General features: G+C 34.7%; 9 protein-coding genes and 4 long non-coding RNA genes across 13 annotated transcripts; 7 read left to right on the forward strand and 6 right to left on the reverse strand.

Annotated features, from left to right (window-relative positions):
- The first annotated feature begins 9049 nt into the window (after window positions 1-9049).
- Window positions 9050-24052, forward strand: LOC140015566 (dynamin-2A-like). Its single transcript, XM_072068234.1, has 22 exons — window positions 9050-9529; window positions 11606-11656; window positions 11764-11884; window positions 12024-12113; window positions 12386-12447; window positions 12598-12712; window positions 12830-13172; window positions 13552-13699; window positions 14918-15019; window positions 15143-15262; window positions 16177-16260; window positions 16355-16482; window positions 17472-17556; window positions 17698-17836; window positions 18789-18865; window positions 20349-20405; window positions 21325-21475; window positions 21586-21734; window positions 22016-22129; window positions 22223-22290; window positions 22552-22724; window positions 23616-24052. Exons 1-22 carry the CDS (start codon window positions 9383-9385, stop codon window positions 23858-23860), a joined length of 2769 nt encoding a protein of 922 aa, XP_071924335.1. The 5' UTR covers window positions 9050-9382; the 3' UTR covers window positions 23861-24052.
- Window positions 24053-30659: 6607 nt separating this feature from the next.
- On the reverse strand, window positions 30660-31328 carry LOC113712099 (protein DMP9-like). The gene has a single exon (XM_027235387.1). It carries the CDS (start codon window positions 31326-31328, stop codon window positions 30660-30662), a length of 669 nt encoding a protein of 222 aa, XP_027091188.1.
- A 2248-nt stretch (window positions 31329-33576) lies between these two features.
- On the forward strand, window positions 33577-35816 carry LOC140016254 (uncharacterized). Its single transcript, XR_011822608.1, has 3 exons — window positions 33577-33787; window positions 35049-35105; window positions 35506-35816. It is a non-coding gene; the product is annotated as an uncharacterized lncRNA (long non-coding RNA).
- A 1395-nt stretch (window positions 35817-37211) lies between these two features.
- LOC113711231 (glucuronoxylan 4-O-methyltransferase 1-like) lies at window positions 37212-40545 on the forward strand. The gene is made up of 2 exons (XM_027234406.2): window positions 37212-37307; window positions 39718-40545. Exons 1-2 carry the CDS (start codon window positions 37212-37214, stop codon window positions 40543-40545), a joined length of 924 nt encoding a protein of 307 aa, XP_027090207.2.
- Window positions 40546-49515: 8970 nt separating this feature from the next.
- On the forward strand, window positions 49516-50955 carry LOC113712100 (glucuronoxylan 4-O-methyltransferase 1-like). Its single transcript, XM_027235388.2, has one exon. It carries the CDS (start codon window positions 49793-49795, stop codon window positions 50723-50725), a length of 933 nt encoding a protein of 310 aa, XP_027091189.1. The 5' UTR covers window positions 49516-49792; the 3' UTR covers window positions 50726-50955.
- Window positions 50956-55335: 4380 nt separating this feature from the next.
- Window positions 55336-60978, forward strand: LOC113712101 (uncharacterized). Its single transcript, XM_027235389.2, has 3 exons — window positions 55336-55656; window positions 59432-59546; window positions 60594-60978. Exons 1-3 carry the CDS (start codon window positions 55426-55428, stop codon window positions 60665-60667), a joined length of 420 nt encoding a protein of 139 aa, XP_027091190.1. The 5' UTR covers window positions 55336-55425; the 3' UTR covers window positions 60668-60978.
- Window positions 60979-62272: 1294 nt separating this feature from the next.
- LOC113712102 (uncharacterized) lies at window positions 62273-64838 on the reverse strand. Its single transcript, XM_027235391.2, has 6 exons — window positions 64654-64838; window positions 64467-64537; window positions 64167-64314; window positions 63496-63621; window positions 63084-63305; window positions 62273-62669 (listed from the first exon to the last, which is right to left on the reverse strand). Exons 1-6 carry the CDS (start codon window positions 64771-64773, stop codon window positions 62529-62531), a joined length of 828 nt encoding a protein of 275 aa, XP_027091192.1. The 5' UTR covers window positions 64774-64838; the 3' UTR covers window positions 62273-62528.
- On the forward strand, window positions 62620-63346 carry LOC113712103 (uncharacterized). The gene is made up of 2 exons (XR_003453229.2): window positions 62620-62711; window positions 62907-63346. It is a non-coding gene; the product is annotated as an uncharacterized lncRNA (long non-coding RNA).
- Window positions 64839-68843: 4005 nt separating the features above from the next.
- LOC113712104 (carbamoyl phosphate synthase arginine-specific large chain, chloroplastic-like) lies at window positions 68844-76021 on the reverse strand. The gene is made up of 4 exons (XM_027235392.2): window positions 75663-76021; window positions 74134-75570; window positions 71518-72210; window positions 68844-70553 (listed from the first exon to the last, which is right to left on the reverse strand). Exons 2-4 carry the CDS (start codon window positions 75511-75513, stop codon window positions 68994-68996), a joined length of 3633 nt encoding a protein of 1210 aa, XP_027091193.1. The 5' UTR covers window positions 75514-75570; window positions 75663-76021; the 3' UTR covers window positions 68844-68993.
- Window positions 76022-78811: 2790 nt separating this feature from the next.
- LOC113711232 (uncharacterized) lies at window positions 78812-87589 on the forward strand. The gene is made up of 5 exons (XM_072068578.1): window positions 78812-78910; window positions 80334-80714; window positions 84541-84655; window positions 85892-86529; window positions 86673-87589. Exons 1-4 carry the CDS (start codon window positions 78812-78814, stop codon window positions 85963-85965), a joined length of 669 nt encoding a protein of 222 aa, XP_071924679.1. The 3' UTR covers window positions 85966-86529; window positions 86673-87589.
- On the reverse strand, window positions 87251-88817 carry LOC113712105 (uncharacterized). Its single transcript, XM_072068265.1, has 4 exons — window positions 88674-88817; window positions 88490-88560; window positions 87886-88331; window positions 87251-87341 (listed from the first exon to the last, which is right to left on the reverse strand). Exons 1-3 carry the CDS (start codon window positions 88791-88793, stop codon window positions 88163-88165), a joined length of 360 nt encoding a protein of 119 aa, XP_071924366.1. The 5' UTR covers window positions 88794-88817; the 3' UTR covers window positions 87251-87341; window positions 87886-88162.
- Window positions 88818-102131: 13314 nt separating this feature from the next.
- Window positions 102132-106860, reverse strand: LOC140016238 (uncharacterized). Its single transcript, XR_011822577.1, has 3 exons — window positions 106582-106860; window positions 104927-104975; window positions 102132-103127 (listed from the first exon to the last, which is right to left on the reverse strand). It is a non-coding gene; the product is annotated as an uncharacterized lncRNA (long non-coding RNA).
- Window positions 106861-112833: 5973 nt separating this feature from the next.
- LOC140015684 (uncharacterized) lies at window positions 112834-117085 on the reverse strand. The gene is made up of 2 exons (XR_011822314.1): window positions 116823-117085; window positions 112834-113237 (listed from the first exon to the last, which is right to left on the reverse strand). It is a non-coding gene; the product is annotated as an uncharacterized lncRNA (long non-coding RNA).
- Window positions 117086-144179: the final 27094 nt, after the last annotated feature.

Consider the following 144179-nt stretch of genomic DNA (forward strand, 5'->3'; position numbering starts at 1 on the left):
AACCACCAAATATGATTTAAATAGTTACTCTTACGGATAACTATATTTGATACAAACAAAAATTACCTTTCATTTCTAAATTTCTGAGTGCAATTACTGCGAACATGAACTAGGCAGAATCGATGGACCTCCAATGGCTCTTTCCACTCATCTAACCACCGCATGGCATGGATGATCCCATGGTGTCGTCTAAAATCACGTATACATTTTGTACATCTCCACATATATGTATACGCAATAACCTCATGAACCAACTCCAATTTCGATTATTCTCTTCGTCCACTAATACAAATGCTAGAGGGAACATACGATTACTTGTATCATACCTAAGAGTTACTAGTAGTTTTTCCAGATATGGTCCCTTTAAGAATGTACCGTTCACACAAATGGCTGAGTTTAGGTGACGGAATGCTTGGATAGCAGAAGCAAATGCCCAAAATACATAGTCAAAGATCGTCAGCGACTCCATACTTAATGGATGATAATCTCAAATAACAATTGTCCCAGAGTTGGATAATTGAAGTTCTTGTACCCTGTACATATGTCGGGAGTTGTGATATAGATGTCGGCTAATCACCATAAATAATATCAATTGCCCGACATCTGGCGCACCAAACTTTTTTGTATGACACATCAACATGAAACTCATTTTTCACAGAAGCCTGAATTTCATTGATTTTGTATAGCGGACCATTGATAATGTGGGGAATAATGTGTTGGGCAATTAAATATGCACTCAATCCCCAATGGTTATTGGTATTGGACACACGGACACATGTATGCTTGTCCACATATGTAACAATCATCCACATTTTATGAAAGGCGCGTAGAGTTGCACGAATTTACCAATTGCATGGGGGTAGCAGTTTCAGGCTCTACAGCGCACGTACCAAGTCGTAGGTGTGCTAGTTTTAACTTTAAACTCCCTATTCTTCTTTATGGACCATAATTTAACTGCTCGCTTTACATGCTCTTTCGTCTCGAACAGTTGGTCCAACTCCAAATCCTTCATGCGCTCATTCCAGAACTTTAACTTTTCGGCTTCTCGAGTATCGAAAGGGTCAAATTGCAATACAGCATCAACTCCGGCTTCATAACGCAATGTGGGACCTTCACTTCCACACCAGGGTTCCGTAAATATCGTTGGATGCTGTATTTGGGTGGAATGAACGTGATGTGCATCATCTTGGTTGTCGTCACTACCAGAATTGTCATCATCCGGTTCTGGTTCGGAATCAACTAAATTAATATCGGTATGGGGAAGAGGATCTACCATTGAGGAAGTGGGGATGTCTACAACATGTGCCTTAATAGTTGACTTATGCATACTTAGCCGACTACTAGTATCTGGACGGTCAATGTCTCTGTAATGAATGTTGCCTATTCATCGCCCTGTTCGGGACGGGAGATCATCGATCGTCTCTACTTGGGTAAGCTGATTTTGAAAGAGATTCGAAATTTCAAATAAATGAGAAGGTGGGTCGGTCCCAATATTACATAGAACAGAAATCCGACTTCTAATTTCAAATTTCTGACTATCATCACCACCATAATCCAATACGTCCTCCACTTCAACATAAATTTCAGTGGCATGTCCACTACCAGATTTTAGGAAGTACATACCAGCAACTCCATTATCATTAACCAAAGGCATCGCACCAAAAATTCTATTTTGGAGGCAATTTCGAAATATTAAATTTATCATTTGCCTATTTCGATCTAAACCCATTACATTGTATACTCTGTCTAACAATTCATCATATCCCATCACTTCTGTCAAGAAGAGAATATTTTTCGGCATAGGTGAATTATAGAAAACTGAGCCTCCAGCGTATACAATTTTTTCTCCCCAATATAGTTGAATTACCAAACAGTTATCCCTCGACATATTATCTCTAATTTAGATGTAATGGACAAGATGTTATAAACTGTTTAATCATCATAATATATTTATATGCTTGCTTACAGCATGTTATACATACTCAAATTAACAATACGCATTAAATGCTGCATGATTGTAAATAAATTTAATAAATCTGGATAAACATGAACCAACTAACGTAAATCAATACCATACAAAACACCCGTGAAATTTTCATACGAAACTCTTAACCATTACTAACTACAGCAATAATTACTTTTTAACTGTATTTAGGATTTTTTATATTGCCCATATAATTGGTTATCATTATCACAAGTAACGAGTAAATTGATTACATCTTTATTCATTTAAGTATAATCTTAAAAATAATCCATTTTATTATATTTTTAAACAATCTGAGTAAACTAAAATTTAACCATAATTCTAAACATATTCTATTACATTTGTTTTTAAATTAATCTTACTAAACTAAATTATAACCATAAACCTAAATATATTCCATTACATTAGTTTTTAAAATATATAATGAGTAACTAAATTTTAACCATAATCCTAAACATATTTCATTACATTAGTTTTTAAAATATATAATGAGTAAACTAAATTTTAACCATAATCCTAAATATATTCCATTATATTAGTTTTTAAAATATATAATGAGTAAACCAAATTTTAACCATAATCCTAAATATATTTCATTACATTAGTTTTTAAACTAATCTGAGTAAACTAACATCATTATTCATTGATTTACTAATTTTGTATTGTATTCTTGGCATGATTTTTGAATTACAGTTTGTTATATTATTAATCCATTAATAGATGCATAACTTAAAGTTAATTACGGTTGATAGTTGTTACTTTTGAAGAAAAAGGATTCATGTACTCTGATAAGCACGAATTAATTATTATAGTATATTTATATGTTTCATATAATTTTATTTAATTATTTCTTGACAACACTATATACACTAGTTAAAAATGCGTTAATTATTAACTACATTAACTAATCATAAATTATTCTAACTAATCACACAACAAATGTCATAAAACTTTTTTTTACCACCTCAATTTCATAAAATTTTCATAAATAAAAGTATAAATAAATCATTATACAAGAATCTGTTAATATAGCATAACAACAACACACTATTGTAGAAAACATGTCTAATTAATATAATTTTAAAACAATATAATAGAAAATTCACTTACATATATAATATAAATGTTTAACTAATATAATATAAGTAATGTAATTAATAACTAATTGCATAATAATGTAATGACTATAATTACGTAAATAATAACTTAAATTACTAACCTCTACCAAGATGGCCGTACTATAACAAAGTGACACTTTTATCACTGCAATTGATCAGCACGGCGGCCTTACGTAACACGGCGAGAGCAACAGTTGCTCACCGATGTGGCCTCAACTTTGACTTCAACAGTAAATCTGCTGTCCTGTTCCAATTTAGAATATTATCCATAAATCAGTCCCAATTTTTTACAACCAACTAATAAAATTTTAGTTATAACCACCATAATTAATTTACATTATCATCCATCAACAGGTTACCTGACCTCGTAATGCCCACCCAACAATTTTTCAAGCTATCTAACAAAGTTTCAGAAGGCTGATAACGAGAGAGAAATACAGCTACTAAGTTTCAGAAGCTGCTTAACAAAGTTTCATAAGCGCTGCTATGAAAGAGTGTGCGGACTCCTCCTTACTCTCAACACAGACGAAATAAAGAGGAAAGCTGAGAAAAAGCAAAGAGCAAGCGTTCTGGAAGGCTGAGAGCTTGCTGAGAACGAGAGGAAAGCAGAGAGGAAAGTAGAGTAAAAAAGAGAAATAAGAAATGAGAAGGGCGGACGATACATTTGTTTTGGGCCATTTTATAGTACTTGCCAACCAAATCTAGCCGTTCAACTGAACGACTAGCTATTTTTTTTTAAAAAAACTCACCACTACTGTGTCCAGTCAGTACGGTAGTGGTGGAACCAAATCACATGGCTCTCTGTCAAAGTGTATTATAGTCAAAGGTTGTCACGATGATAGCCTTTGAAAAAACATGTGAGATTCCTGACCAAAAGGCGACATGTGAGATTCCTGACCAAATGTCACGCCTTTTTTTTTTTATAGATGCTGCCTGCTACCGTGCACAGTCAGCACGGTAGCAAGCCCGATTTTTTTAAAAAAAATTTTGCCGCCTGTTGCCTTGCACAGTCAGCACAGCAGTTAGGGTGATTAAAAAAATAAATGTTTCTTGCCGTGCCCAGTCAGCACAATAGGTATAGTTTTGTGCATTACCCTTGTCAGACATACATTTGACGGAATTTTTTTTTGGTATATTCTGAGAAATTAGCCTAGAATAACTTTTGGAATAAAGCCCTAAAGAGGGAGGAAAAGCCATTCAGTTTGCAGGGTTTGACATTGAATAAGTCGTTTGCCTTGCAGCGAATCTGGCCTTAGTTAGAAAGAATAGGTTGGAACTCTTGTTACATCGTATGACATTATAGTTAGAGAATGAACATATAAGAAGAGTTTTTAGGAACTTTCCAAAGGATCTCTTTTGCGGGATTGCAGAAATAAAGTATGCAAGAAAGTAAACTATCCTTTTAAGGGAAGTCGAACATGCCAATCCTTTGATCTGCGTTGGGAGCTTATGCTAGGATGTAATAGAACAACTAATTATATTTGGATTTCTAATATTAGAGAATCTTATCCTCCCAGTGACGGCACTCGTTCCCTAGCTTTCAACAACCTAGTTGAGGAAAATGTTGACAAAAGCCATAGAAAAGAGGGAAATTGTAAGTCTTAAAATAGCTGCACAGCCTAAGGCTTTGTTTGGATTGCTATTTTTAGGATTTTTTTTTGTAGAAAAATATACTGTAACGATTTGATATATGTGAGATAGAGGTTATTGAAAAACATGTTCACAAAAAACGTAAAAATTTTTTTTAGAAAATTACAATCCAAACAAGGCCTTAGGCTTCCTGTATACATCCCTAACAACTTGTCATGGATAAAGCTTCCTTAAAGTAATGGAAATTATTTAGTGAAAATTAAAGTAACGGAAAACTTGAACTCAGCTACTGTATTACTGCCTAAGAGAGGCTTATTTAGTGGAGTGTAGAATGGATAAAGTAAAGGCTAGGACAGTTAAATTAATAGCAAAGTTGGTCTCGTCTTTACAATTACTAAGAAATCATACTTTACAATCTACCTCTCACGAGATTGAGGTATTAAAATAAGGGCTACTCAGTGACCAATGCACTTTCAAGGTCCTTTTTTGCCCAAGGTAAGGCTTGTGAATTAAGAAGAATTGAATTGGGAAGTAGGGAGAGAGGCAAAGATACACGTGATGAGAGATTAGCCAAAATACGAAAAATAGCGTTCAAAAGGAGAAGATTGAGAGTTGAAGATAGACCTACACAGAGTTATTTGTAGGTTAGAGATGTAATTTTATAATTGTAGTATAAAATTTTTCTTATTTCATGAGAGACTCATATTTTGTATTCAACTAAGAATATTATTATTTAATATGTGTTCATGGTATTTCAGATTCAGTATTTAGGTTATGGGCAATTACTTTCAAGAAAGCAGAGAAAAAGAGAAAAAGGGTCATTGAACATTTTGCTACTGTTATTCAAATATCTTTTATGCATAACAAGTTTCTTATTTAGCTACTATTTCCTTTATTTGATCTTTTTTTAATCCCTAAAATAATGAAGTTGCTTTGATACTTAAGAGCCTATTTGACACCCCAATTTTTAAGCATGTTTTTGTTAAACAAGATTTTTTGTTAACTTTATCTATAGTAACTCTAAAAAACATCACAAATTTTTTAAAATACATATTCGAAAATATTTAAAGCTATACACTCATTTCTCTTTTCTATCATTACCCCTTAACTATTTCCATTTTCATCGCTACTCGACACTGGTGTCGACACACCACTTCTTCTTTTTTTTTTTTCTCTCTTTTCCTCTCCTTCTTTCTTCTCTTTTCTTTTTCCACACCTACTTCCTCTCCTCCTTCCTTCCTGCCACTCCCTCTCCTCTACATCCTTTATCCTCCTTCCATCCCCCGCGACCCCCTAGCTTCCTTCCCTGCTGGATCTGGACCAGATATAGCCGAAGAGAGGAGAAAATGGAGGAAGAAAAAAAGAGAGAAAAAAATGTGAAAAGTGGTGGTAATTGGTGGTTGGTGATGGTGTTCGGTGCTTGGAGTAGTGGCAATGGCAAGGAAGAGGAAGAGGAGAGGAAAAAAAAAAGAAAAAAAAAGAAAAAGAAAGGAAAGAAGGAAAAGTAAGGAAAAAAATTTTAGAATTTCTCCAAAAAAGATTTTCTCAAAGTCTACCATAAGTTATAGTAAAATTTTATATAAATAACCAAAAAATACACCATCCAAATGGGGCCTAAGTTTCTATCTTGACTACTTACAAACTTTGTTTAGATTAATTATTATTTTATTGTTCTAAAGCATTACGACTTTATTATATATTTTCTATTGCATGTAAAATTATATTTATTTATTTGAACAAAAGGTTATACTTTTTACATACTTTGTACTGAACTAGGTATATTTCATATTATCGAGCAATCTATGCCTCCTAACGTAGAAATAAATGTGCAAGTGGGAGCAATAAAGGTGACATAACCATTTAGCTTTGCTATTGTTAGTCTATGTTATCATCATCATCTTCATCATAAGCACTGCCAACTACAGTTCTGTTAATTTGCAACTAAAGTTTTAAGGTATGGATGGGTGCTACTACGAGGGACTTTTCAGTCAGGGCTGCGTAGGATGCCATTAGATAGAAACAGAGCATCTCACGTGTGGATAAATTTGTTTGGGGCAGTAGGATCCCTCTCAAGATTTCTTTCTTTGTCTGGAAGCTGACTCGGGGATGGGTGCCCTTGGAGGTGGTCCTGGAGAGGAGAGGCTTCTCTATGGACTCTCGTTGTTCTTGCTGTCAGGCTGGGGAAGAGTCCATCCTACATGTGTTTGTGACTGGTCTGGTAGCGAAGGAGGTGTGGCAACATTTTCAGAGACGATTCGGGATTCTGGACGACCCTTTCTCATCTATCTCAGTCACGCTCCTTTCATGGTTTTACTCGACGTCTAGGGTGGCGTTGGGAGATATACGCATTATTATTCCATTAGTAGTGTTATGGTTCCTATGGAAGAGGAGGAATAAAGCACGATATGAAGGAATTCCTTCTTCGGCACGAGATGTGGTTTTCATGGTGGAGCAGTTTGTCAAACAGCTGGGGAGGGCTGGGATGCTATCAGGGGCCAATTTCAAGAGTGACTCGGAGGACCCTTGGGCCCGCTGGGCAGTACCTGGGTGGCTGAAGTGGAGAGTGTTGCCAGTCTCCTGGTCGCGACCTCCGCTGCAGTGGCTTATGCTCAATATGGATGCTAGTGTCAGCCATGGTAGAGCTTATGGGGGAGGTTTGTTGCGTGACTCTAATGGTCGGCTAGTTTTCGCTTTCTAGAAGGAGTTTGGGGAGCTGGAGGTACTAGCGGCAGAAAGCGCTTCACTGTTGTATAGGCTCCAACGGTGTTCGGATGGGCTTAAAGGGGGCCTGATGGTACAAGTCGACTCGGAAAGTCTAGTTCGATTGCTCAAGTCATCAGCTATAACCAAGTGACCACTCTGCAACACGATTAAAAGGATACGAGCGCTACTTCTCTTTTTTCGGCATCGGTCCAACACATATTTCAGGAGGCAAATTCCACTGCTGATATGCTATCTAAACTGAGGCTTCCATCAAAGTTGTTTTGTACCTCGCAAGATCAGCTTCCTGGGAGGATTCATGTGGCTCTGAGCCTTGATAGTCGAGAGTTTTGCAATGTACGCAGGCAAGTGGACAACGGGTAGTCTCTCAACGATTGGGGGGTTTAGCGGTTTGTGTCCTCGAACTCGTTATAATGTTGCTGCTTCTTAATAAAACTTGGGGCTGGCATCCCTACCCTCTGCGAGGGTTTTGCTAAAAAAAAAAAAACTAAAGTTTTAAGGTTAGACTAAATACATACAAGTTAAGAACTTCTATATTGTATATTAAGTAGAGGGATTTTGTTGCATAAATATTTTGGTGTCACTTTATTTAATTTAATGTAACTTTTGTTCTTCTAATTAACTTCCATGCCAATATCATTTTTGCTCTTGTGATTAACCTCCATGCCATTGCCCATGTATAATATTACTATAACCTATTGAAACTGCTTAAAAACACTCTAATTTACCACTACTACATTTGTGTATTGCTCACCGAGTTCAATAAACTATTTTTCCTAAAGGATTTTAATTACATAAAGATACGTATTTTTCAATGATTGGGCATATACATCCATGGTTTTTTCTCATTTCTATTTTCAAAGTTATTTGAGGAATCTTAGATTTTGTTAGAAACTACAAATCATGATTTTAAGTAATACCATACAACAACCGGCGTATATAATTTTAAGTAAATTCAAATTTCTTTAAAATAATTCAACAAATTTATCAAAAAAGAAAATTCCACAAGTATTTTTGTAATTAGTTGCACAAAAATTAGGTGTGCTTATCACTAGTGAAAGTTTAAGGAGTAATTGCCTCAATTAAAAGTAAGGGAAGCATGTTAATTACATACAGCTGAAAGGAATTACGTTACACCCAAAAAAATTAAGTACTAATTATGCTATTTTGCCATTTTAATTTTTACCAATCCCCCTAATTTCCACCCCAATCCCATGCATCCAACATCTCTACCTCTACCTACAAGTATCCAGCCATCTCCTAAGTACCTAGACAGTAGGAACTAGACTAGAAGTTGATTCATGTACTTGACTTGCTTCTAATCAGGTGGGGAGAAAGAGCATAGTGCATCTCCAAAATTGAGGTCCTACCTCACAAACATTTGAACGCGCCTCCCCCCACTAGGCTTCAATTGAAATTTTCAAATCTCAAAAACAACTTAATTAAGAAACAAAAGGTCCCCACATCCCAAACATTTTACATTTGAATTCCCATATTTACTTGGTATACTATCACCCCACATTTTATTCAATTTACACCAAATCACATGTTAAAAGAAAAAAAAAAAAAAAGAAAGAAAGAAAGAGGGTCGATTCCAATTAGAAATAAAAAAAATAAAAAAATTTTCCGCTTTAAAATAAATAAACTTCCGTTCGTTCATACTATTTTTCATCATCGCCGGGTCGCTCCTCTCTCTCTCCCTAAAGCCTTTTTATTTTTATATTTTTTTGTTTTCAAAAGTTCAAAACATTTCCGTGTTTCTTCTTCTGCTTCTTCGCTTCTCCGGTCTCTCGCCGGAAACCCTTACTTGTTTCTCTCTCACCAAGTGATGCACTCGATCTAGGGTTTCTATCCCGATTGTTTTGGATAAGTGTAATTGATCGGATCTGGTTGGAGTTGCTCCAATCGAAGACTGAAGATTTGTTGATTTATTGGAGGGAGAGGAAATTGTTAAAGAAATTTGGATACAATGGACGCGATCGAGGAGTTGTCTCAGCTGTCAGACTCGATGAAGCAAGCGTCGGCCTTGTTAGCCGATGAGGATGTTGATGAAGCCACGTCGTCGTCGTCTAAACGGCCGTCCACTTTTCTCAATGTCGTTGCTCTCGGCAACACCGTACGTTGATGGTTTTGATGTTTAGATTTTTTGTACTTATTTGTGTGTGTGTGGTTTTTAGTCGGATAGATCTCTGGATTATAGCTAATCTTTGGATCTGAAATTGTTGTTTAATTTTTTGGAATTCCATGATTTTGTTTGATGTGTTAATTGTGGGATTCTCTTTTTTTTGCCCTTGTTTTGGGGATTATTGACTGCGATTCTTCTGTTTTAGAAGCTACGTTCTTGTGGGTACTGTATTGATAAAATAGCAGATCGAGTCTCAAAGAGATAGCGTATCATGAACATTGCGTAAGATTGTGCTTAAAGAGAATAAATTTGGCCTATTATAATTCAAGATAGAGTTTCCTACTTAATTGGAAGCTGGTACTTTGTTGGCATTGTTACTATGTCTTTATGTTTATCTTTAAGCGCCTCAGTTCTGTAGTTGGAGAAGCATGACTATTTATGTTTATACACATTTTTTCCGATTGAACTTGAGATGATTAGCTTAGCTAAAGGGAAGCATGATGGATAAGATAGCAATTGAACATGTGCTTGTCATGCCCAGTGTGTCGTTACATTCATTTGTTTCAGTTGCTGATGGAATTTAAATGTTTCGCTTAAGGTACATGTAGGCACATCATGTGTAGAATGAAAATCATGTGGACAAGTACATTTGTGATGTAAATATGATACCTTAAATAGCCAAAAATAAATATGAAGAGAAAGTGGACTAATGACCCTGTAGGGAGGTTTACTTTTGTATGTAGCCTTTTCCAAGAAGGGATGTGAATGTGCTGAAGTAACTGTCCTCCTGTAGTTTTGTTTTCCTTGCAATTGTGTAATCATTTGCCAATGAGTTTTTAAGTTGAAAGCTAAGGTGGAGGAACTAGAATGAGCACTTTTCTTGTAGATGCCACTTATATGCTTAGTGCTTCTGATCAAAATAAAGCTGTGGTGAAGTGATGATTGGATCTGATTGCATATTTGCTTGTGTAGGAAATCATGGAACCCATAGTTTGTTTAGCAATTCAATGTAGAATCTATTTAAGCTTTAGATATATGCATCAGGACAAGCGCTTGGTATAATTCACAAATGCTTGATGGTGAGTACTTCTGACCAAATAAAGCTGAGGAGAAGTGATGATTGGATCTGATTGCATATTTGCTTGTGTAGGAAATCTTGGAACCCATTCTTCGTTTAGCAATTCAATGTAGAATCTCTTTAAGCTTTAGATGCTTCATCAGGACAAGCACTTGGGATAATTGATAAATGCTTGATAGTAGTGACTTTTCCTTGAATGCTTTAATGAAGTGTACAATTTAGTCTGAATTTAATCTTTAACTAAGGAGTTTGTGAATAATCATCATTATATGCGTTAAGAATTCTAAAATGCTACAGCTATTAATGAATGTGTGGGGCAGCAACTGGGCATCTTAATTTCATTTTCTGTATTTCTAACTACATTGTCTGCAATAGGGAACAGCTGGTACATTTTGATGCTCTCAAGTTGTTTGCGGTCCTTAGGCAATTTGTTAATTTTGTATTGTCTTACACAATAAGCTATAGCCCTCTAGGAAGAAACTAAGCCTGCTGTTTCTTACAACTATTTTGCTGGATGTAATATGTAATGGTAAGTCGTGTCATTGAGGTATGGATTATTTGGAATTATGCAAACTAAGTTCGTCGCTCCTGTTCCCTGAGGACCAATTGTCTTCTCAAAATCTAGTATGCTAGTTGTTGAGCTAGCTAATATCCTATCAAACAAACTAAATAACTTATACAAATGGTAACTAAAAGGAAAGAAACTTATATGTGGGGTATTATGCAGATGATAGAATTGCAAATTAGGTTTGCAGCTTGTGTTGATGAGTGATTTGACCTTTGGGGGGGGGGTTGAAAGAATATAGGAGTCTATAATACTTGCCTGCGTGAAATGGAACTGGTTGGCTATATTTGTTAATGCTGCTGACAGAAGCAAGCCTTTCTTAATTTAAAGCAAGGTGCATTCATCTAATGTGTGTTTACTTATGTTATTCTCTCTTGGTTAGGTCAATGATTTATGGTTACTAATTATGTATGCATTAATTCAGGGTTCAGGTAAATCAGCTGTGTTAAACAGTTTAATTGGACATCCGGCTTTGGTAAGTTGTTATTTGGAGTAGATTCTGTGCTTTTCCAGCTTTGAATTATCCAAATATATCTTTTTTCTGTAACTAATTCTGGTTTTTCTATTGACTATTGGTTATAGCCGACTGGTGAAGGTGGTGCTACTCGTGCTCCTATATGCATTGATTTGAAACAGGATGGTTCTTTGAACAGCAAATCGATAATTTTGCAGATTGACAGCAAATCTCAACCAGTTTCTGCAAGTGAGGTTTTTTCCAAAGATTTATGATGCAAATGTCTCTCCCTTCAAATTTATCTGAGGGAAAAAAAACTAAGTGTCTATATGTGTTTGTCTTATTTCATTGCCCCAATTTTAATTGATTACTTTTTGGCCCATTCTAGGTGCCCTTCGTCATTCTTTACAAGACAGACTGAGCAAAATTTCAAGTAAAAGTCGTGATGAGATATATTTGAAGCTTCGAACAAGCACAGGTTGGGTGAATGTCAAAATCTATTTGCATAAGGCCTCTTACTTCTTTAACATATAGCTAATCCAATTTTGGATTGCTCTCTCTCTCTTTCTCTCTCACTTATTCTCTCTCGCATGTTGGAGTTGAACTTAACAAATACAAGCAGAATTTCTGCCTGTAATGTGTTTCTCTTGCCTTTGCAATTTGCAACATTCATTCAGAAGGTGCCACAACTTTTTTTTTGGGCAATGCATAGTGTAAGATTCACTTCTCTTTTTTGCTTCTGGCATGCAGCTCCTTCGTTGAAATTGATTGATTTGCCTGGAGTGGATAAGGGGAATCTTGATGACTCATTGGTGAGTATCTCCAACTGATTCATTTGACTTTGACACATGGCTTTCCCGAGTCACTAGAGTACAATTCTATCAGATATCTTTTCACAACCTTAAGTTACATATTAAATTTCCTACCTATGAGAAACTTAACTGTTTGGTTCTTTCTTGCAGGGTGAATATGCTGAACGTAATGATGCCATCTTGCTTGTGGTAATACCTGCAGCACAGGCACCGGAAGTTGCCTCAACTAAAGCTGTCAGACTTGCGAAAGAATTTGATGGAGAATGTGTGTTTATTACTGAACCTGCTAGCCTTTTTTCAAAAATGATTTTGATTATTTCCATTTCTTCAATTTTTTTGTTGTCTCTTTCTGAAGTAGTAGTAACGTATGCTTGATGAATAGGTACAAGAACTGTTGGTGTCATTAGTAAAATAGATCAAGCAGCTTCAGATCCAAAAATCCTTGCTGCTGTTCAGGCTCTTTTGTTGGGTCAAGGACCACGGACTACAGCTGATATCCCCTGGGTTGCATTAATTGGTCAATCTGTGTCTATTGCCTCTGCTCAGTCAGGGAGTGCTGGAGTTGACAACTCATTGGAAACTGCCTGGCGTGCGGAGAGTGAGAGCCTTAAATCTATATTGACTGGAGCCCCTCAAAGCAAGCTCGGTAGATTAGCTTTGGTAGAGACTTTAGCTCACCAGATTCGCAGTCGGATAAGAATCAGGCTTCCTAATCTCCTCCAAGGGTATGCCTTCTCTTTCTGGTTGCTACAGGTTCTTGACAGCCACTCTGTGGTTTCTGGAAGATTTTTCTGTCTACCATCTAAGTTAGACGTATGTTAGATTTCTTTTATGGCATGGGTTTTCAATATTCTTTTATGTATGTACTCCTTTCTTATTTGCCTTCTTCTAAATTTGGCCTTTGGAGAAAAATCATAACATATTATATAAATGGATTTTGAGGCTGCATTAGTATTCCTGTGGCATTTTTATGAGTTCAGATGCACACTGCAGAACTCTGTCTTTTAACAAGATTGTGTTTTTTATGAGTTCAGATGTACACTGCATTAGTATTCTCTTTTAACAATGTGCTTAAGTACTTTATATCTTCTACCACTCATGCAGACTTCAAGGAAAGTCTCAAGTTGTACAGGATGAATTGGTAAGGCTTGGGGAACAGATGGTTGATAGTGCTGAAGGTACCAGGGCCTTGGCTTTGGAGCTTTGCCGTGAATTTGAGGACAAGTTTCTCCTGCATATTACAAGTGGAGAGGTGAGTGCATGGCAGAATTTTGGGTATACACAAACACGAACATAAACAATTGCATTTATTCTGATTTTTTTTCCCTTTAGGGTGCATTTTTATGCTTTGTATTTTTCTGGAATGTAAGTGGTATATATTTTTCACCCATCTTGGAGAAATTTAATTTAATAATACTGGCTAGATTATAAGCTTATTTATTGAACAGCCTTTCATTTCTCAGCGATTAAAGATTTGAACCTGGGTCCATGCTGAAAGCTTTTGAGAACCAAATTCTTGCATGTCTATCTTCTTTTTTGTGCTATGATGTAACTGCACTTGGATGCTGAGAACACCACCTCTGTTGATAATCTTAACCTTAGTTTTTTGTAGTTTTCTGCTTTAAAATTACCCTGCCGAGTGTACAGATCAGATCTGGGAAGAATCACGGCTCATGCAAAGACATCGTAAAAGATGATCTAGTTTCTGCCAGCAACTTGAGACAAATTCTAGGACCGTTCAATTGCAAACAAAATGCTATGTAATATGCTGGCAAGAGGTCTTCATGTTTACGAGTCTGTTAGAATACCTACTGAAGTGATGTCTAGATAAGAATGTGAAGCTGCTTGAGCGAACTTTAGGACACCTGTCTTTATAGCTTAAATTAAGGCTGTTATAATTTTAGGACAATGGTACCTTTCTGATGTGATTAGCATAAATTATGCTACATATTGATGGTAAGGATGGTTGAGAATTATTTTAACATCAGATCCTGTAGCTTGTGGGGTGTGTTTTAGTTTAGATTTTCTATTCTTTCTTCTTGGAGATAGGGATATGAGATGTTTTATTATTCACTGGTTGAAGTGTGAACACTAAGTACATAGAGGAGCGAAGAACTGTAAGATCTTGCTGTGGTGAAATTTTCTTTTTGAATTTGGGGGAGATTAGGAATTAGGGAATGGTTATTAGACAAGATTTTCGAGAAAGATGTAATATATGACTTCTTAAAGTCTTGGTCCAAGGCTATGATCTTAATGGTCATTAAGCATTATTTATCTGTGCATGAGCCAACTTGAAAATGACAAATGGTGAATATGCTCCATAGAATTTACTTGTTTTTAACGAAGCAATCCATCAAGTAATATGCCAATTATTTTGTATGTCTTCATGCTGTGGTACTGGATAATTGTAAAAAGCAAATAATTCATAAGTTTTACAAGTAAAGTTGCTAAAACTGTGACTTTCTTGCAGGGTGATGGTTGGAAAGTTGTTGCTAGTTTTGAGGGCAACTTTCCAAACAGGATAAAACAACTCCCTTTAGATCGACATTTTGACATAAATAATGTTAAGAGGGTAAGTGCTCTCATTTCTGTTCCTTCAAATGAATGTCCTGTTTTTGCATTGTAATTTTACATTTAGATCATCACAGTGCTCCCATACTTCCTATCTTTGTTGACTTCTTCAAGTCCTTGCCAGATTGTTCTGGAGGCAGATGGTTATCAACCCTACCTTATTTCTCCAGAGAAAGGGTTGAGATCTTTAATAAAGATTGTTTTAGAGATGGCAAAAGAACCTTCCCGACTTTGTGTCGATGAGGTAATATCGAATTAATTTTTCCGCTGCTTGTACTTTTCATCTTACTTTGTAGCTAGCTTGTCTTTCTCCAAAAAATTTCTGTAAATTGCCTATTTTGCAATGAGTATTTATTGCTCAAATTCTTCCCCTACTTTTGTCTTTTTTCAAATCATAGATTGAGTTAAACTACAAAATTTTGATGTCAAGTTTGATCAATTTTGGTTTTAAACTACAGCTGCCTCCTGAGTTTTGTTACAATTAACCTTTTATAAGCTTTTAATCTTTCATTAGCCTCATTTATTGTATAAAAATGAAAGTCTCTTAAAGATTATTCGTGCTTTTACTAACAGGGGTCTTCCTTCTTTATTGTCCTCTGAAAGGATAACTCTTGAACTAGGACAACTTCAATTTGATATCAAAAGAACCGGTGTACTCTGGTGTACTCCTGTAATTGTGTTGTGGGAGATGAATGATTTTTTCCTCTCTCTATATTTCAGTGAATAGATTTTATGAGCAAGATTTAGTTGAGGTCTGAGGACATGGTGGGACTTTTGTGCACAGTTTCTTTCATTTTGAGTTTGTCTGTTTGTTTTATAGCTTAAATGAGTGGCTTTGAGTTTAGTTGGTTTTTGGTATTTGGGAATTTGTTCCTGCAGAATACAATGTTTCTCAGTAGCCAGATCTCTGTTGCAAAGTTAAACTGATTATTGTAAGACATACTGCTGATGCTGATCTTCTGTGATAGTAGTCCACATCTTTTTTTTTTTTTGTTTAATTGTTTTCAAGGTCCCTTAATATATGGGAACATGGCTTAAGTTACTTGTTGCATTAAAATTTTGTGTTGCTCTAGAGATAAGAAAATCCACAATTTTATATTCACCCTTATATTTTTATTTAAGTTTCTAAGCTAGTTCAATAAAAAAAATTCTTAATAGGTGCACCGTGTACTTGTCGACATTGTATCATCTTCCGCCAATGCTACTCCAGGTCTTGGAAGATATCCTCCTTTTAAGCGAGAGGTGGTGACAACTTTATACTAGCACTTTATATTATTACTGGTAGGTAAAGGGGAAATAAAAAGAATTATAAATTCTTTTTGCATGAGCTATATAGGTTGTAGCGATTGCCACTGATGCTTTGGATGGGTTCAAGAATGAGGCTAAGAAGATGGTTGTTGCTCTTGTTGACATGGAGCGAGCATTTGTTCCCCCTCAACATTTTATTCGTTTGGTGCAGAGGCGGTAAGGTCAACCAGTGATTTTCTGTGGTTGTCTTTTTTGTTTTGGCCCTTTTCATTCAAAGAACATGGAAACAAAACTGACACCTAGCTTGTTATTGTAAACTTTTTATTTCTCACAAATTTCTTGGTGGAATAATTTGAAATTGCTCTGAGTTTAATTTGTTTCCTTTAGCTTTTGTTATAGAGTTTCTCTTTATATTTTTTTGGTCCACATTTTCTAAAAATCTTTTGTAACATGTTGCGATCTAGCCATCTAATTTGTGGTGTACATGTGAAAGTCATCTGCAGAAAAGAGAATATGTAACTGGTTTAGAGGAATTGAAACCATTTTATCTGTTTCTTTACTAGGATACCATTCTACTATTTTTGAATATCATGCATAATTTGTACATTAAAAACTCCTAAGTTCAGTAAGCATTTCAGCCAAAACTTGTGCTGCAGCATGCTTCTTCTACCATACAGTTTTATAACAACAGTGCAGCTAGCATAGCAATGTTTATGTTGAAATTCAGTGTGTAGATTGGCAGAGCAGGGTCTTTGAAATTCGAAATCTGGAATTGTAGAGCAGGATTTATAGAGTTGGCAGGGTGATATGCAATTGGTTGGAATTTGCATCCTCTGGTATATGAAATTTTCTTGGAGGATAGTACAGCAGAATTTTAGTGACTCGTGCACCTCTCTGAAAACTCTCTACGGTTGTTTGGTTTGTGGTTTGTAAAGATACCTGGTTTACCTTCTTGGACAGCTTCTATCATGTGTTGTAAAGTTGCTTACAGGAAATTCCTCTTGGGAGTTTATGGTATACATTTTTTGGCATATGTGAGTTGTCTTATTGTTATGGAAAGTACCTGTATATGGCTGAAAGAAAATAAATGTGTATAATGTAACCATGCTTATGAGCATATATCACGTGAAAGTGATTTTTTTCTAATCCCATTCAGATATATATATATATATTTTCTTGGAATAACTGCATTTTTTTTGGGTCAGAATGGATAGACAACGGCGTGAAGAAGAGCTGAAAGGTCGATCTTCTAAAAAAGCAGCGGATGCAGAGCAATCAATATTGAATAGGGTATTGTAGAAGATTTGCTGAACATTAGTCTGATATGTCTTATACTTTCAACGGCGTCATGTAAAAAAATATTGTATCCTTTTCTCTTGCTCTTTTCCCCATGTATGCTGCTTTTTTGAATGTGCCAAAATTTCAACTTAGGCAACTAGTCCCCAAACTGGAGGGCAACAAGCTGGGGGGAGCTTAAAGTCAATGAAGGATAAATCTGGTCAGCAAGACAAAGATGCCCAAGAAGGACCAGCGTTGAAGACTGCTGGGGCTGAGGGAGAGATAACAGCAGGTTTTGTTATGATACAATGTTCTCTTTGTTGTTTCTTACGTTTCTAAGTATACCTTGCTAGTTTGTGACTTCTGTAATCAGTTCATGTTACATGTCTTGTTTAGTTGTGTTCTCAAAATGTGTAGAGACTTGTCTATTTTTATCTTCAATACCTAATCCTTCTTTCAAACAAAGGGTCTGAAAGATAGTTCTTGTTGCATTTTTCTCAATTTTCTGATGGTGAATGAATTGCAATGAGCCCTGTGGAGCCTGGTGCTTTACTAGAAACTTTCAGGGGTTCTTGTCTGTGGGTAGGTAATTGAAACGTTGCAAGGGCAGTGCCTTTGTTAAGAGGATGTACCTGCACATGTTTTATGTTCCCTTTCTCAGAGAAGAGCTGTAATTGATAATAGAAATGGTTCCTCTTTAATAGACTTGTTGCATATGCAAGACTCCCGTAAAAGGTGAGACTGTATTGTTAAACAGACAAAAAGATGAGACCAAGGGAAATGTTATGCAAGAATAAGTGGATTAACTTATTGCATACATACTGCCAGATCTTAGATTTTGTAACTGCATTTCTGTTTCCTTGTTGGATGATTTAGATGGACAGCATATCTGCCTTTTGCCCTTGCCTGTTATTTGGATGCATTAGTAGACAAATTGGAAGAAAATGTTTTACTTCTTGCTTGAACATTTTCAAGTGCTGCAATTCTTTACACAGTTTTGCTTTGTTAATCTAATGAAGTTTTTTTTAAGGCAAAAAAAATTTATTTAGGCATTAATCTAATGAAGTTGAAGGGATGTGTAGCTATTTTGTGCTGTAAAACTGTGGAAACGGTTATTAGAAGGCAATCAGATCAACTTTTTCCATGTCTTATTAAGTGCTTGATTATTCTGTTTGGTTACCTTTTTTTTTTGGGGTGGTTTGTCTTTCTTGTCTTTTCCTTCCCTCATAGAGCACGTGTGACAGGGTTCTTGTTGAAGAGAAGTGCTAAAACAAATGGATGGAGCAGGCGATGGTTTGTTTTAAATGAAAAAACTGGAAAGGTCAGTAGTTTTTATTTGTTAATTATGTCATCTTTTTAATCATAATGGTGAAATCACTTTCATAGTACAATTGTTATGATCTGGTCATACACATTGCAAAATCCATGTATTTAATTTGTTTATTTATTTTTGACCTTCCCCCTTTTGATACATAATAACTGTCTCTCTGCTTGTTGATTAATTCTTTTATTACTTTTGTTTTTAATTAAGTTGGTTCTGACCATTTCGCACATTTTTGCTTATTGTTTTTACTAACATTGTTTTTCAAGTTTGGCACTTGACTCGCAACTTGTCACGTTCTAGTAGTGTCATGACTTGCCCTTGGTTTTTTCCCATTTTAAAGCTGATTATGAAAAACTGGTCATTGAAAATTTGTTGAAAAAAATTGAAAACATGTTCATTGAACATTTTGAAAAAAGCTAAAAGCCATTTCCAGTAATAGCTAAAAAGCCGCTGTTCAGAATCAGTTTTTCTCAACTCAAAAGTAAAGCTAAGAGGTTGAATTGAAATGTCAATGAGAAAAATGGCTTTTTTTTGAAGTGTCTCGGGGAATTTTTTCCCCAAAAATTTAAAACTAGAAACAAAGAACAATATAAAACTCTCTCATATAGAGTGTTTTTTTGCTTCCAATTGATCAGATTATTTTAAGCAGGCATGGATGGGCCCTGACTAGTTTTGTAGATGCATTCTTCATTTTAAGAACAGAAATTTTCTCATCTGATACTAATGATATCACTGTGGCTTTCCCAGCTTTTTTTTTTTTTTTTTTTTTTTACCCCATGCACCCGCTGGCTGCACAATGGCGGGGCATGCTTTGGAATTTATCAATTTAAGGTCCTGTTTGAGGTTGTGGTAGCTTATTGAAAAGTACTTCACCTAATAGAGCTTTTAACAAAAGCACTTATTAAGTGTTCAAGTATTTTTAAGTATATTGTTTGGCTATATAGTTCAATAAGGACTTATTGTACTGGATAATGTGCAATTTAAATGTATTTATCTCTTTAATTAGTTCATAATATCGGATAAAATGACTAAATTTAATATTTTATTTTTTAAAACACAAAAGCAATTCTAAAAGCACCAAATTTTAGCTTTTGCTGAAAGTGCTTTTAACACCAAAAGCTCCACTTCTAATTTCATAATGTGATGTTCACCAAACACCTCAAAAATGCTTTTAGTATCCAAAAGTGTTTTTTTTTTACCAAAAGCACTGCAACTCCAAACAGGGCCTAAGTCTGCTTTTAGTTATTACACTGAATTTAACTATTGAGGCACCTTTGCTTATTAACTCTGGGATTAGCTATTGAGGGTGACATGCTCCTTTACTTTATGTTTTTCTTAAAAATATCGTTGTTTGATGTTGTGGACTGAATGAAAGTCTCTTTCACTTGTATTCGTGCATAGATTGTTTTGTATTATCATTCTGTGCTGGCGAGTATAATAGTGTTATAATCATTTTCTAATGTTAATTTTTTTTCTTCAGCTTGGATATACCAAAAAACAAGAAGAGCGGCATTTTCGTGGTGTGATTACTTTAGAGGTATAAATTGTGGATTATTGTTTGAGATATGACTGTGATATCAATATATTGCTTGTTTGGTGGGAGCTTGTCTTGACTCATTTTCCTGCATGTATTTTGTTTTGCTCTTTGAACTTGTGTACTTTTTTTTCTGTGGTTCTTTATTGATATGTGGAGGTCTTTTTGAAGTTTCCATGGTAACTGTTCAGTAATTGGTGGTTGTCCCAACCATCTCTTGGACAGATTCATATTATGGGAAAGGAGTAATAAGCTTTTGATTATTGCACAAGATAATCTGAAGTTATACATCCCATTTTTTTGGTTTCTTCAAAGAATGTTCATCCCCTTTTGTCAGTTTTTTCTTCAAAGAATGTTCAATCTGTCCCCAACTTTCTCCCGATTACATTTGTTGACTTTCTGTCAATATTGTTTTTTATGACCTTTTACGAGTTTCCGTTCTTGTAGGCAAGTACGTGTCATTTTAATTGTACCAAAACTACGTTTTGCTCTCTGTTGTCCTAATGCTCAGAAACCCCCCTATTTTTCATTTCAGAAAAGATGTTAACGTGATTATATGGGGTTTGAAGGTGTTGAAGAAAATTTGTATTTCTGGTTCTGTTTGTAGGAATTGAAAAAGATAATTTTGCAGTCTATGAATTCACAATGGGGGATGAATAATGCTTTTATGCTGTCAAGAATTCATGTGAAATCATTTTGTTGTTACTCTTCTTTTGAACAAATCAGTGCATCTGAAATGGCTTTTATCTCATTTTGGTAGCCACTTTTCCCACCCTTTGAAAATGGTGATAATTTTTAATGGAAAGCTTCATGTCCATGCCAAATTATGGTATGCTAGTGAAAGCTCATTATTGAGTACAACTTAAAAACGCCATGGTCCATGACGAAATGAATCGTCCTGTATTTTTATTTGAATATCTAGGAATGTAACCTTGAAGAAGTTGATGATGACGAAGCTCCTCCCCCACCCAAAAGTTCCAAGGATAAGAAGGCTAATGGGCCTGATGCTGCAAAAGGACCTAGTCTTGTATTCAAAATAACGAGCAGGGTTCCATACAAAACTGTTCTAAAAGGTTGATAACTGATCTGGAGTTTCTTTTGCTTCTGAGTTCCATGAGTGTTTTCTTCCTCTTTTCTTTTAAGATTCACATTGATGGAGAAAAAGTCTGAATTGATGTTGCAGCTCACAGTGCTGTTGTTTTAAAGGCCGAGAGTACGGCAGATAAGACTGAGTGGCTGAACAAGTTGAGAAATGTTATTAGTTCAAAAGGTGGTCAAGTGAAGGGCGAATCTGGACCTCCGATCCGCCAAAGTCTTTCTGATGGTTCTCTTGTAAGTAATTGTATTAGTTTGTTTTTGTAACTTACAACTTGGAAAACTCATATGAATAGTTCTTTTCTAGTTTTCTTGTTTTGATCTGCTGTGGATGTAAAAGAATTATCTTGGTTAAAATTTATTTGTGTTGTCCGGTACTTGTCTTCTACCTCACTTTTCTCTTATTTTGTTTCAAATGCTCCTTTTTAGTTGTGAAACTTTTTCATCTTCATTTTTCTTAAACAAGAATATAGTGTTATGTAATCTAGCTTGTTACTCTTAACTCGCTGGCAATTTAGGAAACCATGACGAGGAGACCTGCTGATCCTGAAGAAGAACTTCGGTGGATGGCTCAAGAAGTTCGCGGTTATGTTGAAGCAGTTCTAAACAGTCTTGCTGCCAATGTCCCAAAAGTCAGTTTTTGTATGCATTTTAGAAATCTTTGTCTATGCACGTATCTTTCTGTAGTTTCCCTTCAAATCTTATACCGCCCTATGATTCTCCAGGCGGTTGTTCTTTGCCAAGTAGAAAAGGCAAAAGAAGATATGCTTACGAAGTTGTACAGTTCTATCAGGTTGGCACACTTCTTTCTAGATTCCATTGCGTTCCTTGCATGATTTAAGATCTTCTGAGTGTGGTGGGAGATTCTTTTGTGTTTTTATGTAGCAGGAAAAGCTTGTCTCTCTAAGAACTGTTATTATTATTGTCATCAATAAAGGAACCTTGTGGACAACATCTCTTTCTCTGTCTTGTCTATTAGATTCAGTTTTAGTCTCCTTCCTCTCCTGTATTTTTCCCTTTAATTTGATGGTTAAAAATATTGGATTGGCTCCAGTTCCCAAAGTACAGCAAAGATTGAAGAGCTGCTTCAGGAGGATCAGAATGTAAAACGCAGGAGGGAACGCTTTCAAAAGCAATCTTCTCTTCTTTCAAAGCTTACCAGGCAGCTCAGCATTCATGATAATCGAGCTGCTGCTGCTGCAAGTTATGCAAATGGCAGTGGAGCAGGTGATGATATTCCCATTTTCCATTTATATCTGCTTCTTCATTATTGAGAGCCTTTCTTTTTGCATATTCGTGAGCAGTTATGAACTATTTTGACCCCTTCGTTGGTAGGTCAGAAGTTGGGAATGAGCAAGTTTAGCAAAAACAGTCTTCAAAAATGATCAGAGTTCATTTTGTTTCTTAATGTTGAGTAGCTGACTATAGCTGTACCCTGTAGAGATTATGGCTGGCATATTGGCTTCTACTTCTTGCAAAATTGTGGTTCATTGCAAATGCTTATCTTAAAAGTAAAGACATGGAAGTCCGGAGAAAACTCATAGAGCAAAGATATCATAAACTTGTGATTTCCTAAATTACCAAATTGATTTTTCTGTCGTCGTAATTCTCGCCTTTGGTCAAAATTTTTGGCATTAGAGCATGTTCTGGATGTGGACAGTGGACTTTGTAAAATTTAATTAGTTTTATCCATAATATTTTTGGTTTCTTGAATGTGGAGTAATTGGTAATGTTGTGTGCACCACTGTCCTTAATTGTTTGTCATTGGTGAATTTCTCCAAACGCTGAAGTTGTAATTCAGCCTGGGAAACTAAAAAGAAAATCAGCTGTTCTGACCACCAAGTTGGTGCAAGTACTTCTGGCTGATGGATTGTGGTTCCAGTTCTCTCTCTTGAGATTTTATGCCAGTCATACCTGTCTTCTTTTTTCTGTTAGCTTTTGTTTGGCAAGCTGCTGCAAGTTTTCTATGAGATCTTTAATTTAAGTACTGGTTGAAATCTGGTAGTTTGATCAAAGAGAATTTGAAGTGTGTTGAAATATGTTGTCTTTTGACTTCCTTTGTTTCTTCTATTGGTTGATCAAAGAGAATTATTTGGTGCATTCTTTACTTCGATGCAGAAAGTAGTCCTACCACTTCTGGACCTTCATCAGGTGATGAGTGGAGAACTGCTTTTGATGCTGCTGCCAATGGTCCCACGGACTCTTATGGTGACTCGAGATATGGATCCAATGGCCACAGTCGTCGGTACAGTGACTCTGCTCAAAATGGTGATGTTAGCTCCAGTTCCGGTTCCGGCCGCCGCACAACTCCTAATCGATTACCACCTGCACCGCCATCATCTGGTTCCGGCTATAGATTTTAGATTTAGATAATATTAAGACAAATGATTCTTTCTTAATGGGATGGCTATTTGTACTTGTTTTTGTTGAGCTGCTGAGCTCAACTGCTGTTATAATAGTTTTGTAGAATTGGTATACATGTCTTTGTAGATAGATATATCTCGATCATTATTTCTTTCTTTTCAATCATGCTTTGATGATGCTGGATTTTGAGATGTACTGGCAATACTTTAATTGGATACTCCTCAACGGATTGTCGGGTTTTCCCCTTTTTATTGGTTGAAATTGGAGCAGATGCATTCTATAACATGATACTGTTTATACTCCTTAGTGACGTGAAAGGGGTACAGTAAGATGTTGGAGCAGCAAAAATCGTTCTAATTCGCTCGTCCTCTAAAATTCGGATGTCTGACGTGTTATGATGCGTGGTGGCAATGTCTGCTTTGAAAGGGTATCCACGTCATAATCTCCAAAACATGTGGCTATCTAGTTCAGTCAGGTCATATTTTGGCATGATGTGGAATCCACTAAAGCAAAAGTTGTGATGTTTAATCCGCGTGAAAGACGAGTTAGCCATTTAAAAAACTTAGAGCTGACTAGGCTGTACGAAAAAGCACTGTTGTGATGTGGCACTTGTGCTGATGATATGGTTGCCATGTCATCATTTATTGTGACATGGATTACAATTCATTTGAAATGACATGGATAACATGTCGTTCTTAAAAGTGATTTGAAAAACATGTCATATTGGAAGATATCATCGGTGGAAGTGATTTGGACAACACGATTATTTCATCACATGATATGTTAAGATGTGTCATTCTTTGATAGCAGAGCTAGTTTTCACATTAATCGATGACATGGATGACATGTCATCATTTATAATGAATCATTTTTGTTCGTGACATGGTCGATGTGTCATATGGCACAACAATTTGAAAGATGACATGAAAAATATGTCATATGCCATATCATTATTTATTTGAAGTGACATGGCAGCCACATCATAATCTTGAAGTGGCGTGGATAACATATCATATGACACGTCATCTATTTTATGATGTGGCTTACACGTCATTTTATAATTAGGTGATATGACTATCATATCATTCAAGAAATTGATCAGGATGACATGTCATATGATATGTCATCAACAACTTGCATTGACATTTCATCTGACGTGTGCCACACGTCAAATTATGTGAGTAACATGGCTACCATATCAAACAACTTTAGTGATATGGATAACATGTCATATAACATATCACCTATTATATGACATGACGTGTCTTACACATCAGAATGTGTGGTCATATAATATGGCTGCCACATCAAATAGTTTCAGTGACATGGATGACATGTCATATGACACATCATCAAATGTATGACCCCTCTCACGTCATCTTGTGTGGGTCACATGGCTATTGCATCAGAGAACTTTAATGACATGGATGGCATGTCATCAGATTGTATGACATGTTTTACAAGTCAGCTTGCTTGGATGACATGGCTGCCATATTAAACATCTTTAGTTACGTGGATGACATGTCATGTGATGTATGACGTGTTATACAAGTAATTTTGCTTGAATGACATGGCTGCCACATCAGATTTTTTTAGTAACGTGGATGACAAGTCATATGACACATCATATACAAGTTGATGGTGTGGCAACACATCGGCGATCAAAAGAAGTGGCTAACATATGGAGGTACACGTCATCTATTGATTGACACGTTAATTTCTGTTCGATAACATGTTTACTACACAAGAAAAAGTTTCTGACAAAGATGACAAGTCATCGTCACACATCATCATCATTAATGTGATGTGTTTAACACCTCATCAAGGCTGCGGATGTGGAAGCCATGCCATCATAACACACTGACATGGATGACATGTCATCCTAATGCATCGTTCAATCATGTGAAATGGCGTACACATCATATTTATTCAGTGACATGTTAGCCACATCAGATTGCAAAAGTGATGTGGCTGACATGTCAGATAACTTTAATTATATAAATTACACGTCATCACATGTCATTCTTTCGGGTGACGTGTATGACACATCATAAATTGAGTGCGATGTGTCAACAATTGACCATTGATGTGGACAACATGTCATAATGCTCAATAACAGCTGTACAAAAAAAAAAAATTACTATTACAATCCTCCCACCCCACTTCCCTCTTTGTTTCTCCCAAAATTATTGTTACAATTTTACAAATGGTTGTGCAGCAGAAATTACTAGTCATCAATCTTCTTCTTCTACTTCTCCGCCACCGCTCTCCTCATCTGCCACCCCTCACTGCTTGACGAACACTCGCTATCTCCAACCTCAAAACCCTCCTCCCTTCAAAATTTCATCTCTCTACACAAGGAAATTTTGTACTGAATCTTCTTAACCTTTTAATTCTGGTCCAGCATTTCAAAATTCATTCATTCAATTCGAACCTTAGCCTTCTATTTTTCTGGATCCCTCGGAAGAGACGTGGAGAAATCACATGTTATGGATGGAGTAAGTTACAACTTTCATTTCAGGCTTCTCAAAAAAAAAAACTTTGATTTCAGGCTACGTAATATCTCTTTTGCTTCATGTAGTAATTAGTGGCAAAGTAGAATTCCCACAGTTTTAGTCGTCATACTCGTCCTCCTTTTTCTTCTAGGATCCTAAGGCTCCGTTTGGATTAGCTGTTTTTGGAATTGTTTTTCAAAAACAGCACTGTAGCATTTCGTTTTTGAAATACAATTCCTTTTGAATTAGTTGTTTTTGGGGTTGTTTTTCAAAAATTATATGAAAAACTTTTACTGTAGATGTTTTTTGGATTATTTTTAGAGGTATTTTAAAACATATTTTTGAGTATTTTTATAATTTATAATTTATATATTTATATACATTTATAAATATTTATAAAAAAATATATTTATATAATTATATAAAAATATATAAATGTATTATATTATATATAATACATAATATAAATATATTTATAAATGTATATTATTATAAATGAATATTATATAAATGTATAAATTTTATATTTTTATAGGGTAAAAAATAAAAAAGCCCATGTGATAAACCTAATACACAGAAAACCCCCCCATAGTTTCAAAATATACAACACGACCCTCATGCTTTGAATTAAATTGTAAAGGTGACAGAATCCGTCAAACTTAGCGGAAATGAACAAAATGACCAAAATGCCCTACTATAATAAAGCAAAAGACAACTCAAAAAAATCATTTGTTTTATTCTCTAAATAGAGAAAATTGAGGGTCAAGGGGTAGAATAGGTATATTTGATAAAAATTAGGTATAAAATTTTTTTTTAGGTTCCAATAAGTCATTTCCGTTAAATTTAACGGATTCCGTCACCTTTACAATTTAGCTCAAAGTATGAGGTGTCGTGTTGCATATTTTGAAACCATAAGAGATTTTTCTGTGTATTAGGCTTACCACATGGGGCTTTTTTGTTTTTAACCCATTTTTATATAAATATACATTTATGCATTTATAATACATTTATAAATATATTTATGTATTTATATAAAAATATAAAAATGCATTATAAATATATTATATTATATATAATACATAATATAAATATATTTATAAATGTATAAGTGTATATTATTTTAGATGTATAAATTATAAATGAATATTATATAAATGTATAAATTAATATATTATAAATATATATTAATATTATGTATAAATGTATTAATATATTAATATTATGTATAAATGTAAAATTAATATTATGTATGTTAATATATATGTATAAATGTATTATATTATATATAATACATAATATAAATGTATACTATATATTATGTATATATTATAACATATATATATTATGTATAAATGTATATAATATATAATATTTATATTTATATTAATATATTATAAATATATAAAATTATTTTTTAAAATAAAATAAAATATTTATAATATGTATAAATAAATATATAAATATATAATATACATTAATATTAATTATACATATTATAAATATGGTGTTTATATAATATTTTAATTTGTAATAATTATTGTATATTTCATTATATAAATATTTATATAATATATAATTTATAAATATATAATATATAATTTTCAATTTGTATAATAAACATAATATTGTATATATATAATATAATATATTATACATCATATATATTTATACATTATTACATATTATGTATATTATATATTATACATAACATTATTATACATCATTATACACAATAATGTACATACTAATATTATACATTAATAATGTATATATTATAATATAATGTACATAATATATTATGTATAAATATTTATACATTTATGTATACAATATTACATATTATTTATATTATATTATATTATGTATAATATTAATGTATATAAATATTTATATAATATATAAATATATAATTTTCAATTTGTATATTTCAATTTATATTAATATAATATATATATATATATAATAATATACATAATTGAAATATACATATGGAGTTGTTTTTGATATAATGTTTGGATATGGTGTTTTTGGAGTTGTTTTGGAAATACACATTTACTGTAGCATTTGGAATGTGAAAAACAGTTTTTCAAAAACAGAGGCAAAAACACATAATTTGCATAAAACAATTTGCACATGACTGGGTGAAAGGTAGATATTGATCCCTTTTCTGCTGGTAAGTATTGTTATTTTGGTTGCCTGATTGATGTCTTTTCTGGCTGTACATTGATATTCAACTATTATAGTTATATACGTATATTGGTTAGAGCTTAATTTGTAGGATCTATTGCAATGCAATGCTCTTCAATACAATCAGCTATGGTTAGTTTTTGTATCATATGTTGAGAGGGAATGCTGGGCCTGTTTGGAAGGTGAGTTTTTTGGGTGTTAATATAAAACTTTACTGTAGATCACTGTAGAAGTTGTAGAAAAAACTTTTGTAAAAATTTGGGTGTTTGTAAGATGAAAATTTTTTTCATTTTCATTTTCTTTCTTTCATTTTCTTTTTTTTTTTTCTTTTTTTTTTCTTTTCCTTCCTCCCTTTCTTCCCCTTCTCCCTCCCCCTTCCCTCCCCTGATCCCTCTCCCGGTACCTCCATGGCAGCAACCAACAGGTGAGAATCAAATTTTTTTTTTTTTTTTTGCTTTTTTTCTCCTCTCCTCTCCTTCCCCCACCACCCTTCCCTGCCATCCCTTCCTTCCCCCGCCACCCCTTCCCTTCCCCTTCCCTCCCCAGCCACCCCTGCCACCCTCCCCTCCCCCTCTTTTTTTTTTCTTTCTTTTTTTTTTTCTTTTCCTTCCTCCCTTTCTTCCCCTTCTCACTCCCCTGATCCCTCTCCCGGTACCTCCATGGCAGCAACCAACAGGTGAGAATCAAATTTTTTTTTTTTTTTTTTGCTTTTTTTCTCCTCTCCTCTCCTTCCCCCACCACCCTTCCCCCGCCATCCCTTCCCTTCCCCCGCCATCCCTTCCCTTCCCCTTCCCTCCCCAGCCACCCCCGCCACCCTCTCCTCCCCCTCTCCTCCCCTCCCTCGCCACCCTCCCCCTCCTTTAGCTGCGATCTGGTCTTGCGACCAGATCGCAGCCCCCCTCCCTCTCTTCCTTTGCGATCTGGTCACGCGACCAGATCCGTCAAAGGGGGAGGGGGATGGTGGCGGGGGAGGCAGAGGGAAAGAGGGGAGGGGGGAGAGAGACAAAAAAAAAAAAAGGAAAAGAGCATCAGAGACCAGTTTGGGCAAAGGGAAACGGGGAGGGGGAGGGTGGCGGAGGAGGCAGAGTCGAAGAGAGGAGGGAGGAGGGTGAGAAAAAAAAAAAAAAAAAAGAGGACCGCCGGAACTGGTTGCCGGAATAGTGATCGGCGCCGGAAGTGGTGGTGGAGATGGTCGCCGGTGCCGGAGGATGTGGTGGGTTGGGTGGGGGAGGAAAAAGAAGAAAAGTTGAAGGGAAAATTTTTTGTATATTTTTAAAGTGTGTAGGTTAAAAACTTTGATAAGTTTTTTGGGTTCCTGTAGCAAAAGTTGTTAAAAAACTAGTTTTATACAAACTTGGTAAAAAACCAAGCTTCCAAACAGGGCCGCTATTTTACTAAAAGTCATAATTCTTCTATTCCTTATGACCTGCCATTCCATATGTTGGTTCCATCAGGTGACTAGAGTAACATTTCGTAATTGTTTTCTGGTCCCCGAAATCGCAGCAATATTCTTCTCACGTCAAAAAAAAAAAAAAAAAAAGAAACCATTCGTATAGAATAAACACGAGTAAATAGAAAAGAAACAAATATAAAAGTAGTCAATTGAATAAAATAAGTGATATAACTCGGCAATTAAATAAAAAGTACTTTCTTCTTCCAAAAAAAGAAAAGAAAAGAAAAGAAAAATAACAACAATAAAAGTGTTGTCTTCTAAGTAGTATATATATCTTAGGGTCTGATCAACAGAAGTCAAAAGTAGTCCAATTGTAAACCAAACCTTGTCATTCAGCATACACTGACATTATTGATTTGTAAAAATGAACAATTTCCGATATAAGACGCTTAAATCTGTGGTCAAGTATGAAGAAATCAAGTATTCAATCAATCTCACAAGTTCACAAATATAACATCACATTAATCCCTACAGAGTGCCAATCTATATATCCAGGATAACAAAAATACAAACGAGATACCCTTTTATTTCCTAGTTCTTCCCTTCAATCATAACCCAAACTACTAATGGAAATTTTATAAGAAGAACAACCTAGTTGCAAGACATAATAGACACAACAGCATCAAAAATCCAAAACTAACAAAAGCAAAACGATTCCATTTATCAGGCAGCCGAACAACCGATGCCATATCGAGTATTGGGGAAGACAAGGAAGAGACCACTACAAATCACCCCAACCATCAAAGGAAAACTCTGCATGGCTTCATCCATTTCCTTGGTATGATTCGGAAAAAGACAATCTGTGACACGATGGTCTGAAAATGCAATGGCTACGAAAACCAACACAGACATGAAGGCATGCACGAAATCAGTCAAACCAACTTTATACCTCTCATCTTTAGGCACCTCGACTCCAAGTCCATGCTTGAACACAGCCAGCCCTTTTGGAGTCACAAAACCGTAATAAACTTTCCCATCAGGGCCGCGAAAACTGTCGGTGAAATGGAAGAAAAAGCACGAAAGGGTGCAAAGGCCTAGTAGGGAATGGGTCATTAGAGTTGTGACATGGGAGCATTCTCCTTTGGCGGCATGAATAGATGGGAGAACCATTTCAAAAGTGAGAAGGGTTCCTGTGGGAAGAAAATTGACGAGCATTGATGTTTTGGAGAGTGTTTTCTGCACCCCATTTGCGACTGCCCGCCTTTTTCGGCCACCAGGAGGGGGAGGCATCTCTGGTGGTGCAACATCCTGGGATGAAGAAGGTTGCTTTGATGGATCAACCTGCGGCGAAGCATTGTAGATTTTGATGCCAAGTCCTTGAGGCGGTTCCATTTTCCAAAAGATGACTGCAAACTTCAAATACACTGGGAAAATGTTGGATTAAAATAATTAAATTGTTAGTGAAGAAGAATAATTTTCGGGGATTCGAGAACTAGAGTGAAGGATCAAAAAGCAATGAAATGAAAATGCTGAGAAGAAATTAGTATTGCACGCTAGGAGATGATTGAGATATTGTAAGATATGCCTGCACAGTTTACAGCAGGAAGTTTTCAATTGTTCCAGGAAAAAGAAATAACTGTTATTTATGGTTGTAAGTTGCTTGGTAACCAACCGTGTGGGAGTTTTGAATTGAAAGGGTGTGTTTTATGGGCCTGTAACCAAAATCTTCTACTCCTAGAATCCTTATAAAATTGAAGTAATATAATTGGTCAAGAGATTGGAATGGCCATGAATTGTTGGGTGATTTAACTTGGAATCTACATGAGGAAGGAAGAACATGGTGCATGGTTGGATTGAGAATAATAAGAGAATATTTTACCCTCAGGAGATATCTAATTCAAGGCCTCTGGGACACTGGAATTAGGGCCTTTTTGGCTCGCTGAATCTTTTGAAGAAAATTAGATGCCAACGAATTAAATTGTACGTCACCCGAGATCTAAAATATGAACATAAAAAGAAAAAGAACCATCAAGTAGGGGTGGCCACAGCTCAGATTTAAATCGGAACAGTATCGGCAATTTGTTGAATCGAAATTGGAATTGGAGTTGGAATCATAATCATGACTAAAGGTTCAGATTCAGATCCCCCAAAATTTTGAATTGGAATTTGAACGATTGTTTAAAACCCATTTAAATCGTTAAAAAATATTTATTACCTTACATATTTGGCCAGTTTATAGTTCAATATCAATAGTCAACATTTAATATTAACAAGTCCAAACTTAACATAACAACTCATTGTCTCATTCTGTTAGTAAGTCTATATCTCATCATTACCAATCAAATCTAATGAACAATGAGATATTTTTTCATAAAATTTGTATTGTTTTTTCTTTTTCCTTGCACATGATAATACAATAAAGTTCTTATTTATTTATTTTTTGTTACATTCATTGTCCTATTTTCTTAGAATCAATTTAATAACAAGTGTTTAAATATAACTAAAAGGGACCGAAATCGTAACTAGAAGAAGTCGGAACCATAATCGGAACAAAATCAAAACTGAAATGGGACCAGAACAAAGGTTCAAGAACCGAAACCTTAACCGTAACCGTAACCATCCATATAACCATCCATATAACTGTAACCGTAACGGTAACCGTAACTGCCCAGCTATGAACAATGCTGGGCAGAAACAACTAATGACAAGTAAAAGAGTTCTTTGGTTTCTTACTTATTTGCGCCCCATTTGCTTTTGTTTCAACTTGTTGCATGTCTGATTTCTTCAGTTTTGGTGATTACTGTGCTTTATTCCATTTGCTTTTAGCGTTCTTTTGCAAAGACATGGTGAAACTAATTTCCCTGGGTAACGGTTTTGGTAATTGAAGTGCTGAGAATTGTGCAAAGCATATGTACCTTGAGGAATGCCATAAAAATGAACAGCAATTTGAGGATTGAACGTCAAAATATCTGATTTTATAAGCGAGTGCCATGATGCAGAGTAGGCTTTCTTTCTTTCTTTCTTTCTTTTTTGGTTTGGTGATTATAATGTTTTGGTTTAAGAGTATCAAACTAGCAAGATCTAGGATATCAATTTCACGGACAGCAGCCTCTATATACAATCTCCTATTGCTGTTTTATGTATTCTGGACAAAACATTAACCAAAGAAAAAAACAATAACAATGCTTTTTCTTTTGAAGAAAGCATTGTTATATTTAGTGTAAAGGCCACATCCAATGTGTGTTTCAATTTAGAAATAGTAAAAATGAATTAATATCATATACAGGGAAATGTTATTTGCACTCCATTTTGTGTCATTTTGTGACGCCCCGAAAAAAATTAGGGTTTTCATTTTATGGATCTTTTGTTGGACGAGCGGAGGAGCGCAGCTTTTAAACTTGGAAAAGAAGAAAAAATTTTGGAAATGTGAAGGGGGCCAAATCCGGCCGGAAATCCGGCCAGTTTCTGGCCGGATAGCTGGCCGGATTGCCCAGCCATTTTGAAAAAAAAAATTGAGGAGCTCTCTGCCTTGAATCCGGCCAAGAATCCGGCCAGATTCCGGCCGGATTCTGACGTGGCAGCTCCGGCTGTCATGTTTGACCGACTGTTTCTTCACCTTTTTTATCTTGTTTTGCACCCAAAATATCTTCATTTCTGCCCCTTGCTCAGCCGAGCTTCACAAGAGAGAAAAACTCTTCCATTTTCTAGTTTTAATTTCTATCAAAATCTTGAGTTTTCACCAATGATTTTGGACAATACTTCACACAAGGGCTCACTATGGTGGACTAAGGCTCTTGATGGATTGGATTTGGATGGGGTGCTCCATGTTGATAGCTTCTTGAATTTGTGAGGTAAGATGTTTAAGGAAGGTCTTTCTTGTTTTGATAATGCTATATTAGTAACTTGTAGAGGTTGAATGTGTTATATTGTGGAGTATTTCATGGGTTTAAGGAAACTATGGTGAATTTCTAATTTATTGGGCATTTTTCTGATTTTATATGAAATGCATGATTAGTGTTGGATTGATGGTTTGAAATGGTGTTAAATGGAGCCTTTATACGTTAATTCCGGTTGTTAGAGGAAAATTTCCACTTGTGAGGTGATTTCCGGGTTTTAGGGTTTAAATTGGGGATTTGCTTATGATTGGGTTATATGGCTTTAATTGAAGGGGTATTGTGGCTCTAATTGAGTATATTTGCTAGTCCATAATTGTATGTAAAATTGGGGTTGAATGGAGGTATATTTGGTATTGAATGGTAGGTTGGAAATGTGTAAAATTAAAGGGGAAATGCTGTCCCATTTGTTGGAGAATATTTGATTGATTTGAACTTGTGTGATCTTGACTAGTTTTAAGGAAATTCTTGTGATTTGGAGGTTGGGATAATGAAATCCCATGTTAGTGGTATTTCCGGACTTTAGTAATGTGATTTCATCTTCGATTTGCCATGTATATGAGTAATAAGCTATTCTAGTGTCTTAAGGTGGAAGTTCTAGCCTTTAATCGTGATTAATGATGGTTATTCGCAAATGTTGATTTGGAAGTGTAATTTCAGCTTTTGTTGTATTATTTCTGCTCTCATGTAATAAGTGGTAGTTGTCCATAGCATGATAGCTGGATATTGGGATAAATGAAGCTTTGGTATACTAGTTTGGATTACTTAAAAGAATTTTCAGCTAGAGTACATGAATTCTAGCTTAAGGTTAATCTGCCCTGTTTTCGTACTGTACATGTGACCATGTTAAAGACTGATTCGGCCCTTGCTCAAAACAAGAAACTTGTAGATATATAAGTTAGCTACTTGCCTGCAAAATTTCAGATTGATTGGAGTACTGTGGCCTGTGAAATGACTGAATTAACCATGACTGCCCCGTAACCCCTGTTTTATGACAGTTTTCGCTCTTTCTCCTAGATTTCGATATTTGACCCTGAAAATGTATAATTTGGCCTTGGAGGTCTTCATAAGAAATGTTGGTATATGTCTTAGCTTCGTAACGCCATAAGTTTTGTGTCAGCCGGATAGGTGTAGCTTCCATTATGATTGAAACGCCAAAAGGTGGCAGGAACTTGTTAAGTTAGGATTCCTTTTATTTGACTTGTTATTTGTAATTTAGGACTCCGACTTGTGCAAGGCAATGAGGTACTATGGATGGTTCCTGAGCTGTGGTTTGGTGAGTGAACCTTAACTATTACTCCGAAAGTTACTTTTGAAATAATTCTTGCATTGATTACACGACTGCATCTCATTGTGTATGTGTGTGTGCCAAAACATTTTGGCTCCGATGAGATCTTGGGAAAATCTTGTGCTTAGAACCAATGTCTCCACTACTGTCTACGCATTTCTTGGAGCACGATGGCTCCTTATACCTGTTTATCTGATACTTGATCTAAGGGAGCGTTGGATATCTAAGTACAGGGATTTCACTGGCTCCAAAGAGCATTATACGTACATTTGATCGCTAGTTCATGATAGCCATTAAATGCATTATTGTGAAAAATATTTGATTACTGATTTTACTGTTCACTCGCTGAGCTTCTAGCTCACCCCCAAATGTTTTCTTCTCCCCACAGGAATCGAGGCAAAGGAAGCGCTTGTATTTCATTATTTTGGGTGCCTGGATGGCATGTATATTGTATAGCTTAGATTTGGATACGTTTTGTGTAATAGTTGGGCTAGGGTGATTATTTGAAATTGGAATGGATGGATTTCTCTTGTACACTTTGATTTTGATTTAACTTGTGTAATTTTGGGATGGTATTGAACGTTTAGAACTGATTGGATGTGTAATAGTCAAGATTTGGACTTCCTCCTGTATAATCATTGTGATCAAGGATCAGAGTGGCTCAGTGGAAGCGTGGACGCTTCGCTTTTGATTTGTAAATGTTGAAATATTTGATTTATATTTGAGGTTTTATCTTGTATTTGTTTGAGGACTGTAGTGATTGACCGAGTCCTGGCGAGAGTTGGGCAGGTGGCCCGTTAACCCCTCTGGTTCGCCTTAGGGGAAAATGGGGTCGTTACACATTTGCACTCTCACAATTTATCTTATCATATAGTCTAATAAATGAAAACCTATATGATTAAAATGATAGTGGCAGTGTGATTAATAAAATGGGAGTACAAACAATATTTTCCTTGTATATATTGTGTTTTTCACATAAATACAATTTATATGAATTTATTAAAGAATTTTTACTATAAGGTTATAGTAATTTTGTAGTTATAATACTATAGAGTGGTTATGAGTTTTGTCCTAAAAAGAGGGGATGTTTATGATTGTTGGCAAAATGTCATTAGGTAATTAGAATAAAAATTAATTTTTATAATGATAAAATTAAGAGTCTAGAAAATGAAAAAAATGTACATATATATACACACACACCAAACTGCGACTCCTTTGACTTTATATACTATCTGAACCTTGATATCCATAAGAACAATCCATTTTTGTTACCACAAGATATATTGGCAGGCGCCAATCATTTGATTGGATTAAAATTTGGAATGGGCACACTTAACGATATGAATCATTTGAAAAATAAACGTACTCGTTCTATAGTGGATCTTTTACAAGATCAATCTGGGTTGGCTTTGCTTCGTTTGGAAAATGTTGTTCGAGGAACTATATGTTTAGCAATTTGACATAAATTGATACCAACGCCTCAAAATTTTGTAGGTTCAACTCCATTAACAATTACTTATGAGTCTTTTTTTTTTTTTTAAGGTTTACACCCATTATTTCAAGTTTTGGATGGAACCAATCCGTTGACACAAATAGTTCATGGGAGAAAATTGAGTTATTTGGGCCACTAACAGACGAACTACTAATTTTTTGAATATGAGATATTCATTCCAGTCACTATGTGAAGAAATTAATGTTGGATTTATTGGATCCTTATCAATTCATGCGAGGATTGGCGATTGTTAATTTTTTTCTTTTTACAAAAGTAAATATACGAAAAGTTAATCACAATACCTCCCCTAAGATATATGTACTCAAACTAGCAGGTTACCCCCTAAACTTTATTTTTTCTCACTTAACCCCCTAAAGGCAAAACTACCCTCTATTATGCTAAATTTTTATTTTTCTTTTTCATCTTTCTATGATCAATTAATCTAAAATCATTGCTCAAATTTAATCTTTCTAATTCATGTGATAAGATAAATAGATTTACTAAAAAATATGTTAATATTTGATTACTTTTAAAAATATAATAAAGGAAATAATCTAATAAGTAAAAATCCAATATAGTAAAATGAACAAAAAGATGCCCAAATGGCCCTCAGGGGCTTGGTCTGGTGGTTGAGGTTGCTGAAGATGGAGCCTCAGGTCCCTGGTTCGAACCTTGCTGCCAGCAGGTTGCTGAGGGTGGTGAATAGTCTGCGGGGTCCACTCCCTGCGGGACACACCTAAAAAAAAAAAAAAAAAAAAAAAAAGATGCCCAAATGACTGCCATGTTAATGTGATTGCAAAAAATGAGTAGATTATTTCTAATTGTATGATTATAATCACATAGAATATATTTTTTTTTAATTTCTTAGATTGAAAATAAATGAAATTAATTGTAATGTAATTTATAGTTATTTACTTATTTGCTAAGTATAAGGGAATATGTACAGGTATATATGTATGTATACACATACACATACACACACACATATATATAATATTATATATATTGTATATTTTATATATGTATATGTATATATCATATTGTATAATGGAATATATGATAATATATTGATATAGGTTTCTTATTTTTGTGAGTTAGAGGATGGACATCCTAAAGTTTTTGTTAGGATGGATTATGACAAATAAAAGAGAAGAAATTTTTATTTGTAAAAAAATTAACTTTAATAAAAATTTGATTCTTTGACAAATACAAACTTTAGAAAAGGAAACTAATGGATAGAGAGAGATTTTTTTATTTGCTAAAAGATAAGAATTTAAAAAATGAAAACTAATTTGAAAAAAAATCAACATAGTAGAGGAGTAGTTTTATCTCTTAGGGGGTTAAGTGAGTTATAATAAAGTTTAGGAAATAAATTGTAAATCTAATTATACCTTTGGGGGAGGGGGGTTTTGATTAACCCATATATCAATTGAAGGGCAATTGGTGAATGGTTGAGAGTTACATGTGATTTTTCTTCTAATGTTTAACATTATAAACATTTTCATCTTTCAACACAAATGAGCAAAATAAAGATCTAAAGTATGTAATGAAGTGCAAATAAAAAACATACATAAAGTTGAATAATTCATGCACATGTTCTATAGAATTTCATATTTGAAAACATATGTAAAGTTTAATAATTCATACAAATGTTATAGAGAATTTTGCTCCATAGGTATCTACCTTGTTGAGATGTCATATAAAGCACGTACTTGTAAAACATTGTTCACATACAATGCAATATAAAGACATTACTTTAAAGACATCTATCGTTTTGAGAATGAATTGAGAAAGGTATCTACTTTTTTGAGATGTAATATAAAGCAAATTCTTGTAAACATTGTTGTACATAAAATTAAAGATACCATTGATTATAAGCCAAATATCTACGTGATATTGCATAGAACTTTCTTTAATTGTTTAGGATAATAATTGACGTGTTAATTAACCATGAGAAAATTAGTTCTCTTTTGTTTCTTTTTAATTAGTGTATTAGGATCATGTTGATTTCCTCATATCCTAGCTTAAACTTGAAAAGCTAAAAAGGTAGTTTCTTTGAAGTCCAAATAACAACCTTACCAAATGTTGCAAAATCCCACAAAATTTTTGAATGATCAAATAAATTATGAAGGTACACTAATTATTTACAATATACAATTGACTTAAAATACTACTAAAAGAATTGAGAGGAAGATAATGTGATTATATCTAAAGCATATTTAGGGCTCCTACTAGTGTTATTCTTCATTGAATTTTTCTCATTCTTTGGCTATATTTTGATTGACGGTTGCTATGTTAGGCTCTCTAAAACGTGATATTTACGAAATAATCATAAAAGTGCATATTCAAATTTAAAAAACATGAAATATTTTGTTAAAATCAATTTTGGATGGATATTAAATAGTCATTATTGCTTTTCAAACATGGCTCACTGCATACTATATGTAACATCTGATTTGCAAAGATACAAAGATATTTTGGATGAAATAGTAATCAATGGATTTTTTATATGTGGAAGTAAATGCGATTGTGTCTTTCAAGTCTCATTCTTTGACTATATTTTGATTGACATTTGCTGTGCTAGGCTTTCTAGAGAGGGATATTTACGAAATAATCATAAAGGTGCACATTGAAATTTTAAAAATGTGAAATAATTTGGTAAAATTATTTTTAGATGGATATTAAATAGTCATTATTGCTTTCCAAACCCAGCTCAAAGATGCAAAGATATTTTGGATATATAGTTGCTGTGTTAGGCTCTTTCAAGAGTGATATTTACCAAATAATCACAAAAGTGTTTACTGAAATTTAAAAAACATGAAATATTTTGGTAAAGTCAATTTTGGATGGATATTAAATAGTCATTATCACTTTTCAAACAGAGCTCATTGCATACTATATGTAACGTCTGATTTGCAAAGATGCAAAGATATTTTGGATAAAACAATAACTAATGGATTTTTCTTATGTAGAAGTAAATCCGATTATATCTTACAAGTTATTAGAAATTTGAACATGTGATTCACATTTTTGCCAATTCCAAACCTATTAAAGACCACATCAAACCTCTCATATCAAACACAAAGCACTACTCACAATCTGATAAAGATGAGATCCAAAGCTCAAAACTCCATCAACCTTAAGCCCCTAATCATTCTCTTCTCCTGTTTCCTCTTCCTTCTTGTTCTAAAACTAGGATCAAATTATTCATCAAACATACAAAATCTTCAGTCAAAATATATTAATTTTACAGCCCCATGCCACAAAATTCCACCATCACTAGCTGAAGCACTCGTCCACTATGCATCCACAAATATCACCCCTCAACAAACCTATCAAGAACTTCAAATAACATTAAGAGTTCTTGAACAAAAATCTCCCACCAACTTCTTGATTTTTGGCCTTGGCTACGATAGTCTCATGTGGTCAATGCTCAACTATGGTGGTAAAACAATTTTCTTGGAGGAAAGTGATGCATGGATGCAGGACGTGAAGAAGCAAATACCTTCGATTGAAGCTTTCCATGTAACCTATAATACTAAAGTAACTGAAGCTGTTCAACTTTTACATCTTGGGAAAGAAGAAAATTGCAAAGTAGTGACTGATCCAAGATCGTCAAAGTGCCACCTAGCAATCAAAACTTTTCCAGATGAAGTTTATAACACTGAGTGGGATGTGATAATGATTGATGCACCAACGGGGTACAAGGCTGAATTGCCTGGACGGATGACTGCTATTTATACTGCCGGACTATTGGCAAGAAATAAGAGATTTGGTGACACTGATATTTTTGTACACGATATTGATCGATGGGTGGAGAATAAATTTTCCATGGATTTTTTATGCGAAGGATATTGGAAAGAAGAAGTGGGAAGAATCAGGCATTTTACCATTCCAAGCCATAGGGGAGGAGTTGAGAGGCCATTTTGCCCATGACGATTGCAGTTGCATCAATTTACCACGACCAGACCAAGACTATTATTTTGCATTTTTTTAACTTATTTTTCTTTTTTTTATAATTATGATCTTTTTTTAATTTTGTTTGATTTTGATGAAAGTCAATTTTGCCTCCTATGAATTCAAAATTAGTTTCTTCTATTTTTATAAGTTTTTTTGAAAAATAAGGTTCTTTTTCAGTGTTAAGCATTGTGGTGTTAATTTTTACTACAATATTATAGACATGTTTTAAAATATTTTGAATAATTTATCTTGGATGGTCTAAAACCAAATAAGAAAAAAGGAAATGGTAGAATTTATCTATTTTAAAAAGCAAGATGTACGTACACGTTTTACATTTGGCGAAAAGAGGGCGAGAGAATTGAGAATTTTGCAGGGAATTTTTGTCTTTTACCCTGTCCTTTTTATTTCTTTCCCTTAAATATCACTTTACTATATCAAAAAAGGTGGAGTTGTAATTTCTATATATCAAGCAGCATCTTCTTTTATTAAATATATATTGCCTTTCTTTTATTAAACATATATTGCCTTATACAACATGTTATCGATGGCTTTTTTAATATATATATATATATATATATATATATATATAATTTAGAGTAATATTTAATCTCACCCTAAACCATCCATCAAAGTGATTGTATCGTATCAAAGAGCACCAGCAAACTTTAAATATAAAATAAGAAGCACCTTGAAAAGCTACCAATTATATATGCTGCACGAAATTTGGTTGAATATAATTTACTTCTACCCAAATAAGGCTATTAATAACCTTGAAATAATATTTATGCATGCCAGTGAAATGTGATTCCAATTTCCACTTCAAAAAAGGGGAGAATATCTGCAAATATTTATTTCTTTTTGTTTTTGACAAAGGTAATAGCGGTCTCAAAAAATGGAATATTATCAAAAGATAATCAGAAAAGTTAAGTCATAAATTCATGCTTTATGAGTCGCGAAACACGGATTAACATATAATTAATTGTACTATAAGTCATAAACTAAAGTTCAATTTCACCCTAATCTTTGCTATTCCTAGATGCCCAAGTATAAAACACTAAGCAGAGCAATATTTATGGTTAGCTATACCACTTTTCAGTAATTCTAAGAGTTCATTTTAGGATATTAAGTAAGCATATGACCCATATTCCATATGATTTTAGCCTTCATCCTGCATTTTTGTTTTGGGGTATGACTGGTAGGAGATGCCAAAATTGAGCCTTTATTACTGTCTTGATACTGAACTTAATACAAAGCCAATGTGAAATAATTTTAGAAATCTCCATTGAGGTTTTTAACAATTTCACTTAGCTTCCTCAAAGTTTTAAAATTACACATACCTCCATTGTTATTTAAAATTATAATACTACCCTTAAACATTTTAATGAAATTCTCTTGTTTCGTATGCTTATACTAAGAATCAATTTTAAAATTATTTTTCATTATTTTTCTTTCTTTTTCCTTCCTATTCCTCTTGCCAACAAAACTACGAAACGAGCACTACTGCCTCTAGCTTCTACTGTAAACAAATATCGAGCAAATTAAAAAATCAAAGTATGGTATCAAAATCAACAAAAGATTTAAAAAAAAAAAAGCCCAAAACCACTACCAAATTATTGTAATCTTACTACTTGAAAAATTCACAAATTCTAAAATAATTATTTCAACATTTTCTTTTCTATCTTATAAATCTAACTCTATGGTAAATTACCATCAAAAGTATCCTATCATAGTGATAAAATTATTATTGTAGTTGTTTGTTAAATAGTAGATATAGACATGAAAATTTGGCACATTTTCCTTATAATTGTGCTAGATAATCTTACAATTGTATAATGGATTAAATTAAAACTCATTACATGAGGGCATTTTATGGTATTCATTTAAAATTTTGATCAAGTCAACCTTATTTTAAGATTTGGCTACTATTAAGAGAGGTAGCTCTAATTTTATAAACTTTAGGGGAGTTCAGTGAAATTGTCATAAACCTCAAGGGAGATTTCCAAAATTATCCCAAAATTAAAAAAAAAATGAGGACAATCAATAATTTATTAATTCAAGTAATGTGGGGCTTGCATGAACACAATCAAACACCGCGAGCCCCAGTAGGCTGTCATTTCATCACCCTACTCACAACCCACCAAGACCAACACTCATATCGACATCGAAGCAATAATTAATGTTGTCTGTTTATTGTACCGAAATTTCTGGTATTGTAATGGGCGCAAATGCCATTACAAACAAGGAAAAATCAACATCAATGGCAGTAGGGGCTGAATTTGTTCTAGGGGATGAAATCACTATTTTAGAAGGGCAAGTTCTTTGTGGTTTTGTCGGTGCAGATATGCACGCTCCCAATCCTGATACAATGAATGAATGAATGATGTTGCAAATTTACTCCACGCTGTCACGTAAACACATGTCCAAATAGTTAATGGTCGAACAAATTGATCTTCTTCTGGTATATAAACACAATTCTGCAGAAAAATGATAATGTAACCATAAATAACACCTATGATGTAGAAAAACTTTTCTCCACCAAATGAATAATAATGTAGCCAGCCAATACATGTAATTCTAACTTAACTTGCTCCAATGAAGCTGAACTGTGCTTTAATTACAAACTTTAATTGCCAACAACACACGACTTTTTGATGTTTGAAAAAGATGCTGAAGTCTGTTTGTCTATAATTACATAATCAATGGTACCTGTTACCGCATGCACTCGAATCAGAGGACATTTTAATTTAGTGCTGCGTTTTAGAGAGAAAAATTTACTGAAGTTATTCTTTTAACAGAAAGGCAGCCAAACATATTTAGAGAAGAACATATGCTAGTACTAGTAATGTCAACAACTGTTCTCCCGGTGCTTATATAAAAAGATGACAATCAATTAGGATGATGGATTTGGCTATTGAAATTGTATTTTTCAAATGGAATATTGATCCCGATTATGTTTCACCTTGGAAAATAAGAAATATTACTACAATTTCTCGAGTCCAAAATACGTGAATGAAATATATATATGCATCATGTTGTGCTAGCCTTTGAAATATTTATTTGAGATAATTACTATCACACTTTTTGTGATGTGATATATATGAGATGAAAAGGTGGTTGAAAATTGTGCGTATGATACAAGTAAAACAAAATTTTAATTTTTTTTTTTAAATCTTGTAATCCAAAGACACCCACTATTTCTCGAGCTTTAGACTTGCTTACAAGTGAGTGGAAGACAAAGTCCGTTGCTAAGTATAACTTCCATCTATTTTTCACTTTTCATGAAACTATGAGGGGATTATGTGGTCATTTGTAAACTATAGGGCGACTACGTGGTAAAATGCAATACCAAAAGGGGATGATAAAGAATTTACCCTGACAATTATAAGTAGAAATCTCTCAGTACACCAAGAGAGAAAAAAAAATGATATTCTTTTAACTGTGTTTTTGAAAACGACTATTATAACTCCTAGCTATTCATGCAGCCCGGCCCCTTGCACTGTGCAGAGACTCCACGTATCCATCCGGCTGATAAATGCTTTATCAAAGCTTGTGTCTCGATCGGATGTGAACTGCGATACAATAGAACAAATGCATCAGATGATGGTACCGTGGTTTTAGTTTGTTGAATCGGGGCAGCTAAAACGTGTGATGCACAATATGTTGTTACATTCCTTAATAGAAAAAAATTGCATCAATAGCCCCTCACATATGATTAATGTAAAATTTTAGTCTCTCAAAATCAAAATCATTGATTTTAGTTCCTAACAATCGAAAAACGATCACTTTTGATCCCTTATCACCTTTTCTGGCTAAATTTTTATCGGAACCTGTCGTGAACCCATCACATGATTAGTTTTTTAAGGGCAAATTTGGTAACTCATTTAATATGGAACTAATTTTTCATTTAATCTACCATTTTTTCAAATTATTCTTCACTTAAACCCTAATTTCACAAATCTAAATCCACATCACTTATTTACCTATTCTACCATCATCTTCTCATATCACTCCCATTTCCACCATCGCCACCACTGCCATTTGACCTCTTTCTCACTTCTCAGCCTCCACCTCTTCCCTTTTCCCTCTTTTCTCCTATTCTTCCCCCAATTTTATGGGTCTTGTAAATAAGTATTTTTCTTTCTTCCTCTATTTTTCAAAAATCATGGAAATGTGTTCTGTAAAAAGATTTGTTGTAACTAAATAACAAAGCTCAATAGGGCTCGACGTAAATTTGGACGGCAGAGACAAGGCAACCTCTATCTTTCTTGCTAGGGACCTGGAAAAGCCAAGGTGAAGGTAGTTTCCCTACCATCACCCGTTTTCAATAATACTTTGAAGAAATGATTTTTTCTCACCACCACACAAAATCCTATAGCCTATTCCCAAAGCACTTGAATGTTGAAAGATTTCGAAGAGCCGTAGCAAACCCATGATAGCATATGTGGTTGATATAGCTACTGAAGTTACTAGTCTACAATCACATCCGAAGCCTCACTCAAGAAGCCCCAATATAATCATCTCCACATTATTGAACCTAATGGCTATGCATTACTTGTAAACAAAAAAAAAAAAAAAAAAAAAAAAGATTTGTTTTAACTTTGTTGATTCTTGAGGCTTACATGGCTGATTTTGGAGTTATTGATGCTGTGTATTTCACTGGGTCATTTTGCAAAAAAATTCAATGAGTTTTTGTGTTGTTTTGACAAAAGAAATGAAAAGAAATCACAGCTATTTTTGGCCATTTTGACCACTTTTTGTACAATTTTTGCAAAAAATAATGTTAGAATTGGAATTCATGCAAAAAACCAAGTGGGGGGTAAAAATTTGAGACAATTTGTGAACAGAAGACGGTGGTCTGTGGTGGTGCCGCTGTTGAAATGCACTATGGCAGCTCATGTGAGCTTTGTAAGAAAATGGAATGAAGAAGATTATAGAAAAAGGAAAAAGAAAGAAAGAATAGAGAAAATGGAGTTTTATCAAAACTATGTCATTTTAACTAGTTTGGCATTTGGTGAATAATGGAGAGAAATGGTGGATTAGGAAAGAAATGGGCAATATTAATTGAATTGTCAAATTTGTCCTTAAAAAACTAATCATGTGACTGGCTCGTTATATATTCCAACAAAAATTTGACCCGAAAGGTAACAAGGGACCAAAAGGAAACATTTTTTAAATTGTTAGGAATTAAAATCGATTATTTTGATTTTGAGGGACCAAAATTTCACATCAGTCATATATGAGGGGACTATTGGTCTTGTTAACCCTTTTAATATCCCAGCTTTTTTTTTTCAAATTGATTCCCGTAAAAAATCTACAAAATTCTGTTTGGATGCTGAGTTTTTCATAATCTTTAAATAGGGATAATTTCAGAAACCTCCCTTTAGGTTTTTAATAATTTCACCTAGTTCTCTTAAAATTTGAAAAATTACATATACCTTCCCTGAGTTTACCGTTTCCGTAACAAAAACTATTTAATTGTCAAAATTTTGAATGAATAACCCAAAATGCCCTCATGAAATTGTGAAGTTCATTTTACCTTCTTACAAAATTATTTAAAAACTATAGAGCATGCACAAAATTTCAAACTCATTTTTAGCTCTTATCTCTACTACTTTAACCCTTTTCTTATATCCACATTTCAAATTAGTACTATTATCATCATGACCATTACCACTGTCAATTCCTAAATTCTAAAACCTCAATCGAAATTTAAAAAATTTGTATTGTTAAACTCAAAAAATTTTAATAACCACGTCAATATAACATTCTATCCCTCAACTATTGAAGTATCAATACCAGCCTTATCTTTTTTAAACCCAATTTACATATTCTTCTATTCATATTCAGGTCCTCCAAGAAAAGTAAAATTAATTTTTAATATGTTATTATTATGTCTAGGACATGGACGATTATATCATGAGTGAATTTTATTTTCATTTTCATTAAACGTTTAATTGTGTAATCCATTCATATGAACAAGATTAGAAGTGAATTGTTTAATTGCATAAAAAAATATTAATATGTTAAGACTATTATGATTATTTTGTAGGGTCAAAGGAGGTATGTGTAATATTAAAAATCTTAAGGATGCTAGGTGAAATTATCGAAAGCCTCTAGGGAGGTTTCTGAAATTATCCCCTTTAAATATGATCTCTAATCCTTTTTTTTCAAACGTCTCACACTTTTCAATAAAGTGTTACGGTAAAATATAATTTTATTTAGAAAAAAAGAAGCTTTGCTAGACTACCAACTTTCTCTTTAGTTTCAAGTTAGCAGGTCGACCGACAAGTTCTATTTAGTGTCGGACTCTTTTGCTTTTTGGGAATTGATGGCATGATAACAAGATTGCCCTCAACAGTGTACATAGAAGATGAGAGTAACTTACGTTGAAAGATGTATAATGGAGATAACAGCTGTTGAAATGGTAATTTTCTTTTTTTTTTTTCCTGGCACTATAGAGATAGATAACCTAAAGAGGTTAAACGAGAATTCGGAAAATACTGAACTATCGTCAATTCAGACGGATGCCTATGCATCTATTGACGAAATCTCTTAAAAAATCTGAATTTTTAAGATGTAGGACAAGCTAAAGAGGTTAAAGAAGAATTCGAAGGAGATTGAACCATTATCGATTTCGATGAATGTCTATATACTTGCTGACAAAATCTCCAGAAGTACCTGAATTTTTAAAATATAGGACAGAAAATTTGATCCCTTGACTTATACATAAGTAGAACTTTAAATCTTTCTTGATGAGTAACTACTTGATTGTTGAAATGGTAATCAATATAATGAAATTTGTGACATAAATCTCTATCACTATTCTGGTTGATTTATGAATACTGCTAGCGTAGTGGGAAAAGCAGTCGTTCTGCATACACAAATTGATCGAAAAATCTTCTCCTATGTCTTTGCTATTCGCTGTTGATGTAGCATTCGTCCACTCTAGTGGGAGAAACTAAGTAGTAATAATTCCAATCTTTTCCTATCTTGAAGCAATGCCATCAAGTAAAAGTTAAAACAAATTTTGAAACCCTTTTTCCTTTTTCTTTTTGTAATTTAATGAGAAAAGAATTTAGGAACGTTGAACGATTCAAACTTAACAATAATTATTATTGGTATCACCTACTATCAACAGGTCGTAGCAACTTCCAATACTACCATCACATTCCAAACTACTTGAAATCATTGAAGCATGGGAAGTTAAACAATCTTCGTCTGTCAACTGCACCACCACACCGAGGCCGAATATTCTTCTGTTACTTGGTCATTGACCTTCAACAAAAATAAATTTATTAAATAATGGCTAGTGCCTAGTAGTAGTATTACTATTATTAGAGGTGGCAAAATGGGCGGGATGGGTGGGATTTGCTTGGGTTCGAAATGGAACTAAATCATATGGATTTGGATCTAACCTTACCCATGTATATTTTGGGACTAACTTGGACGGGATCACTTTGGGATGGGTTTAGATTGATCCCGTCTAATACCCAAATTTATTTTCTATATTTTTTTCCTTTAATTCTTTTTTATTTTTTATATAACTTTAATGTTTTTATTTATTAAATTTCTTTTGATCTTATTGTGAATTTATATTTTCCTGAATTCATTTACACTCTAGAACGATCAACAGTTATTTTTAAAAGACATAACATTTTGTCAAGAATGAACATATCTTCTCCCTGGATTAAACCAAAAATTGGATTAATAAATAAAAGAAAAGATAAATATACAACTATATTCCAACCTTACCCATAATGTTGTCTGACACAAGGACTAAAAACAAATTTTTTAACACCAAATTCATTCTTACTGACATTCTTAAAATTTCCAAAATTCGATACAAAAGAAATTCACATTAAATGCTGAATAAAGCTAGCACAAAAACGACGAAGCTGATTAAAAATTGATAATAGGATTGCATATAGAAATCTATGTAGATAGTTCAACAATTAGCATAAAATCAACATAAAGGGTGCCAACAATTGTTAGTAATGCATTGATTCTTGTAGACACCAAAATTTTATCAATTCATTTTATTTTTATTGTTATCTTTATTTTTTTAAAATTGTTTAAATGAAATCATTTTTACTTAATTGGTTTTCTTTTGTAGGAAATTAAAGAAAGGAAAAGAAAGAAAATGGAAGTGAAAAAAAAATTAGAGTTTTGCACAAAAAAAAAAAATCAAAGATGAATTTTTGGATAAATGAAATTTTTTGGAAAGATATTTGGGCCCAATGGGTACCCAAGTATTTCCCAGTATTTTCTATCAAATAATGGGTATAATTGGGATGCATCCCATTTTAAACCCAATATCAAATTACAATACCCATCCCGCCCAAAGTCCTTTTGAGCATGGGTAGTCCATTGGGACTTGGGACAGATTGCCACCTCTAACTATTATACTCCTTTCATTATTAGTTTGATATTTTTATTTTTATTTTTCATCTATTCTGCATTATAGTCTAAGAATATAGTTAACTTGTAATTTCTCTAAAATATTCTTATTATTGTACTTTATCATCAATGAGTAGATTCATTAATTACTTGGATTCATGTCTTCAATGATTCAACTTTTTATAGAATTGTTATTGTAATTAATGTAAAAATATAGTGATTAGACATACACTTAAAATTAATGTAAAAATATTTTTAAAAAAATAATAGATTAGATTTATTTTTTTAAATTGTATTTAAAAAAATCAGAACTATCAAAATAGATGGAAGGAGCATTCTCCTGTTTGGAAAAAAAAAAAAAGTCTTGCATGATCAAAATTAATTAAGATTAAGATTGGTTCCCCTGTCCCCATCAGCTTGAATCTCCTACCACTCTGTACTTGCTTCATTTTAAAGTTTCGCGAAGACAGATCACTATTGTTGAATTTAATAAGGGAGAGCTAATTTTTGGTGTCCTATGTTACTAGCTGGCTCAATAAATAAGCTTTCATCTCAAGTGGCAGACGACAACTTCTGCAGGAACATCAGTCACAAAAGCTGGTAAAACACAGTACTACTCTCATTATATCTGTCCATTGTGGGGTTCCGTTGATTTCCGATCAAGTAGAGCTTGCTTCTACAGATCCATTTCCTAAATCCATACATCAAATTTTTCAGCTCAAGCCAGAAATTTATATCCGCTTTTATCTCTTCTTTTCTCTTTAGTTTTCAGGGAAAAAGAAAAGGTCAAAAAAAAAGAAAAAGCGAAGAAGAAAATAGGATCTCCATGAGACCCAAGACTCAATACCCCACCGGCCTTAAGCTCATTTTGATATGCTTATTAGGTCTTCTCCTTCTTTTCTTGGTGCTCAGATCAAGTTTCTCATCATCTCAGCTTCAAAATTCATCTCTGATTTCAGCAATTTATCCATCAAACATCATTGCATCATCATCATCACCAGAAACTTCTCAAGAACAAAGCCAGTCGAGTACTGCTACTACTTCCAATGATTGTCCCCCTACAGAAACTCTAGTTCCAACTTGCACCAAAATCTCACCATCTCTAGCAAATGCAATTGTCCATTATGCAACCTTAAACATCACACCCCAACAAACCTTCAAAGAAATCTCTGTTTCCCTACGAGTACTGGAGAAAAAATCACCCTGCAACTTCTTGGTCTTCGGATTAGGCCACGACAGCCTAATGTGGACGGCCCTCAACCACGGCGGCCGCACCGTATTCCTCGAAGAAGACAAGTCCTGGATCGAGCAGGTCCAAAGACAACTACCAAATCTTGAATCTTATCATGTAACCTATGATACTAAGGTAACTCAAGCTGATGAGATCATGGAAGTTGGGATGAGAGAAGACTGCAAAGTGGTGGGTGATCCGAGATTTTCTAAATGTGGCCTTGCTCTGAAGGGGTTCCCAAGTGAAGTTTATGATATGGAATGGGATTTGATCATGGTGGATGCTCCCACAGGGTGGCATGATGAGGCACCTGGAAGAATGACTGCTATTTACACTGCAGGATTGATGGCTAGGAATAGAGAAAGTGGTGAAACTGATGTTTTTGTTCATGATGTTGATAGAGACGTGGAGGATAAGTTCTCAAAGACTTTCTTGTGTGAAGGATACTTGAGAGAACAAGAAGGAAGGATAAGGCATTTCACCATTCCTAGCCACAGAGCTCGTTTAGGTAGACCTTTCTGTCCATAGATCTCCATCCCATCTCTCACTCTTTTAAATTTCTTTTTTTTATTATTTGGGTTAATTGGGGGCTATTTTGCGTTGTTTGAGAATTCACGAATTCCACTGTGGATTGAGGGAATGACAAATCAGGGGTGGATTTCATGGAATAGCCAAAGCATTTGTGCTTTACCCATTTGTATGCATTCGTTTTAATTTGCCTAATAATTAATAAACATATACGAATTCTTTCTATTTTATTCTTTTGAGCAGCATTAAGGTGGATGAGTTTTTGGTTTTCTTGAGGGATTTTTAGTTCCTTTAAGAATTTCAATTATCAAGTTTTTTTTTTTATTGGTTTTAAATCTGGCTGTCTTGAATGACATTATTGTTCAAAAGGCAATCATGGTGATTTGCGAATTTTGGTAATTTTTTAGAAGTTGTTATTTACTCGTTAGTTCTATTTGACACTCTACCTGTTTCTACCTAACGAGCCAAAGATGATGGGATCGTGTCTTATACGATCTGCAACAAATGTTAGTTCACCTCTCCCCAACGACCCCTCCTTTATTGTCTTTAATTCTAAAGGAAAAAAATAAAATTTAGAAAACATGACCAGTCTAGACCTGGCTTCAATTACAACGAAAATTTTCACAATATGGCCTGTAGAACTCGAAGTTTTTTGGGCTTGAAAAATTGCAATAATATATATATATCTTGCCAAAGAGAAGACACTAAACTATACTGTTGGTTTGTTTGGATTGGTCTTTATTTCCCTAAATATATTTGCTTACATCATCATTACAATTTCCAACACACCTTTTTACCTTTTCAATTACCTTTTTATCTCACATACATCACATCACAAAAAGTGCTACAGTAAAAATATCTCAAATAACTTACAATCCAAACAACTAATTAGATGTATCTTAAATTTAAACTCTAGGGAGAGTGTTTGGATAGGAGATTATTTGAAATATTAATTGAAATAATTACTGTAGCACTTTTTGTGATGTGATGTATGTGAGATAAAAAAATAATTAAAAAAATAAAAAAACGTGTTAAAAATTGTATTTGTGATGTAAGTAAATAATTTCTGACCATTATTTATGTGAATCTGCGTTGTTAATCGAATGTGCTGAATCGCAAACCGATCAGGTATTTAGTCCGAGTAATAGTTAAAACCCACTGTGTCAAAATTTGGTCAAATCCGCTTTTTGTCTATCAAAGATTAGGTTCAATCAAGAATTGGTAAAAGTTGATAATAAAAAAAAAAAATAGATTTTTTTGATCGGGATCAATCAAGAATCGGTAAAAATCGATTTTTTCCCCCATTTTGCCTCTTTGATTTTTTCCCCCCTTTGACTGTTCCAAACGAACCTTCACTGATTTTGCTTTGCTAGTAGCAAGAAGCATTTCCTCCATTTTTGTGCTGATTTTTTTTTTTTTTTTGTGCCTTCTGACTTAATTGCATCCGTTACTACATAACCAAACAGCAGCCTTGGTGCGAGTTTGTCTCCATGTCCTTGTCTCACAAAGCCACCATGACAGATAAATCCTTAAGATCAATAAGAAGAAAAAAAAAAGAGATAGAGAGAAAAGAGGAGAGAGACATTAAACAAGAGAGAGAAGATTTCATAACTTTGTGTGCGTGTATGTGTGAGAGGGTGTGCGTGATTTTGTTAAAAGAAACTTACTGATAGCTTGGAGTTGCAAGGACATAAGAAAATCACAAGATTTGGGCTTCATTATTTAACGGTTTTGAGTGCCCTAAAAACTTTTGATATTCTACTTTGACCAACTAATTCAAGAAATTATAAATTGGACCATAGATATTTAAAAAAAAATGTTTCTAGCCCTAATTTCTGGAATTTTTGAAAATCAATTATTTGCATTAGTTATAAACTCATCAAATAAGTTGAGTCAATGGTAATTTATATTTGTTTTATTTTATGGATAATTAAAACATGATGATATCATCCGATTAGATTCCGACTCAATCGATAGAATTCATTGATCTCGAATCTTTGATTTTAGCTAAGTCAATGTCCGATCTGAGTTTAAAAACATAACCACAAAGTAAAATAGCAGTGAGAGTACATAGAGTGTGAAGAGATCTTTTACCAAATGAGAGGATTGATTATTTATGGCCAATCAAATAGAACCCATTGCTAAGCAACGTTTGTAGAATTCAGAAACATGGTAGAGGCAGTTGCCTAAAGGTTGGCAGCCATGATTTGACTTAAAAAAAAAATGTAAGAGCCAAATCACATTTTATAAATCAATTTTAAAATCATATTTGAGTCCTATGAATCTCGAACAAATGAGGTTACCTCTTGTACGTTTGAATAAAAATTGCCCCAACAATTTTCCCGGTTGGTAACAATAGTGTTTCATCGGGGCATGTCACATATGGCAATAAGTGTCGAATTCGTACAGTGTCATGGTCTCGAATTGACATGTAAATGCGGTACAGCTACATCTCTCATTAGGACGAGCTTGAGGCAATGACTAGGATGATGGGGCATGCGTAATTACAATCGTCGGTCAACAAAAATTTCCCACAAATTTTTTTTTTTACCGTCAAGCCAAGTACAAATTAGCCTAATTGAATTTGCATGACATATGATTCAATTGCATGTCCGACCTTGAGTGAGGATCGACATTGACAAATGGGATGGTACAATTTTGAAAAAGAAAACTGACGAAATTCTGTAATTATGGCCAAAATCAAGATAGAACACAAGAGGAGGTTTTTTTTTTTTTTAGTCTATCCTAATCTATGGGGGAGGGGGAGCCCAAGGAGGCTGGGGAAGGGGGTAAGTGGATATATAGACTCAACTAAATTAAAGGAGTGCTATGATACAATTCTTAAATTTTTTTTCGCTGCAAGTGAGGTTTGAATTCTCACCTACAGCCCAAGAAGGGACTTAAGCCTCTCTCTCTCTCTGGTGGCCACTGCGCTATCGGCCCAGTGGTTTAGAACACAAGAGGAGGTTAGTTAGTGTGATTTGATAAACACATAAAACAATTTGATATGTGGTCTTGCGTTGAAGTTAATATATACCAAACGTCATCATTCATATATTGACAAAGTTTAAGTGCGATTAGATTTGTTGGCAACTGCAATAATAATAATACAACTTTATTTTATGCCTTTCTTTCAAACCACTAAAGTAAGGGGAAACTATCTATCTAGATTTCCACCTCGCATAATTACAAAGCTTAATTTCAAATCTTGTCAAATCATGACTAACAACACATTTTCTTCCCTCTTAATAACAAAAGAAAAGGTATAATGACAATAATGTTTTGATATCTCTAACCACCGGTGTCCATCTGGGTTGATTTTGTCAGCAGCAACACTTGCACAATCCGAGGCAGGAAACTTGGATGGCTGCCTAGGTATTAGTAGTATTGTTCCAGTGCAAAGTAAACCTGCTCTGACTGCAAATGCTTCGATCAACGCTCCTTTGCTCTAAAAGGAATAGCCGGCCCAAGTAGCTGCAAGCATCCCAAGGTTTGATTCCAGCCAAGCCACCACTCCAAGTCCAGATTTTCTTCTACATTATTGATCCAAAGCTGCATCAGTATTTTTTGCGATGATCTAATTCATTTTGGGATCTAACTTGTTGTTTGCCTGGAGGGATTTTTTTTGTTTTTGGAGGGGGAGGGGGGGGGGGGTTCTATCAAGTCCTCCTCCCATGATCCTTGTCCTTGCTAGGCCTCCATGGGTTCTACCATTCTTCCACAGCTTTCTTGGATATGATATACAACCTCGGCATTGAAGAATTTTTTTTTTTTTTTTTTTTGGCATAAGATATTACCAAAATTGCTCAACAACCAGAATAAAGGCGTGCCTTACCAAGATAGGATCAAGCTTCTCTTGACCTAACTAATTAAACCAGCCTTATGACCCAAGAAACAACATCATCATCGTCGTACTACTTGCACTCAAAGGCGCGGTCATCAGTTTGGTTAAAAATCGCAGACAGCTCAAGCATCTATATATTTGCAAGTGCGGGTGTGACATCAAAGGCGTGGTTTGTGAAGTTAAACCTCCAGAGTTACGTACGTACGTGGACACCAACCTTTCCTTAAGTTATGGAATAATTGTGTACACCACCGCTTTATTTTCTTGAAATTACATTGGCTTTCTCCCAATTATGTATAATTCTGTTTTACTACTCCCGCTGTCTCATTTTTTTTGTTGCTTTTTGAAAATCAACTTTTTAACAAAAGTGTTCTGACTGTGATATTTATATTTTTCAAAATTCAAATTTTAAATTTGAATGTAATATATATATATATATTTATATATGAATAAAAGCAGACATAATATCGAGAACAGAAACTAGAGATGGTTTTAACTTTTATAATACGATAAATATTTTAGAATTTTCGAAAATGAAAAGCACGATACTTTTATGAAGAAAATAGATACTAATCCAATTGGTTTTAAAAAATAACTTCTTCATTTTTGACTCGTTAAAAATGCATACACTAGGGCGATACAAAACAAAATCACAAAAAAAAGTAATGATTGAACGAATTTCAAAAAGTGAACGAAACGAGGTCGTATCAACAAGGTAAACAAATGGAAACGACGTAGTTCCCTATCCAAAGCCAGCTCCTATGTCTATTGTCGTCGACTCGATACTTGGGTCGCTTGCGGTGCTCTGCAAAGGCTTTTTCCTGCTTTGCTTTTGAGTTTTCCATTTCCAACCAATATGGGGAAGAAAGAGCTGCTGAAGTCTGCGCCATGGAGGGTGGAGGAAGAGCAAGACGATAAATTCAAAGACGCCAAGCTAAAAGTCACCAATCAGCCCGGTTCAACTCCTATTATGCACGTCCCCGGCAAGAAGCTTTCCAAGTCCAAAAACGGCGTCGCTGATGACGGTGATGATTCCCTCACTGAAATGGACCCTGAACTTCGTTACAGCTTCCAGCGTAATTTCCAGGTTAGCCCATTTAGTAGAAATTCCTTTTTGAAGACCCTTTACAATTTCCTGCTGTTTGAATGCCGACCCAGATTGTAATTAGTGGCGAATTTTGTGTTCTTTGATGACCCAATTCAAACCGTTTGCTGTTTGGGGATAAAAGTTCATTTTTTTGGCTGGAGCCTACAACTTTTACTGCATTTAGTACGACATGTTGATGCATGTGTGTGTTTGTGAGTTTGGGGTTGAGTTTTTTTTCTTCCTATTTTTGGCTGTAAATAGTGGCAAATTTTGTGCTTTTTGATGACTTGTTTGAAATTCTTTGCTGTTTGAGGAGGGGGGGGGGTATTTTTTTTTCTCTGGAGTCTACAACTTTTACTGCATTCGGTGCATGTGTTTGCCTATTTAATGGGGATACATTTTATTTGTTGATTTATCTATTTCTGTGATTAGTGGCGAATTTTTTGTTTCTCGATGACCCATTTGATTTTGCTTGCTCTTTGGGGATAAAGCATTATAATGTTTGCTGGAGCGTAAGAATTTTAGTGCATTAAGAAAATCTGATGCGTGCTTTGTGCGGAATAAGTCATTTTTTGGTTATTAGTGATAAAGCTTGTGTTTTGAAGAGGGCACCTGATGAAATTTTCACATCTGTTGTCCCAGTCTTAATTTGTCATAACTCTTCTGGTTGTTGGTGGGTTGTATTTTTGGGATTGGGCAGAAAAAATCAAGCCTAGTTTTAGTTGGTGCTCTTGGTTTATTTCCTACAGAATTTGAGTACTGGTTCCCTGGTAAAGAGGGTTAGGGCAGCAGGAAAACTTGTGAGTACGACGTTATTCTTTAATTTGTGTACCCGTTCACATAACTAATATACCAATTTTACCTTAGCTTGATTGTATCTTCCCCATTCTTTTCAACCTCATGGCATTGTTGGTGTCCCTAATGTGTACGTGAGCAAGGGGAATCCAAGTAGCAGCCATTGCCCTAGTGAGGCAGTTCTATGCTAGCAGTTTAAGGTGATATAAAGCTTGTTAGTGAGCCTTAATGCACTTCTTTTTCTTTTGATCAGTTGAGTTGCTCCTGATAATCTGGTCCCCATCACGCTCTGTCGAGCTTCTGGGACGGGGCTTGGAGTTCTTTCCTTCCCTCCTGCTGCCGAAAGTAACCTGTATGTGCACCTTATTGAGGGTTCATTAACTGGGAAGCAGCTTTAAGGGTTGTCCTTTTGATGCACGTGAAGTCTAATTCAAATAGCACAATATTCTGTAGGGATATTTTGTTATTTACTTAGTTATGCACTGAGCTATGCACTTTCAGTCTAATAACAAATTTAAGGAATAACTTTAAAACTTGCTTTTGCCATTTGTTTGATCTTTTAGCTCAAGTTTTGGAGGTACTTTTCTTGTTTTGAAGGCAAGTCTTTATTGGCTTAAGCCTTCAAAGCAAGAATTGTACTTCCGGATTACCAGTTAAAAGTAATCGAGCAAGTCTTAGGTCCTATCATTTTCTGCATTACGTTTTCCTAAATTACTCAAACAAATGTGGCTATGACAAGCTGTTTAATAATTAAAGGGTCACTTCAATCTCCCTCCCTGCCCATTCTCACCTTACCTCTCTTTCTAGGTTGAATTGCTTTAATCTCTTTCACCAACTTTCAATTTTCTCCAACTTTTTACAATATTCGCAACAGCCTCACATGAAATCCTAGTTTTGACATGTGCAATATATTACAAAGAGGAAACAACCTTATGAAAGAAAGCCTAACTTAACAGAACAAAAGGATTGCCAATCACTGTCTTATTCTTAATTCAATTTCTCTCCAATCACGGCTTCATTATTGCCAATGTTAAATTTGCAATGCAGCTGTTCCAATTCACAGTTACCCTGTAAAATAGCAAGCTGAAAAAACTTATATCTAAATAAGAAGCTGAAGAAAGGAAAAACTATACTCTAAACGTGATGGAGGCGCAACTTGGGTGGTGGTGTGAGTTGGGAGGGTAGGAGGGAGGTATTTGCAGTTGGCAAATGGTATGGTGGTTAGGGAGTTTAAGAGAAAGGAGAAAATGGTAGGAGGAGGAGGTGGGTTTGGGTAAAAGTAGGATTGGGTTTTGTATGAAGTAAAGGTATTTGTGCTTTTCATTGGACATTTACTGTTTGCATGCCTAAGTTGAAATGACTTTGGGGTAACTCTGGTAATTTTCGTAATGTGAAAAAAGCAAAAAGTGGTGGAGGGGATTGATGCAGTTGAATCTTTAAGGAGACAATGTGAGAATTGGGCAACTCTTTTAAGGCGGGATATTGCGTTTAGCCCAAAAAAACACACATTTTTGTTTAAAAGAGTTTCGGGAAGCCCTTAACATCTCCTTAGAAACTGACTTTTTTCTCCATTTCCTTTTTATTCTTGTGCCACCGCTTTTCCTTTCTTTCTCAAAGTGCCTCCACTCCTCTCTATCATCCTTGAAGTCTCATCTTTAGTTCTTCCAACCAAGCACCCCATTCAATATTGATGCAAAACTGCTAAAGCCCAACTCTTGTAGTACTAGTTCTAGTATTGCAGTCTTCAAGTTCCATGGCCTTCATCTCATCTTGTCCATTGAATTCTCCCTGTTCTTCTTCTTCCTCTGCTGGTATATCTTGGCTTGGCCAGTAGTCCTTGTTCTAGTTAACCTTTGATTTTCTGTTGGTGAACCGAATTGTCATATTTTGCAATGGCTAGCAGTATTGTGTGCTCGTACCAATTTCAGATGAACTTCAGGACTCTAACCTTGAAATGGGTGTAGCTTGCATATCTCTTAGCCTAAATATGAGTCTCTGGTGTGCTAATAAATGCCTTTGTGGACTGAGAGGGAAATAAATGTCTTCACTTGGCAGTTGAGAAATCACATGGTTCTGTTTCAGTGCAGGAATTACCAATGAAGGGGCATGTAATCTGGGAGCAACACTTCTTTTTTTGTTTTTCCCCTAATTATCTGCTTTCCTTCCTTAATTGTGGGATCAGACTATTCAATGGATTGTGGGATATTTTTGGACTCAATTTTTCTCTCTTTTTCTGCTTCCCTTCCTTGCTTTTGGGGTTTAAGATCTTTTAAGTTTCATGCTGTTTGTTTATCTTATATACTGTGGGTATTCCAAGATGATTAGGTTGCAATTTCTTGTGGACAGTATCCTTTTCAGGGATGCCTTGGATGACCCAGAATGACATGAGAATTCATTTTCTCGCGTCTTTGGACATCTCTGTCTGTGTTCCTTTGTTGATGATAGATAATACTCTACTGGGATTCAAATTGTATTGTAGGCGAAACAGCCAAGCATTTTGAATTCTATCATGATATTCTGCATCCAATCTGGAAACTTGGTTTTGCATGTGAAGCACCTGCTTTGTGTGTTGCTTGACCTGCTGTAGAGCAGATTCAGATTAGTTTGAATGTTAAAAGAAGGATGGGCAAGAAAGATGCATGTATGACTTCTCATTATACTTGGTGAACTCAGTCCACTACAGGGGCATTGGCTGTTAATTTCATTTAGCAAGTTGCACGGCTATTAGAACCTTGCAATACTAAATTCCCTGATGCTTTTAGGCTTTTTATGCCAAGATAAAGATATCAACTTTGATTATGACAGCTTTTTGGTGTAGAATAAGGAAGTGCACCAAATAAAAAATAATTGGGGGCTTGAAAAGCACTTGAGATGAGATGACAGTCAACAGTTTGTAGAGATTGTCCCCCAATAATAAAAGCAGTTATGCTTTTTAAAGTTTGTCATTAAATGAAACTTGAATCTCTTTTTCTGTTTGCAGTTTCTTCAGCGTGTATTCAGCATGGATACTCTTGTGAAACCTCTTCCTCCTGCAATGGCATACTATGCCTCCCGCAACTTGAATTTCTTTACTCGCATCTTTACCCAATTTTTCGGTAAGCATGCATACTGCACTTTTTGGCCCCTAAATAAAGGTTTGCTGTCAGGGAGTATATATAAATTGTCTCTTTACGTGTTGGTGTCTTATACTCGCCGCATTACATGTTCACTTTTGTGTTTTCTTGATAAAATACTGTGCTTTATATGTAATTTCATCCTCCCTCCTTCCACTCCAAGACGAAATCCAGAAAATAATGATAATAATTATATTCATATACGTTCTTCCCTTTTTTTTTTCTTTTTATTGCATACCATGTATCTAGTCCACTCCTCCCTCCTCCTACCCAAAAAGGAAAAGCAAAATAAATATGGATAAAAGACAAAATAGGTCCAGCTGGGGATGGTGGCAGTAGCCAGTTATTCATACGTCTGATGTCGTTTGAGTGTAGAAGTGGGAGAATGGTCAAACCATAACACTGATCATGCAAATGGTGGATTATCATGGCAACTAAATTAGGAATTACAGACCAATAAAGTCACGCCATCTGATGTCTGTTGCAGCGTAATTTGAAAACTGTTTAGGCATCCAAAATTGCAGCACAGTTCGAGAATTAGTCATGAGATTCATCTAAAGTTTTTATTTTATTTTCTTTAAATTTTTTTTTTGTTGTGTTTTTATTATTATTTTTTTAATATTTTGGATTGCTTTTCCTTCTATATTGCAAGAAACATAAGATACACAATTTTATTAGTCCATGGTTGAGAGTTCTGCGATTCTGGTATATCCTCTATTTCATTTCCATTACCAGTAAATAGTGAAGTTCTGAAATAGGGTAAAGTGAACTATTAGGCAGAGGAACACGAAAGATAAGCAATTAACTGCTACGTAGAATTCTCTGTATTTACTTTTGGTCCTATATCAGCCTTGCTTAAGTTTGCTATTTTTATTCTTTAGGCAGTTTTTTATGTATTTCAACCTCAGTAAAAAGAGAACTATTGGTTTCCTTTGAGTCCGTTTGGTAAATTTGGGCAAGCAAGCTACCTTCTATCCGTTTCTCCATCTCTCTTTCATTTGCATTGACTTGATAATTTTGTTTCTGCAGATACTGAAGGTATTGCTGCTGCTCAGAAGTCTCTTGGAATAGGACAAGAAGAAAAAATCCGTAAAGTTCGATGACTTTCCTATGTTTGAATAAGAATGTTCTCAATCTTCAACTTCGCAAAATGACTACTGTAGTTCAGGACCTCATAGCAAACTTGGATTCATGAAGTATCATACCACCTGTTCCATTAACGCTTAATTCTAGCGTCCTGAATAGCTGATTCGTGTAACCATCTGTAAACTTGTTCTGTTATTTGTGAAATTGTTTGTTTTGATTAAACGAAAGTAAGTCTAGGTAAAACTTGATGACTTCATAGACTCTCGAGGGTTGTTATTGGATGCCTAACCAGTTTCGAGCTTTATAGAAACACTGCTTGGTTTTGAGCTGCCTGTTGTTATAAAGTACTCTTTAACTCGGGCAAATCCAGGAGGGTGGATGCCAATCAATGGGATCATGGACATGACAATTTTCAACACCAATTGCATTGCAGATGTTGCATTGCCACTGTCAACCAGTCAGCATTCTTCACTAGCTAAAAGCATGTCATTAAACTTTGGGAGCTGCCAGTTGTTATACAGTACTCTAACTCGGGCAAATCCAGGAGGGCGGATGCCAATGGGATCATCCAAACCACGATTTGTAACACCAACTGCATTACAGATGTTGCATGGCCATTATCAACCAGTCCTTAGCATTCTTGACTGGGTAAAAGCACGTCATTGGTAACTTCGGACATGAAACTTTGGGGGTTTAGAAAAGAAATTGTTATGCTGTGGTTTCGAACAGTCCAAATTTCATTAGAGGTGCAGAGTCGTACCAGCCATAGAGCAAGATTTATACTTAAAACCATTTTTATCTAATGTAGGGGGTTACAATATGTGAACTCTTCTGGTGGCATGAAGATATGTCTACACGCCCACGCTGGGTTGTTCGGATGGTGGAGGCGGGGTCATTACTCCAAGTCTGTCTGGGTTCGATTCCAGTTCGCAACCTAGTTGTTTACCGTCATAGGTATTGGTCGGACCCACTCTGCATAGGCGTTGTGGGATTAGTCAGGTGGTCCCGATACCCACAGTGTCGAAAAAAAAAATGAAGATATGTCTACACTTTAACCATTTTATCCACATTATGAGTGCAATTTATGAACACTTCTGGTGGTATGACGATTGAAAATAGAGTAGTAGCATTCAATCCCTACCTTCATACTTATATTTCTTGCTTGGGTCAAACACAAAAGCTTTATGTGATAAACTTAATATATTAAAAAGCTTCTCGTGGTTTCAAAACGTATAACACGACATCTCATGTTTTGAATTAAATTGTAAAGATGACGGAATTCGTTAAACTTAATGGAAATGATTTATTGGAACTTTAAAAAAAAATACCTTATTTTTTAATAAATATACATGTTCTACCCCTTAACCTTCAATTTTCTTTCTCTAGATAATAAAAACAAATGGTTTTATTGAGTTATTTTTTGTTTAATTATATCAGGACATTTTTGTCATTTTGTCCATTTCCGTTAAAATTAACGGATTCCGTCACCTTTACAATTTAGTTCAAAACATAAGATCTTGTATTGTACGTTTTGAAACCACGAGACTTTTTTGTATATTATGTTTACCACGAGTTTTTTTTTTTTTTTACCATGCTTTTTAAAACAACCCAAACAAACAAAGTAGGTAGAAACGGTAGAATATTCATCTTTACTCACCAGTAAGATAGGGTGCTTTCTGTCATCAACCGAGAATTTAGTCTCAAGTCTTACAATCATTGCACAAATATTTACAATCTGTTTCTTGTACTCGAGTAATCTAAAGGATTTCGATATCCATATATATACATTTGAACCTGTTTTGGGAATTCTTCCACCATTCTTGCAGACAATTATGTTAAGAAGTCTCTGAAAAGCGGTGCCAAAAGAAATGAAATGCCCTATGTGGGAGAACCTCCACGCCAGTAACCCCACCTGCTAATTCCACATTCTGAAAGGAATTTCTCATAATCACGCTCAAGCTCACTGTAATCCTGACTAAGATCTTTGGTATTGACCTGAGCTTCATCCTCTGATGGGTACTGCAAAACAGCTCAAGTTTTCTCAGTAGGTTGAAGATCAAGGTACGTTCAAAGTGCATGTTTCAAAGCCAGAGAACTTTCAAGAAAAGGAATACTTTTGGTCCCTTAGAGCTCAGGTCTTGAACCCAAAGTAGTATAATGTACATTCAATCTATGCTTTTGACATTTTATGCCATCGCAGTTTTCCAACTTTTTTATGCTATCACAGTCTTATGGAGATGATAAAATCATTTATAGGAAAACCTGCTAGTTGATTGATGTTGATCCCACATTTATATGCCAGAAATTAACGGGTTAAACCAGAGTATGCTGAAGAATCAATTGCAGGAACAGCAAAACCAGAGTATGCTGAAGAATCAATTGCAGGAAAGTACAAGATTCGACATCATAAGTTCAACTCAATCAGGTACTTACATCATAGTCGGGTCTTGTGCCAGTATCCAGTGCATCTGGATCCTTCAAATCCTGAAGAGCAAATTTCCACCTGATTCTTTTAGATCCATGGTGATGCTCTTCTGATTCATTTACATTATGTTTCATATCTCCAGCAACTCTATTGCATAAGGCACCAATTATGCATCTGATGCAAAAGGCTATCAGGGGAACCAGAACTAGAAAATAACCAGTGCTTTTAGCCTGATAATAAAATTGACAAGTCTGTTGAGCCTGTTACTAAATTTTGGTACAATGTGCACATTGATCAGCTGAATATGACCAATCAACAAAGTAATTGAAAAGGCAATATAGTTCCAATAAGCAATGCTCAGATAAGAGAAATGACAAACAGTTTGGCAAAGCAACATGGCACGCTAGAAGAAGTGCTCACATAGGATAAATTATGAACGGACAAGAAACTGAACATTTTCTGGTTCAAGCAGCTACTAAACAATTCCAGTCTTGAAGTTCTTTCATCAAGAGAAGGGTCAGATGATAGGGCTCGCTCACTCTTTTGCTGCCAACAAAAGAACATACCCATCGTGAAGGAAGTCAGCTTTAAAACTTCAGCAAACACCAGGAATGCAAGTATTCTATGGCAGTTAAGACTATGTAACATCAGCAGAACTTTTTTTTTCTTTTTTGATGTACTCGCTTCTGTTTTTTTCTTTTGTTGTTCCAATTTGCTCAACAATTATATGTATGAGAATAAGATGTGAGCTAACTTTTGAATTCTAGAAATAACATCAGACTTGCCTTCTGACCAACTTAGCCTAGCATTAAAGCTTTTGGTGATCCACACAAAAAGCTATAAATCCAATTGAAATGTTATTTAACTACTGTCCAGAACTTTTTTCCTAGTTTCATAAAACTAAATCCCTTTTGGGTAGCAATATTCAATGAAATAATTTAATACCAGTGATCACTTCATGATAGAAAAATAAAGGAATTCTAAGCTCAAGGTCAGGACCCAGGTTGGTAGTTGCAATAATCAGACTCATTAAAACCAACCATGAAGAGACAACACGTAATCGAAAGAATAGTGGACTTAAAACCATTTACCATTTGCAAAGGTACTGCAGTGGATAAGGGAATGTTCAGATGTTGGCCCTCAAAAACAAGGTCAACATCAACAATGTCCTTATTAGCAGCAGCAATTTCATAAATGGCTACCCCATATAGCTTTGAAATGGAAGTCAAAGTTTCACCTCTGCAAATTTAAACCAACAAAATTCCCAAGGTAGTTAAGCACGCACTATCAATAAAAAAGATCCCATCTTTATTCCAAAAAGCTCAAAAGTTCGCAAATTAAAAACACACACACACACACACAAACGCATGCAGGTTTAAGCATTTTCTTACTCTTTGACCACATGTTTAAGCACTGAGTGCCGCCCCTTTGAAGACATCCCCCGTATTTGACACCTCCATCTCTGAAAATGACAAAAACCCAGAAATTGTCTTACCCCTGTATCTGACATTTTTTTTCATGAAATTACAATCAGAACATGCAGAAAAGGACACGAAGAAGAAGAAAGAGGAATATTACCTGAGCATGCAAACGAAAGTTCTTGTGATTAGAAACTTTTCTGCTAACTTTTACTAACACAGAAGATCTTATTACTACTAAGGTTCTTGGAAGAGATGATTGGCTCAACTTAAATTCCATTGACCATTAATCATAATTTTTCTGGTTGATGATTAATATACCATGCACCATGGAGTATGGACAATTTCTTGCTCCTGGATAAGAAAAAGGCACGATTCTGAGTTTGCCATAGGTGGTATTTATTCTTGTGGGTCCAACATGGCCTTAAACTGTACAAACCAGTGTACTTGGCCCACCAAAAGGAAGACTGCAGAAAAAGATACCACAACTCTTTTTTTAAAAAAATTTAATTAAGGTTAAAATTGAATATATTGTTAAACGGGTTAATTCGGAAGCACCGAAAAACAAAAAAGGGATAATCGAATTGGATTCTCAATTGGTTCGGTGAAAGGACTCTCATAAATATGTATGCCCGTAAAATAATGTGAAATGAACAGTGTATCATGATCTTGAATATTAACATTAATTTTTGGTGATTTAAGTGGAACTAACAATTTATTCACATAGTCCTTTCTTTTAACTTATAAGAAGTCAAAAAGAGGTCCCAAAATATCGTTTCTCATTCAAATTTTAGTTAGCTTAATGCTTCTTTATATTTATTTTTTTTCATATAGGAAAGAAGTTTGAATAGATTCAACTTCGATCAATCATTACAGGTCAGGGCATGCCTTCGATACTATAGGTCGCTTACAGAAATTCTTACAAATTACCTACTAACACAATTCTTACATCGACGGCGAGATTTGAATACATGACCTTTATATTTACTTATAGCTTCCAAAGATTAACACAAAATGTTGCAAATGGACATTTGTCTCGTAGAACCGATCCAACAGTGACTAATTGTGAATGTCTAAGACAAACACGATCTTGCAAAATCAACCTGTTACACGAAGCTTACTGTTGTTATTCATGTTATGATGTATATTATAACAAGGTTATCCAAACAATGCATATTTAAAAAAAAAAAGGAAAACAAAAAACCTTGTTACAATAGTTTAAGATTGTTTACTTTGGTGGAGGAGGAGGCTTTTGCACAAAACATGCAACATTGGCATCGGCTTTCAGGAGGTTTAGCCTGATCACATGAACATATTCTAGGGGATCTGGATGGAAACTGATCTCGGATTCCCATCATCTCCATATTTAACATGGTGTTGATATTTGAAGGGTAAGCTAACGAGGCAACGAACTGGAATACGGGAAAAAGAAAAAAAAAATTCCAAGCCATTGACAGAAACATATATAGATCCTTGGCAAGAGCTGACCTAGAAGTGGCAAAATGGATATATGGTTGATAAACGGTTTTAGTTAAATGGATAGTGGATCAAATTGATCCAATCCAATTAAAATCATTTAATAAATGGATCTAAATGGATGTCATTTAAATGGATAGTGTAAACCATGATCCATCCATTTATCCATTTACTCTTCCAAATCCTAAATTTAAGATCCAAATATTTTTTTCTAAAAAATACAGATCCCCAAAGTTTTATCCTTAAATCACCTAAAACCTTTTGGTAATAACAAATGCTTGTACTATTACTTTATTTCAGTTCTTCATAAAATTAGTTTAGTTCCAAGAAAATTTAACTGCTGTGGTCAATTTAACCTTTCGTCATTACTTTAAGTATCATTTTGTAAAGTAATGAACAATTAAAAACTTAGCTATATTTTTATAACTTTTGAATGAATTGAATACGGCTTTACAGTGAAAAAAAGTTTACGTTTCCAATTTTTTGCACTCCTGTTCAAGAGTGATGTCTTGAATAAAAGTGGAGTTCTAATAAGAAATCTTATGTTATTTGACAAGTAAAATATTTTCATCACATGTGCACGTAGTACCTAAACATATATAAAACTCCTTATTATACCATTGATATACAAGCTACCTTATATTACTTAGTAAATTAGGTATATATATATTTTTTGGATAGTTGGGTTGGGTGATAAGGGGAGAGGGATTGAAAATATGAGGATTTGGAAAAAAAAAAAAAAAAGGTGTCATTTACATATCTTAGCCAATGTTGCGGGGACACTCGTTAGAAAAATTCTTTTATAATTAAAAGAATTAAAAAAATAAAAATTATTTTGACACTGCATGATGCATTCTCGCTTTTTCTTTACTTAAGAATATAAATGTTTGCAATCATTACTACATGAGAGTTTAATTAAAAAAAACAAGAGTAGAGACTAAAATATAATTTTGAAAAGTATGGAAGAAGTCTAGGAACTAGAAGCAAATAAAATGTAATTAATGTTATTGGCAACTTGGCATGTGAGGAAGTTATGAAAGAAAGAATAGGTGGTCCCACAAAATTAATTTGACATATGAGGAAGTTATGAAGAAAAGAATAGATGGTCCCACAAGATTTTATCTCACATTTTTATAAATGTGTTTTCTATTTTTTAAGTTAAATGGATGTATATGGATAAGATGGATAATCCATTTAAATCCACCAACATAATTGGATTTAAATGGTTATCCATTTAAAACCATTGAATTTATATGGATAATCCAAATCCATTTAAGGTTGGTTTATATGGATGGATTGGTGGATATGAATCCATTTTGCCACTTCTAAGCTGACCAATGTCATCAACAGCTGAAGAAGGGGTAAAGAGACTTGGCAAGAGTGCCATTGAACGAAGGGGAAAGCACAAAAGAGCCCTTCATTTTTGTTGTTTTGGGTCTTTTGTATTTGGGTATTCCTTAGGCTCTGATTTGCTCCATCGCGCTTTTAATTGGGTGCTTTCTACGAATGTTAAAACTAAGGAGAAATACCAAGTTAGCAATATATTGCTTTTGGGGGATAGAAAATCAAAGCCTACTGATTAATTATGGTAAAGCCTTTGCTAGGACTTCAAAATTGTACTCGAGTTGATCTATGTAGGAGTAAATGCCACCGTATAAGTATATTTGATTTGATGATTTTGGATAAAAAAAATAGTGAAGAGAATATTTTGCCTCAGAAAGCTTTCTCGAAAATTATATGTTGGAACCTTATGCAGTTGATGCCTGTCGGAATCTTGAAAATTCTATGGCGGCTTTGAACAAAGGATATCTATTAACATATGGGGCTCATATATCCAAGAACTTTCAACCCATAATCCAAGTCATGACTTTAGTTAGAATGCTATGCTTTATCACATCTAAATTGGTGGCATTAGCCGCTGGTTAATAATCTTTCAAGCAACAGTACAGATAAAAGAGTCAAGAACTAGTAGTGGTCTATCATCAACAAGGCCTGGAAGTCTTTATTTCTAATACTCAAAAATCTTCTTTACAGCAGACTAGACTGGATTTGGAAATTGATATGTCAATATCTTGATATGTGTTAAGTCTACAGTAACTGTTGCAGGAAAAGTAGGATCTACTCGTTGCAGTAACTATTGCAGGAATAGAAGAAGCCCATTCGTTATAGGAGGATCAAGGAGGATTTGAAAGACAATGAATGTACATACAAGCCCATTCGCTATAGGTCCCAGGCAAAATGATACATTTAAACAAAGAGGCACCAGCAAGTGCCAATTAATGAATTAAACATCTGCAGCAACCAACAATAGCACGAGTTGGAACCATGTCTCGCAATCAATTAAAGTTACCAAGGAAAAATGAATATGAAACCCATTTCAGTGAGATGTCATAACAAGCATATAAAAGATATTTAAGCAAATGAGTAGGATAACATGAAGGCAGAATTGATTTTAATCAGGATATCGTCCTTTACCAACTGAGATTACAACACATACGAACTAATATGGCGATACTAGATTGCTGCGCCACTGGTTACTCAATTACCAACTGATCTCAACACAGTGGGAAGCGGGCGACCCCAAAGAAATAATTACACGTATAATCTAATTCATGATACTCAATCATACACGAAAACAAAAGGTCGCAGGACAGACCCTGATATCTAAACCCATAGTTGCAATAGCAAAAATTGACATGGGAATGGCAAATATATTCAGCAGGAGGACAGAGCTTACAAGCCAAAAGATGACCTGTTCTGAAAAACTCTGGAAGGTGCAGCAGCAGAAACTAGCATCAGCAATTACCATATTGACCTATATAACGATGGTTCATGAAACATCACTCAGCAAACTAGTGATAAACACTCCGAGAATGCTTTCCAATCAAAGGTGACCTCTGATGATTTTCATTTGCTTTTGCAAAAGACATTAAAAAATTGTATTACAATTCCTCCTTAGTTAAAGCTGCCAAACAACATTTAAAAAGATTTAACACTCACGGTGTATAAGCGGAACTAAAATACCTATTCAACTACAACAGTAGACGATGCAGATTGCATATTTTGATAGCTTCCTGCTTTCTTCTCACTGTCAAAGTAGTCCTGAAGTGCTGACATCTCAATCTTGTTGCATTTCAAGCTTTTAATAGCTTCAGCAGTAGCCAAAGCCCCAGCAACAGTCGTAATTGTAGGAATCTTGTAAGCAAGGGCCATTCTCCTCAACTTCCGGCCGTCGATCTGGTCAAGATCATCACTAGAACTTGTGATGACAATCAACTGTATTTGCCCGTTGGCAATCATATCACCAGCATGTGGTCGTCCTTCGTGCATCTTAAGGACCCGCTCCACTGGGATCCCTTCTAACTCAAGAACATGTGCTGTTCCAGAAGTTGCAATAATATTGAACCCAAGAGCCAAAAAGGCCTGGGCAATTGTGGGAATTTGTAGCTTTGTTAAGTCATTTAAACTCAGGAACAAAGTGCCAGAAAGTGGAAGCTTTTGCCCAGCAGCTATTTGTGCCTTTGCAAAAGCAATTGAAGACTCGAAATAGATGCCCATTACCTCTCCAGTACTATGCATTTCAGGACCCAGAAGCACATCACACCCTTGAAATTTCTCAAATGGAAGGACCGCTTCTTTAACAGATACATGTCTCGGTATAACCTCTTGTGTGAATTGCAATTCATGAAGGGACTTCCCAGACATGACAAGAGAAGCATATTTAGCTAGGGGATGCCCAATTGCCTTGGACACAAAAGGAACGGTTCGGGATCCACGTGGATTTGCCTCAAGCAAGAAAACTTCCCCACTAGCTGTTATGGCATATTGGCAATTCATGAGCCCACAAACATTTAACCTCCTAGCCAACTTTGTAGTCCATGACCTGATTGTGTCCAAACATGATGGAGAAACAGTTTTTGTGGGAATCATGCAAGCTGAATCACCTGAATGGACACCAGCTTGCTCAATGTGCTCCATTATTCCACCAATTACAACATTGCCGTGTGAGTCAGCAAGTGCGTCAACATCAATTTCTATAGCATCAGATAAATATTTGTCAATTAAAACAGGACGCTCTGGATCCACCTCCACAGCTGTTTCAAGGTATCTCACCAGCTTGTCATCACTGTAAACAATCTCCATCGCTCGGCCACCCAATACATAGGAAGGTCTGACAACCACTGGGTACCCTATATCTGCTGCAATAGCAAGAGCATCTTGTTCACTCTTGGCAATGCCCCCTTTTGGCTGCTCAATCTGCAATTCCTCACTGATAGCATTGAATCTCTCCCTGTCCTCAGCAGCATCAATGGAATCAGGTGACGTACCCCAAATACCAACATATCCAGCACCACTTTTGCATTTTGGCTTCTGCTCGTCTAAGTATTGCTGAATTGGAAGAGCCAGCTTCAACGGTGTTTGACCTCCAAACTGCACAATTATCCCATCAGGCCCCTCCAAATCTATTATGTTGAGAACATCTTCAACTGTCAGTGGTTCAAAATAGAGACGATCACTTGTATCATAATCTGTAGATACTGTTTCAGGATTCGAATTCATCATGATTGTCTCATAGCCTGCATCCTGAAATTGACCAACAAAATACTATTAATATGTGTAAACATAAGAACAACAAGGTAACTTGAAGATTAGTACTTGCAGGTAGAGTTAATACTAAAAAAAATTAACAAAAACCAATAAAAATTCTTCTCAGAATTCTAAGATTATGATTATGTTCTGCTCTGCAATCTTTTCACTCAGTCTTTTCCTTGGTATGCACAAGCTCTATCCTTTCTTCTCCATTAATGAATTAGTACTTAAGGTGATTAAGATGAAGCAGGAAAAATATGAGCTTCTTTTTTGCCCATTTACAGCTCTGATGCAAGTACAATAACCTACTTACAGTTGGACAGCACTACCGTACTTTTAGACGACTAAGTAACCACTGTGAGACTTGAAACCAGGTTTCTTCCTCCAAAGGCTTCAAGCTTTAGTTGGTTTTACTACTAGACCAAGCCCTCATTGGCTGATGAAGTTCAAGCTTCAGAATGTTTCAATTGCAGGACTAAAATGTCAGATCCACAACAATTATCTTATTTATAGATCTGTCTATGTTCTGATGTTGGATAAAAGCATTACACTAATATCAAAAGATTCAAACTACAAAAAGCATCTGAAAATTAAGAAAGGTCTAAGTGAAGATACAAACATGGGAATCCCCAAAATCGAGGATGTGGGCCATCATTCAGTTTGTGTTTGTCATATAAGACGTATGTCACTTAGACTAGGATTTTCCATATTAAAATTTGAAAATTGGCAAAAACACTGCACAAGAATTACTAATAAATTGCTAGTATCAATGTCACGTAATTAATGACCCAAACAAAATATGTACTGTCTTTTACATGCATGGTATTTATATAAAGCACAGTCAGCAGAGCAGGAAGACCATGAAGTCCAGGTATCACAGCCGTAGGAGTTCAGAACAAAATAATTGAGAAGCAAAAGAGGCAAAAATGGCCCTTAAGCTACAGAAGAAAGAGCATACCTGGAGGGCAAATGATGTATGGCAGCAGCAGTAATCAAATTCAATCCCTTGACCAATCCGATTTGGTCCACCGCCTAAAATCAGAACCTTTTTTCTTTGGGTGGGAGCTGATTCACACTCAAAGTCATAAGATGAGTACATGTAAGGAGTATTAGCCTCAAATTCGGCAGCACATGTATCAACTCGCTTATATGCTGGTTTAACACCCAATGATAACCGCTTTACCCGAACTTCTTTCTCTGTGGTTTTTGTAGCAAAAGCTATCTGTTTATCACTGAAACCTCTCTTTTTCACTTCATAGAGGTCATCCTTTGTTAAATCAGACAACTTCTGAGACAAAAGATATTGTTCCACATCTACAAGCTCCTTCAGCTGAGTCAAGAACCACTTGTCAATGTAACTCAGCTCATGGATGTCATTCACCTTCATTCCCCTCTTCATTGCTGCATAAATAGCGTGGATGCGGTCTGGACTAGGGACTCTGAGGCTGTACCTCAGGCGATCCCAATCCCAATCCAATTCCTTGATTTGTGAGCAACCCCACCCAGGGTAGCCACACTCAAGTGAACGAACAGCCTTCTGAAAGGATTCTTGGAATGTCCGACCAACAGCCATTGATTCACCAACAGACTTCATTTGGGTTGTTAGAATAGGCTCCGAGCCTGGGAACTTCTCAAATGCAAAACGGGGTATCTGCATGTTCAACACCATTTTCCAGGAAAAAGAAAAATGTCACATCCATAACAAGACATGAAAAAATGCCAAGACAGTAATTTGATTATAGCTAGAACAAAAAGAATGCCGACCTGAAGATAGTGAAAATAGTAAAGGCAACATACAGAATGCTATCTTGATTCAGAGAAAATGCCAAGGATTAAGTCCCAGGTTGACACTTATAAAATTTGTAGTACAGGAGGTATTAATATGCTACTAGACATTCTGACCATAAAAGAGTAAACTTTTAATAAATTGTCATACTCAAAGTAAATGCTGGCTGCAATATTCTTCTGATAACCCCCACTCACCCCCCCCCCCCCGGGGGGCCCTTATCCATCTCCTTTTTCTAAGCCATACTATTTCTTTTCCTTCTATTGGTAGGGTTGAGGAAGTGGAGGAAGACATAACACTCTAAAGTGGAGGAAAAGATGGCTTGTTTCCTTAAGGTATCTACTGTAGCAACACAGAACACTTTAAAGGGAGGATAATGGTAGATCAAATATTTCAAAAAACGCTCACAAAGCCCTTGAATTTCATAGCCTGCATAAAGCAATTTAGAGAGGCTTTCAGATGCACCCTAAAGATCACAACGAAAGGTGACTATTAGCTTTGCTAAAATTAACAGATGTAGATAGCCATATATAGAAATATATGAAGAATAGACTAATATCAGTGGAAACTTAACTTGCAAATCCACATCGCTTAAAGCTGATTTGGGCAACATAAACTTTCATGCAAAACATATGTCCCAGCTATCTCCCAATTAGGACTGGTGAAAATTGTGACATAACATACTTCTCTGCCTGATAACCAAAGAAGTAAAGCAGAGCTACATATCCCACCTCATTTAGAATCCCTAATTTTCTTACTTTGCAGGGGATTAAAGACAGATAAAATGGTTCATGCACAGTGGTTTTGTTTTCTCTGTTTTTGTTGGAAGATGATAACTATGTAATATTTCGCAAAGTTCAAATATTTGTAGTGCCAAGGAAAAAATTATAGGATGACATTGAAAGATGCTAGTTTGCAAACACTTGGTTTTGACTAAGGAATTTTGCTTTGAATCTTCTCCAAAACACAACATGCAACATTGTATATGTAGATAAAGCAATTTTGATCCAGTGAAAAGAAACAAGAAAAGATCTCACATCCATTTAGTTAATGAAGTTCACGCATTTTTTTTAAAGGAGCAGCCAATATTAAAATATCCAAGACTATAAGAAGGGATACCAAAAAAACAAAGAGCACCTAATGGTAGACTAAAATATGATTTGCTAGTATTTAAATAATAAGAGAAGACAATGACAGGATTTTAATATATCAAAGCATGGCCAAAGTGATATTTATCACACAACGAGCAACACTTGGAATATTCCAATAAATTGGTAGCAACAGGTCATTGTCTTTAGCGTAACACAACTTAAGTTACCACTCTCAAGTACCTTTTTTAATCTATTTGGATCATCTAGAAGATCAAAACTGTCTAATGTGATGAACTTGAAAGGATTAAGGATGACTGCCTTCTCAATCACCAACAGTTAATATCGAGGTTACTGTACTAACTTAGAAATTTATGAAATGAGACCATATATTCCCGTCTAGAAAACAATGCTCATCAATAAGTCCACAAAAAGCCTGTAAAAACAAAAGGCATGGCAATAGGAAGAATAGGAATATCAACTATTAGTTCATGGTCACTTGATCTCACGACATTGCAAATAAATTTGAGGAAGAAACAAAAATATTCAAAGAAAAATATAACCAAACTGCTTATGACCGGTGGAATTTCATAATAATATGAATCCTTAGTAAGTCACCGAAAGTTCCGAATCAAATTTTAAAGAATCTTGCATGTGTAACAGCAGAGTCAAAATTTTGGATAATGGAATGAAAACTTACCTTGGTAACCACATAATCTATAGAAGGTTCAAAACTAGCGGGTGTTTTCTTAGTGATGTCATTAGGAATCTGATCCAAGGAGTAACCAACCGAAAGTTTAGCAGCCATCTTTGCTATGGGAAAACCAGTAGCTTTGGAAGCTAAAGCTGAAGACCTTGAAACTCTAGGATTCATCTCAATCACCATTACCTCTCCATCTTCAGGATTGATGGCAAACTGAACATTTGAACCACCACATTCAACCCCGATTTCCCTGATAATAGCAATAGAGTAATCCCTAAGCCGCTGGTACTCTTTGTCTGTCAAAGTCTGTGCTGGAGCTACAGTGATAGAGTCCCCAGTATGGACCCCCATTGGGTCAATATTCTCAATTGAACAGATAATAACGACATTATCTGCCAAGTCTCTCATAACTTCAAGCTCATATTCTTTCCATCCCAAAAGGGACTTCTCCACCAAAACCTGAGAAGTCAAGCTAGCTGCAAGCCCCGACTTGCATATTGCCTCAAACTCCTCCCTGTTATAAGCAATACCACCTCCAGTTCCTCCCAGTGTAAAAGCTGGTCGAATAATCAATGGAAACTCCCCAATAGAATTTGCTATCTCAAAACACTCCTCCATAGTAGTCCCAATCCCCGAAGGAGGAGTCTTTAGCCCAATATTTTTCATAGCTTGCTTGAATAAATCCCGATCCTCGGCCTTCTTGATTGCTTCGAGCTTAGCCCCAATCAACTCAATGCCATATTTGTCCAGCGCCCCACTTTCAGCCAATGCCACAGCAAGGTTAAGAGCCGTCTGCCCTCCCATCGTTGGCAATAAAGCATCAGGCCTCTCCTTCTCCAGCACTTGCTCAACCAGCTCTGGTGTCATAGGTTCAATATAAGTCCTATCAGCCATCTCTGGATCCGTCATTATAGTGGCAGGATTCGAATTGATGAGGATCACCTCATAACCCTCCTCCCTTAGTGCTTTACAAGCCTGAGTCCCTGAATAATCGAACTCACAAGCTTGCCCAATCACAATAGGCCCTGCACCTAAAATTAAAATCTTTTTGATATCTGCCCTCTTCCCAACTTTTTGGCTACCGAAAACCCCTCCATTCATCGAACCATTGCTATCACAAACAGCACCTTTCTCACATCGAATTGAATTCACCTTCACTCTCCAGTTCAATTTCGCAGAATGCAGAAACAATGGACGGCATTGAAAGTTCAAATGTGATACCACACTCCACTTGGTAGCTGGCTTGGTGGCATTGAAAAATAACTTAAAAAGATTGGAATTTGATAAATGATTTTTGGTGGAGTTGAAACTGTAGGGCTGTGATGATGAAATGAGCCTCAACGAAACGTTTTCACAATGATTGACACAATAGGCCATCTCCCACTATCCCTCCTCCAATCCCTCTTATTTATTCTTTTCCAAATTTCAAATAAACTGCACAACCAGAAACCACATGGCAACAATAATTAATATATATATACATATATTTATGTATCACTCGCAAATAAAATTACAAGAAACCTTACATGCAATATTTCTTGGTGATGATTTTCGCTTTGACCGATCGGCAGCTTATAATATTTGCGATATTCTGCAATATCTTTTGGTTTACTACCTATGTGAATGGTTTCGGAATCTAAGATATAGCTTTGAACAAAGCCTGCTTAGAATTTTTGCACGCTCAAATCCGAACTGGGTGAAGAAGAGCAAAAAACAGAGAGAAAAAGCTTCTTATATCTCGGGAGTGACAGAATCCATGGGTCTCGAGGAGAAGAGAGACCGAGGAGCTGTGATGGGGGGGGGGCGCCTGGGGAAGAGAGAGTTGGGTTTGTGTTTGATTAGGTTTGAGAGACTTTGGGCACTGTTCAAAGAGATGCAACCTAAGTCCTAATCATCGACATGCTTATATATCTATACTATATGTAAAGTCTGAGAAAGTTGTTTGGGCCTTTGGGGTTAGCGTTCGAATTAACATTTATCGTTACTTGCCAACTTTCTTTTTACCCTTATAAAATTTGTTTTTAGTTTAACTACCTACGACTACCTATCATTATTTTTACTATTAACTATTTAACTATATATTTTTAACATAATTACTCATAAATATTATAACTATCAACATAAAATTATTTTATGAAAAATATTTAAAAGATTAAAGTTTGCTTTAGTAATAAAAATTTTATTTAATATATATGACTATAAATATTATGTATTTTTTGATTGCACACAAATTGAATATGCATTGAGCACTAGTGTTAACAATCCCTGATTTTCTTTTTTACTATATATGTTAATAATCCCTAATTTTTTGTTTTTTTTGGGAAGTTGGGGATATCTGGCTTTAGGGATTGCTGGCATTAGAATCTAAGACAAATTACAGGCAGCAGCTAGAGACGAATATCCAAGTGGACTGCTAAAACATGAAGGGATAATTTCAGGATAATTTTAGAAATCTCTCTTAGGTTTCTAACAAAATGACTTAGTACTCTTGAAGTTTAAAAAATAATCTTCTCTATTTTTTAACTTTTATAACATTTACAGTCCAAGTCAAATTATATGATTAAAATATTATGTTTAGGTATTCAGTTTGAGTAACAGTTAAAACCCACTAATTCAAAACTTGGTCCAATTCGATTTTTCGATCAAAGATCAGGTTCAATTGAAAATCGGTAAAAATAGATAAAAATCCAATTTTTTCCCAGTTTGCTTCTTTGATTTGTTTTTTCCCCATTCAGCCTTTTCCTTTGACTGTTCCAAACGAACCTTCACTGATTTTGCTTTGCTAATAGGAAGAAGCATTTCCTCCATTTTTGTGCTGATTTTTTATTTTTTATTATTATTTTTTGCCTTCTGACTTAATTGCATTCGTTACTATATAACCAAACACCAGCCTTGGTGTGAGTTTGTCACAATGTCCTCATCTCACAAAGCCACCATGAGGTCCATGACAGCTAACTCCTTAAGATCAATAAGAAGAAAAAGAAGAGAGAGAGAGAGAGGAGAGGAGAGGAAGACATTAAACAAGATTTCATAACTTTGTGTGCGTGTATGTGTGAGAGGGTGTGCGTGATTTTGTGAAAAGAAACTTACTGATAGTTTGGAGTTGCAGAGAAATAAGAAAATCACAAGATTTTGGTTTCATTACTTAATGGTATTGAATGCCCTACAAACTTTTGATATGCTATTTCGACCAACTAATTCAAGAAATTATAAATTGGACCATAGATATTCAAAAAATTATTATGTTTCTAGCCCTAATTTCTGGAATTTTTGAGAATCAATTTTTTGTATTAGTGAGAAACTCATCAAATATGTTGAGTCAATGGTAATTTATATATGTTTCATTTTGTGAATAATTCAAAAATATATTTAGAACATGATGACATCATCCGATTAGATTCCGACTTAATCGATAGAATTCATTGATCTCAAATCTCTGATTTTAGCTAAGTCAATGTCTGATTTGAATTTAAAAACATAATCATGAAGTAAAATAATAGTGACAGTACATAGAGTGTGAAAAGATCCATTTATCAAACGGGAGCATTAATTATTTGTAGCCAATCAAATAGAACACATTGCTTAGCAACATTGTAGAATTCAAAAATAGGGTAGAGATGGTTAGCTAAAAGGTTGGCGGCTATAATTTGGCAAAAAAAAAAAAAGTAAGATTCAAATCACATTCTGTACATCAATTTTAAAATCATGTTTGAGTCCTACGAATCTCGAACAAATGAAATGAAGTTACGTCTTGTACGTTTGAATAAAAATTGGCCCCAATAATTTCCCCGGTAGGTAACAATAGTCTTTCATCAGGGCATGTCGCATATGGCAATAGGTGTCGAATTCGTACGCTGTCATGGTCTCGAATTGATATGAAATGTGGTACAGCCTTCTTGTAGTTTTTTTTTTTTTTTTTTTTTTTTTTACCGTCAAGCCCATTACAAATTGAGTATGCTATGAGAACTAGCGGAAATGTCGCTAGTCCTAATTGAATGTGCATGACATATGATTCACTTGCACGTCTGACCTTGAGTGAGGTATAGTATAATTTTGAAAATGAAAACTAACGACATTCTGTAATTATGGCCAAAATCAAGATAGAACACAAGAGGAGGTTAGTGTGATTTGATAAACACATACAACAATTTGATATATGGTCTTGTGTTGATCTAAATCTAAGGAAGTTAGTAAATCAACTTCTGCATTTTTTCTTTTTGGGTTGATACCAAACGTCATCATTCATGTATTGACAAAGTTTAAGTGCGATTAGATTAGTTGGCAACTGCATCAATAATACTACTTTATGCCTTCCTTTCAAACCACCTCACATAATTACAAAGGTTAATTTCCCTAATTTCAAATCTTGTCAAATCATGACTGACAACACATTTTCTTCCCTCTTCACAAAAGCAAGGTACAATGCCAAAAGCATCGATGTAGTTAGATCTTTGATATCTCTAACCACAAAATGTCTACCCGCGTTCATCTTGGTTGATTTTGCCATCAGCAACACTTGCACAATCTGAGGCGGGAAACTTGGACGGCTGCCTGAGTATTAGTATTGTCCTAGTGCAAAAAGTAAACCTGCTCTGACTGCAAATGCTTCGAGCGAAGGCTCCTTTGCTCTAAAAGGAATAGCCGGCCCAAGTAGCTACAAGCATCCCAAGTAGTGATGGCAACGGTCCTCCGTCCCCGCCCTGTTGCCGGCTACTTCCCCTGGTCTCCGGTGCCCGCTCCCCTCGCCCCGTCCCGTCCCGCTTTTTCCTGCAAGGTTAATAAAAATTTTCATATAATTTTATTATCATCAAAATTTAGTAAATAATTAAGTATTAAAATATCAACGTATCATCAAATCATTATCTATTGTAATTTTTAATTGAAATCCATAAAAACAATCAAATAAAAACTATTTTGATACAATCTGACATGATGAAACAAACATAACTAAAGTATTCAAGTTTTCACTTTTGAAATAAATACAATAACTAAGTTATTAATATAATTTTTTGGGTTAAAAACAAAAAAATCCCCTACGGTATACTTAATACACAGAAAAACTCCTCATAGTTTCAAAACATACAAAACAACACTTCATGTTTTGAACTAAATTGTAAACACACAGAATTCGTTAAACTTAACGGAATCCGGTAAATTTAACGGAAAACTTAACAAAATCTGGTGTATTTAACAGTAAATTTAACAGAATTCGGTAAGTTTAACGGCCAAGATAGTCATTTTCGTTAAATTTAACGAATTCTGTTAATTTACAATTTAGTTCAAAACATGAGGTATCGTTTCGTATGTTTTGAAACCACGGGAACTTTTCTGTGTATTAAGTATGCTACAAGGGTTTTTTTTTGTTTTTAACTCATTAATTTGAGAAAAAGTGTTATTGTGTTAAGTGTAATTAACGATTTAGTATAAATATATTAGTAAATTTAGTATAGCTAATTAATAATTTCTATTAGTAGACATGTATAATTATTAGTATAATTGATAATATCAATTATATTACATATACTAATATAGATTATGTAATACTTATACCTAATAATATCATTATTATAAATTTTGTAAGTAATAATCTTCGTACTATTTCCACTCAAAGGCGTGGTCTGCAGTTTGGTTAAAAATCTCAGACAGCTCGAGCATCTATATTTACAAGTGCAGATGTGACATCAAAGGCGTGGCTTCTGAAGTTGAAACTCCAGAGTCACGTACCTAGCCACTAACCTTTCCTTAAGTTATGTAATAATTGTGTGCACCACCTCCTCATTTTCTTGAAATTACATTAACTTCCTCCCAATTATGTATAATTCTGTTTTACTACTCCCGCTATCCCATATTTTTTTGTCACTTCTTTAAAAAAAGTATTTTGATTGTGCTGTTTAAGTTTTTTTTCAAAATTCAAATTTTGAATTTGATTGTAATATACATATGAATAAAAGTAGAGATAACATTAAGAACAGAAACTAGAGATGGTTTTGAATTTGAGACAAATAGTTTAGAACTTTTGAAAATGAAAAGCATGACACTTATTGGAGGGGGAGTAAATACTAATCCAATTTACTTTGAAAAAATAACTTCTTCATTTTTGACTTGTTAAAAAGCATATACTAGAGCGATAAAAAACAAAACTAAAAAACAAATGATTAAACGAATTTCAAAAAGTGAACGGAACGAGGTCGTATCAGGTAAACAAATCGAAAACAATTGGAAACGACGTAGTTCCCTATCCAAAGCCAGCTCCCATATCTGTTGTCGTCGTCGATACGTGGATCGCTTGCGGTGCTCTGCAAAGGCTTTTTCCTGCTTTGCTTTTGAGTTTTCCATTTCCAGCCAATATTGGGAAGAGAGAGCTGCTGAAGTCTGCGCCATGGAGGGTGGAGGAAGAAGAAGACGATAAATTCGAAGACGCCAAGCTAAAAGTCACCAATCAGCCCGGTTCAACTCCTGTTATGCACGTCCCCGGCAAGAAGCTTTCCAAGTCCAAAAACGGCGTTGCTGATGACGGTGATGATTCGCTCACTGAAATGGACCCTGAACTTCGTTACAGCTTCCAGCGTAATTTCCAGGTTAGCCCATTTATTAGAAATTCCTTTTTGAAGACCCTTTACAATTTCCTGCTGTTAGGAGCTGTTTGAATGCCGACCCAGATTCTAATTAGTGGCGAATTTTGTGTTCTTTGATGACCCAATTCAAATCGTTTGCTGCTTGGGAATAAAAGTTAATTTTTTTGGCCGGAGTGTGCAACTTTTACTGCATTTGGTAGGACATGTTGATGCATGTGTTTGTTTTTGAGTTTGGGGATGAGTTTTTTTTTTTCCCTATTTTTGGCTGTAAATAGTGGCAAATTTTGTGCTTTTTGATGTCCCGTTTCAAATTCTTTGCTGTTTTGGGAAAAAATCATTTTTTTCCTGGAGTCTAGAACTTTTACTGCATTTGGTGCATGTGTTTGCCTATTTAATGGGGATACATTTTATTTGTTTATTTATCTATTTCTGTGATTGGCGGCAAATTTTTTTGTTTCTCGGTGACCCTTTCGATTTTGCTTGCTCTTTGGGGATAAAAAATTATAATTTTTGCTGGAGCGAAAGAATTTTAGTGCATTAAGAAAATCTGGCGCGTGCTTTGTAGCGGAATAAGTCATTTTTTGGTTATTAGTGATAAAGCTTGTGTTTTGAAGAGGGCACCTGATGAAATTTTCACTGTTGTCCCAGTCTTGATTTATCATAACTCTTCTGGTTGCTGGTGGGTCGTATTTTTGGGATTGGACAGAAAAAATCAAGCCTAGTTTTAGTTGGTGCTCTTGGTTTATTTCTTACAGAATTTGAGTACTGGTGCCCCGGTAAAGAGGGTTAGGGCAGCAGGAAAACTTGTGAGTATGATGTTATTCTTTAATTTGTTTTCCTGTTCACATAACAAATATACCAACTTTACCTTAGCTTGATTGTATCTTCCCCACTCTTTGCAACCTTATGGCATTGTTGGCGTCCCTAATATGTGTATGCTTACATGTTGTGCATAACTGGTTGAAGGACATATACGTGAGCAAGGGGAATTCAAGTAGCAGCCCTTGCCCTAGTGAGGCAGTTCTGTGCTAGCAGTTTAAGGTGATATAAAGCTTGTCAGCGAGCCTTAATGCACTTCTTTTTCTTTTGATCAGTTGAGTTGCTCCTGATAATCCAGTCCCCATCATGCCCTGTCGAGCTTCTGGGATGGGGCTTGGAGTTCTTTCCTTACCTCCTGCTGCTGAAAGTAACCTGTATGTGCACCTTATTGAGGGTTCATTAACTGGGAAGCAGCTTTAAGGGTTGTCCTTTTGATGCACGTGAAATCTAATTCAAATAGCACAATATTCTGTAGGGATATTTTGTTATTTAGTTAGTCATGCACTGAGCTATGCACTTTCAGTCTAATAACAAATTTAAGGAATAACTTTAAAACTAGCTCTTGCCATTTGTTTGATCTTTTAGCTCAAGTTTTGGAGGCACTTTTCTGGTTTTGAAGGCGAGTCTTCATTGGCTTAAGCCTTCAAAGCAAGAATTGTACTTCCAGATTATTAGTTAAAAGTAATCAAGCAAGTCTTAGGTCCTATCATTTTCTGCATTAGGTTTTCTTAAATTACTCAAACAAACGTGGCTATGACAAGCTGTTTAATAACTAAAGGGTCACTTCAATCTCCCTCTCTGCCCATTCTCACTTTACCCCTCTCTCTAAGTTGAATTGCTTTAATCTCTTTCACCATCTTTCAATTTTCTCCAATTTTTTACAATATTCACAACAGCCTCACATGAAATCCTAGTTTTGACATGTGCAATATATTACAAAGAGGAAACAACCTTATGAAAGAAAGCCTAACTTAACAGAACAAAAGGATTACCAATCACTGTCTTATTCTTAATTCAATTTCTCTCCAATCACAGCTTCATTATTGCCAATGTTAATTTTGCAATGCAGCTGTTCCAATTCACAGTTACCCTGTAAGATAGCAAGCTGAAAAAATTTATGTCTCAATAAGAAGCCGAAGAAAGGAAAAGCTATACTCGAAATGTGATGGAGGTGCAACTTGGGTGGTGGTGTGAGTTGGGAGGGTAGGAGGGAGGTATTTGCAGTTGGCAAATGGTATGGTCGTTAGGGAGTTTAAGAGAAAGGAGGGAATGGTAGGAGGAGGAGGTGGGTTTGGGTAAAAGTAGGATTTGGTTTTGTATGAAGTAAAGGTATTTGTGCTTTTCTTTGGACATAAACTGTTTGCATGCCTAAATTGAAATGACTTTGGGGTGACACTGGTAATTTTCATAATGTGGAAAAAACAAAAAGTGGTGGAGGGGATTGATACAGTTGAATCTTTACAGAGACAATGTGAGAATTGGGCAACTCTTTATGGCGGGATAATGCATTTAGCCCAAAAAAAAACATGTATTTTTGTTTAAAAAAGTTTCGGGAAGCCCTTAACATCTCCTTAGGAACCCGACTTCTTCTTTCTCCATTTCCTTTTTATTCTTGTGTTACTATTTTCCTTTCTTTCTCAAAGTACCTCCACTCCTCTCTATCATCCTTAAAGTCTCATCTTTAGTTCTTCCCACCATGCACCCCATTCAATATTGATGCAAAACTGCTAAGGCCCAACTCTTGTAGTACTAGTTCTAGTATTGTAGTCTTCCACTTCCATGGCCTTCATCTCATCTTGTCCATTTGAATTCTCCCTGTTCTTCTTCTTCCTCTGCTGGTATATCTTGGCTTGGCCAGTAGTCCTAGTTCTAGTTAACCTTTGATTTTCTGTTGGTGAACCGAATTGTCATATTTTGCAATGGCTAGCAGTATTGTGTGCTCGTACCAATTTCAGATGAACTTCAGCGCTCTAACCTTGAAATGGGTGTAGCTTGCATATCTCTTAACCTAAATATGAGTCTCTGGTGTGCTAATAAGTGTCTTTGTGGACTGAGAGGGAAATAAATGTCTTCGCTGGGCAGTTGTGAAATCACATGGTTCTGTTTCAGTGCAGGAATTACCAATGAAGGGGCATGTAATCTGGGTGCAACACTTCTTTTTTTGTTTTTTCCCTAATTATCTGCTTTCCTTCCATTATTGTGGGATCAGACTATTCAATGGATTGTGGGATATTTTGGGACTCAATTGTTTTCTCTCTTTTTCTGCTTCGCTTCCTTGCTTTTGGGGTTTAAGATCTTTAAGTTTCATGCTGTTTGTTTATCTGATGTACTGTGGGAATTCCAGAATGATTAGGTTGCAATTTCTTGTGGACAGTATCCTTTTCAGGGATGCCTTGGATGACCCCGAATGACATGAGAATTCATTCTCTTGTGTCTTTGGACATCTCTGTCTGTGTTCCTTTCTTGATGATAGATAATACTCTGCAGGGATTCAAATTGTATGGTAGGCGAAACGGCCAAGCCTTTGGAATTCTATCATGATATTCTGCATCCAATCTGGAAACTTGGTTTTGCATGTGAAGCACCTGCTTTGTGTGTTGCTTGACATGCTGTAGAGCAGATTCAGATTAGTTTGAATGTTAAAAGGAGGACAGGCAAGAAAGATGCATGTATGACTTCTCACTATATTTGGTGAACTCCGTCCACTTGGGACGGGGGCATCGGCTGTTAATTTCATTTAGCAAGTTGTACGGCTATTAGAACCTTGCAATACTAAATTCCCTGATGCTTTTAGGCTTTTTGTGCCAAGATACAGATATCAACTTTGATTATGACAGCTTTTTGGTGTAGAATAAGGCAGTGCACCAAAAAAAAATAATTGGGGCCTTGAAAAGCACTAGTGATGAGATGACAGTTTACAGTTTGTAGAGATTGTCCCCCAATAATAAAAGCAGTTATGCTTTTTAAAGTTTGTCATTAAATGAACTTGCATCTCTTTTTCTGTTTGCAGTTTCTTCAGCGTGTATTCAGCATGGATACTCTTGTGAAACCTTTTCCTCCTGCAATGGGGGACTATGCCTCCCACAACTTGAATTTCTTCACTCGCATCTTTAGCCAATTTTTCGGTAAGCATGCATGCTGCACTTTTTGGCGCTTAAATAAAGTTCTGCGGTCAGGGAGTATGTATACATTATCTCTTTATGTGTTTGGTGTCCTCTACTCTCCGCATTACATGGTCACTTTTTTTTTTCTTGGTAATATACTATGCTTTGTAACCCCCCCCCCTTCCTTCCACCCCAAGAGGAAATTTAAATAATAATTATAGGATTAATTTTTTATTCACTGACAGTATAGTGATTTTCTTACACTATCAGCTTTGGATGTATGCCACATGTGCATGTTTTGAATTTCAAATTTGAATTCATGTTATGTGGCGTGATCTAGACCTACTAGTGTAAAAATATATATATATATATATATATATATGTGTATATATATATACACACACACACACACATTGATAGTGTATAAAAAAGTTATCCATAATTATATTCATGTATGTTCTTACTTTTTTTTTCTTCCACTTTATTGAATAATATGCTTCTATCTAGTCTACTCCTCCCTCCTCCTACCCAAAGAGGAAAAGCAAAAGAAATATGGATAAAAGATAAAATAGGTCCAGCTGGGGATTGTGGGAGTTGCCAGTTATTCATACATCTGATGCCCCTCGAGTGTGGAACTGGGAGAATGGTCAAATGCACAAGACTGATCGTTCAAATGCTGGCTCAGCATGGCAACTAAATTAGGCATTACTAACCAATAAAGTCGTGCCATCTGGTGTCTGGCATCCAAAATTGCAGAACAGTTCGAGAATTGGTCATGAGATTCATCTAAAGTTTTTATTTTATTGTTTTAATGTTTTGGATTGCATTTCCTTTTATATTGCAAGAAGCATAAGATACACAATTTTATTAGTCCATAGTTGACAGTTCTGCAATTGTTGTATCCTCTTATTTCATTTCCATTACCAGTATTTTTTGAAATGGGAAAAAGTGAAGTTTGTGAAATAGGCTAAAGTGAACTATTAGGCAGGGGAACAATAAAGATAAGCAATTACTGCAACATAGAATTCTTTGTGTTTACTTTTGGTCCTATGTCAGCCTTGCTTTAGTTTGCTATTTTTATTCTTTAGGCAGTTTTTATGTATTTGTTTCTCTAAATGAGCCTTTTTCAGTCACAGTGAAAAGAGAACTTTTGGTTTCCCATCAGTCCGTTTGGTAAATTTGGGCAAGCAAGCTACCTTCTGTTCGTTTCTCCATTTCTCATTCATTTGCATTGACTTGATAATTTTGTTTCTGCAGATAATGAAGATATTGCAGCTGCTCAGAAGTCTCTTGGAATAGGACAAGAAGAAAAAATCCGTAAAGTTCGATGACCTTCCTATGTTTGAATAAGAATGTTCTCAATCTTCAACTTCGTAAAATGACTAATGTAGTTCAGGACCTCAAGCAAATTTGGATTCGTGATGTATTATTACCACCTGTTCCATTAATGCTTAATTCTAACGTCACACACATATAGGCCAGAGAATTTGCGTCCTGAATAGCTGTTTCGTGCAACCATCTGTTAACTTGTTCAGTTTTTTGTGAAATTGCTTGTTTTGATTAAACGAAAGCAGGTCTAGGCGAAACTTGATGACTGCATAGACTCTCGAGGGTTGTTACTGGATGCCTAACCATTACTGGATCCCACTTGCTAATGCCACATTCTGAAAGGAATTCCTCATAATCACGCTCAAGCTCACTGTAATCCTGACTAAGATCTTTGGTATTGACGTGATCTTCATCCTCTGATGCGTACTGCAAAACAGCTCAAGTTTTCTCAGTAGGTTGAAGATCAAGGTACGTTCAAAGTGCATGTTTCAAAGCCAGAGAACTTTCAAGAAAAGGAATACTTTTGGTGCCTTAGAGCTCAGGTCTTGAACCCAAAATAGTATAATGTACGTTCAATCTATGCTTTTGACTTTTTATGCCATCGCAGTTTTCCAACTTTTTTATGCTATCACAGTCTTATGGAGATGATAAAATCATTCATAGGAAAACCTGCTAGTTGATTGATGTTGATCCCACATTTATATGCCAGAAATTAACGGGTTAAACCAGAGTATGCTGAAGAATCAATTGCAGGAACAGCAAAACCAGAGTATGCTGAAGAATCAATTGGAGGAAAGTACAAGATTCGACATCATAAGTTCAACTCAATCAGGTACTTGCATCATAGTCGGGTCTTGTGCCAGTATCCAGTGCATCTGGATCCTTCAAATGCTGAAGAGCAAATTTCCACCTGATTCTTTTAGATCCATGGTGATGCTCTTCTGATTCATTTACATTATGTTTCATATCTCCAGCAACTCTATTGCATAAGGCACCAATTATGCATCTGATGCAAAAGGCTATCAGGGGAACCAGAACTAGAAAATAACCAGTGCTTTTAGCCTGATAATAAAATTGACAAGTCTGTTGAGCCTGTTACTAAATTTTGGTACAATGTGCACATTGATCAGCTGAATATGACCAATCAACAAAGTAATTGAAAAGGCAATATAGTTCCAATAAGCAATGCTCAGATAAGAGAAATGACAAACAGTTTGGCAAAGCAACATGGCACGCTAGAAGAAGTGCTCACATAGGATAAATTATGAACGGACAAGAAACTGAACATTTTCTGGTTCAAGCAGCTACTAAACAATTCCAGTCTTGAAGTTCTTTCATCAAGAGAAGGGTCAGATGATAGGGCTCGCTCACTCTTTTGCTGCCAACAAAAGAACATACGTATCGTGAAGGAAGTCAGCTTTAAAACTTCAGCAAACACCAGGAATGCAAGTATTCTATGGCAGTTAAGACTGTAACATCAGCAGAACTTTTTTTTTCTTTTTTGATGTACTCGCTTCTGTTTTTTTCTTTTGTTGTTCCAATTTGCTCAACAATTATATGTATGAGAATAAGATGTGAGCTAACATTTGAATTCTAGAAATAACATCAGACTTGCCTTCTGACCAACTTAGCCTAGCATTAAAGCTTTTGGTGATCCACACAAAAAGCTATAAATCCAATTGAAATGTTATTTAACTACTGTCCAGAACTTTTTTTCTAGTTTCATAAAACTAAATCCCTTTTGGGTAGCAATATTCAATGAAATAATTTAGTACCAGTGATCACTTCATGATAGAAAAATAAAGGAATTCTAAGCTCAAGGTCAGGACCCAGGTTGGTAGTTGCAATAATCAGACTCATTAAAACCAACCATGAAGAGACAACACGCAATCGAAAAGAATAGTGGACTTAAAACCATTTACCATTTGCAAAGGTACTGCAGTGGATAAGGGAATGTTCAGATGTTGGCCCTCAAAAACGGACGAGGGCCTCTGACGGTTCAAAAATTTGTGCGGCTCAAAGACAACCGTCCCAGGCTTACGGCCTGGACGAGACCTCAAAAATTTATGCGACTCAGATCACGTTTTTTAACTCGATTTTTACCTCGTGTGGAACCCACAAAAAAGTTGTTCTATTTTACTCGCTGTTGTTCAATTATTACACCTTGTACAGATGATGTTAAACCATATACAAATGATGTTACACCTTTTGGAATGGTTGTTCTGACAACCGCTCCAGCCCCAGAACAACCGCTCCAGCCCCGCGTCCCTCAAAAACAAGGTCAACATCAACAATGTCCTTATTAGCAGCAGCAATTTCATAAATGGCTACCCCATATAGCTTTGAAATGGAAGTCAAAGTTTCACCTCTGCAAATTTAAACCAACAAAATTCCCAAGGTAGTTAAGCACGCAGTATCAATAAAAAAGATCCCATCTTTATTCCAAAAAGCTCAAAAGTTCGCAAATTAAAAACACACACACACACAGAGACACACAAACGCATGCAGGTTTAAGCATTTTCTTACTCTTTGACCACATGTTTAAGCATTGAGTGCCGACCCTTTGAAGACATCCCCCGTATTTGACACCTCCATCTCTGAAAATGACAAAAACCCAGAAATTGTTTTACCCCTGTATCTGACATTTTTTTCATGAAATTACAATCACAACAAACAGAAAAGGATACGAAGAAGAAGAAAGGAATATTACCTGAGCATGCAAATGAAAGTTCTTGTGATTAGAAACTTTTCTGCTAACTTTTACTAACACAGAAGATCTTATTACTACTAAGGTTCTTGGAAGCGATGATTGGCTCAACTTAAATTCCATTGACTATTAATCATAATTTTTCTGGTTGATGATTAATATATCATACACTGTGGACAATTTCTTGTTCCCGGATAAGAAAAGGCGCGATTCTGAGAAGGCACATTTATTCCTGTGGACCAAAATGGGCTTAAACTGTACAAACCAGTGTCCTTGGGCCACCAATAGGAGGACTGCTCAAAAAGATACGAAAAACTCCTCTTTTTTTTTTTTAAAAAAATTAAGGTTAAAATTGAATACATATTGTTCAACGGGTTAATTTGGAACTCCCGAAGAAAAAAAAAAAAGGAATAACCTAATTGGATTCTCAATTGGTTCCAATACATAGGTGAAAGGACTCTTATAAATACTCAACTCATAAATATGTATACCCGTAAATTAATGTAAAATGAACAAAATGTATCATGACGGGCCAAAAAAAAAAAAAATGTATCATGATCTTGAATATTGACATTAATTTTGGTGATTTAAGTGGAACTGACAATTTATTCACATAGTACTTTTAATGTATAAGAAGTTAAAAAGGGGGTATGAGGGCAACCCTTGGGCACGACTGAGCACCCGACTGGAAAGGAGGAAACATGCACAGGCAGTGTCTTGGAAACGGCCTCCGGCACACCATGTCAAGTTGAATACGGACGCTAGTGTCTCTCACAATCGTGCTTTTGGGGGTGGTTTACTCCGAGACTTTGCGGGTCGCTTAATCTTTGTGTATTACAAGGAGTTTGGGGAGATGGATGTCTTGTTGGCAGAAAGTTCATCTTTGCTACATGGTCTCCAGCTGTGTAAGGAGCTAGTCATGGGACCCCTGCTGGTAGAGGTAGACTCTAAAAGTCTGGTAAGTCTGATTGATTAATGCGGGAGCGACGTCCCGGTGGCCCCTATGCAATATGTTGAGGCACATACGGGAGCTGCTTTCCTCATTTTCAGCCTCTGTAACACACATTTTTAGGGAGGCGAACTCTTCAGCAGAAAAACTCGCCGGATTGCGATTGTCATCAAAGTTATTCTGCATTTCATTTCAACAACTTCCGAATCTAGTGCGAGCATCAATAGTCTTGGATAGCCGGGAATTTTCTTCCTTGCGGTGGCAGGCTGTAGGACAGTAGTTCAAAGTATCTGGAAGATGTCTAAAGCTCTATGTATGCTGTTGTTTTGCCAATAAAATCGTAGTTTTTGATTAAAAAAAAAAAAGGGTCCCAAAATGTCATTTCTCATTCAAAATTTAGTTAGCTTAATGCCTTTTTATATTTACTTTTTTTTTTTAGAAAAAAAGGTTGTATAGGTTCGACTTTGATCATCACTACAGATCAGGACATGCCTCCAATACTGTAGGTCACTTATAAAATTCTTACAAATTATGTACTAACACAGTTCTTATTTCGACAGCAAGATGTGAGCACACAACCTTCATATTTACTTATAGCTTCCAAAGATAAAAACAAAAGTTTGCAAATAGATATTTGTCTCGTAGAACCGATCCAATAGTGACTAATTATGAACGTCTAAGACAAACACGATCTAGTAAAGTCAACCTGTTACACGAAACTTACTGTTGTTGTTATTCATGTTATGATGTATATTATAACAAGGTTATCCAAATAATGCATATTTAAAAAAAAAAAAAAAAAGAAAACAAGAAACCTTGTTACAATAGTTTAAGATTGTTTACTTTGGTGGAGGAGGAGGCTTTGCACAAAACATGCGACACTGGCATCGGCTTTCAGGAGGTTTAGCCTGATCACATCAACAGTTTCGAGAGGATCTGGATGGAAACTGATGTCGAATTCCCATCATCTCCATATTTATCGTAGTGTTGATATTTGAAGGGAAAGCTAACGAGCCAATGGACTGGAATACAGGAAAAAGAAAAAAAGATTCAAGCCATTAGAATTATCATGATTATACACGTTATATATAATATGAATATTTGCCCTTGTGAACGTTTGTAGGTACAAGATTTAGGATCATTAAATCATTAAAGAGAGTGATATTATTAGCGTTTTGATGCATAGAAAGATTGAACAAGTAAAATAGCTAGTATTAAGGGTGAGTGTTTAAAATTGAGTTTGTTAAGATAAAAAAGAAATTTAAGGGCTTTTGAGAAACATATATAGATGGAGAGGCTAGGTGAGAAGCTGACCAATATCATCAATAGCTGACGAAGGCGACTTAGCAAGAGTTCCATTGAAAGAAGGGGAAAGCACGAAAGAGTCCTTCATTTTTGTTGTTTTGGATCTTTCGTATTGGAATTCCTTAGGCTCTGATTTGCTCCATCGCGCTTGTGGCATCATTTTATAGTGCAAAAAACTAATTTATGAAAGTAGGAAAGTTTCGTTGCCATTAGTGATTTGTTTTGCAATCAAAGGCTTACCATAATAGCACATGAAAGAAGGGCAAATCTGCATTGATCAAAGATGTCTTAATTTATTGAAAATTCACATATTAAAAAAAAACTTGCATCATAGGTCTATAATAATTGTACCATATGGCATAATAGTCATATATTTGCCATGCACCTAAAGTACTTATATAGCACATGTTGTATATTCGCCAAAAAAACAAAAAAAAAAAAAATTGTTCATGTGACATAAACCTCGTTGGGAGATTCAAAACATGTTCAAAGAATTTTGGAAGGGTAAAAATCCACTTTTCGTTCCCAAAATTTGGGTTAGGAAAAACATATTTCATCTACAAACTTTGTGGTGCAACACATTTAGTATATGAATTATCAATTTCTGAATACATTTAGTTCAGAAACGGCAAATTAATCAATTTGGGCAGAAAAGGGGCACATGAGGGAAAAAATTGCTCACTTAAAACCAATAAAATTCAATGCAAAGTTTAACTCTCCCTTTCTTTTGTACCTTTCCTCTTCAGATTTTCCTTTTTCGCTACCCATTCAAATCCACAATTAGTAGAGCGGAGAAATTAGTTTGATTAAGGCCACCCAACATGGAGAAAATGTCGCTTCGGAAGAAAGCCATAAACAGCAACTGGTAGTTTCTTTTTTCTTTATCTTGTACATTCATTATCGACAGTTTAAAACTTTTCTTTTATCTTACCTACTCTTACATTATATACTTTTAGGGGTGAGCATTCGGTGCAAAGCGGTAATTCGGTTATATGAATTTTGGTAAATTTGGTTATTGGACTTATAGAAATTTAAACTGTTTTCAAATTCGAATTGGGGATACCCAAATTCATTTCACTTCTGAATTTGAATTCGAAAATGGTAATGAATTCGGGTTAACTGTTTTCATTAAAAAAAAAAACTGCTGAAGCCTTTAATTGCAATTTCTAGCCTAATTAAACCCTGTTATCAAGTTTGACAGCTACGCTGCTACTATTGTCAAGTTTAATTGCAATTTCCAGCCTAATTTTCAGATTGATTTGGGAATTGGGAATTGTGATTTGGGAATTTGGAGTCCTACACTTTTTGTTTTGGTAACATGAGTTAATTTGCGAATTGTGAAGGCAGTGATTTTGTAATTTTTAATTTGTGAACTGGGGCACTAAATTATCATACATTCATTATGCTCCTCAATGATTTAAAAATTATTGCCGATTTGATTCCCAAATTTATTCATATTTAACACATTAGTCATGTTCTAATCATTCTGTAGTTTAATTAGTATTCATTTGATCACATGTACCTAGTTATATCCTGAATCCTTGATCAATGATTTAAGGAACAAATAAAAAATGATTAATTTAAACTAGAATACACCTTAGACTGTACAATGATTAGTAATAATTTACAAACTTATAATTTACAATGATAAATAATAAGTAATATTAGTTACAAATTTACAAATTACAATGATTAGTGATAAGTGATATTAGTTACAAATTTATAATTTACAATAATTAGTGATAAGTCACTAAATCACAAACTTATAATTTATTTCAAATCAAAATACAACTTACTTACTTATGTTATTGAATAGTTGTATACACAATATCACTTATTCATTTATAAATTACAAATTATGTAATGCATTACACTTACATTTATTCTTATTTCTTATATAGCTTTTTTGGAAAAATTTGCAAATGACTTAATTGTTTTTAATAGTGAAAGCCAATATACTACTATGTTGATGTGCAATTCATATGCATTCACCTAGATAGCTTAGTTGTCTTGTCTATGCTTAAAGCCTTAAAATTAGTGAATAGAGAATATGAATTTATATGTTAAATATGTAATATAATTTTAGAGCACACTAATACTTGCAAGTTACAAGTTACGTATTCAAATGTTCAATAATTCAAACATGAATGATGTACCAAACTGCCAATATCTAAATTCTAATTACTAATTATGTTTATTGTTTAATATTTAGTATTATACCTATACTTATTAATTATTATCTAATTCTAGTCATGTATAAAAGGAGAAGTATTATAGTTATGTTATGTATTGTTGTATATTCATATTATTATAATCATAAGTACATGATAATACCATATACTAACTATTATTAATAGCATTTAGGTATATAATATAATAATATTTTATTAGTATATACTAATACTAAATAGCATTTATCTATATATTATATAATTTTATAACTAATTTGGTATTCGAATGCGGTAATATGATACCTATTTCATCTTACCGAATTTGAATTCGAAATCAGTTATTACCAAATTTATAATCTCATTATCTATTTCATACCATATTAGAATTTGATGAATTTGGTAAATATTGCTTTTGTACCAAATTATCAAATACCTGATTTCAAATTATCAAATTGAGTTTGAAATCGCGTATGAATTCCGTACGTACTGAATTTGCTCACCCCTATATACTTTCCCTATCTAATCTTACCTATTCTCCCTTGTTTCTATTTACTTTTCTTAGTTTTTTTTGGGTATTTCAACGACTGATATTGCTGCTGCATGAAATGGAACCGGAGAAATTGATTAAAGAGTGTGTTCACAACTTCCTTTTGGTTGCACAGTCTATTGTACCAAGTTGTGTCCGTATTCATCTGTTATGCCAATGATTATTTAGGTTCACATTAACCCGAAGGGATAAACAAACCAACATCGATACTCTATAGCAAAGGAAAGCTTGAGTACTATAGAAACGCAACTTTTCACTGATGGTTACCCAAATTTTGGGTAGCACTACAAATACACAAGAATTCTAGATAGTCTTGTCTGGAAAAATTTCACCTACTGTTTTTTCCATTCTTTGGCAGAAAAACCACATATATATACAGCTCATAATGTTGTTCTGATTCACGGACTCAAAAAAAAAAAAAAAAGATTTGGCAACTTTTAATTGGGTGCTTTCTACGAATGTTAAAATGAAGAAGAAATACCAAGTTAGCAATATATTGCTTTTGGGGGTGACTGATTAATTATGATAAAGCCGTTGCTAGGACTTCAAATTTGTAGTTGAGTTGATCTATGTGCCACCGTATAAGTATATTTGATTTGATGAATTTGCATAAAAATAGTGAAGAGAATTAGTTGCCTCAGAAAGCTTTCTGGAAAATTATGTTGAAACTAGGGCTACAAATGAGTCGAGTCGAATTGAACTTTGGGCTAATCGAATCGAGTCTCGACTAAATTTTACCAAACTCAAACTCGAGCTCAAGCTCGACGAGCCGGCAATTTAAAGCTCGAACTCGACTCAAATCAATTCGAGCCAAGTTCGAGCTCGAGCTCGAACTCGAAAAAAATAAAAAATAATTATTTTATTTTTAAAAAAATAAATAAATTAATATTTTTTCTTAATAAATAATAAAATATTAAGGATATATATGTAATTTTATTATTAAAATAAGAAAATAAGAAAATATATATATACTTAAAAATATATATATACTTAAAATAAAAAATATAAAAAATATTATATATATATACTTGAGCTCGCGAGCCTAACGAGTTTAATATTTTGAGCTCGAGTTCGAGCTCGATTTCGACTCGAGCTTGACTCGAACCGCTTGCAAGCGGCTCGATTCGTTTGCAGCCCTAGCTGAAACCTTATGCAGTTGACGTCTGTTAGAATCTTGAAAATTCTATGGCTTCGAACACAGATATTAACATATTGGGCTTATATATCCAGGAAGTCACGGCCAAGACCTTTCAAACCCATCCAAGTCGCGACTTTATTTAGAATCCTTTGTCGCATCTAAACTGGCATTAGTCTCTGGTTAACCTTTCAAGCAATAGTAAATATAGATAAAGGAGTCAAGAACTAGTAGTGTATTATGAAGGCTTGGAAGTGTTTATTTCTACTACTAAAAAAAAAAAAAACTTTATAGTAGAGTGAATTGGATCTAGAAATTGATATGTCAATATCTTGATAAAGTGTAAGTCTATGGTAACATGAAGACAAAATTGATTTTATTTACGATATCACTCTTTACAAACTGATATTACATCAAGCAATTACCAGAGAAAAAAACAAAAATTCACAAAGAAATAGATATCGAGCAATTACAAGAGAAAAAAAAAACAAAAATTCAAGAAACCCAAAGAAGAAACATTACCTACAATATTTGTATTTCTTGGTGATGATTTTCTCTTGGCTGCCTCTATCTCTCGAAAAGCATGAAGAAAAAATCATATATATGGACGACACTAGCATTTTAGCGGCACTAGAGTTTTAGCTTTGCTAAGACTGCAATTTCTATTTTCCTTTTTTGGGTTAATTTTTTTGAACCTGGTTTTTGCAGCTGATGTATATCTGGTGTAGTGAGTGGTGGCTGAGCTATTATAATTTGAATGAGGTGTTGGGATTATGTGAATTCTTGAACGGAGTCTAACTCTTTACTGTCCTTTTCATTGTGGTGTCTCCTAGAGACTATCCTCATGCAGAAAATGCACCAAGTTGTTAGCGGAGCGGAGGTGGTGAAACGGTGAGAGAGGAATGGACAGCATTAGGGTTTTACATATATATGGAAAATGACCAATTTGTCCATAAACTTTTTTGTGGGTATTAATTTAGTTCCTAACTTTTATTTATGACCAATTTGATGCTTGAACTTATTTTGTAGTTCCAATTAAGGTCCTCCTCAATGGCACCACCACCTAAACTAATCTAGCTCCTAATTGACTAACTAAACAAGAGTATTATGGGAACGTTACTCATCGGATTGTAATAAAAGAAGTAAATAGTGTAAAATATCACTCGACAAAACTTTTTAATCGTATAAAAAATCACAAGGTAAAATTTTTTAAAGTTTAATTTTATGATTTTTTGTATGATTTATTTGATTTATTATAACCATGTGAGTCACGTTTCCAAAATACTCATGTTTAGTTAGTCAATTAGAGGTTGGATCAGTTTTAATTGGAACTACAAAATAAGTTTACGTATCAAATTGGTTAGGAATAAAAGTTTGGAACTAAAACAGCATTGATGAAAAAATTTAGGGAGGATATTAGCTATTTTCCCTATATGCTAATAATCCTTGATTTCCTGGTGCCTTAGTACAGTCTTTTTTCTATTTATTGCGAATTTATACAAATATGAATAATTTAAATATGTAAATTACCAACAATTCTAGATGTCCATTCATATTAACTTTAAAAAATTAATATATTCTAAATGTTCAAGTATTTACTAATTTTTAAAAATTTGTTTACATACCTTCACTATAATATGATAGTATACACCAAATAATGTATCCCATATCAAAAACTTGGAAGATATTCTTTTTCTTTTATAAATATTCTTTTAGATAATTTAAATTTTTATAATGATCATAAACCTAGAACTATATTTTCACATTTAATTAAGTAGAAAAGATCCAACAATCCATTTTTTTCATTAATAAATATTTAGTTTCCAACAATATTGGTAATTCTGTCAGTGTAACAATTAATTCTCTTTTTTACACTAAGTTAATTCAAAATTAAGGGAAGAGATGATGAATAATTTGAATACTAATCAACGATATGGTGATGAAACTAAATAATTTATGAAATATGTAAGATTTTAATAATTGTAATTTGAAAAAGCTTTTCTACAGTTTTATGTAATAATTTGATAGAAAGGAGATATTATTAAGATAAGATTAGTTATTTTTCAAAAGTTATTTTAGATATCCTTAAGATAAGATTAGTTATTTTTTAAATTTATTTTAGAATTAGGGATAATTTTTAAACATATAATATAATATTCAATATAGGTAAAATCCAAATCAGCCATAACCCGTTAATTCTCTTCAATTAGGCATGTTTTTAAATTTATTTTAAAATTAGGGATAATTTTTAAACATGTAATATAATATTCAATATAGGTAAAATCTAAATGACCCATAACCCATTAATTCTGTTCAATTAGGCTTGCCACACAGGAGTGAGAAACACTTTAAGACAGCAATTTTTATTTTATTTTTTTTGGGTTAATTTTTTGAACCTGGTTTGCTTGCGGCTGATGTATATCTGATGTGGTGAGTGGTGGCTGAGCTATTATAATTTGAATGATGTGTTGGGATTTTGTGAATTCTGGGAAGGAGTCTAAGTCTTAACTGTCCTTTTCGCAAAAAAAGGACTTCATGAAGAAAAAGCATCAAGTTGTTAGTGGAGGGGAGGTGGTGAAACGGTGAGAGAGGAATGGTTGGCATTAGGGTTTTACATATATATGAAAAATGACCAATTTTGTTCCTAAACTTTTCTGTTGGTATTAATTTAGTCCCTAACTTTTATTTTTGACCAATTTGATGCGTGAAATTATTTTGTAGTTCCAATTAAAGTCCTCCACAGTGGCACCACCACCTAAACTAATCTAGCTCCTAATTGACTAACTAAACAGAAGTATTATGGGAACGTCACTTGTCAGATTGTAATAAAAGAAGTAAATAATGTAAAATATCACTCGATAAAACTTTTAAATCATATAAAAAATCACGAGAATTTTTTTAAAGTTTAATTTTATGATTTTTTATTTGATTTACTTGATTTATTATAACCATGTGAGTTATGTTTCCAAAATACTCATGTTTAGTTAGTTAATTAGAAGTCGGATCAGTTTTAATTGGAACTACAAAATTAGTTTACGTATCAAATTGGTTAGGAATAAAAGATTGGAAATAAAATAGCATTGATGAAAAAAATTTAGGGAGGATATTAGCTATTTTCCCTATATGCTAATTATCCCTAATTTCCTCTTTTACTATATATGTTAATAATGATTTTTTGAGAGGGAAAGGAGGGGATAGGGGATTTTAGGGCCTGCGGGTATTAGGGTTTAAGAAAAATTATAGGCAGCGGATGGAGACGGATACCCAAGTGGATTGCTAAAGGATGAAGGGATAATTTTAGAAACATTACCCTTAGATTTCTAACAATATCACTTAGTACTTTTGAAGTTTAAAAAATAAGGGATAATTTCAAAAACCTCCCCTGAGATGTTTGACAGTCTCACTAGCCTCTCCTGAGATTTTTAAAATATCGGCCACCTCCCCTAAAACTAATCAAACAGTAACAAATCCAACTTGTTAGAACTCGAAAATTTTCTTATTTCTAGGCATTATTTTATTTCCTTGCACACATTTTCTTCTTTTATTATATTAATATTATAGATATTTTTATAAGTGGGTATAGTATTTAAATCATTTTTCTAGAATAAGTTAGTTCATGCGCCATTAGTAGTATATATTGGACGTGGAACCCGCTAGTGCGTTAAGTGCGGTGAATTTTGACAACTAGGTAAAGTTTTGTATTAAGGAATATTATTTTATAAGGAGCCATTATTGACAATTAGAGATTAGCTAGATAGATTAACCATTGGGAGAAAGAAGATAAGTTTAAACCCTAAAAGGTGCCAAGTGTCGTGACCCGATTGGAGTTAGACTTTGACCAAAGGTTTCACAACTTTCCTAGAACTAATTTTGACCAAGATTTTTCTCATTTTCTCCCTTGCTTGGCCGGCCACCTTGAGAGGAAAAACCAAGAGAGTTTCTTCAACTTCAACTTCAAGTCTTGCTCAAATCTTGAGTTTCAACCGTTGAATCATCAAATTACTCCATCAAAGTTGCTTACTAAGGAGGACTAAAGCTTTTAGTGAAATAAATTTGGGAGGAAGAAGCCTAAGCTACCATTTTTCTTGAGGTTTCAAGGTACTTTGCTTAGAAATTTCCTCTTTGTTTTACTAATGGTAAATTAGTGGCTTATAGTGGCTAAATATGTTGTTTTGTGGAAGATTTCATGGTTTAAAGTAGAGTTTCGATAAATTTCAGATTTATTGGTGATTTTTCTGTCCTCATATGATGAGTAATGGTTGGCCATGGTTTTGATAGTTTGTTATGTGAAATACTGAAGCTTGATAGGCTAGTATACTTTGCCTAAAGAAATTTCAGCTTAGGGTGCATAAATTTCAGATTTAGGGTTTCCAATTTTGGTGTAATTGTGGTGGATTTGGGAGTTACCAATTTATTGTACATGAAGGGTATTGTGACCCTAATTAAGTGTGTTAAATGGTTTATGATTTGTATGTGAAATTGTGGTTGAATTGAGATGAGATTGGGTGGATGTTAGGTTGGAAAAGAAAGAAAAACAAGGGAAGTGCTGCCGAAATTTTCACAGGACCCTTGAGCAGTTTTGGGAAATCTATTGTATCTTGATCAAGAAAAATTAGAATTAAGTTCTGTTTATTGCGTTTGAAACTAGATTCATAGAGCTGCAAACCTTGAAAATTTCAGGCCCTAGTTCTGTCTGTGTGATTTATGGTAATTTTCCAAAATTGACTGAAATTACATACATGTTCTGTCTTTTACTCGATGAAGCAGCGACTTGAGGCTCAAATTTGACTGACTTGTGGCATGAATCTTATAAATGTGTCTTTTGAGAAATTGTAATCCTTTGTGTCTATTTTCCGACGTATAAATTTTATCAATTTTGGATTAATCTTGAGATATGATTTTTCAAATGGTGGTGCGCAAAACTGGAAAATCCTGTTTTCCTAGAATTATTCTTACTTTCATTTTGCACCTTAAGTTTGGAGTTAGTAAATCATTGTAGGTATGGTTTTGGGTAGAAACGAAGGGTTTTTGGATCGTTCATGTCTTTAGGACCAACTACTACCTTTTCACTCCAAAACTATACTTTTATGTTACATTGGTAATTTACTTGGTTAGGCATATGACTCGTAATCAAGTCTCAATTGTTTTACCTTGGTGGTTTAGGACGTGCCGGTGATCCAAGTACTTCGGGAGAAAAAGTTTGAAGTTGTTTATTTGAACTGGTGAGTGTACCACTTCCCTAATTTGTTGCTTATCTAGGCTATCTGTGACTTCTGTATACTCTGTATGAAACGAGGGTGTACTTTATCACACTCGTTTCTCTCATCTGTTTATTCTGGTTCCTGTATACTGTATGAGTCTGTATTTGTTCTCTGTATCTGTTCTCTGCATTTGTTGATGTCGTTTGGAGGGTTGAGTCCAACGACTATTCTATGACCTTTGAGCTCAAAACCGGGGACTAGTTGCTCGAGTCCAGCCGGCAAGGGTCTGGTCGATTAGACAATGAACCACGGTAGTCCACTTCTAGGAAATCTTTGGGTATTAGAGACTCTGGATTTTCGGTATACTCGAGTATTACCACTTCTATTTCTGTTGAGGTGTTCAGGCCCGGTGAGGGGTATGTTTGGTGGACGGCATTGGTGTCAAAGTGGTGCTCTACTGGACTGATTTCTTTATTTGAAAGTTGACGGAGTGTCAATTACTATTTGATCAAGCTCCGGTGAAGAAAAGGGGAATTTGGCTCTTGAGAGCTACCTGTATCTTTTCTATTTGAAGTATTTGTTCATTTCCTTATCTGGTGTATATATTTGACTACCTATACTTCTGGTACCTCATTGAGCTTAAACTCACCCGTTCCCGTTATTTTGTTTTTCTTACAGGGTTCAAAATGTTGAAACCATGATTTTGGAAAAGAGAATTGAGCTAATAGATGTATATCATCTTGTTACGCTCTTTTGTAATCGAAAACTCTAATTGTATTTTGCTTAAGTATCACACTTTGATTTTGTAAAGTTTTCATTGTATATATATATAAGCGTGTGTTTGTGTATCTCAAGTGTAGTTGTTTGAGATTGTAAGTCTCTGTGGCTATAGCGAACTTTTCCGGAACCCATTGGTAAGATCAAGTGAGCGCGACATTTGAACGTGGAAAGAAAAATTTCTGGCGGGAAACCCTTGCAGAGAATCCGGCCACATATCTGGCCAGTTCTTGGCCGGATTGGCAGGGGACGTTGAAAAAAATTTGGATGGGTCACTGCCTTGAATCAGGCCAACTTCCGGCCGGATTGTGACGTGGCCACTTGTCGTTTCGTTTTCATTTTGTTTTCCTTTTCATTGAATTGTGTAATTGAAGTCCCGTTTCACCGTATGGTTTAGTAAATCATATTTTAGCTTAGTGGTCTTCATTTGTTGGTTTCTTGGGTTCTATCACGTGTTACGTAGGGTTTGCGAGTGTTTTGACTACGTAGTCCTGGCAAGAGTTAGGCAGACGGTCCGCCGAACCCTCTGCTTCGCCTTAGGGAGAGGTGGGGCTGTCACACAACTTATTTCAAAAAGAATTATATAAAATGTGTATCATGAGAGAGAAAAAACTTCATTCCATAGCTATCCTTGAGATTGTCATTAGTGGGTTCGAAGTGCGCGAGGTATACATATAACAATTAAGCATCATCCATAGTCAAGTTTTACATTTATAAATATTTAAATACTCCACACGCGATTTTTCTGCAAGTATATAGGTCGTAATCGAGTATAGGGTATTAAGGATTGAACCCATAGGGAAGATTTTCAATTACTGGTGGTTTTCGAACTTCTTTATTATTTAGACTACCAAAAAAGTAAAAGTAATAAAAATAACACTAGAAAGCTCCTAGAGGTATGGAATTTCTTACTACTCTTGCAAATGAAATTACCGGTTAAGTGAATGCTATTATCTTGGTTAGTTATGGCATAATTTCCTTATGTTTGTGAAACCTACACTCGTAGTGAATCAACTATACTTGTAATTAAGCCATACCTACTCTCGTGGTTATGAATTAACTACAAATTCATTTCTTTTATGAAATTACATGAAACAAGTCACTAAAGCCATATAGGTGCTCCTGTACTCTCATGAGTGAACTTCCTAGGTTTATCACTTTCTTGAACTAGTGTTAAATTCCAATTCTTATTGCAAACTTAACAGTTTAAATTATCACAATAAATGGCCGGTTAATCATGATTAGAAAAATAAAAGTGATAAATAATTTGCTCAAAATAACATAATCAAATTACCAAGTAAACATCATTAACAAGATATAGCAAGTTCATCCATAACTCTAGACATAAACTTTAACTAAATATGATAAAACACAAATCCAAACTTGTAGTATAACTAAATATGAAATCAAATACAAGAGAGAAAGTAGTAGAAGAGATATCACCCTTGTCACTTGAAATCAACTCTCCATTTTTACTCTTCAATTTTTATCCAAATCTAGCTACCAATACAAGAATGATAAACTACACTAACTACTCTATACTACCCCAACTAATGAACTAAAGAAATTCTAGTGAAAGTTATATTTTTTGTGAGTTTCTCTAGCGTTCCAAAGTTGTGAAAATGTCCTCCAAAGACTTTTATATATAGAGGAACTTCTTGCAAGAGACAAAGTGTTAAATCATGTCTTGAGCCCATAAACAAGTTAGATATGAGTTGTAAAGCTTCTTGAGCAGCTGTCTTGGGTTGTTTCCGTTGATATTCTTGTTGGAAAATGGGTCAAAAAACTTGTGTGAACAAAACACAAGTTACAGCCAAAATTGAGGAATACGCTATTTCAAGCCACGTATTCATATAGTCACGTTTTCACTTCTGCGCACTTAGCACCACTTCAACTACTATTTTCTCACTGATGGAGGCCGAACTAGCTCTTGTGCAAAATATGAAATTGTAGCCCTTTGAGTTAGCTTTCCAATGCCTTAAGAATTATTTAATTTGGAGTTCTGTAGACCAAATTATGACCAAAATACTCACAACTGGTCAGAGCTCTATTTTAGCTTTCGACAATAGGGATTCACTTCTGTATTTCGACTTTTTGACAATGAAAACGATTGAACTGGACTTTGTTGTCTTCATACTAGATGTAGATTTATCTTAGCTTCAAAATGGTTCAAGAATCATCTCAATCCAACACTTTTAGCTCAATATATAGTCAAAATACGAAAATGTGTCAAAACTGTGAAAACTTGCTTTCTTTTGTTCTTGATTGCATTCCCTCCTTTGCACTTCATATTCTCTTTTATCACTTTAAACTATCATCAATCATCAAAATATGTTATCAACTCACTCCATTTGATGATTGAATCATTAAACCTACAAAACATGAAGTTTTCACCATAAAAATCCACAGAAATGCAATTTTTACCAATTAAACCACACAATGCATATTTTCACTAGAAACTTAGTTAATTAGATATAAAAGTGACTAAAATACACCAAAACTAACTATAAAACATATTAAGAACACGCAAAATATCTACTTATCAAATACCCCCACACTTGAACCATTGCTTTTCCTCAAGCAATAAAAAATACAAACTATGAATGATCCAATATTTTGAAATAAAACATATGTGCACCATTTAACTTCATTTCCTCAAAACAAGGTAAACAACTGTTATGTAATCATGCAACTAAACTCAAATACTCATAATATCAAGTAAAGGAGAGTTAATTATACCATAATTTTAACTAGTTCAAGGCAATTTTCCATCTTTACCCAATTTCACAAGCAAGTAACTCATATGGTCGATAAAATGCTTCCTAAACTCATGATCATCTTCTTATTAAACTTGGAAAGGGATTTATTCATATCACATAACTAAATATTGCTTAAGTTCTGTCGCACCCCATTTTTTGAAAGAAAAATAAATCCAAGTGTGAAAAAATGAGTTTTTATTAAAAAATGAGTAAAAAATGAGTTTTTGATTTTAGCAAATAAATAAAGAAAATGGGCCTAAATGGAACTTAAAAGTGCGACGATTTTGATCAAAAATAAAAGTCTAAAAACGGTCTTTTAGGAAAAATAGGAGTCGCCACTTGGTATCAAGTTTAGATGTACCAAGTCACCCAAAAAATATTTTTTAAATAAATAAAAATAAATAAAACCCTTTTTAAACGACTTCAAATCTTTGAAAAACAAGAGAAAAGGATTCGGGAATCACGGTTAAAGAAAGGGAAGGCAAGGATAAAATCCAAGGCATGCTTTCAACCTAACCAAGGCTAGTTTCGAGATTTAATCAAAAAGTTATAATCGCCTATCTCCCATGTTCAAAAAATAATGCTCCTAATTTAAACAAACAAATGAACTAACTTATTTTCACAATTTTTTAAATGAGGTGCAATTCTAAATGATATGATTAACACATATAGAGGATATGAGATGTATATATAGAGGAAATATCATGCAAAATGGTAAAGATTCTAAAAAGTAGAAAATATGCATGAAATGTAGTGATTGTCACACAAACATGATCTAGTGCATGGACGTTCCCTAAGGGTCTAGCATTGGACTAGTTCATATCTATAAATTCTCACTAGCGTTAGACTAGTGAAAAATCGAAAAAATGGCCACAACTAGCATTGGACTAGTGTGGTGACGTCATGCATTTATTATAAACAAATAAATCATATAAAATATAATTAAAGCAAATAAACACATAATGCACATAGAACACATAACACATATTCATAATTTCTAGATGCAAAACCCTAATAAAAGCGAATAAACATGTAAACACACAAGCATGCAAGCACATAAGAAAATAAAAGCAAATAGAAGCCTAATTATTATATTCAGGGTTCTAATTACAATTTAAGGGGGGAATTTAAAAAATAATAACCTAATTATTACATTTATCTAACTAAATACATTTTTAGTAAAAATTAAAACCTATCGGTTACATATGCTAACTAAATACATGTCTTGGGCACCAATCTATCACAATTTGGCATTTTAATGCCTTCAAATAATCATCAAAAATTAAATAAAATAAATGAAACTTAAAATGAGTAAAATGAATAATTAAAAGAAAAAAGCACTCAAAACATGTAATTACACATAAAAAAACATTGGAGCACATAAAAGAATTTGAAATAATAAAAGAGATTACCTCCCTTGAACTTGTGGTTGAATGGGACAAAATTTGCCCTACTTATGCTCTAAAATCAACAAAATGATTAAGGGATCAATTTAATTATAAAGAAAGGAAAATAATCATGAAATCTACCAATCAAAGTACTTAAATAAAGTATAATCAACAATTAAAGAAGAAAAGTAACTTATATTTAAGAAATCAAAACTATTAGGGATCTAATTGCAAAGATTAAGAAAGTTGTAGGGGTCAAATTAAATTATTACAAAGATTGGAGGTCAAAATTAAAGAAAAATAAAGTTTAGGGACCAAATTACAATAAAATAGGGTCCTAGTTGAAATAAAACTAAAGTTTTTATGGCCACAGTAAAACAACTCAAAAATCCGGAGATTGAAACGCAATTTCAGGATTTGGTTTCTTAGCCAAATGGGCCATTGGGCCATCTTCATTAGCATTTGGGCCAGAGAATTATTTTTGCCCGACCGTGAGTCCAAAGAAAATGAAACGGGTTAGCCCACCTCTTTACCAAATCAAACCCAAGTTATAAACCCAGAAAGCAATAACCAAAACCCAATCAAAAAATAAATCAAACCACCGTCAAAACTCAATTAAATTAAACCTAATCCAATTCTCCTCTAATTTTTATTAAAACCCAATAAGATAATAAAATAACTAAAAATTTTTAAGGTCTTATTTCATCCCAAAATCCAGAATTAATTTGTCCAACAATCTACCTAAAATATGTAAGAAAAAAATAATTATGATTTAAAAGGGGCAAAATTGATTTATTGCAGCAGTTTTTGGGCCGTGATGAAATTAGGCAAAGGTTGGGGGGCTTAAATGAAAATCTCAGAAATTGTCATGCATCCTGCCCGAAGCTTTCTTGCAGCTTTCTTCTACATTTTTTCTGCTGGCGGCAATGGCTGCGTCGGTGACGGACTGCCATCGGTCGCCAATCGCCGGCAACTTATTCCGTCATCAAATTTTACCAAAATACACACCCAACTCAATTTTTCGTGTAGATTCCATTTCCGGAGTTATTTACCCATCCCAACTTTCGGTTCACTTTGTGTACACGTCCCAACTTTCGGTTCACTTTGTGTACACGTCCCAACTTTCGGTTCACTTTTTGTAAAAAAGTGAACCGAAAGTGGACAAATGGTAAAAAAATAGCCCAGTTTTTATTTTTTTAAAACACTCAAACCTTCACCAAAAATCATAAAAATTATACTACAACACTGCTTATCACTTCTAAAATGCAACTATGATTTTAATTTGACAAGAAAACAATATAAAGAGGCTAAATTAAAGCAAAGCAGCCCCTAAAAAATTCATTTTTTTGTTGCCTTTTAGACTACAATATCGACAAAAACTTAATTAAACAACTTCTCCAAACCATTAACTAGAAATGATTATTTATTTTAACAACAATATATGTACAAAATTAATATTTTAATTTGATTTTCCATTTAAGCATTTTCTCAAATACTTGGCATGTATACACAAGAATCATCTCCTCTTTCTTAATCTAATTTATGCCATGCCCAACACCACAATAATAAAAAAAAACAGCAAGAGAAAAACACTAATTAACAACTAAACATACTTACAATATAACTAATTAAAAAAAAGGCTGAAAAAAAAAATATGTAACAAAAATAAAAGGAAATACCTCAATAAGAGTATTAGTCCCTTACTAAAATTTTTGATGAAATTCCCAAGCATCAACCGTTTTTGTTGGCTTGGTTGTGTTTGATTTGTGAGGGGATATGTTGTGAATTGAGAAAAATGTGGGGGGGGGGGATAGAACCGAGAGGGAGTAAGGGAGGGATATTTTTTTTCTTCTTCTCTGTTTTCTTTCTTCTGCCCAAGTCCGAGAGAGGGAGAGAGCGAGGAGCCAGCCTGCAAAATTTAGAGAGCTTACCCTCTTCTTCTCTCGTGTGCTTCGGTCAAAAAGGTGATAGCCATCATGAGCCATCATGAAGGCCCATGATGGCTTATGATGACTTCCTTTTTTTTTAAACAAAAACTAATTTTTGTTTTCTTTTGTTTTTCTGTTTTTTCCTAAAACTAACCTGCAAATATAAGAAAAATGCACATTAAAATGCAAGAAAATAAATAACTCATTAAATAGAAAAAATTCAAGAAAACATTAAAAATTGTTAAAAATTTGGTGTCTACAGCTTGCCCATCTTTGTTTAGAGTTTCAAAGAAAGTCAAGACAAAGATGTAGACACCAAATTGTTTACCTGTCTCTTCTAACTGCACCTGAGCTAAAATAACAAACCAACACTTGGCTATAATTATTGAGCAAAATGATGCAATAACGTTGCAGAAAATGAGGCCGAATTCATGTAGAGTTGCCTACGTATTCCACGATGGGAATCAGGTCAAACGTAGTTCGAATACAAGTGAACCACAATGAAATAAGTGCATTGAACATCTGTGATCTTTGCAGAGTCGAAGAAATCTGAACTCTTAGAACTTCTAAACATGAAACACAAAATAACTGAGAAACCACAATTATTAATCAAAACAGTCAATAAAAGTAGATTGTCATACGCTTCAAGAAGAAATGTAGAAGGGTGCGCTGCGGACACTGAGACTTACCAACAGAAAATCAAATTTGATTGCCAAAAAGGGGGTAGAAGGGTGCGTAGCAGACGCTGAGACTCACCAACAAGAAATTAAATATGATTGTCAAGAAATAATAGGTTAGTAGGATAAGACCCAAACCCAACAAAATAAAACGGTCGATGGGAGAAAAATCCAAACCCGCCGAAGTTGGTGGGATAAAATCCAAGTTCAACAAAATAAAAATTGTCGGTGGGATAAAATTCAAACCCGCAGATATTGGTGGGATAAAATCGAAAACCAATAAAATAAAATGGTTGGTGGGATAAAACCCAAACCCGTCAATGATGGTGGAATAAAATCCAATCCCAACAAAATAAAATGATCGGTGGGAGAAAATTCAAACCCACCGTAGTTGGTGGGATACAACCCAAACCCAACAAAATAAAACGATCAGTGGGATAAAACTCAAACCCGCCGTAGTTGGTGGGATACAACCCAAACCCAACAAAATAAAATGGTCAGTGGGGTCCAAACCCAACAAAATAAAACGGTCAGTGGGATAAAACCCAAACCCGTCGTGGTTGGTAGAATACAACTCAAACCCAACAAAATAAAACTGTCGGTGGGATAAAACCCAAACCCACTGATGTTGGTGGGATAAAACACAAGACCAACAAAATAAAATGGTCGGATAAAACCCAATCCCGTTGATGTTGGTGGGATAAAACTCAAATCCAATAAAATAAAATGATTGGTGGGATAAAATCCAAACCCACCGATGTTGGTGGGATAAAACCCAACCTCAACAAAAGAAAACGATCATTGGAATAAAATCCAAACCTGTCGATATTGATAGGATAAAATTCAAATCTGTCAATGTTGGTGGGATACAATCCAAACCCAACAAAATAAAATAGTCGGTGGGATAAAATTCAAACCCGCCGTGGTTGATGGGATACAACCCAATCCCAATAAAATGAAACGGTCGGTGGGATAAAATCCAACCCCGCCGTTAATCTACTTTAGATGGTATTTCAAAAAGAAAAATCACATAATCTGATAAAGAATTTTTTATACATATCTAAATCGATTGGTTGAGAAAAAAACCGGTCCATCCATTTCTATGAGAATGAGTGTTCCTCTGGATAGCACTCTTTGAACAATAAATGGTCCTTACCAAGTTGGAGGAAACTTTCCTTTAACTTCCTCTTGAATCGGAAGAATTCGCTTCAAAACCTTATTCTTGCTTCAAATAGGTGAGATTTATCTTTCTTGTCATAAGCAATGAACCATCCTTTGTCGATAGCATTGTCCATGGCAAATAACATTCAACCTCTTTTTCATCCATTGGAGACAACAACTCCTTGTACTCCTTGATCAATTTGATTTTTTCTACCCAAGCTTTCGTCAAAATGCACAAGGACGGGATCTTAATTTTGGCAGGAATTATCACTTCCATTCGAAGCATAAGGTGTTGCCCCAACTTAGAAATGTAATCTCAAAGTGAAATACTCCCAAAAGTTCAATCGCAAATATTTGCAAAATGGAAGGAAAAACTCTTCTTTTTTTTCACTCTTTTTTTTTTCCTTTTTTCAAGTTGGCTGCTGAAATATATACTCCTTCTGAATGGATAGTCTATTCTCCACTTTGCAATGTAGTATTATTGCCCCTTTTTATTCGTGATTACCCTCCAAATTTGCAAGATTTTGACTTGCGTCTTTTTCTCGATCTTAACCATAAACCTGCACAAGGGGGATTTTTCAAAGTACTTGAATTTTTCAAAATTCTTCTTCTTTTCTTCTCTCTTTTTTTCTTTTTTTTTTGAGCAATGATATAACAATTAAGGTTCATGCAAAGTGTTGACTTATCAAAATTTGAAAAACATACTTGATCTTGAACATACACTACAAATGTATTATAAAATTTTGTCTCAATTTAAACCTATTTGGCAAAATCTCACAAATATATTACAAAAAGTTTGCTCCAGTTTGGGCCTATTATTTGCAAAATAATCATGTGCAATATGAATAGAAACTATATTTTTTAAATAAAGAATTTAAATGTCATGTCCAAACTCATATAGAAGATTTCATGCTAAACCCCTCAAAACAAGACCAATTTGCAAAAAATTTCTTCCTCACTTTAGGATTGTTGTTTAGAGAAACTGATCTCTTTTCTTATTAGTTCATTCTTTAGGACCGAACAAGCGGGTATTATTTCTAATTTTGAGGTGACTAAGAGAAATGATAGGTTAGGATTTGTCTTTTTTTGTACCCAAATTGTATCTAACCCATTCAATATCACATTTTTGTGAAAATAAATAGTTTATCACTCTTATTTTTTGAAAAAATACAGTCAACATATAAGTTTTATAAGTTTGTAACATATGGGTAAAAGCGATAGCTAAATATATGAAAACAGGTTATGATCTTATAATCATGAGTGATTGGTAGATTCCTTATAGGCATGATCTTTACTTCAAATTGTCATGAAAGATAAGTTAGTGATGGATTTTATGAGTTTGTAATGTGGTTTGACAACGATAGCTAAAAGAAATAAAATTTTCAAGAACAATGCACTTAAGATCTCATTTCTTTTCAAAAATTGCCCCAATTTTGGACTCAAAACCCGGGACCCCATTTTGACTTTTTTTTTTTTTATCAATCACTAGAGGGAATTCAGCATTGGATGTTTTTGTATTTTTCTTTTCATTTCATCATTTTACATTTTTCTTTGTTTCTCTCTCTTTTCTTTTTTCCTTCTTTTTTTTTTCTTTCTTCTTATTCCTCTTTTTTTTTTCTAATACTGAGATCCCAAATGTCATTGATAGAATTGAAAATTACCTAATTTTTAGAGTATAGATTGCCTATCTATCTTTCTGATACTGAAGACCAAATATCAATGGTAGAATCAAATTCTCCCAACTTGTAATTTTTTTCTCCTTTTTTTCACTTTTTTTTTTCTTTATTTGATGTCCCTTAATTTTTAGCATCTTTGCCATTTTTGAAAATTCTCAAATCTCCTTCTCCAATATGGGGTGTGATCATAAGTGCTTTTGAAACGAACCACCAATTTAAACTCAAATGAAGATGCAAAGGATGGACAGTGTTTAGATAGTAGAAACGATAGCCAAAATATCATTCTTATTTCTCATGACAACCAAAGTAAGGAATAGCCCGTTGGGAGAATCCATTCCCCTTTGACATGTAAAATTATGATTACTAAGGCTCTTATTTGAAACGAAATTGTACTTTTAAAGGCTCAAATGGGAGAGCAAATGATAAAATATGTATAGATAGAGAAACGAACGCCTAAAGTATCATTTCGAATTTTCGAAGCAAATAAGACGTAATGTACATTTTTACTTTCATTTAGATTTAGATTGAATTTGATTAGACATAGTGGGCATTTTCACGGTAAAGATTGTCCCACTTTGAAGCTCCTCAACCAATGTGACTGAATTTGGAGGTTCGATAGAAGTGGATAAAAATGTGAATTGTAAAAATGAAATAGAAAAGTGTCAAGGTTGATCTTTTATGACAAACTATCAAATTTGAGTGACGCCTTTTATTTTCGATTACTCTCATTGAATAGTTTAGGCTACAAATCCAGTGTATACAAAGATTTTTGAAAATTGAACATACACTCATGAATTTTCAAGCAAGAAGTCGAAAAATCTCAACTTAGTCGTATTTTTTAAAATCCATCATGAAATCTTCTAACGAGCAAATAAAGAATGAATATATACAAAACATTAATTGTCTAAATAAAAACTTTATTACGCAAATGTTTGAAAATTTTTTTTCTCAAATACAATACATACGAGAAAAGAAAAAACTCTAAAGAAGACACTTTCATATATATACACACTTTCTCTTTCTTCTTTTTTTTAGGACAAAATGTGTTAGAAATAACAAATCAATAGATTTTTTTTAAACAACTGTATCATGAAATCTCTTAAATGCTTTAGAGTAGCATTTTCAAATGGATTGTAGGATCTGTCCAAAAATCAAGTAATACTTGTAATTTTTAAATTTTTTTAAAAATTTATTAGACCAAAATTGTTATCAGATACAGCAAAAAATATTTTTTCAATGAAACATCTTTTATAAATGTAGGGGAGGAGGAAAAAAAAAAACCAAAATTAGTAAGTAAAAATATAAAATCGGTATGCATGCCCTATGGGAGGAGCCCTTTTTATGCCAAGAGTTGGCCTAGTACGAAAAATGCAATCCTCTAAGGTAAGTTCCATACAATACTTGATGGATCTGATCGACATATTGTGATTCGAGTGAAAAGCTATTTGAAAAAAATTGTGACTAATTGGAATGACAAGAGACATTTGTCCTAACAAAATGAGGATAAAATTCAAATGAATTGATTGCTTTGATTGATACATAAAGTGATGTTAAAATCAATTTAGTGTACAAGAGCCTATTTTTGAAAGGATTGCAATGTTTCGACTAGTTTCTTCAGTAAACTATAGATCGAAACCTTAAAAGAGAATAAACGGGTCAAATGGATCGGATGGAATTGATGATTTATTTAAAAAATTGATTAGATTATTCTAAACATGAATAAATGGGTCAAATGGATTGAATTGAATTGACAGTTTATTTGAAAATTGACTAGAGTGTCCTAAAAGTGAATAAACTAGTCAAATGAATTGAATGAAATTAACGATTTATTCAAAAATTGACTGGATTGTCATAGAACCGAATAAGCTCGTAAAATGGATTGGATGGAATTAACGATTTATTCAAAAATTGACTGGATTGTCAGCTCATTTGTGGTTGTCAAATTTCACAAATTTTGTTGTATTGCATTAATCTATGAGCTTTCTAAAATCAAGATTTGGCCTCAATATATTTATCATCTCAACAATAAGAAATTATTTGTAAATTTCTTCAACTTAATGTCCTTCACGCCAAGAATTTTTACCAATTTTGATAGTACAGCCAAAAAATGATTATTAGATGTTCATATTCAAATGTGCAAAAGTTGTTTCATCATCTTCAGTGCTATCATCATGAAAGGAATCAGATCCTACCTTACCTTGTGCACTACCCCTTTTGATGGCACAAAAATATAAATATGCAAGTCTCCTTGGATTATATATTTGAGACACGAGGTGGCTTATTCTTGATGTAGGATTCCCTATACAACATTCCTTCTATGGTTGACGCATGATGCCAGTTTATTAAAACAAGTAAATATGTGATAACAGGAATTAAACGTGACCTAAAGGAACCCTTTTATATGCCATGGTAGGCTTAAAAATGAAATGCAATATTTAAATGCAATAATTTGTAATTTAAACGTGTGAGAATCTATCCACTAAGGTGGGTTCTAAAAGAGTACCATCCCAGAACTCTTATTTTCTAAAGTTTGTGAATGCAAAAGAAGAGAAAACAAGGAGAGATTAGTTCAACAAATAGCACAAAACACGTTGGGGCAATAAATGATACAAAAATGGAAAGTAAAGAAAGAAGGGTGGAATCCCTCCCCTCGTGCTTAGTGTTCTCCATTGGGTAAGGTTGACTATATCCTAAGCATTCTAATATGGATGTATGAAGTTAGATTCACTAATGCATCTAGACTCGATTAAGGTTTCAAGTCCCCAAACCTTTAGACAAAAAAGTGAAGGGTCATCAATCCCAAGATTTTTAGTCGGTGGTTCGAGTGATCCGTCGGACATTGCTATGCGCAGGTCGTGCCACGGCCACAGGTCCAAGTGGATCGATGCTAATCCTAATAAGGAAGAGTGGTGTGACAACCATTAAAAGAAAATAAGATGAGGATTATAAACAAATAGCATATGCATGTATGAAGTGCTCTTTTGAAGGAAGGGATTAACATTAAACACACGTAAAGGCTCTAAGGTAATATTCCCCCCACCAAGATGTAAAGCGCGATACAAAAGATACAAGTAAGCGAAAGTAAATAAACAAATTATTATCACATAGACGGGTATCAGGAGACGATTGCGCATGTAGGATGAAATAATCCTAAAAAAGGAAAAGAAATAAAAAAATGCAAACTAAAACATCCCAATGTAATATGTAAATAAGTTAGAAAAAGAAAAGATTTGATTAAATTAAGTGCTCAGATTCTCTAAAAAAAAGTCTCCAGTGAAATTGCCAAACTGTCGCGCCCCATTTTTTGAAATAAAAATAAGTCCAAGTGTGAAAAATGAGTTTTTATTAAAAAAAAGAGTAAAAAATGAGTTTTTGATTTTAGCAAATAAATAAAGAAAATAGGTCTAAATGGGACTTAAAAGTGTGATGATTTTGACCCAAAATAAAAGTCTAAAAAGGATTATTTTAGGAAAAATAGGTGCCGTCACTTGCTATCGAGTTTAGGTGTACCAATTCACCCAAAAAATATTTTTTAAATAAATAAAAATAAATAAAACCTTTTTCAGACAACTCCAAATCTTTGAAAAATAAGAGAAAAGAATTCGGGAATTACGGTTGAAGAAAGAGAAGGCAAGAATAAAATCCAAAATACTTTTTCAACCTAGCCAAAGTTAGTTGCGAGATTTAGTAAAAAATTTTCCTAATTTAACATATGAACTTATCACATTGGGATGTTTCCTACATGATGCAAATCTAAATTTATAGAAAATATCGAGAGGGACAAAATGTCCGTTCAAGGGTTTAATTGCTATCAATCGCATTAATTGTAAAGACCAAAATAATCCCTCAAAAGAGTCACGAGTATGCAAAATGAAATCTAAAAGAAAAGAAAATTAAATTGTATATAAATATAAGTGATCAAGGAAAAAAAGGTGCAATATAATGGGTACGGGAGGCAAAATCTCGTAACATAATTTTCTTATACAGGGATTAATGGGATATTTAAACTAAAAAGTTATAATCGTCCATCTCCTATGTTCAAAAAATAATACACCTAATCTAAACAAGCAAATGAACTAACTTATTTTCACAATTTCTTAAATGATGTGCAATTCTAAATGATATGATTAACACATATAGAGGATAAGGGATATACATATAAAGAAAATATCATGCAAAATGGTAAAGATTCTAAAAAGCAAAAAATATGCATGAAATGTAGTAATTGTCACGCAAATATGATCTAGCACATGGACGTTCCCTAAGGGTCTAGTATTGGATTAGTCTATATCTATAAATTTTCACTGGCGTTAGATTAGTGAAAAATAAAAAAAAAGGCCACAACTAGCGTTGGATCAGTATGATGACGTCATGCATTTATTATAAACAAATAAATCATAAAAAACATAATTAAAGTAAATAAATACATAATGCACATAGAACACATAACATATAATCATAATTTCTAGATGAAAAATTCTAATGAAAGCGAATAAACACGTAAACACACAAGCATGCAAGCACATTTTTAAAAGCAAATGAAAGCAAATAGAAGTCTAACTATTACATTCGGGTTTCTAATTACAATCTAAGAGGGGAAATTTAAAAAATAATAACCTAACTATTACATTTATCTAACTAAATACATTTTTAGTAAAAATTAAAACCTATCAATTACATATGCTAACTAAATACATATCTTGGGCACCTATCTATCACAATTTTGGCATTTTAATGCCTCTCAAATAATCATAAAAAATTAAATAAAATAAATGAAACTTAAAATGAGTAAAATGAATAATTAAAAGAAAAACACACTCAAAACATGTAATTACACATAAAAAATATATTGAAGTACATAAAAGAATTTGAAATAATAAAAGAGGTTACCTCCCTTGAAGTTGTGGTTGAATGGGGCGAAATTTGCCCTACTTATGCTCCAAAATCAATAAAATAATCAAGAGACCAATTTAATTATAAAGAAAGGAAAATAATCATGAAATCTACCAATCAAAGTACTTAAATAAAGTATAATTAACAATTAAAGAAGAAAAGTAATTTATATTTAAGAAATCAAACTATTAAGGACCTAATTGTAAATATTAAGAAAGTTGTAGAGGTCAAATTAAATTATTACAAAGATTAGAGGCCAAAATTAAAGAAAAATAAAGTTTAGGAACCAAATTGCAATTAAAATAGGTACTAGTTGAAGGAAAACTAAGTTTTTATGGCCACAATAAAATAACTCAAAAATCCAGGGACTAAAATGCAATTTCAGGATTTGGTTTCTTAGCCAAACGGGCCATTGGGCCATCTTCATTAGCATTTGGGCCAGAGAATTGTTTTGGCCCGACCGAGAGTCCAAAGAAAATGATGTGGGTCAGCCCACCTCTTTACCAAATCAAACCGAACCAAAGGGGGTGGGTTTCACCCTCTCAAACCCAAGTTATAAACCCAGAAAACAAATAACCACAACCCAATCAAAAAATAAATCAAACTACCTCAATCAAATTAAACCTAATCCAATTCTTCTCTAATTTTTATTAAAACCCAATAAGATAATAAAATAACCAAAAATTTTTAAGGTCTTATTTCATCCTAAAATCCAGAATTAATTTGTCCAACAATCTACCTAAAATATGTAAAAAATAATAATTATGATTTAAAAGGGGCGAAATTGATTTATTGCAGCAGTTTTTGGGACGTGATGAAATTAGGCAAAAGTTGGGGGTTTAAATGAAAATCTCAGAAACTATCATGCATCCTGCCCGAAGCTTTCTTGCAGCTTTCTTCTCATTCTTTCTGCTGGCGGCAATGGCTGCTTCGGTGACGGACCGCCACGGTTGCCAATCGTCGGCGATTTTTTCAGTCATCAAATTTTATCAAAATATACATCCCAACTCAATTTTTCGCGTAGATTCCATTTTCGAAGTTATTTTTTACAAAAATGAATCGAAAGTAGCCAAATGGTCAAAAAATAGCACAGTTTTTATTTTTTGAAACACTCAAACCTTCACAAAAAATCATAAAAATTACACTACAACACTCCTTATCACTTCTAAAATACAACTATGATTTTAATTTGACAAGAAAACAACATAAAAAAGTTAAATTAAAGCAAAGCAGCCCCTAAAAAGTTCATTTTTTTGTTGCCTTTTAGACTACAAAATCGACAAAAACTTAATTAAACAACCTCTCTAAACCATTAACTATTCATGATTATTTATTTTAACAACAATATATGTACAAAATTAACATTTTAATTCGATATTGCATTTAAGCATTTTCTCAAACACTTGGCATGCATACACAAGAATCATCTCCTCTTTCTTAATCTAATTTATGCCATGCCCAACACCACAATAATAAAAAAAACAGCAAGAGAAAAACACTAATTAACAACTAAATATACTTACAATATAACTAATTAAAAAAAAAGGCTGAAAAAAGAAATATATAAACAAATAAAAGAAAATACCTCAATGAGAGTTCTAGTCCTTTGCTAAAATTTTTGATGAAATTCCCAAGCTTCAACCGTTTTTGTTGGCCTGGTTGTGTTTGATTTGTGGGAGGATATGTTGTGAATTGAAAAAAATGGGGGGGATAGAGCTGAGAGAGAGTAAGGGAGAGATTTTTTTCCTTCTTCTCTGTTTTCTTTCTTCTGCCCAAGTCCGAGAGAGGGAGAGAGCGAGGAGCCAGCCTGCAAAATTCAGAGAGCTTTCCCTCCTCTTCTCTCGTGTGCTTTGGTCAAAAAGGTAATGGCCATCATGGCTCATGATGGCTTATGATGACTTCTTTCCTTTTTTTTTTTTTTACCAAAAACTAATTTTTGTTTTATTTTGTTTTTCTGCTTTTTCCTAAAACAAACCTGCAAATATAAGAAAAATGCACATTAAAATACAAGAAAATAAATAGCTCATTAAATTAAAAAAAATTCAAGAAAACATTAAAAATTGACAAAAATTTGGTGTCTACAAGTTGTGAAAGTGTTTTTTTATGCGAAAATCCACATTGTTAGATGAAGATCGCCGGTTACTCAACATTTCACGTACTCAAGTTGCTTTGCATATTCTTAATTCTCGTACTATTTTACGCGAAAGTCGACATTTGTAGATGAAGACTCCCGATTACTAAGTACAAGAACCATTGGAGTAGAATAACTCTTATTCTTTTTTTTTCTCTACTTTTTTTTATCTTTTTTTCAAAGTAAAGTTAATAAACATTTCCTCAAAAGCATAATCATGAGAAAAGTATTGCAATTATTGATCATCTTTATCACTTAACTATGTAAAATCAAGTAAAGAGAAGAAATTTAATCAAATATGCAAAATGCATGCATAATTTTCTCCACTTTATATGATATACTTTCCTATAAATGCACAAATTATAATCACATAATAGTCATTTTCAAATTAAATGAGAAAAGAAATTTTCAAATTGCATATATTTATCTCAAAAGTAGAAGGAATTTGTATTACTAATGGTATGGAACTTGTTGCCCTTTGGATGAACTAGAAAAAATTTGAAACTTTGTGGGGCAATTTTGCAATTTTGGACAAGATTTTGGAAAAAATTTTGAATTTTAACACAAGTCCAATATTTGCAACCAACAAGTCAATCACATACAATGAATATAATTTCAATTCTTTTCCCCTCCCCCACACTTAACATGCATATTGTCCTCAATGTGTAAAAAGAGATATCAAGATAAAGAAAGTAATACTCCCCTATTTTGCGATTGGCGTATCATGAAGTGTCACGATCCATTGTCCACTTATCTCTGACGCCATTAGTAATGGAACCTAAGAATTGAAAATGAGAAACAAAGGTGATAACAAAGGCATTACAGATAACGGCAATCCGTAACTCTACGCCTTTATGGTGGTAAGGTACCTATAGAAAATATACAATAAACTACACAAGGTACAATAAAACATTTCACTTCATACCTTTATCACATACTCAAAATTCATCATCCAATCATGCTTTATGTGAAGATGTGTGTGAGAGTACGTGAGATGAACAGAGGAAGAAGAACTGGAAATGGAACTCGCGTATTCTGGTCTTATAAATCCAACAAGTAGTACGTGACTTTCAAGAAAATGTGATTTCAAAAATCGCAACCTAAAGTCGCGTTTTTCATACCCACGTTTTCTTTGTTGTGGCTGCAGAATACAATACGCGAATTTAGAAAACGTGATCTCAAGGTCGTGTATTCTAGCCGCGTTTTATGTTGGAAATTTGCAGAAGACAATATGCGACTTGAAGAATACGCGACTTGTAGTCGCGTTTTTCTAGGTACCGCATTTTCTTCTCCAAATTTTTGCAGCAATGTTAACTTTTCAAAATTATATACAGTGCCACAATTACTCAAAATGCATTCTAGATCATTCTTTTATCAAAATATTCAATGCACGCACATGTAAAATGATCGAAATATGCATTTTAACCTTCTTTAACAAATTAAAAATAACTTTTACTCAAATTGAGAGGTGGAGTTCCTTGATCGAACTTTTCCTTTTTCATCTCAAATGGTCACCTACACTTCTATTTCCCAAACCTATAAAAGAAAAATAACAAGACAACTTTAACACTTAATTTAAACCTAAAATCACATAAAATTAACATAAATAACAAAAACATTGGGTTGCCTCTCAACAAGTGCTTTTGTTTATAGTCGTTAGTTCGGCTATTTTGCCTCATTTCTCAAGGAGGTTTTGTTAATGAATAATCCACCATCTTAGGTCGTAGTGGATCATTAAAAGGCGGCTTAATAACAAAAGCCACGTGTTCTAATGATGTGAGAAATAGAAGTGACTTACCTATCTCAAGTGTTTTATAGATATTATCTTGAATACGTACCACTTGAGAACTCACCAAAGGAACGTCCACATGGCTTTCTTAGGGATTAATACTTTTAAAACCTATATGCTCAAAACTCGCCTTGAGAGAGGTTAAAAAATGAGTCATTAAAACTCACCTTTTGAGGTTCAAAATTAGCTCCAAAGGTACTATCATTTGAAATAGACTCTTTGTCATTGAAACATATATTAGATGCATCATTTTCATCAAAATACAATCCATTTTCACAAACAACACACCTACCATTCATGCTAAGGTATTTTGCAAATCATTAGAAGAAATAACTTCACACAATGCATGCAATTGCTCTTGTATTCTATCAAAGTGAGATACTAATTCATCTGTCCTTTCTTCGATCAAAGTGAGATACTAATTCATCTTTCCTTTCTTCGATCCTATCAAAACGGTCGGATGTCACATTATCTAGTTTTTCTAAAGCTAACTCCTAAGATAGCTTAGAATCATTAGTTACCCTTTCTATTGCTAACTGCCAAGATGGTTTTGATTCATATTGTACACATTCGGGTTGGTAATTATAAAAACATGAAGAATCGCTATTAGTACGTTGATTATCCCAACTATAAGCATGAGAATTGCCCCAATTAGGACCATATTGATCAAAACAAGGATTGCAATACCCTAATTCATCAAAATAATCCACATTTGTGCTTGCCTACATGTATTAGTAGTATGATAACCTCCACACAAGTCACAAATCATGTGATTAGAATTAAAAGCATTAGCATTCCTCTTTTGCTCAAGCAAATTCATAATGGCGTCCATTTGAATTTTTAACATTTAACATCAAGTTTAGCCTTTAACCATTTTAAACCATCTTCAAATGACATATTTCGGTAATTTCTTGGTTACCTCTATTTAAGGAACTTAGCACATAGTAACCATCTATTGCCAAATTTCTACTTCTCATGCATTGTTCTCCAAATTGATCTACCCTCTTCATTACCTAAAATTGCTTTTAAACAATTTAAGAGTAAGATTAATAAGAAGAATAGGTGATAAACACATTCACACAATAAACACTAAAATAAAAGAAAATAACATTCAATACTAACTCGACAAACACACAACAAATTAGATTCAATTAACACACTATAAAACTAATAAAATGTCCAAACTAATAAAGTTGCTTTTCACGTTGATATTGCCACAAATCTTCCCCGACAACGGCGCCAAAAACTTGTCGGGTTTTTTTATATAAGTACAAGTTTAATTTTGAAATATACCCGTTTTACTGCAAGTATACATGTCAAATTAATAGTTTAGGGCATATATTGGATCGATCCCACGAGAAAAATTGGGCAATTATCGACATTACTAAATCTTCTCCATTATTTAGACGATCAATGAATTAAAAGAGACTAAACTATGCTAAACTAATGCAAGAAAGTAACAAATAAAAGCTTTTTAAGCTATGGTATCCCTAACTATTCATGCCAATGCTATTCTTGGATCACTGAATACTAGTATCTTGACTAGTTATGGCATAATTTCCTTACGCATGTGAAACCTACTCTTGTAGTGAATTAACTATATTTATAACTAATCCATACCTACTCTCGTAGTTATGAAATTAGTTACAAGTTCATTTCTTCTATGAAATTACATGAAATGAATCACTAAAATCACAAAGGTACACCCTACTCTCGTGAGTATACTCCTTAGGTTTAGCACTTCTTAAACTAGTATTAAATCTCAATTTTCGTTGGAGAAACAACACCTTAAGATAATCATAATTAATGGTACCAAGTTAATCATAATTTAAGGAGTTAAAGTGCTAAATAACTTGCTCAAAATAAAAGCATCAAATAGCCGAATAATAAACATTAACAATCATAGATAGTTCAACCAAAGCCAATGCATAACTTTAGAAACATATAGTAAACATGGAATCCAAACTTGTATATTAACCAAACAATAGAATCAAGTACAAAAGATAAAGAGTTTAGAAATATTGTAACCCTTGTCACATGACTTCATCTCCTTGCCTTCTTCATCTTCCAACTTCTTCTTCATCTAGCTAATACACAAGAAGGATGAACTAATTAGCTAAACTATTCTATACTATACTAACCTAACACTAAGAAATTGTAAGAACTATATTTTTTATAGTATTTCTTGTACTCTCCAAGCTCTCTTCAATCTTCCAACTCCATGGCTATATATAGATGAATATAGTCAAAAAATAAGGCTTCAAGCATCACTTTTACAGCTACAAAGTGGTTGTCACACGTCCATCCATAGTTGTGAATTATTGGAGGAGGAAACAAATTGTATAAGTGGAGCACAACCATTTCTGACTGGAATCCAGCCAAGAATCCGGCCATAATCCCAGTAGGATTGTTGGCCTGATTACTCCCCTGCTTTTCTGTGCAATTTCTGTTCACTCTTCAGTGTTGTTCCAATTTTGCACCAATTTCGATTGAACTTTTTTCAATGATAGAAGCTGAATTACTCTTGACCAAAACATAAAACTTGTAGTCTTATGAGTTAGCTTTCCAATGCATCAAGAATCACCTCATTCAGATTTGTATAGGCTGAGAAATGACTGAAATATGCTTAACTGCTCACTACATTGTTTCAGTTTCGACCAAAGAAAATTACTTACTGTAATTTGGCTTTTTGACCTGAAAAACCTTTAAACTGGATTTCGATATCTTCAAATAATTGTAGATCCTTCTCTTATCTTCAAAATGGTTCAAGAATCATCTCAATCCGATCGTTGTAACTTAAGTTATAGTCGAAATACAAAGATGTGTCAAAGCTGTCAACTTCCCCTTTTCATCCAAATGAAGTCTATCTCCAACTCCTACAAAAATTATGGAAAAAATCCAAGTAAAAGGGACAAAAATCTCATTTAATCACTTAAAAGCATTTTGAATTAATTATAGTCAAAATAATCAATTTTCTTCTTATAGCATTGCAAAAGTGACTAAATATAACTTAAAATATCATTGAAATATAGTTCAAATTAGTCACTTATCAATTCCTCCATACTTGAATCGTTGCTTGTCCTTAAACAATTAACATATAATCAACTACAATGACTCAAATGAAGAAACAGTATATGCACTTTTTTTAAATTTAATTCCTCATGTCTTGGCAAACAATTATTATGCAATTGTTAGCCTTATACTAATACTTATAATATCAAGTAAGGAAAAGATGATTATGCTCTAAATTCAAAAAGTTAAACTTAATCTCTAACCCTAACCTAATTTCACAAGCAAGCAAATCACATAATCAATTTTTAGCTATCCTCCTCCTATAATCACCTTTTTCTCAAAATTTTTAACTAAGAGGGATTTACGGCCGCATATCTTATTTAAATAGTGAAAATGTTTTTTGACACGAAAATCGCCACTTTTAGGTGAACAACTCCAGTTACTCAATATTTCACTTATTTAAATTGCTATACATACTTTTAATTCAAATATCTTTTTACGCGAGTGTCGATATTTGTAAATGCCAACCCCCGGTTACTTGGTACAAGAAGCATTGGAGTAGAACAAAAACTCCTATTTTTCTTCTCTTTTTTTTTCTCTTTATTTTTTATAAGTAAAAGGTAATAAATAGACATTCCCTCGAAGCAAATATATAAGAATAATCAAAGGAACAGTATGGTTTTTATTGACTATATCAATCACTTTTTTGTAAAATTAAATAATGAGAAGAAATTTCATTAGACATACAAAATTATAGACACAATTTTCCCTACTTTACAGGATATACTTTCTTAAATATAAAAATTTCAATCACATAATAACCATTTCCAAATCAAATGAGAACTAAATCTTCCAAAATACATATAAAGTGTCAACAAGTGGAAGAATTAGAACACTTAAAGTTGGAACAAATTGGTCCCTTTTTTTTAAAACAAAGACAAAAATTACAAAAATTTTTGGGCCATAGTGAAATATTAAAATTTTTTTTTACAGAGTTTCCCCTTATAAATGGACTAAACTTCCTGCCAACAAACCCAATTTCAAAAAAAATTTTAACATGGCAATATTTTTAAGCACAATTCCAACATTCTTAATGCATTTTAATCCACAAAATATCATCATATAGCACTAGAATGCAAGTTCAAATATTTTCCACCCCCACACTTAAACTTCACATTGTCCTCAATGTGAGAAAGGAAAAATAATGAAAGTAAGAGAAAGTAGTACTCCCCTATTGAACTTGCGCTATCCAAATCCATGGTCACGCAATGAATGTCCAACCTTAAGAAGTTTGAAGCACTAGAACCAGAATATAAGTGAAGATCACTTGGATGAGTTCATACAAAAAAGATTAATAAAACACTAAAAATTACCAAAAGTGAAGATTAAAGACAATGGTAAAGAAAACATGCTAATTTTGGAAAATAGACGGGGTTGATGGTGATAAGCACTTCCTCAAGTAGCCGCTTGGTCAGGTGAAGAAGGTGGAGTCGATGGAGGTTCAATGCCAAGTTTAGCCTCAATGCGACGAAGACGCTTAGAATTTCTTTTGTTCTTTTGTCTACTTTTCTTCACTTTGGCCTCAATATAAAGCAGCTTATCCATCATCTTTTTGAAAAAAGACCAAGTGCTTGAGGTGATGATGGAGAACGTGAAGAGGAAGGATCAGTTGAGACCAGTTGGACAGTTGTCTCAACACCTTGAGTTTCTTCAATACGTGCAATTTCATCTTTTTCCTCTTGCCAAATGTCATCTTGCACATCTCCTTGAGATGAAGGACCACCCATGTCTTTGATTTTTAAAAGAAACTTGCAAAAATCTAATGTGAAGTTGTCCTTCTTCTTGAGGCATGTGGGGATAGCATTAGAGAAATCAACTCCAACCCTTTAAAATACTAAGGTCAAAGAGCGAGCATAAGGGAAGGCATGTTTGACATCATTGCTGTGAACCACAGCCTACATGTGATTGGTGATAATACTTCTCAATGGAATATCTTGGATGTTGCCGAAACCATGCTCCATTTTGTCGAAAAAATAGATGTCACTTGTGCACGTTTCATTGGTACCATTTGCTCTTGAAATTATATTGGAGACAAACAAGTAGATGAGAAGATGATGAGACTCTGGAAATGAGGAAGTCAACACGGAATATTGCCCAATTTTATGAGTAGATTTGTACTCAACTCCTAAACGTACAAGTGCCTCTAGCATGTTCCAAGAGTCCAAATCGCGAGGTTAAAATGCTTTCTTCAAATCAACGTTATATCCAACGTCAGAAACTTGAAGAAAGTTTTGCAAATGAGCTCTATGGATTCGGACGCTGGTTCCTCGTACCATACTTGTAATTACTTCCGTGTCAAAGTGAAAAGATTGATTGCCCTCCACATTTATATAAAATTTACGGATAAGCTCTTCATCAGCCACGGATTTAAGGGGGGGCTGGTGGGGGCTTAAGCCCCCCCCCCCAAGCCGCCGGAAAACCCCCTATATATAGCCTGGGTCCATCACCAAGGCAATGATGTTTGCCCCATACCTGGCACTACCAAGATTGAGAACCTCGATCAGAATATAGGAGCTTTGTCTGTAAAACTGTCCGTAGAGGAAATGGCAGAACTCGAATCTATTACTTCGGCTGGAGTCAAGGGTGAGAGATACGGGCCTGAAATCAGCACTTGGCAAAGTTCTGAAACTCCACCTTTGTCAACCTGGAAGGGCATATGACGAGCAAGTTTGGTTTGATATTTCGTGGACTTTTGTTCAGCTTTAGCTTGAAAGAGCACATGAGTGCAAGTTTGGTTCTATATATATTTCGTGAACTTTTTTTTTGGTTTAACTGTTTAACGTCTTGTGGAGTAATCACAGGGTACAACATGTGCAGTATTTGAGTTTTGCAGTAATCACGAGGTTCCCGGGTTCTGGACATAATATAATCGAGGGCTCAAGGGCTGGCCCAAATAATTTTACTATAACGGTGATGCAGTTGTATCTTGAACCAATTGTTCAATTTGTGGTTAGCATGTTAATTTCCTATTTTCTACTTTAATGACGACACTTGCTATTTGAACTTACATGGGATAAATCTATTACTATATAAAAAGCATGATGAGTCTTTAGTGTTCTCGATTCTATAAAAGAACGTAAATCTCAATTTACTTTTAATAAAAAAGGATGAAATTTCAATGTATGCTAACATAACTTTTATCTTTTTTTAATTGAAAATAGTTATATTTATATTGATAATTATATTTTTATTTTTGCACAAGTGACATATTGGAGCATCTTCTCGTAATGTGCAACTTAGATGGTTTGTGATGTTATAAGATATTTAATCAAATGTTATTTTTTGTCTTAATTTTAGTTATGACTATGTTACATATTTATAAAATAGACATACATTTATAATTAAAGTTAATATTTGATATTTTAAGATATCATATATTTAAATAAAATAAAAATTATTTTGAACATAACATATTAAGGTAATTTTGTTCGAAAAAATTTTGGCCCCCCCAAGGAAAAAATCCTGGCTCCGCCACTGCTCTTCATAATAATTGTTTGGGAGGTTGAAGAAATTCTCTCATCCCAATTTAGCAAAGTAGGCCTTGAGATAGTAGACCTCCTCAACATCCGAAGTGATATCCTTCTCCACCAATGCCTTAACTCCCCTCCTAGAATTATACCAAGGTTCATTGTCAGCAGAGGTGAAACGCGGCCTATCATATGGGATTTGCTCCTCTTGCTCCTCTTCTTGCTTTACTTGTTGTTGAGTCTCCCCTTCGGATGATGGTTTATCTTCAAGCACAAGTCGTCTACTTGCTTTTCTTTTCATACGCGGTGGTTTAGAAGTAGACGTAAAAGTTTCTCCTTTTCTCTTGGGAGGTGGAGATTTCACCCCGATTTTCTTAGTGCGAGCCATTGTACCTAAACAAAATTATTAGACATTAACTTCATTTAATAGGTACATTGTTAAATAAGGATAACGAACACTCGTTCACATTTATCCTTATCTTTAAAGAGATAAATTCATTAACTTACTTACATAATAAGTAACAATCAACACCATAAGTAAGTGTCAAAATTGATTATCAATAACAAGTGCTCTTATAATTTTTTCAAATAAAACATTTAAGCATATAATGTCCAAATAATTAGAGGAAGTAATTAAGCAAACACACAACTCACTCCTATCTTATTGACCTAAACAAGCATAATTAAATGCTAATTAGCACCTTAACCATGAGTTTTAGGATTTAAAAGGTCCTTAATTCACCTTTCACCAAAAATGCTAGAATAAGCATGCCAAAAATCAAGAGATAAGCAAATTAAGCCTAAACTTAGCATGTAAATATCCAAGAGCCATCCATCTATCTCATAAAATTTTTCTCAATCCAATTATCTCAAGAAATTAGTTAATAATTATCAAGTCACATTAATCCACAAAATTAGCTAAAAATTGTTAAATTCACCAAATAATCACAAACCCATGAGTTAACCATCACTAATAATCATCAATAACCTCAATAAGCACAATGGAAAGCACCAAACTTCACAAAATGAAGAAATTCGAAATTACCCAAAATTAGAAAAAAATGAAAATGGCAAAATTTAAATGACAAATTTGATGAAAATTTGTTACCTCAAACTTGTTGTCTGATGATTATGGATGCAAATGGTGAAGAAACCCCCTAAAATCTCACTCCAATTCGGTCTCAAATAGAGAGTTCAAAATTTTGAAATCCTTTTTCTTGCCAAACTTAAATCCAAATTAAAGCTTGTTTTTGAAAAAATTTAAACCATGAAATCATCTCTAGAGGTAAATGGGAGTGTTTTGGTGAAGTTAGTTGGAAGATTTGATGGTGAAAAGAGGGATTTTGATGAATAGTATGTATTTTAGGTGTGAGTGTGTGTATAGGTTGAAGAAGAAGGGAAGGAAACTTGTGAATGGATTCCTCTTGTACTGGCTACTGGCCAGAATCCGGCTAACAATTCGGTCAGATTGTTGGCCGGATTCTTGCCAGAGAGCCAGAAAAATTTTTTTATGCTCCCCTGTCAATCCGGCCGTAAATTTGGCAGAATATTAGTTAGATTTCTGGCCGGATTTGCTGCAGAAATAAAAAATCTGATTTCTGCAGTTTTTCCTCCAGTTTCCTGTTTGATCAAGTGTTCGTACTCACCCGATTTTCAACTGTTTTCATGTTATTCAAGAAAAAAATCACTTTAAACCATAAAAATGCGCTTTTTTCAACCAAATACACTTAAAAATATGAAATCATGCATCAATATAACACAAATAAAAACCGTACTAAATGGATGAAGTGATGAAGTGAACATAACAACTCTCTTTTTTGCCCCCTTATAAGCTCTTTTTCACTTGAAACAATTTGCATGAACCCTTGCCATTGACACCTATAAAATACACAAAAACACTAGTTAAACAACTAAAACCTATTAAAAACAAGAAATAGTTGGGTTGACTATTTTCAGTAAAAACAAGAAATTTAGAGTCATTGGCTTGACTATTTTGCCTCATTTCTCAAGGAGGTTTTGTTAATAAATAATCCATCATCTTAGATCGTAGTGGATCATTAAAATGTGGCTTAACAACAAAAATCACGTGTTCTAATGATGTGAGAAATAGAAGTGGCTTACCTATCTCAAGTGTTTCATAGATTTTTATCTTGAATATGTACCGCTTGAGAACTCACCAAAGGAACGTCCACATGGCTTTCTTGGGGATTAATACTTTTAAAACCTGTATTCTCAATAGAATCCTCAAGAGAGGTGAAAAATGAGTCGTTAAAACTCACCTCTTGAGGTTCAAAATTAGTTCCAGTGGTACTATCATGTGAAATTGATTCTTTGCCATTGAAACACATATTAGATGCATCATTTTCATCAAAATACAATCCATTTTTACATACAACACACCCACCATTCATGCTAGGGTCATTTTGCAAATCATTCGAAGAAATAACTTCATACAATGTATGTAATTACTCTTGTATTCTATCAAAGTGAGAAACTAATTCATCTATTCTTTCCTCGACCCTATCAAAACAGTCGAAAGTCACATTAGTTAGTTTTTCTAAAGTTAACTCCCAAGATAGTTTAAAATCATTAGTTATCCTTTCTATTGTCAACTGCCAAGATGATTTTGATTCATATTGAACACATTCGGGTTGGTAATCATAAAAACATGAGGAATCGCTATTAGTACGTTGATTATCCCAACCATAAGCATGAGAATTGCCCCAATTAGGACCATATTGATGAAAACAAGGATTGCAATGCCCTAATTCATCAAAATAATCCACATTTTGTACTTGTCTACGTGTATTAGTAGCATGATAACCTCCACACAAGTCACAAATCATATGATTAGAATTAAAAGCATTAGCATTCCTCTTTTACTCAAGCAAATTCATAATGGCGTCCATTTGAATTTTTAACATTATAACATCAAGTTTAGCCTTTAAGCACTTTGAACCATCTTCAAACGACATGCCTTGGGTAATTTCTTGGTTACCTCTATTTAAGGAGTTTTGCTCGTAGTAACCATCCATTGCTGAACTTCTACTTCTCATGCATTGTTCTTCAAATTTACCTATCCTCCTCATTACCTAAAATTATTTTTAAATAACTTAAGAGTAAGATTTGTAAGAAGAATAGGTGATAAAACACATTCACATAATAAACACTAAAATAAAAGAAAATAACAATCAACACTAACCCGACAAACATACAACAAACTAGACTCAATTAACCCACTAGAATACTAACAAAATGTTCAAACTAATAAAGTTGCTTTTCATGCCAATATTGCCACAAATCTTCCTTGGCAACGGCGCAAAACATTTGACGTGCACGGGGTATACATATAACAATTAAACATCATCCATAGTCAAGTTTTACATTTATAAATTCCTAAATACTCCACAAGCGATTTTTCTGCAAGTATACAGGTCGTGTGCGAGTATAAAGTATTTAGAATCGAACCCATAGGGAAGATTTTCAATTACTAGTGATTTTCGAACTTCTTTATTATCTAGACTATCATAAAAGTAAAAGTAATAGAAATAACACTAGAAAGCTTCTAGAGGTATGGAATTCCTTACCATTGCAAATGAGAATACCGGTTAAATGAATGTTATTATCTTGGCTAGTTATGGCGTAATTTCTTTATGTATGTGAAACCTACATTCGTAGTGAATCAATTATACTTGTAATTAAACCAGATCTACTCTCGTGGTTATGAATTAATTACAAGTTCATTTCTTTTTTGAAATTATATGAAACAAGTCACTAAAACCACATAGGTTCCCCTCTACTCTCGTGAGTGAACTTCCTAGGTTTATCACTTATTTGAACTATTGTTAAATTCCAATTCTCATTACAAACTTAACACCTTAAAATTATCACAATTAATAGCTGGTTAATCATGATTAGAAAAGTAAAAGTGATAAATAACTTGCTCAAAATAACATCATCAAATTACCAAGTAAACATCATTAACAAAATATAGCAAGTTTAACTATAACTCTAGGTATAAACTTTAACTAAATATAATAAAACACAAATCCAAACTTGTAGTATAACTAAACATGAAATCAAATACAAGAGAGAAAGTAGTAAAAGAGATATCACCCATGTCACATGAGATCAACCTCTCCATTTTTGCTCCTCAATCTTCATCCAAATTTAGCAACCAATACAAGAAGGATAAACTACACTAACTACTCTATATTATCCTAACTAATGAATTGAGGAAATTCTAATGAAAGTTACATTTTTGGTGAATTTTTTTAGCCTTTCAAAGTTGTAAAAATGTCCTCTAGAGGCTTCTATATATAGAGGAACTTCTTGCAAGAGACAAAGTGTTAAATTACGTCTTGAGCCCATAAACAAGCTAGAAATGAGTTGTAAAGTTTCTTGAGCAGTTGTTTGGGTTGTTTCCGCCGATATTTTTGCAGGAAAATGGGTCAAAAAACTTGTGTGAAAAAAACACAAATTATTGAGGAAGTTGCAGCCAAATTTGAGGAATACGCGACTTCAAGCCACCTATTCATATAGTCACGTTTTTCATTTCTGCGCACTTGGCACTACTTCAACTGCTATTTTCTCACTAATAGAGGCTGAACTAACTCTTGTGCAAATCATAAAATTGTAGCCCTTTGAGTTAGCTTTCTAATGCCTCAAGAATCATCTAATTTGGAGTTCTGTGGACCAAGATATGACCAAAATACTCACAACTAGTTAGAGCTCTGTTTCAGCTTTCGACAACAGAGATTCACTTCTATATTTCGATTTTTTGACAATGAAAACGATTGAACTGGACTTTGATGTCTTCATTCCAAATGTATATTTATCTATTATCTTCAAAATGGTTCAAGAATCATCTCAATCCAACACTTTTATCTCAAGATATAGTCAAAATATAAAAATGTGTCAAAACTGTGAAAACTTGCTTCCATTTGTTCTTGATTGCATTTCTTTTTTGCACTTCATATTCTCTTTTTATCACTTTAAACCATCATTATTCATCCAAATATGTTCTCAACTCACTCCATTTGATGATCGGATCATTAAACTTACAAAAACATGAAGTTTTCATCATAAAAATCCATAGAAATACAATTTTTATCACTTAAACCACAAAATGCATATTTTCACTAGAAACTATAAAAGTGATTAAAATACACCAAAACTGACTAATAAAACATACTAAAAACATGCAAAATATGTACTTATCAGGATTAATTTGTAATGAGCAGTACTTAGGCATATAACAAGAATGGAAATTTAGGTGGTGTATTTGAAACTCTCATCAAAGGCTAGGTTGCTATTGCATTTTGGAACTAGCAACCAAGGGCTCTTTCTGAACAGCTTCTAACATCTCTTTGCAATCATATTCTTGCAAGAAACTCTATATAACAGCAAAATGAAGTGGCAATAGATGAAAATGGATCTTGTTGGGTGTTTGATGAGTTTTGCATATGCTGCCAGGATTGTATTGCCTTAGAAGAATAGCATACTTTGGCATCTTACTGTAAGAAGCAACGTGTGTGCCTTCAATTTCATGTCTGAATCAAGACTTAAGTCATGTACATCAATCACAATTACAAAATGGCACAAAAAAGGGCACCTCAGTTTGGCACCCTTGCAAATGGTCATTATTTCAGTTAAGCACGCTTGGTGATGATTTAATTAATTTAGTTAACATAATCACAAAATATCACATAAGTTCTGGGGATAATTAAGTCATTTCACCATATAATTTGTAAAAATTAAGCCCCATCAATCTGACAGGGGAGGTGGTTGATATTTTGAAAACCTCAGGAAAGGTCAGTGAGACTGTCAGAAACTCAAGGGAGGTTTCTGAAATTATCCCAAAAAATAATCACTTGCCTTTCTTATTTTCAAATTTACATTCTCATTCCAATTCAAATTATATAATTAAAATACTATGTTTAGGGAAAAAATTATGTCATTCCAAATTTACCCTTTTGTTGTGGTCCCTTAATTATAATGACAAATCGATTTAAAATTCATTGACATTTGAAAGCCTGATGGCTATATTCTTTAATGAAAAATTATAAGTTTAGGATTGAGAGATCCTTTAACAAATCTTATGTATAATTTGTACGAACATAAATGATTCAACTCACTACTAGCATTCCGGAGTATCCAATGCACCTCACCAATTCCCATTTGGATAGAAAATTGCTTGTTTGAAAAGTTTTCTTACCATAATAGTTATGGAACCAGTGTTATACTTTTTATAACGTGATGTATATAAAATAATATCGAAACATCTCAAATAATATCAAAACCTCAATCAAATAATCTCAAAATAACACAAAAAATTCTCCAAATAACTCAAAAAATCCCCAATTAGATTATCCAAAAATAATTACAAAAATCCTAATTGGGCTTTAGAGATTTAGGTTTTAGATTAGGGTTTCATGGATTATCGTAGCTCTCAAATTGGAGCTTCAGAGATTGGAGTCCAAAAAATGAGAAGTCAAAGGTCAGATTTTGGCTCCAAATTTCTAGCTATAGTGGTGATGTGAGTAGTAACTAGATTGGTAGTAGATAGATAGTGGGTTGGAGTTAAGGCAGTGGCGGAGCAAAAAAAAATTTTCAATGGGGCACAAGTAATTCTAAAATTTTTTACCTACTCTTTTTCTAGTTTATTAAGCAAAAAAAAAAATAAAAAATTCACCAACAAGTACAAATGATACATACATTCCATGAAAAACTTAAAAAGACAAACTCAAAATTATTAATGTAATAATAATTTTATTTCAAAAAGCAAACTAAACCATTTACAATTGCTCACGACGAGTTTTCATATTTTGATAACGGTTTACAACCTTCTTATTTTAAACTTCACGAAGTATATTTTTCCCAATATAAGTAACTAAATAATGATTCGTCCAAGTGTCTTCCATTCTATTTCATAACTGATTTTTCACTATATTCATAACTGAAAAACCTCTTTCTATGGTAGATTTAGTAAAAACAAACAAAATCAAAGCCAACATTAGGAGTATATAAACCAATGAATACAAAAAACTCCAAGGGATACACTTTAGATTATATCAAAATTCTATGAGTACTATAGAAATTTAAGGGGGGCAGTGGGGGCCCGTGCCTCCACAGTAGATCCACCTTTGAGTTAAGGTTGGGGTGTTGTCGTGGAATGGGTGGTTTCAGGTGATAGAGTGGGTGGTGGAGGGAAAGAGCTCGCTACTTTAGTTCATGTGAGATTATGCGGTGACTGCAGAGTAGAAGATTTACAATTGCCTTTGTTTTCCTGGATGTAAAGTAAGAAGTTTGGGAAGAAGATGATGAAAATAAAAGTGGAATAATGAAAAAGAAAAGAAAAAGAAAGAAGGAAAAAATGTATCGTAGAAGGGAAGAACAAAAAAAAAAAAAAAAGAGAAAGAAAGAAAACAGAAAAATTTGAGGGCAATATAAACATTTAAAACTATTTTGTTAGTTTGAATAATTTCCGTCTAAGTTCTAGATAAGTCCAAACTACAAAGGGGTTTATGTGAGAGTTTTTAAATAATGAGGTATCGTGATTGAATCCCAAATCAGAAAGGGATTTTCTGTATTTTACTCTAAATCTTTCAACATCGAAAATCAGTACCAAATATTAGTTGGATTATATATTTAATCATGTTTTTGAAGACAAGAAATCAAAGCCCAAGTTTTCATTACAATGTCTGGTCTACAATTGGCTTTTTTCCGTTTGGTGCCCAAGTTTTCATTATAATATATGGTCTACAAGCATAGACTTTGTTAAAAAAAAAAAAGAATAAATACTAGTGAAAGGATAATGTGTTTGTAAATACTGTTGCAATTTTTGTGTAGCTTTATATTCAACATGATTTTTTAAACAAGTCGTTAATATACCTAAATTATACTTAACCTAACATGTTAATACAAACAGTCAAAATTAATGTGCCCTCTACGTTTTGACATTTCTCAAATTAACTACAATTTTTTAAAAAACCAACAGTTGAACCCTCTTAAAGAAATGGACACTTATTAGCCAAACCATATTTAAAATATTTAGTTTGTTTTTGCATTATAATTCTTGGTGCAAATAACATAAGGTATGGCTAAAAAAATCTTTTATAACAGTGTATGCACTATCACCATTGGATTCATAACACATGCATATATAAAAGTTGGTTTTTAAATTCAAATTTTGCATAGTTGTCATTCATCTAAAACTGACAATATATACGTATAGAAAAGATTAATTTTTTTATATTACAAGCCTGCTCTTAATATTACTCATATATTTGCATAGTTGTTATTCAAATTCAGATTCTATAGTTGTTATTCAAATTCAGATTCTATAGTTGTTATTCTTTTGCATCTTGTGAATTAGTTTTGCACAGGCTGTGAGTTTACCCATCACAACTTTGAAGGAAATTGGATCATAACCGATCAATTTATTTGCTTTGCAATTCGACAAACATGCTAAATGATGCCAATGTTATAGGATAAATGTGTGTGTGTATATATATAAATATATATATATATATGAAAGTAACTATTTTAATTAGAGTTATTTCTCACTCCTATGTGGCATGCCTAATTCAAGAGAATTAATGGGTTATGAGTTATTTGGGTTTTACCTATATTAAATATTGAGCTTGTTTGGATATATCATATTTGGATTTTTTCAAAAAATATTTGAAATAGGTGTTTGGAAAAGAAAGATGTATACCCAAATTGGTGTCTGCAAAGCTGTTTCCTAGCAACAAAGCTAAGGTTGCTGCTACCAACAGTCGGTGAAGGAATAGATTCCTTTGCCACAACTAGAGTAGTGTGGTGTGTCTGGAGATGAGCATGAATTGTGGGTAATTTCTATATAAGCTTTGGGCTTGGATTTTAGATCTGGATACCTAAAATGATGCAGAGGTCAGTAGAGATCTCCTATCTGTGACCTTGAAGCTACAAGAATGGCGGAGAAATTAACTTCGAAGGTCGACAGATGAAGCGGAAATGTTGAATGTGTTTGGACAGTCAATTATTTGGCCAAATATATTTGTTGATATCACCATTATAATTTCCAATACACCTTTTTATCTTCCCAATTACCTTTTTATCTCACGTACATCACATCACAAAAAGTGCTACACTAAAAATATTTCAAATAACTTACGATCCAAACACACTCGTTATTTGATGAAATGATATAGAGACTACAAGAGAGAAAAGATGTAAAGGCAAAGTTACAAGATATCATCAGAATGCTTGTCCTATTTCCCAACCCCTAATTCCTATTTATAGTAGTGTATGTCGGCTACTAAGTGGGTTATCAGGTCAGGTCAGGCTAGTGCTGACCTCTTCTGACGTCTCTATATTCTTACTACCAGACTAGCTAACTAACTAGCTAACAACTCCAGCTGCATGGCCATAACCGACGTGTGCATGGCTGTTACGAATGTATTCATGGCCGTAACTGACTGCAACTAGGCTGCCTAACCTGTCTAGCTATATTTCTGTGGCTTTTCATACACACCATGTGAAGGACTTCTCATGCACACCATGTGAAAAGACCCAGCGTGTGCATCAATACCCTCTCCACACAGAGTCCTTGTCCTTAAGGACTGAAATGGGGAAACTGCAGCTGTAAATCCTGAAGATACTCCTAGGTTGCATCCTCCGAAAAACTGTTACTCCACTGCACCAACACCTGAGTAGCAGCGACCCTCCTTCGTTTGGCCAAACGCCTGTCCAGTATAGCTATAGGTTCCACGAGAAGTTGCCCCTGATGAGAAACTCCAGGTGGAATGTGAGACTAGATGACCCCTGATCCTACCTTCCTCTTGAGCACAGACACATGAAAAGTATGGTGAATATGGACATCGCAGGTAGTGCCAATCTATAGGCCACGGAGCCAACCCTTTCTAACACTTCAAATGGGCCAAAGTAGCTTGGAGATAGTTTCTGACAGTGATGATTCCGCAATGAGTGTTGCCTATAATGCTGAAGTTTAACATAAACCCAGTCACCAATGTTGAATTCCCTTTTTGTCCTATGTTGATCAGCTAGTTGTTTCATTCTGTGTTACGCCTTGGTCAAATTATGCCGTAGAGAATGGATGACCTTTTCCCTTGCATGCAAACTTCTATCAACAAATTCAACTGGAGTGGCTTCAGGCAGATAAGGAATGTGAAGAGGGGGAGGTTGGCCATAGACAATCTCATAGGGAGTGAACTTAGCAGATGAGTGATAATTGGTATTGTACCAATATTCTGCTAGTGGCAGCCATAAGCTCCACTCTTTAGGATGATCACTAGCCATACACCTCAGATAATTCTCCAAACATCTGTTAACCACCTCCGTCTGACCATCACTCTGACGATGATAAGCAATGGACATATTCAACTTGACATGTTGTAACCTGAAAAACTCTTGCCAGAAGGAGCTTAGGAAAGTGGGATTTCTATCACTTACAATTGTTTGGGGTAAATCATGCAACCTGTAAACCGTATCCATGAATAACTGAGCAATGGAAATTGTTATGTAAGGATGAGCCACTGCCATGAAGTGTGCGTATTTGCTAAGTCTATCAACTACCACAAGAATCACCTTCTTGCCATGTGAGAGTGGCAACCCTTCAATGAAATCCATAGAGATGTCAGTCCAGACCCTATGAGGTATAGGCAAAGGTTGCAGCAACCCAGGATAGGCTGCATTATCTGACTTATGCCTCTGACATACATCATAAGAGGCTACATACTGAGCCACATCATTAAACATGTGTTGCCAGTATAAAACCTGTTTGAGTCTCCTGTAGGTCACCTCTACTCCAGAATGCCCTCTCTGTGGACTGGAGTGCCATAAGGAGATCAGTTTGTTCCTCAACGTCTAATCATTGCCTATCATCAGTCTACCTTTTCTTTTGAGTAGCCCTTGCTGCCAAGAATAACCATTAGGGAGGTGCTCATTGCAAACCGCCTTTTTAATCAGCTCCTGAATGTGCGTATCCTGCTGCCAACTTTGCTGTATATCTTTGATCAGTGAGGAGGTGACAATGACCAACGCATATAGTGAGCCTTCCTCTAGTGGTCTTCTGGAGAGTGCATCCGCCACAATATTATCACACCCCTTTTTGTATTGCACCTCATAGTCGAATCCCATTAGTTTGGCTATCCACTTTTGTTGCAAAGGTGTGTGCACCCGTTGCTCCATTATATATTTTAGGCTCTGGTGATCGGTTTTGATAGTAAAGTGCCTTCCTACCAGATAAGCTCTCCATTTCAAGACTGCCGTCACTATAGCCAACATCTCCTTCTTAGACACAGATAAGGCCTGATTCTTGGGACCCAATGCCTTGCTGAAGAATGCCAGAGGTTGCCTTCTTTGCATCAGTACTGTTCCAATTCCATTTCCAGAAGCATCAGTCTCCAGTATGAACTCCTGAGTGAAATCCGGTAGAGCCAAGACAAGAGGCTTACTCATGGCTTCCTGCAATTGCTCAAAAGCAAGAGTGGCCCCCACATGCCACTGGAATTGGTTCTTTTTAAGCAAATCTGTTAGTGGTTTTGCAATTTTTCCATAGTCTCTTATGAACCTCCTGTAATAACCAGTGAGCCCCAAAAATCCTCTTAACTCCTTGATTGTCTGAGGTATTGGCCACTCTATGATTGCAGAGATCTTCTGTGTGTCTGCCTGAATTCCGTTGGAATCAATAACATGTCCCAAATAGTCAATCTGTTGTTGAGCAAAAACACACTTGCTTTTCTTCACTTTTAGAGAGTACTACCTTAACAACCCAAATACAGTTTTAAGGTGTTGTAGATGGTCCTCCCATTCCCTACTATATATAAGAATATCATCAAAGAAAACCAAAATGAACCTCCTCAAGAATGGCCTGAATATATCATTCATCAAGCTCTGAAAGGTTGAGGGAGCATTGGTTAGCCCAAAGGGCATAACCAGAAATTCATAATGACCATTATGAGTTCTGAAAGCCATTTTCTCCACATCTTCAGCCTTCATCTTGATCTGGTGATATCCGGACCTTAGATCCAATTTGGTGAAGAATTTTGCCCCATACAATTCATCCAGCAACTCCTCTATCAGGGGAATAGGGAACTTATGCTTTACAGTGGCATTATTCAGCTGCCTGTAGTCAACACACATCCTCCATGAACCGTCATTCTTCTTTACTAGCACCACTGGGAAGGCATAAGGGCTAGAGCTAGTCTTGATAATGCCACATGCAAGCATCTCCGTCACTGGACTTTCGATCTCATTCTTCTGGAAAACATGATATCTATAAGGCCTCACATTGATAGGTCCCGTTCCCTCCTTAAGAACAATTTTATGATCATGAGACCTTTCTGGTGGCAGACTGTCAGGCTCATGGAACAAGTCCCTGTACTCTTCCAACAAGTTTTCAAGTTCCCTTGAGTGACTTTCATGTTGCTTTCTTATGTCAGTAGAAATGAGACAGAGGAGTAGTGGCTCTGAAGAGAATTCCTGTACCACTCTGATAAAGCATAATTGAGCTCAGCAATCTGCTCAGGTTTTTTAAGGAGTTTCTGCATCTTCTTCTGTCCGATCAGTTGCAACCCTTGCTGTTTGATTCCTCTCAGGACCATCCTACGACCAGTTTGCATAAATTCCATCCTAAGTTCCCCAAAATTCCACTTCACATCACCAAGGGTAGTCAGCCATTGCATCCCCAGAACTATCTCATATCCCTCTACGGGTAACGTCAACAAGTCAGACTTAAATTCTTGTCCCTGCATTTTCCAAGTGAATTCTTTACAAAGGTCCCGAGTAGACAGCTTGTTCCCTTAGCCCCAACTTCTGTACCACCCTGGGATGAATGAAGTTATGTGAGCTTCCACAATCTATGAATATGTTCACGGGTTGTTTGCCCACATGGCCAGTGACTCTCATGGTCCTAAAGTTAGGGACCGTCATGCTAGTCATGGCATTAAGGGAGATGTGTGCTAATTGCCCTTCATCCGCTGTATCCTTTTCACCATCTAACTCCTCCTCCTCTCCTGTCATATCATCCCAGACCTCCAACCTATGAAATTGCCCGTTACCACACCTGTGTCCTGCAGTAAATTTCTCGTCACACCAAAACATAGCCCCTTAGCCCTTTTCTCATCTATTTCTGCCCTGCTTAGCTTCCTGAAAGGTTTTCTGATAACTGGTTCTTTCTGTTTCTCATTACTGGGCAACGCTGGAAAAGTGGGGAGAGGTAGAAGTGGTCTGGAGTCTGTTCTCCACTTGTAACCAGACGAGTTGGCGTGTGAGAGAGTAGAAGTATTGGCGTGGTCTGAATAGTATGTAGAAGGTTTGGCTAACCCCCTCTCTTTCTGTTGCATTAGCAATTTAGTTTCCTCAATTTTGGCCAAGACTCTGGCATGCTGCACATTCTTGGGCATAAACATTCTTACAGCTAACTGGATCTTTGGTTTCAAGCCACTCATAACATAGCTAGTAGCATAGTCCTCCAGAAGCTCCACTCTGTTGAGAAGTTCTTCAAACAGGTCGTGGTATTCCTGTATTGGACCAATTTGCTTCAAGCTCTTGAGTTCCGCCATTGGATCATCGTACAAGGAGTCCCCAAATCTCGAAGACAACTCCCTCACATACTCCTCCCAAGTAGGAACCTCACACATAAGTCTAGACCTCATGAAAATTTGGTGCCATTGAAGAGCCTTACCTTCCAAGTTCATTGCAGCTATTTTAACCTTCAGGGTGCTTGGAGTCTCATCCACCTCGAAGAACTGCTCGCCTTTGTACAACCATACCCTGAAGTCTTCACCATTGAATTTCGAAAAATCAATTCGTGACAACCGAGAGTGAGCCTGGTAACCTCCTCGATTGCTGGTTGATGTGTTTGAGTTATGAGGGGAGTCATTCCTCTCCACCTGGACCTTTTGCGTGTGCAACTCGATTACCAAATTCCTTAAAGCCGCCATTTCCTTTTCAAATTGCTCCTGCTGCTCCTTCAGCATGGAGCGGACGTGTTCCTCTATCTTCCTGATGTCCTGAGACCTAGTGCCCTCTGCCATTGATGAATGGAGCTGGCTTAACCCAGCTCTGATACCATTGATGCAGAGGTCAGTAGAGATCTCCTATCCGTGACCATGAAGCTACAAGAATGGCGGAGAAATTAACTTCGAAGGTCGACAGATGAAGCAAAAATGTTATTTGATGAAATGATATAGAGACTACAAGAGAGAAAAGATGTAAAGGCAAAGCTACAAGATATCATCAGAATGCTTGTCCTATTTCCCAACCCCTAATTCCTATTTATAGTAGTGTATGTCGGCTACTAAGTAGGTTATCAGGTCAGGTCAGGCTAGTGCTGACCTCTTCTGACATCTCTATATTCTTACTAACAGACTAGCTAACTAACTAGCTAAAAACTCCAGCTGCATGGCCATAACTGACGTGTGCATGGCTGTTACGAACGTATTCATGGCCGTAACTGACTGCAACTAGGCTGCCTAACCTGTCTAGCTGCATTTCTGTGGCTTTTCATACGCACCATGTGAAGGACTTCTCAATGTTCTCATGCACACCATGTGAAAAGACCCAGCGTGTGCATCATAAAAACTACTGCAGAGGAGGGCAGATTGATCAGGATCGGTCCTGATTTTCATCCCTTATGGCCTATCTTTGAGTTTTGTCCACACAAAGCAAGGGAAGAAACTGATGTACGATAGATTGGCCCTAATTTTTTTGCCCTAATAACCCACCTATGGAGTGCACATTGTGGTTAGTAAATTGTTCATGACTTACTTGCTGTTATATTGCCCTTTGATTGCAGTACTGTCTTTTTATAATCTATCTTGCTACGTACTACATGTAACTCCACATGAATGACTGCTCTTGTTATGTTGGATGTTGTTAGTGTTTCCGTTTGGCCTTCCCCAATGTGAACAATTGCACAGTTATGGTCTTTAAATCATGTTACCGAGTATTTGAAATTGTCACTTCAGATTGTAGTTCACCATCCGTGCTTCACGGCTTATGGCTGGATAGAAGTTTCGATTCTTTTTGTACTGTTGTTTTGGATGCTGATTTTGGATTGCTCCTTACCATGTATAAACAAAGCAATTGAATGTTTGTAGCAAGTACATAAAAATTCTCTGCTTCAGTTTTCTAGTCTGCTACATGTGTTGCCAATGACTAATTTACGTTTACTAACACCTCGCAACTTGCATCACATGTCTAGCTTTGGATAGCCAATTTCTCAAACACTTTTTTGTTCGGTGGTAGCCATGTCCACTAATTTGTTTTCCCCCCAAATTCTGAAGTTGTATGTGTGAAGAAATTGAAGTGTTCATGCTAGTGAGCAGAACCAAAGGGCAAAGTTCGAGTATTGGTAGGACTTCCCACTATCAAATGTTGTTACTACACATCCTTTCTGAAGTTGTATGTGTGAAGAAATTGAAGTGTTCATGCCAGCGAGCAAAACCAAAGGGCAAAGTTCGAGTATTGGTAGGACTTCCCACTATCAAATGTTGTTACTACACATCCTTTCTCCAACTTATTTTGGTGAAACTTAATCAACTAATACTCAGCTTGTGTGCAGAAATCCTTTCCAGTCCTGCTTCTTCTATTAGTGCCCATTCCGTGTGTGGCTCTAATGACTTTCACCTGAGCCTATTAAACTACTTCGACGTAAGATGTTTCATGGACAGATTTGATGGAACTTTAATGTGCTAGACTTTCTAGATAAAAGGTTTATTTGATTATTTATTATTTGTCTATAGATGTTCGATAAAAAATATTGGCAGCCCTGGGAGAATGAATTGTATGTTCGCATCTACGTTGAGTGGCAGAAAAATGGAAAATGAGAGTCAACTCATAGCACATTTGCGAACTACACTGCTTTGCCCAATTACCTGAGCCAAGAATGTAGCGTCAATTGTATAGCAAGTTAATGCCAGTCGAAGTACTATCGAATGGTGGACAAACAGAGGTTGTTCACTCATCTCTGAGGAGATTCTATCGAGTTAGAGACAGGGATAGGGTGGGATGCCGAGCATAAATGCTTCGTAGCAGGAGCAGATCAATGGGCTTATTTATGGAAGGAATATTCATGCTCTTCCAATAGATATAAGATTGTATTTGTTTTCAGTGTGCTGATTGTGGTTAATGTAGGATATCAATAGCTTTTTGACTTTCTTAGCAGTTCACTTTGTGGTTGTTTAGAATGCAAGAGTTATTTTTTGTTGATTGGGAAATGGAACTAGAGATGCCCACTTCATTTTTATGTTGCCATTCAACCATTACAACTTTCTGATGTTCGACATTCAGGCTAACCTTTTCACTTTTGCCTGCCTATGCTCCCTATCATAAAGCAACATGTGGGGATTCTGCTCACTAGATGCAAGCACTACAAGTCTTTATTAAATTTATACTTCCTGGTTAATGGTTAAAACAACAACGTGTGGCTATATATGCCACAACTATTAGCTTTGGACCGCTACATTGATTTGAGTTTATTATTTAAAGTTAAAATTATTCTGTAATGGGTAGTTGAGGTTGCTGGTGGTCCATATTTTTGTGCTGAGTTATGAAACTATAAAATTGCAGCCATGCACTCCAACTTATTTTGTTTAGTGCTTGCTATGGTTACCCCCTCACATCCTTTTTAAAAACTTTGTTGTGCTCAACTGTATCAGTAGTCTCCATTGCCATATAGACACAATTCAAAGCTACAGCTGGATTACTACTTCTTGACTTTAATTACAACTTGGTTCGATATCACAGTGTATTCGGTTACAAGACCATAAATATGCACCTCACATCTGTGCACTATCTTTGGTTAGATGAACAAAGGGTATCTGGACTTCTAAGAACCAAATAGTGCTGATTTGGTGATGCAATGAGATGAGGTAATGGATGGCAAACATGACACTGGCAGTCGAGCTCAGTCTTCGGCCCAACCTCCTGCATAATACGTGCCTCCTCGAGTGCGGAGACGTAGGGCTGATTGTAGTGGTAAAGGGAAAGGCCTGACTTCAAGCTCCGTTATTGACCCTCCACACCATTTTCTCTCATCTGACAACGATGGCAGCCCAGTTGGAACACATCCTGGCAAGCGTCCGCTGTCCACTGGCACCTACTCTTCTAAGAAGGAGGGATCTAAAGGCTCGAAATCTCGAAGGTCGGGTTCGGAAAACTACTAAGAGGCTCTTAGCAACTTCAATTGATTCTCCTACATTGTTTCAAGCGAAAGGGAAGCAAAGGAGAAATGCTCAATAAAAGCAGCGAAGAAAGCTGTTGAGAGCTTGAATTTAGAGAAGCGACTACATATGTTTCTATTGAAGGAGTTGCTAGATGAAGAGTTTCGAGCTTTGTTCCTTAGTTTCTGTAACAGTGAGCAGTTGACATGGATTGATATGTTCATAAAGCCGAAAATGGAAGGCAAGTGATGCCCTTCTAAGTTCATGACGCAAGTAACTGGACAAATGTTTACTATTTTAGTCTATTCATGGTGCTGATTTGTTAAATTGTACTGCTACTTGTATGGCCTTATATGGTATTGAAATACCGGATTTTGCTGCAGTTTAGTTTGGCCAATTAAGTGATTATAGAACTTGAGCCACTCATATTGGTGATGCTCCAAGCAGCTTTTTTTCTAAATTGAATTTTTTAATGCGTGATTCTCAGGCGTTGGTTTGTTTTAATAGTTTATTTGCAGCCATGACTTGCTGTTGCAGAGCCTAGTCGTGAACTTCCATACTTTATTCGGGAAGCACTTTGGCAGTCCAGTGTAGTAGGAGCAAAATAACTACTCTATATTATGGAAAGTTAAGCAAAGAAATATATGTAGTCGACATCCTGAAGTAAATGCACTTCTTGGCAATACGTAACTAATGCAACTTACCACGCCAGTTGTACTGTGACTTGATTAGCAAAGGACAAAGGACCCATTTCATCAATATCATCCACTGGTCTTACGGTAGAAGTTGGCTATTGAAGATAGCTAACTCGTTGCACTTGTTTTCTAACTGGTCTTGTCAATAAACCTGTAGATTCATGAAATTACTAGCTTAGAATTTGTTCAAATGTTGCAGAGTGTCCGTCGTCCTCTTGCCGGGAAGCTGGGACTTAAGCTGTTCTTTGGACGATCTTGGGATATTGTGGGCCACTACGTATCTTTCGATCAAAGATACTGCACTTTAATAATACACGACAATGGCTGTATTTTTGTGATGAGCAGGGCTCCATATACTTATCTACCGTCCATTTCCACAGGAGTGCAACTATTAATACATCAATTCTAAAGTGAATAACACCAACGGTTACCTTGTCAACTTTTTCTATATTTCAAAATCGAATTCGTATTCCTCAAAAGTTGTACCCTCTCTATAAAATGGTGTTGAGTTGAGCCTTCTTATGTACCTTACATGCGAACAATATCCCAAAAATTTCATACTACTCTTTTCTCGACTCCTAGACGCTAGTTTACAATTTAATTGTTTGCCAAGCTTG

This window comes from Coffea arabica, chromosome 10c (genome assembly GCF_036785885.1).
Source record: "Coffea arabica cultivar ET-39 chromosome 10c, Coffea Arabica ET-39 HiFi, whole genome shotgun sequence".
Taxonomy (NCBI): Eukaryota; Viridiplantae; Streptophyta; class Magnoliopsida; order Gentianales; family Rubiaceae; genus Coffea; species Coffea arabica.

What these genes read in the sequence shown, in the direction of transcription:
- LOC140015566 (XM_072068234.1), top strand. Translation starts at nt 9,383, where the DNA reads ATGGACGCGATCGAGGAGTTGTCTCAGCTGTCAGACTCGATGAAGCAA. An exon ending in CTTCCTAATCTCCTCCAAGG is followed by an intron (nt 13,173 to 13,551) that starts GTATGCCTTCTC and finishes CCACTCATGCAG; the next exon opens with ACTTCAAGGAAAGTCTCAAG. An exon ending in ATCCTCCTTTTAAGCGAGAG is followed by an intron (nt 16,261 to 16,354) that starts GTGGTGACAACT and finishes TGAGCTATATAG; the next exon opens with GTTGTAGCGATTGCCACTGA.
- LOC113712099 (XM_027235387.1), bottom strand. Translation starts at nt 31,328, where the DNA reads ATGGAACCGCCTCAAGGACTTGGCATCAAAATCTACAATGCTTCGCCG.
- LOC113711231 (XM_027234406.2), top strand. Translation starts at nt 37,212, where the DNA reads ATGGCCCTCAGGGGCTTGGTCTGGTGGTTGAGGTTGCTGAAGATGGAG. An exon ending in CCAGCAGGTTGCTGAGGGTG is followed by an intron (nt 37,308 to 39,717) that starts GTGAATAGTCTG and finishes AATCTGATAAAG; the next exon opens with ATGAGATCCAAAGCTCAAAA.
- LOC113712100 (XM_027235388.2), top strand. Translation starts at nt 49,793, where the DNA reads ATGAGACCCAAGACTCAATACCCCACCGGCCTTAAGCTCATTTTGATA.
- LOC113712101 (XM_027235389.2), top strand. Translation starts at nt 55,426, where the DNA reads ATGGGGAAGAAAGAGCTGCTGAAGTCTGCGCCATGGAGGGTGGAGGAA. An exon ending in GCTTCCAGCGTAATTTCCAG is followed by an intron (nt 55,657 to 59,431) that starts GTTAGCCCATTT and finishes TTCTGTTTGCAG; the next exon opens with TTTCTTCAGCGTGTATTCAG. An exon ending in CATCTTTACCCAATTTTTCG is followed by an intron (nt 59,547 to 60,593) that starts GTAAGCATGCAT and finishes TTGTTTCTGCAG; the next exon opens with ATACTGAAGGTATTGCTGCT.
- LOC113712102 (XM_027235391.2), bottom strand. Translation starts at nt 64,773, where the DNA reads ATGGAATTTAAGTTGAGCCAATCATCTCTTCCAAGAACCTTAGTAGTA. An exon ending in CTTAAACATGTGGTCAAAGA is followed by an intron (nt 64,315 to 64,466) that starts GTAAGAAAATGC and finishes TTAAATTTGCAG; the next exon opens with AGGTGAAACTTTGACTTCCA. An exon ending in CCGTTCATAATTTATCCTAT is followed by an intron (nt 63,306 to 63,495) that starts GTGAGCACTTCT and finishes TTTTATTATCAG; the next exon opens with GCTAAAAGCACTGGTTATTT.
- LOC113712104 (XM_027235392.2), bottom strand. Translation starts at nt 75,513, where the DNA reads ATGGCCTATTGTGTCAATCATTGTGAAAACGTTTCGTTGAGGCTCATT. An exon ending in TAGATTATGTGGTTACCAAG is followed by an intron (nt 72,211 to 74,133) that starts GTAAGTTTTCAT and finishes TTGAACATGCAG; the next exon opens with ATACCCCGTTTTGCATTTGA. An exon ending in ATACATCATTTGCCCTCCAG is followed by an intron (nt 70,554 to 71,517) that starts GTATGCTCTTTC and finishes GGTCAATTTCAG; the next exon opens with GATGCAGGCTATGAGACAAT.
- LOC113711232 (XM_072068578.1), top strand. Translation starts at nt 78,812, where the DNA reads ATGGCAACGGTCCTCCGTCCCCGCCCTGTTGCCGGCTACTTCCCCTGG. An exon ending in GTCCCGCTTTTTCCTGCAAG is followed by an intron (nt 78,911 to 80,333) that starts GTTAATAAAAAT and finishes AGGTCGTATCAG; the next exon opens with GTAAACAAATCGAAAACAAT. An exon ending in GCTTCCAGCGTAATTTCCAG is followed by an intron (nt 80,715 to 84,540) that starts GTTAGCCCATTT and finishes TTCTGTTTGCAG; the next exon opens with TTTCTTCAGCGTGTATTCAG.
- LOC113712105 (XM_072068265.1), bottom strand. Translation starts at nt 88,793, where the DNA reads ATGGAATTTAAGTTGAGCCAATCATCGCTTCCAAGAACCTTAGTAGTA. An exon ending in ACTTTCATTTGCATGCTCAG is followed by an intron (nt 88,561 to 88,673) that starts GTAATATTCCTT and finishes TGTCATTTTCAG; the next exon opens with AGATGGAGGTGTCAAATACG. An exon ending in CTTAAACATGTGGTCAAAGA is followed by an intron (nt 88,332 to 88,489) that starts GTAAGAAAATGC and finishes TTAAATTTGCAG; the next exon opens with AGGTGAAACTTTGACTTCCA.